This window comes from Myxocyprinus asiaticus, chromosome 21 (genome assembly GCF_019703515.2).
Source record: "Myxocyprinus asiaticus isolate MX2 ecotype Aquarium Trade chromosome 21, UBuf_Myxa_2, whole genome shotgun sequence".
Taxonomy (NCBI): domain Eukaryota; kingdom Metazoa; phylum Chordata; class Actinopteri; order Cypriniformes; family Catostomidae; genus Myxocyprinus; species Myxocyprinus asiaticus.
The window spans coordinates 47,847,841-47,969,982 of NC_059364.1; the positions used below are offsets into that span (position 1 = coordinate 47,847,841).

Below are 122,142 nucleotides of genomic sequence, written 5' to 3' on the forward strand. Positions count from 1 at the left end.
CTATACCTTCAGAAGGAATATGACAGGTGAGAACAGGTCAATATATACAGTGCATCCGGGAAGTATTCACAGCGCTTCACTTTATGTTACAGCCTTATTCCAAAATGGATTAAATTCATTATTTTCCTCAATTCTACAAACAATACCCCATAATGACAACGTGAAAGAAGTTTGTTTGAAATCTTTGCAAATTTATAAAAAAAAAAAAAAAAAAAAATGTACATAAGTATTCACAGCCTTTGCTCAATACTTTGTTGAAGCACCTTTGGCAACAATTACAGCCTCGAGTCTTTTTGAGTATGATGCTACAAGCTTGGCACACCTATTTTTGGGCAGTTTCTCCCATTCTTCTTTGCAGGACCTCTCAAGCTCCATCAGGTTGGATGGGGAGCGTCGGTGCACAGCCATTTTCAGATCTCTCCAGAGATGTTCAGTCGGGTTCAAGTCTGGGCTCTGGCTGGGCCACTCAAGGACATTCACAGAGTTGTCCCGTAGCCACTCCTTTGTTATCTTGGCTGTGTGCTTAGGGTCGTCGTCCTGTTGGAAGATGAACCTTCGCCCCAGTCTGAGGTCCAGAGCGCTCTGGAGCAGGTTTTCATCAAGGATGTCTCTGTACATTGCTGCATTCATCTTTCCCTCGATCCTGACTAGTCTCCCAGTTCCTGCCACTGAAAAACATCCCCACAGTGTGATGCTGCCACCACCATGCTTCACTGTAGGGATGGTATTGGCCAGGTGATGAGCAGTGCCTGGTTTCCTCCAGACATGACGCTTGCCATTCAGGCCAAAGAGTTCAATCTTTGTTTCATCAGACCAGAGAATTTTGTTTCCTATGGTCTGAGAGTCCTTCAGGTGCCTTTAGGAAAACTCCAGGTGGGCTGTCATGTGCCTTTTACTGAGGAGTGGCTTCCATCTGGCCAATCTGCCATACAGGCCTGATTGGTGGAGTGCTGCAGAGATGGTTGTTCTTCTGGAAGGTTCTCCTCTCTCCACAGAGAAATGCTGGAGCTCTGTCAGTATGACCATCGGGTTCTTGGTTACCTCCCTGACTAAGGCCCTTCTCCCCCGATCGCTCGGTTTGGCCGGGCGGCCAGCTCTAGGAAGAGTCCTGGTGGTTCCAAACTTCTTCCATTTACGGATGATGGAGGCCACTGTGCTCATTGGGACCTTCAATGCTGCAGAAATTTTTCTGTATCCTTCCCCAGATCTGTGCCTCGATACAATCCTTTCTCGGAGGTCTACAGGCAATTCCTTGGACTTCATGGCTTGGTTTGTGCTCTGACATGCACTGTTAACTGTGGGACCTTATATAGACAGGTGTGTGCCTTTCCAAATCATGTCCAATCAACTGAATTTACCACAGGTGGACTCCAATCAAGTTGTAGAAACATTTCAAGGATGATCAGTGGAAACAGGATGCACCTGAGCTCAATTTTGAATGTCATGGCAAAGGCTATGAATACTTATGTACATGTGATTTTTGTTCATTTTTTATTTTTAATACATTTGCAAAGATTTCAAACAAACTTCTTTCATGTTGCCATTATGGGGTATTGTTTGTAGAATTTTGAGGAAAATAATGAATGTAATCCATTTTGGAATAAGGCTGTAACATAACAAATTGTGGAAAAAGTGAAGCGCTGTGAATACATTCCGGATGCACTGTAAGTCCTTTTTTACTATAAGTTCTTCTCCCTGCCCAGTAACGGCGTATGTATGAAGAATATGTATCAATATGTAAGTTAAAGTGGAGATTGACTGAGCAGGGATGAGAATTTATAGTAAAAATGTATTAAAATATTTATCTGTTTCTCATCCACACCTATTACATCGCTTCTGAAGACCACTGGAGTCTTATGGATTACTTTTATGCTGACCTGTGTGAATTTTGGAGCTTCAAAGTTTTGGTCACCATTCACTTGCATTGAATGGACCAAAAGAGCTGAGAAATTCTTCTAAAAATCTTTGTGTTCTGCTGAGGAAAGAAAGTCATACACATCTGGGATGGCAGTAGGGTGAGGAAAAATTAAAAGAGGCCAACGTTTAGCCCACTCTGGCCCCACAAAAGCCCCATATAAGAAGAAATAATAAGGGGCCATTGTGGGTCCAGCAAGATCACCCATACGGGCCCCATAAGCGTGCTATTTGTAGCCCACCTTGGCCCCATTGTTAGCACCCATTTGGGACCCAAGTGGGCCCATATAATGAACATCCACATGGGCCACACTTAGTGCCCACAATGGCCACATCTTTTGCCCACATGGGCTAACACAAATGGGGCTCATGTGGAGCCGATGGACAAATTTTTCTGGGCCCCACATGGAAATGTTGGCTGGGTTGGTATATGAGGGAAGATACATTAGGGAGTTTTAATTCTGATGGTAGCCTGCAATAATAAGTTCATAACTTTGGGCGTTAGATCAGCTGTTACACTTGCCGGTGCACCCAAATCATTTTTTGCATTCGCAAGCAGTATTTTTCACTCACAAATGCGAGTAAAACGCTGGCACTGTAGAGCCCTGATTATTGTAAATAATTCACAAAATTTACAGTATCCTAACTGTGTACATTAGTATTTGTCATTTTTATCTTTATTAAAATAAAAATATCTGGGGACCCCTAATGCCTTATGGGGGGTCCTGGCTCCCCCAGCCTGTACTGTTGACTCAAGAGCTGCTGTCCTCGGATCAGTGTACTGTTGACTCGAGAACTGCTGTCCTCGGATCAGTGTACTGTTGACTCGAGAACTGTAGACTGGATCATCTTCATACGTTGATACAACGGTAATACAATCAAGTCATAAACATATTTCCAGTATGTTTTATTTGTTATGCTCTCGTTCAGCAAAATACACCTGAAACATACATTTCGCCCCTTAATCACACACATGCTCAATGTCAGCAGCTCACGGTTCTCAGTATGTCGGACACCTCCAAAAGAGGCAATTCTCAGTTCAGTGTACTGTTGACTCGAGAACTGTTACGAGCGACTAATTGAACTGTTGCGACCCGAGTGTTCAGTCTGATTTGTGAACTTGTTGGAGTAGTTAGTTGAAAAGAAGAGTTGGCAAAAGCAGATATCCCCAGTTCTAGAATCATATTGCTCCCGGTTATCGGCTCATTTTGATTCGGAGTGTCAGGCACATCTGAGAGACCGGTTAAGATAGAGTAACTTTTGGATTAGTTTTGACTCGAGACACAAACTGTTTCAAACGATTCAGTCCGATTTGGTGAACACGTTCACTAAAAGAACTGGTTCAAAAGAACAATTTGTTCACAAACTGGACATCACTAGTGCTGTCTCAGTGTGCAGTGACCGTGGCTGCTGTTAATGTACCACAGGCTCCCTCTTATCAAATAGGCTATCTTCCTGACTCCCTCTCCCTACACATCAGCTCCCCAAAATCGTGAAATACTGGACTTGAATTATAAAGTACAGGTTTCGCTCCCGCAAAAAAATATGTAATATATTGTCCCGCTCCCACCCGCAAGCCCGCAGTAGTGGTCTGCGCACCTTTTTCAGTCATGGTCCCCTAATATATTGTCTCTTTTTCTTTTTTTTTTTTTTTTATAATTCCCACCCGAAAAAAATAAAAACTGGAGAGAAAGAGAGAGAGAGAGGCTGTGTCTTGTTTGGAAGGATGTGTCCTCTGGAGGTCGCATTTGTCAGCAGCATACGTCATCGAGGCTGTGTCATTTCAGAAAAGCGAATAGGACACTTCAAATGCAGCCTTCCAATGCGACCTACTTTCACGGGAATTCAGAGGATGCGTGAGGTGTATCCTTCATGGGCACTCACAACCCACAATTCTTTTCTTCAACAGAAATGTCTAAAAAATTACATCAATTTGCCCGTAAATATGATATGCAAACGCAAGTAATGTTAATTCCCAAGTTGAAGTACCTCAGTAGATGGGTGCAGAGTATATAATATGTATAATTATATTAATATATAATTAAAGTATTAGACTTAAACTACACCTGTAAAATCTATTTTCTTTTCTCTTTACATCATTATAACTCTCCTAAATTTTACGTCATACATTCCCTTCCAAAGGAAATTTGTTACCTTCTCACTCAAAGCGCTGGCGCTTGTTAAAGAGTGGCGTGCTGTCATAGCAACCATGTTACGTTCCATATCCGTTTGTCCTACGAAGGCCGTCTCGTTTAAATGAGACTTGTTTAAAGGAGGACGCTCGGTATACTGCAGCCTTCAAAGGACTCGTCCTACCTAGCATGCAGCCTTCCAAACGAGACAGCCAGAGAGAGAGAGAAAAAAAAAGTTTTATCACTCTAACATAGCCAAATATCTGATTGAGCTTTGGTTGGTTTCAAAGTTTTGTTTGTACATTTCTTTAATAAAGCGTTTATCATCCATAGCTCTTTCCTCCGCATGGAACACAAGGAATAATTTGTATGAATTAGCCACCAACTATGCACCTGTAAATAGTTTATTTTTTAGTTGGTCTTGTGCAATAGACGAATAACACTCTGTACCTTAAATATATTAAATAAATTTGAGGAACATCTATTTTGTTATTAAGATATTTATATTTTAAGGGAGTCCCGCGAGTCATTTCTTTCTCCCACTCCTGTGCACACATCATCCGGCGCAGCAGAGTGCGGCGCAGGGTCCCAGTATTAGCTGATAGTAGACTACTGTACGTGATCATGATTCATAGCTGGATACAGTGCTTTGTGGGACGTGTGCTTCTGTTTCCCCTGTTGTTAATTCGGTGTCGATGAGAGATGCTGTCTGTCTCCGCATGTCTTACATCTCTTTTATATTCACATTTTTACAGTGCTGTGATAGTTTGTTGTTTATTGTTTGTCATTGAGCCTTAAACTACTCTGTTTGCCATGAAAATAACCTTTGGTGCTTACATGGCATTACTTTCCATCCAAATTCATTTATTCCCTAAATGACTTTACACATATAGTTTCACTGGTAAAAAATATCAATACTCTTTACTACCCTACAAAGGCCTTCTTCATTAACTAACATTGAAACTGAGAAAAATGGCTTTAATTATTTTGATGTGGATTTTGTAGTTACTGCATTTTCACACAGTGGTTACTCTGAATTTCAGCAAACGAGACAAACTCATCTGTCACCCGACAGATCATAAGAGACCTGTTTCATAACTCTCTTTTGTGTTTTGCCTTTGTGGGGCAGGATCATTGCTTATTACATTTTTGTCAAACAGAAAGAATCGTCATCATTTAATATTATATAATTACTTCTTTAAGCAGTTCCCATCTGTGTCAAATTTTAGGTTCTTAATCTTGATCTCTCCATTTAATATATTTTCTTTCACTCCATCCTTATTTTCCTCCTTGATATTATTTCTTTCCACTCCATCCTTGCATTCATGGGGACTCTGATTTGTCGTTGTAATTTGCCTTAAAGCTGTAAGTCTAATTACTCTGAAAGTGTAAGGTTATCAGGGCCCACTTCAATCTTATGACTACATACAATGTTTATCAGTTTATTTATTTAAATATATTTTTTAATATGGGGAATAAGTGTAAAATATAGTTATATTGGGTATATTCTTGGTCACAGAGTGGGGTGTTTAAAGGAAGGACCCAAGCGCAGATAGCATCAATGAGAATTTATTTAATGTAAAAAGAAAACAAACATAAAAAAATTGTCATGCTGGAGAAAAACAGGAGAACAACAACAAACTAGAAAAAAAATACAAATTGAACTAGAACTAGAGAGGGAATGTAGACAGGACACATGAGCACTTGACCACAGGGAAACAAACAAATGAAGTAAAACAATCCAGCACAGAACAGCATACAGGAGCTAAGAAAGGGGAGAAATCAAACAGGTTAAACGGGGACAGGTGAAAACAATTAACTAATAATGAGGAGACAAGGAGGTGGGGTGTGACACAAGACAGAGAGACACGTGGCAATATGGAAACTAAACAAAGCCACACGCTCTCACAGACACAACACCCGAATGACACGAGCGCATATCGCCAGAGACAACGGCAACACACGCTCATGCCAAATGACAGACAAGACGGGACATTTGTGCGAGGGCTCAGCCACATATAAACGGGCAACCAAGACCGAAGCAGCCGAACCCCAGCACATGACAACAAATCGTGACCCGGACGTGCAGCGCAAGGCGAGCACAACGCGAAGTGCGCCCGAGGTTGTGAGAGACAAATACAAAACAACTGACACGAGTGCATGCCGCAAGAATGACATAAGAGCACTATACCCATGCCAATAACCAACAACACAAGAGAATGCATGTCAGCGGCAAAAAGGGCGAGCCATGCATTCTCACATAGACTAGACAAAAACACTAAACAAGGATGTCAGAGCTCAGCCACAAAGACAACAAAACACAATCAACATAAGTGGCCGAACTCTGACATTACCAACCCCCCAAGGGAAACAAAAAAATTGACACAAGACAAACAGAACAAGCACAAACACAGAACAGAACAGAACAGATAGAAAACAGGGAAAGGAGGGCAGGGAACCAGGATGGAGCCAGTGGAACAGACCAGGAAGGAGCTGGCAGGGCAAATCAGGGCGGAGCCAGCCGAAACAACCAGGGCGGAGCCGGCAGAACCAATCAGGGTGGAGCCGGAAGGACAGACCAGGGCGGAACAAACCAAACGTGGGAGGGAGGGAGGGGAAAACAGGATGGGGGATCCGGACTGAGGCCAGAGTTCGGTGACCAAGGTGGAAGACTCTGAAGAGAGTCAGAGTCCAGCGGCCAGGGATGAGGCCTCAACAGGGATGACAGGACAGACACACTGAGCAGGGCAGGCAGGGTAATGACTAGTGCTGGGTGATATGTAAAAAAAAAAATTTGGGATAATTGCCTTTAAAAATGTCACAATATCGATTACATTGTTAACCCCCCTGCCGAGGGTCGGTGAATTATTTTGCTTTACATTTTTTAAAGCAAAATCAATATTCATTTATTGAAACAGACAAAAGACATTTCTAAATTCAAATTGCACTTTAAACTAAAACGAAAAAAGCAATAAAATAACGAAGTGATAAAATCGTATTTAACCACCTCCCCAAATCCAAACATTTACCGTCTCCAACGGCTCCATTTGCCATCAAGCAAGCATCCGTCAACACAGATGGAAAATTACTAATAGCCTACAGATTAAGAACTAAAGCAATTATAAATGTAAAGACAATACGAATAAAAATAAATTCCCATGTGTTCCCAAAATAATGCTGCCAAATGAGTGTGTGAGGGAATGAGGTCACTGGGACAGGAAGGTTCAGGTCTCAGGTGAGCTTTTAATCACAAACTTAGGGATAACACAGTCACAACTGGCACAGTAACTTCTTCAGCTTCACAAACTCTTTAGAGTCACAGGCTCCAAGTCACAGCCTCTTAATCATCACAAAGTTTTTATCACAACTCTGTAGTGTCACGAACTCAGTAGTTTCACCGTGAAACTCTCGTACCAAACTCTCTCTCTCTTCTGGCAGTGGCGTGGCTGTTTATATACCGCTCTCCCCAAGCTCACTGGATTAGAGACAGGTGTTAGACATAATTTAGCTCAGGTGTAAGCGCCCTTACCACTTTCTCTCTCCGGATGGGCGCTCGACCACGCCCCTGCTGCCACAGAGTGTTCTTATAGAGTGTTTGTATTGCATTTTGGGGATACAGTTAATGCTGCCTAAAGAAAAGAAAATAAAAACTCAATTTTAGGTTCAAGGTGAATATGTCTTGCATTGCTTCATGATATAATCACTTTCGTCTTTTGTTTATTTATAAAAAGATAAATATTACTGAACCTGCAGAGTTGCGTTCACAATGCATGTTACCCGCAAGTAAATAAAATGAACTAAACTCAAAGCACCTCCCGTGATGTTTGGAGATCATTTGCAGCATTCTCATAGATGACATTATTCTTGCAAACAGTTTTCAGACGAATGAAAGAGAAAAAGAGTGAAAACTCTTAACATGCACTTGTTCCAGGAGACAGGCTTGCACTGCATGCCAACATGGCTTGTTCCACAAGACAGGCTCGTGCTGCACGCCTCTGAACAAACAGCAAATCAGACACGAGCACTGATGGCTTTTTTTTTTGTCTGTTCTTAAAAATATAATAAAGTGTGTTTCTTCAAGCGCATGTCTTTGTGACTAACAGCATTTGTTGTCGTGTCACTCCGAGAAAGTTTGCTCGCATGTTGCAGGTAGATGAGCAAAATTACCCACGTATGAAATACATTTGGACGAGGAGCTTGCGAACCGGTTTCAGCCTTTTTGCATTTGGCGGGTGGCGGGTGCTAGTTTCACACCCTGGCCACTGTTTAATATATTTGGCAATTTCCCAGATCCATGGTTTTGCCATTTCCCGATATTGTCGATCATCATCTGTTAAGGCATCAGGATCTTTGTAAGACATCGTCCATATCCAATTACATTTGTCATATTGCCCAGCCCTAGTAATGACTGCTGGGGAGAGTTCAGGAGTGGCCACAGGGAACTGGACGGGCTTGTCAGCGACAGCGGGGAACAGAACAGACTCGTTGAAAGCCTCAGGGAACAGTGCAGGTTTGTCGACAGCCTCAGGGAACTGGACAGACTTGATGATCATAGTGAACTGGACAGGCTTGTTGATGACCACTGGGACCAGGACAGGTTTGTCAACAGCCTCAGGAAACTGGACAGACTTGATGACCATGGGGAACTGGACAGACTCGTCAACAGCCACAGGAAACTGGACAGGCTGTGCGGCAACCGTCATGGTCGGGAACACTGGCAGCGACTGAGGAATGACATCCATGGCCGTGAGCGCTGGTAATGTCTGGGGAGCGGAATTCCGTGGCCGGCAATGCTGGCAGCGACTAGGGAGCGGCTTCTGTGGCCGGGAACGCTAGCTGGAACTGGGGAGTGGCCTCCGTGGCTGTGAGCACTGGCAGCAACTGGAGAATGACCTCTGTGGCTGTGAGCGCTGGCAGCAACTGGGGAACTGCCCCCGTGGCCAGGAACGGTGGCAGTGACTGGGGAATGGCCTCCGTGGCCAGAAATGCTGGCAGTGACTGGGAAACTGCCAACATTACATAAAGAAATAAAGTAAATAAACAACGTCCATCTTTTACTCTCCGTGACAATGAGCTTATAGCTAACTAGCCAACCACATAGCTACTTTCATGCCTTGTCAACTGAGTGGAAGCTAATGTGTAAACATGTATTCACCAAACTGTTTTGTTCAGCATTCGGTTTGGTACCCTCTTCAACCGAACAATTCCAGTCACTGCATTTACAAAATATAATATTTAAATGTCTGGTTTTCCACCGTTGAAAGTTCCCCTGAACTTGAATAGCAGAATATGGTGTAACACCGCTGCCGCTCTTTATCTCTTGACTCGGCAGGTGTAAATGCTTCTTGTTTTACAATCTGCCCCTAATTGACTGGCAGTATTAAAATAGTCAGCATTTGACTAATACTAAACAGTACTACTGATGTTTGAGTTATTTAATTTATTCTTTATTTAAATGGTCAGCAATTGACTGATACTAAACAGTACTACTGATTTTTATTTAGCTATTTATTTTATTTGTATTAATGAGTTACTGAGGACTTACTGAGGTACGAGGGAACCGTCTGAACACGTTTAATCATTGATCACATCACTGCTCTCATCACTGGACTTCCTGTTGCTGATGGCACACTGCAAGAGTGTTTGTAGCCTGCTAGCCTGCTTAGCATTGCCTTTTTCTTATTCTCATAAGTTCATAATTTTATCCTTTTGTCATTTTACCATGTGTTTTGGGTTTTCTACTGTTTCATCTGTGTGTATTTTATCTGTTGCTGCTGGCGCCTAGTTCGAGTCTGTGTTTGTAGCCTGCTAGCTTTTTTAGCATTGCTTATCTATCTGCTTTCTGCTTTTAATCCTTAACTTCTGCCATTTTTCAGCGCACATTGGGTTTCCCCCTCATTATTCTCTTATCGCGATTCAACTGCGTTAATTTTCCTTGTGCATCCACTTTCTATATTTATTGCGATTAAACTACGTGCATTTTACAGCATGCACATGTTTTTCTCCTCTGTGTTACACAGATTATTGCATTGATCTCAAAGCACCGCTTATCAATAACAACCATAAAAAACAATTCCTTGAGGGATTCACATCGATCTCAAACCCTCACCCCTCAGGAACAACCAACAACAACAAACAACTGTGGTATGTCATGGCATCCGTTATTTCTTCCTGCATTGCATGTCACATGTTTATGATGGCTTCTTCCATCTGCAGTGAGAAATTCACATGTGATAAATGTAAGGAATTAGTCAGGCTGACGGAGAAGCTTAATGAGTTAGAGACACGCATCCAAACGCTAGTGGAGGTCATTAAGAAAGAGAAGCCGGTAGATACTGTTTCGGATGCAGGTAGTACAACAAGCAACGCACGCACTTTGGTTCCGGCTCTATAGCCCCTGCAGCAGGGCGTTTGGTGACATCTCGGCGGCATACTTGCTCAGCAAAGCAACACCACTCTCCCGTTCCTTTTAGGGTTTCCAATCAATTCTCCCCACTTAGTGATGAACCCACTGAGAATCATGTTGAAAGAGCCCTTATAATTGGTGATTTTATTGTAAGGAACGTGGAAATAGAGACTCCAGCCATTATTGTTAAATGCATTTCCGGGGCTCGAGCGTCTGACATCAGATCAAATTTACAAGTGCTGGCTAATAATAAATGTAGATTTTCTAAAATTGGTATTCATTTTGGCACTAATTATGTCTGGCTTCGCCAGTCGAAGATCATTAGAGATAATGTTAAAGAGGTGTGTGAACTTGCAAAAATGATTTCAGACACTGCAATCTGCTCTGGCCCCCTCCCTGCTCATCGTGGTGACGAGGTTTATAGTAGATTAGTGTCACTGGATGTCTGAGTGGTGTCCAGAGAATAGCCTAGGATTTATAGACAATTGGAAGAGTTTTTGGGGTAGACCTGACCTGCTAATGAGAGATGGACTCCATCCCTCCAGGGAAGGTGCCACTCTCCTCTCTAGTAATTTGGCTCATAGTCTTAATAATGATAGTATCTGACTAATTGGGGCCCAGGTCAGGAAGCAGACAAACTGGTTAATCCGAACGTCTGCTAGCTGCCTTGAGACATCACACAGGTCACATAAACTACAACACACAGAGACTGTATCACCTAGATATCATATAGAGGCTGTGTCTGTTCCCCGAACTACTAAACACAAAACTCTCACTAAATAATTTGGAAAAAATCTGATTAAGGTCAAACTTGGGGAAAAAAAAAACTAAGAAATTAAAGATAAACATCATATGAAGGTAGGGCTACTAAATATTAGATCTCTTTCTACCAAAGCTTAAATTATTTAATTTGGATGTGCTCTGTTTGACCGAAACCTGGCTTAAACCAGATGAATGTATTAGTTTAAATGAATCTACTCCCCCAGGTTATTGTTATAAACATGAGCCTCGTTTGAATGGTCAAGGAGGAGGTGTTGCTACAATTTACAGTGAAGTTTTTGGTGTTACTCAAGAGGACAGGATATAAGTTTAAGTCTTTTTAACTAATAATGCTTAATGTGACACCATCAGATATAAATAAAAAAAAAAAACTCTGTCATCTTTTGCCCTTGCCCCAAAGTCTAGAAGAACTTGATGAAATAACAGAAAATATAAATACAGTCTTCTCTAGCACTCTTGATAGTGTCGCCCCCCTTCGATTAAAGAAAATTTAAAGAAAAATCTCTTCACCATGGTTCAATGATCACCCTCATGCTCTCAAGAGCAGCTCAGAAAATGGAGTACAAGTGGAAGAATACAAAATTAGAGGTATTTCGTGGTGCATGGAAGGATAGTATCTGTAGCTACAGGCAGGCACTAAAAAAAATAAAAAGGTCAGCATATTTTAGCAAACTCATAGAAAATAACCACAACAATCCTAGGTGTTTATTCAGTACTGTGGCTAAATTGGTTAGGAATAAAGTCTCAACTGAACCTGATATTCCGTTGCAGCACAAGAGTAATGACTTCATGAATTTCTTTACTGATAAAATTGAAATAATCAGAAATAAAATTGGAATTATGCAATCATCTGTCACAGTACCTCAGAAAACAGTGTCTCATAATTTTCCTCACATGCAACTTCAATCCTTCACTGTCATAGGTCATGAAGAGCTAACAAAACTTATCGAAACATCAGAAGCCACAACATGTATGTTAGATCCAATACCAACTAAGCTCTTAAAAGAGGTATTCCCTGTAATCTCAGAACCTCTTCTTAATATTATTAATTCCTCGCTCTCCTTAGGACATGTCCCAAGAAATTTTAAAATGGCAGTTATCAAACTGCTTATTAAGAAGCCACAACTTGATCCTGGAGAACTGGCTAATTATAGACAGATTTCAAATCTCCCGTTTATTTCGAAAATACTAGAAAAGGTAGTGTCATACCAACTATGTTCATTTCTACAGAGAAATAGTATATATAAACAATTCAGTCAGAATTTAGGCCCCATAACAGTACGGAGACTGCACTTATCAGAGTTATAAATGACTTGCTCTTATCATCTGATCACGGCTGCATTTCACCTCTAGTGCTTTTAGATCTTAGTGCTGCCTTCTACACGATAGATCACGACATTCTCTTGAATAGGCTAGAGAATTATGTTGGCATTTGTAGACTTGCATTAGCATGGTTTAGGTCCTATTTAGCAGACCGCTGTCACAAACTCCCTTATTATTTTAATGTATAACTGGGAGAATGTCGAGGAAGATCAATAAATAAAACGTTAGTCAATGAGAAGAGTCTTGGTCGACCAAGTTTTGATAAGTCGCAGAAAAAAAAACTCCACAGGAAACTGACGAACACCGGAATTACCACTGGTTGGATGCTAGGTGGCACTATTGGCTAATTTTCATTAAGCAGGGTTAGGGTTAAGCCTACACAATAAAGCAAGACACCTTGATTTCAAACTTTGAACTTTATTTATTTTAACTAAAAATTCAAATGAAACTGGAAAAAATTAAGTGCAATTAAAATGTGTGTTGTTCAACTTTTTGAAAGATGGCTTTACAACAGTTGTGAAGGGCAACATCTCTTTGGAAACTAACCTACTTCATCTGTGCATTCCCTACTGGTCGGGTATTTTGTTGTCCGGGAAAATACATCATGTGTGTGAATAAATTCATTTTGTTCCCTCCTTCACGATATAAACTCAGCAAAAAAGAAATTTCCTCTCACTTTCAACTGCTTTTATTTTCAGCAAACTTAACGTGTAAATATTTGTATGAACATAAAAAGATTCAACAACTAAGACATAAACTGAACAAATTTCACAGGCATGTGACTAACAGAAATGGAATAATGTTTTCCTGAACAAAGGGGGAGGGGGGGTGAGTTAAAATCAAAAGTTATAGTCAGTATCTGGTGTGGCCACCAGCTGCATTAAGTACTGCAGTGCATCTCCTGCTCATGGACTGCACCAAATTTGCCAGTTCTTGCTGTGAGATGTTACCCCGCTCTTCCACCAAGGCACTTGCAAGTTCACGGACATTTCTGGGGGGAATGGCCCTAGCCCTCACCCTCCGATCTAACAGGTCCCAGACGTGCTCCATGGGATTGAGATCCGGGCTCTTTGCTGGTCATGGCAGAACACCGACATTCCTGTCTAGCAAGAAATCACGCACAGAACGAGCAGTATGGCTGGTGGCATTGTCATGCTGGAGGGTCATGTCAGGATGAGCCTGCAGGAAGGGTACCACATGAGGGTGGTAACACACAGCGTTGAGATTGCCTGCAATGACAACAAGCTCAGCCCGATGATGCTGTGACACACTGCCCCAGACCATGACAGACGCTACCCTCCAAATCAATCCCGCTCCAGAGTACAGGCCTCATTCCTCATTCCTTTGACAATAAACGCAAGCACTGATGGAGGGATTGTGCGTTCCTGGTGTAACTCAGGCAGTTGTTGTTACCATCCTGTACCTGTCCCGCAGGTGTGATATTCGGATGTACCGATCCTGTGCAGGTGTTGTTACACGTGGTCTGCCACTGCGAGGACGATCAGCTGTCCTTCCTGTCTCCCTGTAGCGTTGTCTCAGGCATCTCACCGTACGGACATTGCAATTTATTGCCCTGGCCACATCTGCAGTCCTCATGCCTCCATGTAGCATGCCTAAGGCCCGTTCATGCAGATGAGCAGGGACCCTGGGCATCTTTCTTTCGGTGTTAAGTGTCAGTTGAAAGGTCTCTTTAGTGTTCTAAGTTTTTATAACTGTGACTTTAATTGCCTACCGTCTGTAAGCTGTTAGTGTCTTAATGACCATTCCACAGGTGCATGTTAATTCATTGTTTATGGTTCATTGAACAAGCATGGAAAACATTGTTTAAACCAGTGGTTCTCAAACTTGTTCCTGGAGGCCCCCCAACACTACACATTTTGGATATCTCCCTAATCAAACACACATGATTCAACTCATCAGCTCATTAGTGGAGACTCCAAGATCTGAATTGGGTTTGTCAGAAAAGGGAGATATACAAAATGTGCAGTGTTGGGGGGCCTCCAGGAACAGGGTTGGGAACCACTGGTTTAAATCCTTTACAATAAAGATCTGTAAAGTTATTTGGATTTTTACAAAATTATCTTTGAAATACAGTGTCCTGAAAAAGGGACGTTTCTTTTTTTGCTGAGTTCATAATATCATTTCGCAATATCCAATTAGGCTACATCGGCAACCCCTGGGCTGAGGGATCGGTGAATATTCTTGCTTTAGTGATTTTGCATTGAAAATTAATTTATTTAAAAAAACGAAAAACTTAAATCAAATACATTTCTAAATTTAAATTGCACTCCAAACGAAAAAGCAATTAAAATAATGAAGTGATCAGTTTTTTTAAATATATAAAACCACTTTTCCATTTACCATCAGGCAAGTTTCCATCTAAACATGCAGGTGGAAAATTACTTGCACAAATTAAGACATAAAAACAATTATAAATGTAAAAATAATAATTAAAATGATGATAATAATCACTGAATTATAAATCATGGTTAGATGTGAACATGTTTTTGTATTATTTTATGTTTTAGTCACAGATATATAGGCTGCAGAGTTGTGTTCACAATGAAATGCTCTGTGGAAATAAAGTGAACTGAACTCAAAGCACCTCCTGAGCTGAGATGTCTGAAGTCATCTGCAGCACTCATTGACCATACTGTTCTTGCAAAAAAAAAAAAAAAAAAAAAAAAAATCAGAAGACAGAAACAAAGAAAGAGTAAGAACCTTTTACATACACGTGTTCCTCGAGATTGGGGTGTGTTGGTGGTGTTGTCCTTTTATAAGCATTATTTTTGCGCCCCATGTATCTGTCTGGGAACCATTTGAGAACCACTGATGTAGATTATACAAACAGCTGCTGTACATTTGGAAATGTTGCAACTGCTTCAGACATTTCAAGCATTTGTTTTGCCGTGGTCAAACATAAAGGAAAGAGATGGGATTCCCATAATAACATAATACATTTGATAACTTCATCTCTATGTGTGCTATTGACGGTCGTGAGATATTGTACATCAGTGGAGAAGTACATAAATCAGCACTTATAAAAAGAGTCCGACTGAGTGGTCTAGTGGTAATTAATCCACCCACTGCATAAAATGTTAAAGGTTCTAATCAATAATTATAATAATTAATAATTATATTTATTTCACACATTATACATTTGCACATATACAGTGAAATTCTTTTTTTTCACATATCCCAGCTACAGTTCTAATGGTTCCACAAAATTTCTAATATCTTCATCAGTAGACGAAGATGTGGAACTAAAGAGATCAAGATAGAACACTTTAAAAGCATTATTAATATAATGGCCGAGGTAAAAATTTCACCACCAGCAGATTTCACTGAGGGAATGTAGAAAAAGACTCTCTCTGCTTTATATATCTAGCCAAAAGGGGGCCTGGGTAGCTCAGTGGTAAAGACGCTGGTTACCACTCCTGAAGTACGCTAGTTTGAATCCCAGGACGTGCTGAGTGACTCCAGCCAGGTCTCCTAAGCAAACAAATTGGCCCGGTTGCTAGGGAGGGTAGAGTCACATGGGGTAACCTCCTCGTGATTGCTATAATGGGGTTTGTTCTCGGTGGGGTGCGTGGTGAGTTGAGTGTGGTTGCCACGGTGGGTGGTGTGAAGCCTCTACACGTGCTATGTCTCTGTGGCAACGCACTCAACAAGCCACGTGATGAGATGCGCGGGTTGATGATCTCGGATGTGGAGGCAACAGTCCGGGTGGCGTCCTCCACCATCCGGACTGAGGCGAATCACTACGCGAACACAAGGACTTAAAAGCACATTGGGAATTGGGCATTCCAAATTGGGAGAAAAAAAAAAAGAAAAAGGAAAAAAATATGTATCTAGCCAAAAGCTTCCCTGCTTTGTCACCTGACTCAAAGTATGACTGTCTTACCCTGAATAACCAAAACTCCACCTTCCGCAATAAAATAGTATTATATCTGTATTTCAATCGGGTCAATTCTCTGAGACGACATTCAGCGCTTCAGCTCTTCCTTGGCACTTTTAATATTCTCTTCCAACTCAACGAGTTCACGTGCTTTGGATTTTTTGGTGAATGAGGCATACTGTATGATCTGGCCCCTAAGAACAGCCTTAAGTGCCTCCCAAGCCACACCCACAGAGGATACTGAGGACCAGTTGGTCTCCATATAAACATTGATTTCAGTCTTTAACATTTGTTGGAAATCAGGATTTTGCAAAAGGGATACATTAAAGCACCAACTATATGATCTCTTTTTCTCCGTATGTGGCAACAACTCTAAACTCACCAGGGCGTGATCTGAGATCAAGATGTTTCCAATTGAGCAATCAACAACAGATGAAATGAGGGACTTATATAAATCTATTCTAGAATAAATCTTATGGACTGATGAAAAAAAAAAAAAATGTATAGTCTCTACCAGAGGTCTGCAAGACCAAGATTTTTACACATCCTCTGAAGCATCAGTGTTGCTCTAGGGGGCTTGCACACATTTGCTTCACTATGATCAAGGACTGAGTCCATCAAAAGATTAAAGTCTCCTCCCAATATTATATCATGAAGGGTGCCAGCGGCTTGCAACTTCCCTTCAAGATCTTTAAAAAAGCCCTGATCATCAGTGTTAGGTGCATAAATATTAGCCAAAATAAGACTTTGCCCCTGAATTTCTGCTAAAACAATAATGACTCTTCCTAATTTATCTTTACTCTGAGACATTTGAATTGTAGATGCTTTCTTATCAATGTAATGACCCCCCTGCTCTTATTTGAGCCAGCACTACAGAAAACATGTCCACCCCATATCTTCCCAAAATTTTCAGCTTCCTGCTGGAAAGATGCGTTTCTTGAAGAAACACTATATCATATTTCTTACGCTTAAGAAAAGAAATAGCTTTCCTTTTTTTATGGGGTGCCCCAACCCATTCACATTCCACGTGGCGAGAGACAATCCACTCATATTAACATTTGACATATTGGTATAATAGAAAAATAAATCGTGTGTCAAAAACAAGATTATACAGACCACATTCCAACATTATTGCAACAATCAAACCCTGAACTCCCTCCCCCGAACCGAACAAATAGAAAAAAGAAAAATGTGTGCATTAACCCCACGCACGACAGCGCCAACCGGCGTCAATCCCTCTAAACTCAAACAGTCCATGTATGCCTACGAGAGCCCCCACGACAACTTTGCCGTCGGATAGCTCAAGTCCGGTGCTTCTGCATAAAATTTGTAAGGCAAAATTACATAACAGAAAATACTTTGTAAAACAGACCCCAGCCAATAGGCAGAGTAAACACAAAGAACATATAGATGCATTCACAGAATTGACTCGAAGGTGTGTTCCTCCACAACACATATTCTAGCAGATATAAAGCCGTTCAGTTTCCTCGGACAAACAGACAAGTGTTCAGTGAGCCAGTTGTTGTGAGTTCAGCAGATGACGTAATCATTCTAATGTCCCTTAAAAATATTCCACAAAAACAAACTCCAGCCAACAGGAGGCATAAGCACAAAGAATGAACAGATTCAACCACAACCGTTCCGAAGGAGTGTTATTCAACAAAACAAGCTCCAGCCGCTAGGCGGAACCAGCACAAAAAAACAACAACAAAAAACAGAACAGGCGCCCGATTTTTTTTTGAATGGTCAAGTGTGTATTGAGCGAGTCAAATTCATTCGGATGCTGCATAAAAAAAAATATGCCATGACTTTCTCAGTCAGTCAACTTTATAAAAGACATCCTTGTGTAGGCATGAAGATATTTTGCAATCATTCTTAGTATCCATTCTCAATCTGGCCGGGAACTTCAGTGCAAAAGCGATTTTCCGTCCATGCTAAAGTTTCTTGAAGGAGTCATTCCACAAATCAAACTCTATCCGCTAGACGGAGCCAGCGCAAAAAGAAACAAAAATGGTGCCAGCGAGTTAATCCACTCTGGAGCTACATGAAAAAACCCCAAATGGCTTACCCATTGTTTTTATAAAAGACAGTGCTTGCTTGGGGCATGTAAATACCCTGCAACCATCCTTCATTTCTATTCTCAGTCTGGTCAGAAACATCAGTGCAAAAGCGATCTTCTGTTGATGTAAGAGTTTCTAACATTCCTTGAACCGATCGCATTTCTCTTGTCGAATTCGCAAAGTCCGGGGACAAGAAAATATTGTGATTCTTCCAAGAAAGCTTTCCTTTGCTCCTTGCCTCGTGTAACACAAGATCTTTATCGGATGATCTCAGAAATTTGGCCAGAATTGATCTGGGCCTGTCTCCCTCAGCAGATCTGTGAGCCGGGACTCTGTGAGCTCGATCGATTTCCAGTTTATGGCCTGTTATGTCGAGCAGACTCGGGAAGAGCTCATCCAGGAATTTCACCATATCTCTGCCCTCTTCATGCTCAGGAATTCCAACAATTCGTATATTGTTCCTTCGATTCCTATTTTCGAGATCTTCCCATTTTTCCAAAATGGATTCCAAATCTGTTTTTGACGCGGGCGGATTAGCGGATAATTCCCTTTCTGATGACTCCAGATAATTGATCCGTCTTTCAACTTCTGCCACTCTTGTGACCAACTCGGAGAATTTTGTTTCCATCGCTGTAATCGATCGACGTATTACAGCGAGATCCTCCAAGTCAGCAACAACCTTCGTCAGCATCACCGAGATGTTGGACGCTGAATCTCCCGACGTGCCATCCAAATTGAGTCCCCAGTCCGCAGGCCCATCAGAGGTTTCAGCTAGAGCACGTAAGTGTCTTTTAATGTCTCCAGAGTCTGAGGATTTTGACTTTGCCATGTTTACCTCAAAGAGCAAATATGTAACTGGGTGTATCAAATCTCACCAAATTATAAATGAAAATAATTAAAAAACTAGCAAAGTGCACAGAGCCAGTCGCTCACATGTCTGCTTCTCACATGGTATCATGTCATTCATGGCCAGACATGGGTTTTCTAGTATTTTTACATTTCAGTTGATATTTTTATTATATTTTATTTATATAAAAATTAACATATGTTTATTAACAATAAACTTTCAAATTCAAACATGCAAAATACCTCAAAACATTTGAATTCACAAAAAGGAAGGTCTTGACATTATTCTAATTTTTTTTGAAGCAATCCAGGTTAACATAATAGGGTTATTTCAAAGTCTGTTAAAAGTGACACACTTCCTTCCACCAGTTGGTGGCGCTATGGCCGTGACCCACAATAGCCACATCAATGTGATCAGCCTGCAAGGACAAACATTTGGCTAAATTTTTATGTAAAAACACCATGCATGCAGAATATGAGACGTTTCCTTATTCCATTTTTTTTTATGTTAATTATTGCTTCGTCATGGCAACACCGTTCGATATATAAAAAAATACCTTAGCAATTTAGCATCGTCAATGTCTTGGCATGATGTCGCCTACATTTGGTACCTCTAACATGAAATCACTCTGAGGAGTATATCAAATTCCAGAGTATGCATTTTTCAAACAATCCAAAATGGCCAACTCCCTTTTGGGCAGAGCTTATGACTGTCAGCATGAAAGTTGTCCAGCTTGATGAGATATACATGTGTACAAAGTTTGGTTACTGTAGCTCAAAAGAGATGTGCTACAGAGCCCCCCCCCCCCCACCCCGAACAGGCCCATGTTCTAGGTGGTGCTGCAGTGCCCCCTCCTGCATGACCCCCCCCCCTCAACTTTGCCATGCCCTAATGGCCAGTGACTCTGATGTGTGTGCAAACTTTCAAGAGTTTTCACGCATGTTATGTACCCCAAAAGTACCGAAAACCTTGAAAAGAAGGTTTTAGGGCCCAAGCACTGAAAGTGCTAAATATAGCTGCAAGCAGCGATGATGGGCCCAAACACCATGGGTCCATTTCCGCTCGGTGGCTTTCGGAAAACAATGCATGATGGACAGAGCAACAACTCAACATTAATGTAAACTTGGACCCTAATCATACAATGAGTAATAGATATATGCCACCATTCCAGTTTGACTACAACTTAACAAAATTTTCCATCAGCAGCGTTTAAACAATTTAAGCAATTGGGGTAAATGTAAGAGAACTTTTTTCAAAGTCTGTTGTAAGTGCCATACTTCCTGCTGCCTGTTGGTGACACTATGACCGTGACCCACAATAGCCACATCCGTTTGATTAGCCCCCAAGAAAAAACATAAAACTCAATTTTAATCTAAATCACACAATGCACGCAGAAGATATGAGACACTTCCTGTTTCCCTATTTTTGCCAATAATTTAGTGAATCGCCATGTCAACACCATTCGATATTTAAAAATCTGTTTGCAATTTAGCATCTTCAATGTCTTGGCATAATGTTGTCTAAATGTGGTGACAGTCTTATGAATCACCATTCAGAGAATCTATCTATCTATCTATCTATCTATCTGTTAAGTTAGTCTAAGTAGATTTTAATATGAGCACAGAAGTCATTTAGGTTTGTAATTTCGTTGCAATTCTGTTGTTGCACATTTATTTTATGTCTGCATTCGTTATTCATATGCACAACTGTTTAAATAGCCTCTAAATTAATGTAGGGCAAATGAGGACATAAATTAGTTTTGAATACTGTATGTTCGCCCATAGAATAATTATTCAAAGCATAAATCACCAACTGGTTACCAACAAACAACTATTTGTCATGGTTCCGGCATTTGTGCCATCTCGTACTGTTGTTTGTTTTTCTCTCTCCCTCGTGTCTTGCATGTGGAGCCGGCACGTGATCAGCATTTCCATGGGAACAGTGATCGATCTCGGGGAGATGCTGATCACAGCAATGATTTACTCGCCCATTACCATCTGCTTCACTCTGATTGCACTCCCTACTTATTCCTTGTGTGTCATCTCGTTATTTGCCTGTTTATTGTTAACTGTCATGTTAACTGTGCTCTCGTGTAGTTGGAGTATGCTCGTGTGTCTGTTGGTTGCACCTCTGTAGAGTTGTGGTTACCTTCCTGCTTGCCATCACCCTCACCAGTTCTGTGCGCAGTTCATGTGGAGGAGGGTTCCTCTGTCTCTGCCAGCGTCTCAGGGACTGCATCATCTGGGCTTTGCTTTGCAACACATCAGCTTCAACGGACTCTCTTTGGATTGTTCCTGACTTCCACAAAGCACACACTTATCCAAACACACCCTTCACTAGCCCATTGCGGCTCGCTGGATTTCAGCCTTCTGCAGCCAGCGCCTGGTATGCCTTATCTTGACATTGAGAACTTTGTTAATAAAACTATTGAATTGTCATCTCTGCTTTTGTGTCCTCCGTGACACTTGAACCACGACCTTGCAACAACATTGTCATGACGAACTGGCACCACTCCAAATTTATGTTGTGGCAACGAATACAGAAAATTCACTTTTCCGGTTGTCACAACATAATCATTTACATTGCCGCAACTAAAGTTTGATCATCAAATTACGGTGTAGTTAGGAAATTGCCATGTAATTTGGCTAGCTGGAATTACAAAATGGCTGAATTTGCTGCTGTTTTTCTCAAACTTTGCAATGCAATTTTCTGCATTTTTTGGGTTTGTTTTGCAAACTCACAAATAATCATTATATACCTATTTAATTGTGTTAATTACATTTTAAATGCAATTATATGTAAATATTTTAGTGCATAATAACTGAATATGCAGTTAGCAACCAAAAAAAAAAAAAAAAAACATTGCATACAAAAATAGCATACATTTAAGTGAAAGCTGTGGGTATTGAAATACCCTTAATTATTTTTGTATTATAATTTTCTGCCTCAGAGAATGCAATAAAACTTGTCTAGGCCTTCAGTGCAATTCATGGCATTAAGAAAACTGTTTCACAATGAATGAGACGCCGTATGCCCATCATACATTACGTGGTAGTCAACTAATAATACCAACTGACATTTTAAAAACACGTCCACACACGAAAGCCAGAACCAAAGAGCTCCAATACAAAGAAAAAGCTCTCTAATAATATATGTGATTTAAATTTTGCTTGCAATAAATTGTTTCATCAGGGTACACTGTTACTTTTCAAAACTTGGTCCGACACTGAATGCTCAAGCAGCTTAATTTACACTTAGAAAACTCCTGATGTTGCTATAACAATACAAAAAGCACTTACCAATTTACTTGAAGTGAAAATGTGCAGTAACAAATAATAAAGAACAGGCAAGTGTGATCAAACTTTTCTACAGAGTTCTAGTCTTACACTGAGGGGCCATTCACATTTAGCGCGTTTATGTGTCCGTCTGCGCTGTTTTATATATGATTTCAATGTAAACGTGCAATAGATAGACGTCTTTGATGGCTTGTTTGTGTTTTTAGATGCCATGTCAAGTTAAAAAGAACGTAAACTGTTGAACGTCTCGAGTTGAGACACATACTTTTGCTGTGGTGCTGCGTATAATTTTAGTGCAAAAACAAATGCATTCAAGCATGTGAACAGCACGTAACATGATTTCAAACACTGCGCTGAAATTTCAAATAAATATTTGGAATATTAGCTAATGGATTAAGGGCCATGGGGAGTGACATCATTGCTCCCGAATACAAGCTGTTATTTCTAAGATACTGACATTTTTATTTTGCTAGCCATCCTAAACGGATCTTTATCTGTCGTTCTATTGATAAACATAGTTAACTGTAGAACGTAGTTACACATACTTAGAACTATTGTTCGTCAATGTTGCCACAACGTCGTAATGATGGACTGGCACTGGTCCAAAGTTAAGTTTTGGCTATGAATATAGGAAATTCGCTTTTCTGGTTGTCACAACATAATCAAATACATGACCAAACTTTCGTTGTGGCAATCAAATTACGGTGCAGTTAGGTAATGCAAGAAAGTGTACCTAAGGTTAAAATAGATGTACAATAAATCTGTGAACTATAACATTTGCAATATTTAAATGTTCTGATATTTAATCTGGTATATGGCAATATATGAACAAATACATTTAGAGTTCATATATTTATACTATGTACTATATACTATGAGGGGTGGCAACACCAAAGCAAGTGCCCATGCGTAGATCTTATGGATTAAGGTACCAAACTTCATTGCGACATGTACTAATTCATTAATTGGAGTTACAATCAAATTATAAATATCCATGAATTTGCAATACAAGTTTACTACTTATTTGTCAACATAAAAAAAAATAAAAAATAATAATAATAATTCTCCAGAGTACCATTACGTTGTCTATTAAACACAACAAATTCTAAATGTTCCTTAGCTTGACAAAACTGGCAATCTGGAATAAACTTCACATTAAAGGACCATTTTTTTTTTTAAGTGTAGGCATGGATGGAGAGTGCATGCATATCCAATGTTATTCTGCTAATAAAATCCTATAGGCCTATCAACTTTGTAACAGCTGGAATAAGCCATTTGAAAGGGAAAATTAACACAAAGTTAGTTCTGAATAAAAATACACTCTAGGAAAACTGTACTTGGGGTGGCAGTGCTGCAAAACTCTAATATAAATTATTTTATGCACAATAAGAGATTATTTTAAATCACCTATTTTGATAAAGTCATTATTAATAACCTATTCAATCACTCAAATAGATATACACATGAAATGAAAAATAGAATTAACTGAAGAACGTAGTTACACATACTTCATATACATAACGTATGAAAGAGGGATCCCTTCTAGAGACAACACGAATAACCTTCTCAGTGTTATTTTGAGAATCATTCAACAATGGAGCTTGGATGCCCTCTATTGGACATTTCTTTTAATTGGACTCAGAGTGACAATTACAACACACTGGGTTAGACTTAACCAGGGTTTTCTAGTATTTTTACATTTCAGTTGATATTTTTATTACATTTTATTTATATACAATTTTATAAATATGTTTCTTAACAATAAACTTTAAAATTCAAACATGCAAAATACCTCAAAACATGTGAATATACACAAAAAGGAATTATATTTAATGCATTGCCATGGCAACAGTATTTAAGATATCAAGAATCCCTTCAGAATTTTAAATCTGCACTGTCTTGACATTATTCTAAAAAAATGTGAAGCAATTCAGGTTAACATAATAGGGATATTTCAAAGTCTGTTAAAAGTGACACACTTCCTTCTGCCAGTTGGTGGCGCTATGGCCGTGACCCACAATAGCCACATACATTTTTATGTAAAATCACACCATTCATGCAGAAGATATGATACATTTCCTTATTCCATTTTTTTTACATTATTTTATCGCTTCGCTATGGCAACACCTTTCGATATATTAAAAATCCTTTCGCAATTTAGCATCGTCAATGTCTTGGCATGATGTCGCCCACATTTGGTACCTGTAACATAAAATACCTGGGAGGAGTATATCAAATTCCTGAGCATGCATTTTTCAAACAATCGAAAATGGCCAACTTCCTTTTTGGCAGAGCTTATGACTGTCAGTGCGAAAGTTGTCCGGCTTCATGAGATCTATATGTGTACAAAGTTTGGTGACTGTAGCTCAAAAGGGATGTGCTACATATCCCCCCGAACATGCCCATGTTCTAGGTGGTGCCACAGAGACCCCCGTACCCCCCCCCCCAACACCTGTAACTTTGCCACACCCTAATGGCCAGCGACTCTGATGTGTGTGCAAACTTTAAAAGAGTTTTCATACGTTATGTACCCCAAAAGTACTGAAAACCCTGAAATGAAGAATTATAATAATAAAAATAATAATAATAATCCTTAGAAGAATAATAGGTCCTCTGCACTTTCAGTGCTTGGGCCCTAATAATAAAAATAATAATCCTTAGAAGAACAATAGAGTGTCTGCACTTTCAGTGCTTGGGCCCTAAATATAGCTGCAAGCAGCGATGATAGGCCCAAGCATCATGGGTTCATTTCCACTCGGTGGCCTTCGGGAAAACAAAGCATGATGAACACAGCAACAACTCAACATTAATGTAAACTTGGACCCTAAACATACATACAATGTGTATTGGATATATGCCACCATTCCAGTTTGACTACAACTTCATGTAATTTAATCCACTGCCATAACAATACTATTAAAGCTATCAAGCATCCCTTCAAAATTTTCCATCAGCAGTGTCTAAACAATTAAATAAATTTGGGTAAATGTAAGAGAACTTTTTCAAAGTCTGTTGTAAGTGCCAAACTTCCTGCTGCCAGTTGGTGGCGCTATGACCACAACATGTGATTAGTCCCCAAGCAAAAACATACAGCTCAATTTTGATCTAAATCACACAATGCACGCAGAAGATATGTGACACTTATTTTTTGCCTATTTTTGACACCGTTCGATATTTAAAAATCTGTTTAGCAATTTAGCATCTTTGATGTCTATCTATCTATCAGTTTTTACTTGTAATTTTAAATTTTTTGCTAACTGATTAATTTAACATTTTTGCTATAATTGAATATAATTATTTATTGAAAGAAAATATGTAGATCTAAAGATTATATTGCAATGAAATTATTTACCATTTTTATTTATCCATAAACTGGCTTTAAATTAAATTAACAAATGTAATTCATGGCATTAGGTATTGTCACAGTTCACTGTTCCCCCTGGACTACACTTCTCATAATTCCCTGCCCTGATCACTTCCAGCTGTTCCCCATTGTTCTCACCTGTGTTCCATGTCTTTGTCTATTTAATGCCCTGTTGTTTGCTCATTCCTTGTCAGTTATGTGTTTTGACCTCCCATGTGTTTCCTGTGTTTTCCCCTTGTGGATAAATGTTTCTTTTGTTCCTGTGTTTTACCTATTATCCTGTACTTTGTTTATTTTATTAAAGAATGTTTTGCTGCACCTAGATCCAGCCTCCTGTGACCTCCTTCCTACGTTACAGAACAACTGACTGAACCAAAATGGATCTAGCGGCGTACTTTATTCAGTTGAGCTGAGCAAACTTACCCATCAGTGAATACTCACATCTCTTTAGCACTGTTGCCAGACACACTGGTTTTGCTGATTCCCACCTGAAATCAATCTACCGGACCGGACTCCTAGCTCACAGGTGGAGGGATTTGCTGGAGACAGGAGACTACACTTGGGAGGAATATGTGAGTTTAACATTGGAAACACTCGCTTCAGAGGATCCTCCTCTCTCAATCCCGATCCCGGCTTCCGAGACTTCCACGCCAGAGTCTGCCCCACGCCATGTCACAGCCACGCCTCCGTCTGCTCCGTACCCTGTCACAGTCACGCCTGAGTCTGCTCCATATCACTTCACGGTCCATTCTGAATCTGCTTCACGCCAGGTCACTGCCAAGCCTCCCACGGCCCCTGTCTCCAAGTTGAATGATCTGCCATTGATATCATTGCGTTGGGCCACAAGAACCCTTCCGCACAAATTATCAGTGCCCACGCCTGCCACGGCCAACAAGCCAACACCCACGCCTGACACGGCCAACGAGCCAAAGCCCACGCCTGACACGGCCAACGAGCCAAAGCCCACGCCTGACACGGCCAACGAGCCAAAGCCCACGCCTGACACGGCCAACGAGCCAAAGCCCACGCCTGACACGGCCAACGAGCCAAAGCCCACGCCTGACACGGCCAAAGCCCACGCCTGACACGGCCAACGAGCCATAGCCCATGCCTGACACGGCCAATGAGCCAAAGCCACTGACACGGCCAACGAGCCATAGCCCACGCCTGACACGGCCAACGAGCCAATACCCACGCCTGCCACGGCCAACGAGCCAGAAGCCTCAACCATCCCGGAGCCAGCGTTGCCAGTCTCGTCCGTCCCGGAGCCAGCGTTACCAGTCTCGTCCGTCCCGGAGCCAGCGTTACCAGTCTCGTCCATCCCGGAGCCAGCGTTGCCAGCCTTGTTCGTCCCATGTTGGTCGTCAGGAGGAGGAGAAGGCTTCCGTTTCCAAGTCTCTGCTCATGTTCAAGACCACGGAGGTTGTTTCCAAGTCTCTGCCCATGCCCACGACCACAGAGGTCATTTCTAAGTCTCTTCCCGTGCACATGACCATGGAGGTCGTCCCTGAGTCTCTGCCCATGCCCACGACCACAGAGGTCATTCCCGAGTCTCTGCCCATGCCTGTGACCACAGAGGTCATTCCCAAGGCTCTGCCCATGCCCGTGACCACAGAGGTCGTTCCAGAGTCGCTGCCAGTGTTCACGACCACAGAGGTCGTTCCAGAGTCGCTGCCAGTGTTCACGACCACAGAGGTCGTTCCAGAGTCGCTGCCAGTGTTCACGACCTCAGAGGTCGTTCCAGAGTCGCTGCCAGTGTTCACGACCTCAGAGGTCGTTCCAGAGTCGCTGCCAGTGTTCACGACCTCAGAGGTCGTTCCAGAGTCGCTGCCAGTGTTCACGACCTCAGAGGTCGTTCCAGAGTCGCTGCCAGTGTTCACGACCTCAGAGGTCGTTCCAGAGTCGCTGCCAGTGTTCACGACCTCAGAGGTCGTTCCAGAGTCGCTGCCAGTGTTCACGACCTCAGAGGTCGTTCCAGAGTCGCTGCCAGTGTTCACGACCTCAGAGGTCATTTCCCAGTCATCCAGGACTCTTATTCTTGAGCTTCCACAGCTCTGCCTTCCACGGCTCCGCCCCTCGAGCCTCCCATGGCTCTGCCTGCCGTGGCTCCACCCCTCGAGCCTCCCACGGCTCCGCCTGCCACGGCTCTGCCCCTCGAGCCTCACAGGGTTCCGCCTGCCACTGCTCCACCCCTTGAGCCTCCCATGGCTCCACCCCTCGAGCCTCCCACAGCTCCGCCTGCCATGGCTCCACCCCTTGAGCCTCCCACGGCTGCGCCTTCCATAGCTCTGCCCTCCGAGTCTTCCACGGCTCCAGTCCCTAGTCTGTGGTCACCTCCCAGGCCTCCTGACCCTGTTTCAGCCCTGTGGCCACCAACCAGGCCTCCTGACCCTGTCTCTAGTCTGTGGCCACCTCCAAGGCCTCCTGTCCCTAGTCTGTGGCCACCAACCAGGCCTCCTGATCCAGTCCCTACCCTGAGGTGGTCTCCTGGGTCCCCTGGGTCTCCTGGCTGTCCGCCTGATCTGCTCTGGTCTTCTGGCCATCCGCCTGATCTGCTCTGGTCTTCTGGCCATCCGCCTGATCTGCTCTGGTCTTCTGGGTTTCCTGGCCGTCCGCCTGATCTGCTCTGGTCTCCTGGTCATCCACCTGATCTGCTCTGGTCTCCTGGTCATCCGCCTGATCTGCTCTGGTCTTCTGGGTCTCCTGGCCGTCTGCCTGATCTACTCAGGTCTCCTGGCCGTCTGCCTGATCTTCTCTGATCTCCCTGGTCTCATGAACGTCTGCCTGATCTGCCCTGGTCTCCTGGCCGTCCGCCTGATCTGCTCTGGTCTCCCTGGTCTCATGGCCGTCCGCCTGATCTGCCCTGGTCTCCTTGGTCTCCTGGCCGTCCGCCTGATCTGCTCTGATCTCCTGGGTCTCCTGGCCGTCAGCCTGATCTGCTCTGGTCTCCGGCTCCATCTTGGCTCTGCCTCCCTTACCTGCCTTCCTTGGGTGTCAGGAGTCACCCATTAAGGGTGGGGGTAGGGGGGGGCTATGTCACGATTCACTGTTGTTTGCCTTGTTTTGCCCCTGCCATCTGTTCCCCCTGGACTACACTTCCCATAATTCCTTGCTCTGATCACTTCCAGCTGTTCCCCATTGTTCTTACCTGTCTTCACTCATTAGTCTTTGTCTATTTAATGCCCTGTTGTTTGCTCATTCCTTGTCGGTTGTTATGTGTTTTGACCTCCCATGTATTTCCTGTGTTTTCCCCGTTATCCTGTACTTTATTTATTTTATTAAAGAATGTTTTGCTGCACCTAGATCCAGCCTCCCGTGATCTCCTTCCTACGTTACAGGTATTAAGGTAGTCTAAGTAGATTTTAATATGAGCACTGAAGTCATTTAGGTTTGTAATTTCATTGCAATTCTGTTGTTGCATTTTTTTCTCTGTGCACTGTCAAAATAAATTTAAAGTATATTAAATTTGAGTCTGCATTCGTTACTCATACGCACAACTGTTTAAATAGTCTCTAAATTAATGTAGGGCAAATGAGGACATAAATTAGTTTAGAATACTGCATGTTCACACTGACCACACCCACAAGAACAAATAAATCAATCCGATTGGCTAATGAATCTGACAAACTGACTTTAAACTGACTTTCATGTGCACTGTTGAGGGATTCTGAAGGCATGCTGGTAGAGATGGACGATACCACTTATTTACTTTTTGATCCGATACCAAGTACTTTTAGGCCAGTATCGCCGATATCGATACCAAAACCGATACCGCTATTAAACTGAATTTTTACGAATTCTTTGGGTAAAATTAGTAACTTTATTATTACTTAATTTTTTATATATACATTTATAGGCCTAAACAGAAAATTATTAAGCTGATTTGTTAATCCTTAAAAAATTAGTTAGTATAAGCCACATATAAAACCTCAAAATGAACCATATATATTATTATATGGTTACTATTACTGAAACCAAGTTACCATGGTCAAACAAGCCCATTATAATACATGTCACGTCATGTCACGTCTAGGTTTGTCATTACTTAGTGTGAATAACTCCAGATGCTGTTTTTCTGTCATTACCTCAGGAAAGCACTGCTCCCTGTTTGAACGAGCGCTATGACTGAAAGGGTGAGCACTGTCTGTCTGCTGGTGTATTTTAGCATTTCTGCGCATCAAGATGAGCGGAAGAAAAAAATAGTTCCAGTGTCACACAACAATTCACTCATTTAATTCTTTTTTCCACTTCGAAGCTTATGAGATGCATTAATATTCATGTAATCTAAATAATAAGTGTGTCATAATTTTGTGTAATTCTCAACATGCAGGGTGAAGATGTGCAGTAACAAATAATAAAGTATAGGCAATGTAAAGTATATGTAAAGTAAGTTAGATAGGTCTATATGTAATATGTTTATATATGTAGCACCTTGGTCCTGTGAGGCACGACATTTCGTTCTCTTGTATGTCTCTACATATAGCGGAATGACAATAAAGCTCACTTGACTTGACTTGAGTTCTAGTCTTACACTGAGGGGCCGTTCACATTGAGCACATTTATGTGGAGTGGTGGTGGCATAGTGGACTAAAGCACTGAACTGGTAAGCCAAAGGTTGTTGGTTCAATCCCCACAGCCACCACCATTGTGTCCTTGAGCAAGGCACTTAACTCCAGGTTGCTCCAGGGGGATTGTCCCTGTAATAAGTGCACTGTAAGTCGCTTTAGATAAAAGTGTCTGCCAAATGCATAATTATAAATATACACTGTATTGCCAAAAGTATTCGCTCACCCAAATAATTGATAATTGAATTCAGGTGTTCAATTGAATTGGATTTCAATTGAATCCAATCACTTCCATGGCCACAGGTGTATAAAATGAAGCACCTAGGCATGCAGACTGCTTCTACAAACATTTGTGAAAGAATGGGCCGCTCTCAGGAGCTCAGTGAATTCCAGCATGGTACTGTGATAGGATGCCACCTGTGCAACAAGTCCAGTCGTGAAATTTCCTCGCTACTAAATATTCCACAGTCAACTGTCAGTGGTATTATAACAAAGTGGAAGCGATTGGGAATGACAGCAACTCAGCCACGAAGTGGTAGGCCACGTAAAATGACAGAGCGGGGTCAGTGGATGCTGAGGCACATAGTGCGCAGAGGTCGCCAACTTTCTGCAGAGTCAATCGCTACAGACCTCCAAAGTTCATGTGGCCTTCAGATTAGCTCAAGAACAGTGCGTAGAGAGCTTCATGGAATGGGTTTCCATGGCCGAGCAGCTGCATCCAAGCCATACATCACCAAGTGCAATGCAAAGCGTCGGATGCAGAGGTGTAATGCACGCTGCCACTGGACCCTAGAGCAGTGGAGACGCGTTCTCTGGAGTGATGAATCACACTTCTCCATCTGGCAATCTGATGGACGAATCTGGGTTTGACGGTGCCAGGAGAACGTTACTTGTCTGACTGCATTGTGCCAACTGTGAAGTTTGGTGGAGGGGGGATTATGGTGTGGGGTTGTTTTTCAGGAACTGGGCTTGGCCCCTTAGTTCCAGTGAAAGGTACTCTGAATGCTTCAGCATACCAAGAGATTTTGGACAATTCCATGCTCCCAACTTTGTGGGAACAGTTTGGGGATGGCCCCTTCCTGTTCCAACATGACTGCGCACCAGTGCACAAAGCAAGGTCCATAAAGACATGGATGAGCGAGTTTGGTGTGGAAGAACTTGACTGGCCTGCACAGAGTCCTGACCTCAACCCGATAGAGCGCCTTTGGGATGAATTAGAGCAAAGACTGCGAGCCAGGCCTTCTCGTCCAACATCAGTGTCTGACCTCACAAATGCGCTTCTGGAAGAATGGTCAAAAATTCCCATAAACACACTCCTAAACCTTGTGGAAAGCCTTCCCAGAAGAGTTGAAGCTGTTATAGCTGCAAAGGGTGGGCCAATGTCATATTAAACCCTATGGATTAAGAATGGGATGTCACTTAAGTTCATATGTGTCTAAAGGCAGATGAGCGAATACTTTTGGCAATATAGTGTATATGTGTCTGTCTGCGTTGTTTTATAAATGATTTCAATGTAAATGTGCGCTAGACAGACGTCTTTGGCTTGTTCGTGTTTTTAGACGCCATGTCAAGTTAAAAAGAATTTGTACTGTTAAACGTCTCAAGTCAAGACACATACATTTTGCTCTTGTGGCGCTGCATGTAATTTTATTGCAAAAACAAACGCATTCAAGCATGTGAACGGCATGTAAAATTATTTCAAACACTGCGCTGAAATTTCAAAGAAATATTTTGAATATTAGCTAATATATAGCATTATGTAATTACAGAAACACTGTCAACACAAGTCGCGCCAGCTTCTAGCAGAATTAAAACTAATAAACGTGAGGTTCACGTGACGCCATGCGAGAAGCAGACGTGTGAGACACAAGCTCTGCGAACTTTGCTAGTTTTTTAATTATTTTCATGTTATAATCCAGTGAGATTCTATACACCCAGTTACATACTTGTTCTTTGAGGTAAACATGGCAAAGAAGTCAAAATCCTCAGACTCTGGAGACATTAAAAGACACTTACGTGTTCAAGCTGAGGCCTCTGGCGGCCCTGCGAGCCGGGGACTCGATTTGGACGGCACGTCGAGAGAAGAAATTCGGCGTCAACTGTCCAACATCTCGGTAATGCTGACAAAGGCTGTTGCTGACTTGGAGGATCTCGCTATAATATGTCGATCGATTACGGTGATGGAAACAAAATTCTCCGAGTTGTTTACAAGAGTAACAGATGTTGAAAGATGGATCGATTATCTTGAGTCATCAGAAAGGGAATTGTCCGCTAATCCGCCCGCGTCCAAAACAAATAATTTTGGAAAAACTGGAATATTTTGAAAATATGAGCCGAAGGAATAACATACGAATTGTTGGAATTCCTGAGCATGAAGTGGGCAGAGATATGGTGAAATTCCTGGACGAGCTCTTCCCAAGTCTGCCCGACATAACAGGCCACAAGCTGGAAATCGAGCGAGCTCACAGAGTCCCGGCTCACAGATCTGCTGAGGGAGACAGGCCCCGATCGATTCTGGCCAAATTTCTGAAATCATCCAATAAAGATCTCATGTTGCGCCAGGTGAGGAGCAAAGGGAAGCTTTCTTGGAAGAACCATAATATTTTCTTGTTCCCGGACTTTGCAAATTCGACAAGAGAGAAACATGATCGGTTGAGGGAATGCAAGAAATTCTTACACCAACAGAAGATATCTTTTGCACTGATGTTCCCAGCCAAACTGAGAATAGAAACGAAGAATGGTCACAAAGTATTTACATGTCCAAAACAGGCACTCTACTTCATAAAAACATTTGAGTAAACCATTTGATGTTTCTTATATTAGTGGACTGCCTCGTGGTTGAGGAACTCTATTATCTGAGATATCTGAGGGTGCCATTTTTGTTTCTTTTTGCGTTGGCTCCGCCTAGCTGCTGGAATTTGTTTTATGGCATGACTCCAAGAAACTTTTGCATTCACAGAAGATCTTTTTTACACTGAAGTTCCCGGTCAGATCGAGAATGGACACTATGGATGACCACAAAATATCTACATGCTCACATAAAGGACGTCTTTTATAAAGTTGACGGGCTGAGTAAGTTATGGTATATTTTTTTTTTTTTTTTTTGCACGGCCTCCGAGTTAGCTTGGCTCTTGATCATCCGAGGAACCGGGATGCGGGTTTTGTTTTTCGTGCTGGCTCCACCTAGCGGCTGGAGTTTGTTTTGTGGAATTACACTACTTCGGGACAATTGTGGATAAATCTGTCTGTATTTTTAAGGGACAGTAGAATGATTACATCATCTGCTGCACTCATAACAGCTGGCTCACAGAACAATTGTTTGTCTGTCCAAGGAAACTGAATGGCTTCATATCAGCTGGAGTTTGTTTTGTGGAGGAACACACCTTCGAGACAGAATCTACTTGTTTTTTCTGTTATTCTGCCTGTTGGCTGGGGTCTGTTTTACAAAGAATTTTCTGTTATGTAATTTTGCCTCTCAAAATTTGTGCAGAAATACCGGACTTGAATAATCCAATGGCAAAGTTGTTGCGGGGGTTCTCGTAGTCGTACATGGACTCTTTGAGTTTTGAGGGATTGATGCCGGTTGGTGCTGTCGTGCACGGGGTTAATGCGCACGTTTTTCTTTTTTCTGTTTGTTTTGTTCAGGGGGAAGTTTGGGGTTTGATTGTTGTATTAATGGGGAATGTGGTCTGTGTAATCTTGTTTTTGACACATAATTTTTTTTTATTATATCAATATGTAAAATGTTAATATGAATAAGTTGTCTCTCTCCACATGGAATGTGAATGGGTTGGGGCACCCTATAAAAAGAAGGTTATTTCTTTTCTTAAACATAAGAAATATGATTGTGTTTCTTCATGGAACACATCTTTCCCCGCAGGAAGCTGAAAAATTTGGGAAGATATGGGGTGGACATGTTTTCTTTAGTGCTGGCTCAAGTAAGAGCAGGGGAGTCATTACAATGATAAATAAGCATCAACAGTTCAAATGTCTCAAACATATGAAAGATAAATTAGGAAGAGTCATTGTTGTTTTAGGAGAAATTCAGGGGCAAAGGTTGATTTTGGCTAATATTTACACACCTAATGATGATGATCAGGGCTTTTTTTTATAGAACTTGATGGGATGTTGCAAGCTGCTGGCACCCCTCATGACATAATATTGGGAGAAGACTTTAATCTTTTGATGGACTCAGTCCTTGATCATAGTGAAGCAAAAGTGTGCAAGCCCCCTAGAGCAACACTGACACTTCACAGGATGTGTAAAAATCTTGGTCTTGCAGATATCTGGCATCTTTTGAACCCATCTGGTAGGGATTATACATTTTTTTCATCAGTTCATAAGATTTACTCTAGAATAGATTTTTTATATATATATCTAAGTCCCTCATGTCATCTGTTGTTGATTTGCTCAATTGGAAACATCTTAGTCTCAGATCATGCCCACGCCCTTTTGCACAATCCTGATTTCCAACAAATGTTAAAGACTGAAATAAATGTCTATATGGAGACCAATTGGTCCTCAGTATCTTCTGTGGCCATGGCTTGGGAGGCACTTAAGGCTGCTCTTAGGGGTAGGATCATACAGTATGCCTCATTCATCAAAAAATCCAAAGCACGAGAACTCGTGGAGTTGGAAGGAAATATTAAAAGTGCCGAGGCAGAGCTGAAGTGCCGAATGTCGTCTGATGGTCTCAGAGAACTGACCCGATTGAAATACAGATATAATACTATTTTGTCACGGAAAGTGGAGTTTTGGTTGTTCAGGGCAAGGCAATCATAGTTTGAGTAAGGGGACAAAGCAGGGAAGCGAGAGTCCACTCAGAGTGGCAATTATGACACACTGGGTTAGACATGGGTTTTCTAGTATTTTTACATTCCAGTTGATATTTTTATTATATTTTATTTATATAAAATTAATACATATGTTTATTAACCATAAACTTTAAAAACCAAGCATGCCAAATACCTCAAAACATGTGAATATGCACAAAAATGAATGATGACATTTAATGCACTGCCATGGCAACAGTATTTAAAATATCAAGAATCCCTTCAGAATTTTAAATCTGCACTGTCTTGACATTATTCAATTTTTTTTTTTTTTTTGAAGCAATTCAGGTTAACATAATAGGGATATTTCAAAGTCTGTTAAAAGTGACACACTTCCTTCTGCCAGTTGGTGGTGCTACGTCCGTGACCCACAATAGTCACATCAATATAATCAGCCTGCAATGAAAAACATTTGGTTCAATTTTGATGTTTTTAATTTTCTGCACGCAGAAGATATGAGACATTTCCTTATTCCATTTTTTTGACGTTATTTTATCGCTTCACCATGGCAACACCATTCGATATATCAAAAATCCTTTCGCAATTTAGTATCGTCAATGTCTTGGCATGATGTCGCCCATATTTGGTACCTGTAACATGAAATCCCTCTGAGGAGTATATCAAATTCCAGAGCATGCATTTTACAAACAATCCAAAATGGCCAACTTCCTTTTGGGCAGAGATCATGACTGTCAGCACGAAAGTTGTCTGGCTTGATGAGATCTACATGTGTGCAAAGTTTGGTGACTGTAGCTCAAAAGGGATGTGCTACAGAGCCCCCCGAACAGGCCCATATTCTAGGTGGTGCTGCAGTGCCCCCTCCTGCATGACCCCCCCCCCACACAACTTTGCCAAGCCCTAATGGCCAGCGACTCTGATGTGTGTGCAAATTTTCAAGAGTCTTCACGCATGTTATGTACCCCAAAAGTACCGAAAATCTTGAAAAGTAGAATAAAAATATATAAATAATAATAATCCTTAGAAGAACAATAGGGTCTCGCACTTTCAGTGCTTGGGCCCTAAATGTAGCTGCAAGCAGCAATGATGAGCCCAAGCACCATGGATCCTTTCCACTCGGTGGCTTTCGGAAAACAAAGCATGATGGACACAGCAACAACTCAACATTAATATAAACTTGGACCCTAAACATACAATGTGGAATAGATATATGCCACCATTCCAGTTTGACTACAACTTCATGTAATTTAATCCACTGCCATGACAACACTATTAAAGCTATCAAGCATCCCTTCAAAATTTTCAATTAGCAGTTTCTAAACAATTTTGAAGCAATTTGGGTAAAAGAGGACTATTTCAAAGTTTGTTGTGTCACACTTCCTGCTGCCAGTTGGTGGCGCTATGACCGTGACCCACAATAGCCATATCCATGTGATTAACCCCCAAGAAAAAACATACAACTCTATTTTGATCTAAATCATACCATGCATGCAGAAGATAGGAGACACTTCCTGTTTCCTTATTTTTGCCATTGATTTAGTGAATCGCCATGGCAACACCATTCGATATTTAAAAATCTCTATTCAGAGAATCTATCTATCTATCTATCTAATTTTGATTGTAATTGTAAATTGGTTTGCTAACTGATTAATTTTAAATTTTTGCTATAATTTAATATAATTATTTATTGAAAAAAAATGTAGATCTAAAGATTAAATTGTAATGGTTTCATTTACTTTTTCATTTATCCTTAAAATGGCTTTAAATTAAATTAACATGTAATTCAAAGCATTAGGTGTTAAGATAGTCTAAGTAGATTTTAATATGAGCACAGAAGTAATTTAGGCTTGAAATTTCATTGTAATTCTGTAGCAATAATTTTCAAATTATTTTACTGTTGCATTTTTCTCTGTTCACTGTCAAAATAAGTGAAGTACATTAAATTTGAGTCTGCATTCGTTATTCATACGCGCAACTGTTTAAATAGCCTCTAAATTAATCTTGGGCAAATGAGGACATAAATTAGTTTAGAATACTGCATGTTTGCCAATAGAATAATTATTCAAAGCATAAAATACCAACTGGTTACAAACAAAACCATTTGTCACGGTTTGTTTTTCTCTCTCCCTCATGTCTCACAGGTGGAGCTGACACACGATCAGCATTTCCATGGGAACGGTGATCGATCTCGGGGAGATGCTGATCACAGCAATGATTTACTCGCCCATTACCATCTGCTTCACTCTGATTGCACTCCCTACTTATTCCTTGTGTGTCACCTCGTTATTTGCCCGTTTAATGTTAACTGTCATGTTAACTGTGCTCTCTTGTGTAGTTGGAGCATGCTCGTGTGTCTATTGGTTGCCCCTCTGTAGAGGTGCGGTTACCTTCCTGTTTGCCATTGCCCTCGCCAGATCTGTGCCCAGTTCATGTGGAGGAGGATTCCCCAGTCTGTGCCCACGTCTCGGGGAATATATCATCTGGGCATTGCTTTACACCACACCAGCTTCAACTGTCTCTCTTCAGATTGTTCCAGATTTCCACAAAGCACACTTATCATACGAACACACCCTTCACTAGCCCATTGCAGCTCGCTGGATTTCAGCCTTCTGCAGCCAGTGCCAGGTGCGCCTTATCTTGACATCGAGATCTTTCATAATAAAACCATTGAACCGTCATCTCTGCTTTTGTGTCCTTTATCACCCCCGTGACACTACTGATCCACAACCTTGCCACAATGTCGTCATGATGGACTGGCACCGTTCCAAAGTTACGTTGCGCCAACGAATACAGGAATTTTACTTTTCCGGTTGTCACAACGTAATCAGTTACATTGCCACAACTAAAGTTTGGTCATCAAATTACGGTGTAGTTAGGAAGTGGCCATGTAATTTGGCTAGCTGGGATTACAAAATGGCTGAATTTGCTGCTGTTTTCTCAAATTTTGCAATGCAATTTGCTGCATTTTTTGGGGTTGTTTTGCAGTGAAAACTCACAAATCATCATTATATACCTCTGTAATTGTGCTAATTACATTTTAAATGCAATTACATGTAAATATTTTAATGCATAATAACTAAATATGCAGTTAGCAACCAAAAAAAAAAAAAAAAAACGCACACAAAAATAGCATACATTTAAGTGAAAGCTGTGGGCATTGAAAGATCCTTAATTATTTTTGTATTATAATTTTCTGCCTCAGAGAATGTAAAAAAGTTTAAAAAAGACATACAGTAAATCTCCGTTAAAAACACAAATGAGGATTCAATAATTAGGCCTGTTGCCATTATTACATTGTCTTTAGGGTTAGGGGGTTATTAGGCATGTTATGCCAGCAGAGAAGGCTTTGCTGGCCCTGAGAAATCGCCACTGCGAATAAATACAATTAGAGTTCATATATTTGAGCATTTATGTACACATTTAAATTCCACAAGAGTTTATAAAAACGTTACATATGAACATTTTCATTTTTGATTGTCATATTCTGTATATTGCATATAGCTGCTGTATATAATTGACCTTTTTATATCAGTAAAAACATTTATGAACACTTACTTTCAGCATACAAGTGTTCAGCATATGTTGCCATTTTCAGATTCGTAGCCTAGGGGAGCGCGGGGCACAAACTAACGCAGGGTTAGTTGTCACATACGTGGTTTAAACGTTTCCACACATGCTGGTGAGACGAAACTTCATTTGTTTACTTGTTGCCATATCAACACTGTGTAGATAAAAAATTGCGGAAAAATTCACTTTGGAAGATATCGCCAAAAGTTCATTTTAAAGTAGCAAAAGTAAAAATTCACATGAAAGTACATTTTCATCTCCGTTTTTACTGTTTATTTAAAATGAGGCAGACTTGGTATCATTTTAATCTCCGATCTTTTAGCTAGCATCTTACATAGTCTTTTAATTCTCAGATAGCCAACAGAAGTGACCAGCCAGGTTTAAATCCCTGTTGCACCGATGGGGCATGTTGTAACACTGCGTTACAATGTGCCCTAATGCCAAAAAAATATATGCAGTTCCATACAGTCAGATAGGTCATTTTAATAATTCCCCTTAATGCGTGTGTGTTTTGTCATCAATCCATGTATTATTTCGGTCAATGCTGTGGCTTTGTTGTGTATTTATTGTCAAGTGTCAAAATTATTGTAAAGTTAATAAATGGCTTTTATTGACATGAAAATGTAGTTTATCTTCTAGGCTTTTTAATTAGATCAGATACAGTTGTTAGAAGGAGGTTTTAAGCTGTTATATGGTCTTGTTACAATGTGCCCCTCTCCTGTTTCACTTTCTTTTTTCGACATAGATTGCGAAAAAAGTGCACGCTGTATTAATGAAACAAGACCCCATATGTGTAATAGACACGTGTGAAATTAATGTGAACAAAGAAAAATACATCGAACACCAAGTACATTTACACAAACTTAAGAAAACCAAAAAGTGGGGGGGCCTGGGTAGCTCAGTGGTAAAATATGCTGGCTACCACCCCTGGAGCTCGCTAGTTCAAATCCCAGGGCGTGCTGAGTGACTCCAGCCAGGTCTCCTAAGCAACCAAATTGGCCCAGTTGCTAGGGAGGGTAGAGTCACATGGGGTAACCTCCTCGTGGTCGCTATAATGTGGTTTGTTCTCGGTGGGGCACATGGTGAATTGAGTGCGGATGCTGCGGTGGATGGTGTGAAGCCTCCACATGCGCTATGTCTCCGTGGCAACGCACTCAACAAGCCACGTGATAAGATGCGTGGGTTGACTGTCTCAGACGCGGAGGCAACTGGGATTCGTCCTCTGCCACCTGGACTGAGGCAAATCACTACCACCAGGACTTAGAGCGCATTGGGAATTGGGCATTCCAAACTGGGAGAAAAAAAAGGGGAAAAATCCCCCCCCCCCCCCAAAAAAAAACCCAAAAAGTGTTAGTTTGTGCCTCGCTCTCTCCTACTGTATTAATAACACTTCAAATTATAATCACATTTCATTACACAACTAATGGGGATTTTAAGTGAATGTTAGGGATTCTTTGTATAAATGCGTTTTTTTGTTTTGTTTTTTTTTTCTCATTCTCAGCACGCAGGGTGAAGATTAAATGCAAGCTGTGATGTATGTGTGCTTTCTGCCACGAATGTTTAGAAGGATACACCATTAATATGCAGATTATACAAACAGCTGCTGTATATTTGGAAATGTTGCGACTGCTTCAGACTTTAAGCATTTGTTTTGCCACTGTCAAACATAAAGGAAAGAGATGGGATTCCCATAATAACATAATACATTTGATAACTTCATCTCTATGTGTACTAATGTCGGTCATGAGATATTGTATGTCAGTGGAGAAGTACATAAATCAGCGCTGGTAAAAAGAGTCTGACTGAGTGGTCTAGTGGTAATTAATCCGGCCATTGCATAAGAGGTTAAAGGTTCTAATCCGTCCATATAAAACTGTATGTTTTAATTAACAAACATCCGCACCTCAGTTGATGTATATATTGAGTGGGAACACATTTGTTTGCATTTTTCCATGGGATTCAACTGGAAAAGAGCTCAAACTCAAACGCGGGGTTAGTTGTCACATACGTGGTTTAAACGTTTCCACACGCTGATAAGACTAAACTTCATTTGTTTACTTGTTGCCATATCAACACTGCGTAGATAAAAAAAAATAATCCTTAGAAGAACAATAGGGCCTCCGCACTTTCAGTGCTTGGGCCCTAATGAATGCCTAGAAGAACAATAGGGTCCTCGCACCAGGGCCTGGGTAGCTCAGTGGTAAAGTAGTTCGCTAGTTCGAAAGCAACCAAATTGGCCGATTGCTAGGGAGGGTAAAGTAACATGGGGTAACCTCCTCGTGATCGCTATAATGTGGTTTGTTCTCGGTGGGGCGCGTGGTGAGTTGAGCATGGATGCCGCAGTGGGTGGCGTGAAGCCTCCACGTATGCTATGTCTCCGTGGCAACGTGCTCAACAAGCCATGTGATAAGATGCGTAGGTTGACAATCTCAGACATGGAGGCAACTGGGATTCATCCTCCACCACCCGGAATGAGACGAATCACTACGTGACCATGAGGACTTAAAAGCATATTGGGAATTGGCCATTCCAAATTGGGAGAACCATCGGTGCTCAGGCCCTAATAATAATAATAATAATAATAAACGGAGCAGATACAATAGGGTCCTCGCACCTCTGTACTCGGGACCTAAAAAGTTGGGACAGTATGAAAAATGCAAATAAAAACAAAATGGAGTGATTTGTAAATTATATTCACTCTTTGCTATATTGAAAATTCTACAACTAAATATTATATGATGTTTTTCCTTGTGAATTTCATTTAGTTTTGTTTTTGAAAATGTACAGTAACTTCAAATCAGATGATTGCAACATACTCCAAAAAGGTTGAGACAGGGCAATTTAAGACAATCAAGTTGAAATAAAAAGGTGAATGTGAAACAGGAGATGTTAAACAGGTGAGGCAATTGTCATAATACTGTATATAAGGAGTCTCCAAAAACAGCCTAGTCCTTCAAGAGCAAGGATCATTTGAGACTTGTCAATTTGCCAACAGATGCTTGAGCAAATAATCCAGCACTTTGAGAAATGTAAGTGCCGCGTAGTTCTAGCAGGAAGACTAGCAGCTGTACATCATCGCACCATTAGCTAGGTAACTCCTAGCCAATCACATGTAAGCCATTGCTTTATAAGTCTGCTCACAATCTTCACATTGCTGTTTCAGTTGTGCTAACATGGCAACCTCCATCACCCCACCACCACCAGTCGAGTCCCGTCCTGCACGGGGGTAGGCTCCTCGCCCCTGCCTCCTATCTCCGGCAGGATATGACTGTTCTGAATACAACTGCTTCGGACCGCCAGACGGGGCTTACGCCAAAGAGAGATATTACATTTTCTGTTGTATATTCATCAAGTCTGCAAGTCTTCCTGATAGAACAATGTTCCCAAAAGACAAATTGGAAGGATTTTGGGCATTTCACTCTCTGCAATGAACAATATAGTTAAAGGATTTAAGGAATCTGGTCAAATCTCGATGCGTAAAGGGCAAGATGAAAACCACTTCTGAATGCGCATGATCTCCGATCCCTCAGACGTCACTGTCTTAAAAAACATCATTAATCTGTAATGGATATCATGAACATGGGCTTGGGATTACTTAAGTAAACCTTTGTTAGACAACACCACAAGCCAGTGTCTGTATGGGCCAGGGGTGTGTCAGTGCCCATGGCATGGGTAACTCACACATCTGTGAGGGCACCATTAATGCAGACAGATATGTAAAACCTTTGGAGCAACATATACTACCATCCAGCACCGCCTTTTCCAGGGACGTCCCTGCATTTTACTGCAGGACAACTTCAAACCACGTACTGGCCGAATAAGCAGAGAGTGCGGGTGCTAGATTGGCCTGCCTGCAGTCCTGACCATCTCCAATTGATGTATGGTGCATTATGAAGTGCACAATATGGCAGCGAAGACTCATACAAAAAAGTGGAAAATTCCACTTTCTAAACATAACAAACTTGTGTCTTCAGTGCCCAAATGCTTAATAAGTGGTATTAGAAGAAATGGTGATTGTGGCATGGGGGGCATGGACAAATGTTGGTCTGCGGGAGAGGGAGAGCGTTAAGGCTCGTCACCTGGGCCGTAATTACCTCTAACACCTGTCTCTCATTATAGTGATGGCGAAGGGAGACCTGAAAAGGGACGCCAGAGCGTCAGAGTGGGGAGAGAGATCAGAGCCACCAACTGAAGCTGTGTTTGGCCAGCAAGAGCCCTTTTGTTTGAGTTAATTAAAAAGGGAGAAAGAGTAATAAAACACTCACCTTGACTGTTCGCTGTCTCCTGACTCCTCCTTTGCCCAGAACTCAAATATCTTGTTACAGTGTTGTTTCACAGTGGTTAACACTCGACTGTCCCATCTTTTTTGGAGTGTGTTGCAATCATCTGATTTGAAATTATTATACATTTTCAAAAAAACAATGAAATTCACAAGGAAAAACATCATATAATGTTTAGTTGCAGTGCTTTCAATATAGCAAAGGGTGAATATAATTTACAAATCACTCCTTTGTATTTTTATTAGCATTTTTCATACTGTCCCAACTTTTGAGTATGATGTAATGTATTGAAGAAGAGGTAGGATATGTTAAAGATTGAAATATGGATATAAGTAGAAATAGAAGGATTGGATATTGCACATGGTTGTATTGACCAAAAGAAGGTATTTGGGGGGAGTTTTAACTGTTCATGAGATGGATGGCCTGAGGGAAAAAACTGTTCCTGTGCTTGGCTGTTCTGGTGCTCCGTGCTCTGTAGTTCCGGCCAAAGGGCAACAGTCCGAACAGGAAGTGTGCTGAATGAATTGAGTAGAACTGTATCAACAGTGCCTGTCGCAGGTTGAACTTCCTCAACTGGCGAAGGAAGTGCAACCTCTGCTGGGCCTTTTTCACAATGGAGTCAATGTGGGTCTCCCACTTCAGGTCCTGTGAGATGGTAGTGCCCAGGAACCTGAATGACTGCACTGCTGCCACAGTGCTGTTCAGAATGGTAAGCGGGGTCAATGTTGGGGTGTTCCTCCTAAAGTCCACTATCATCTCCACTGTTTTAAGCATGTTCAGCTTCAGGTTGTTTTGACTGAACCAGACATCCAGCTGTTCAACCTCCTTTCTGTTTGCAGACTCATTGTCATCTTGGATGAGGCCGATGACTGTAGTGTTGACAGTGTTTCTGTCAGCTCAAACCAGTCTGGCCATTGTCCGTTGACCTCTCTCATCAACAAGACATTTCCATCCGCAGAACTGCCACTCACTGGATGCTTTTTTGTTTTTGGCAACATTCTGAGTAAACTCTAGAGACTGTTGTGTGTGAAAATCCCAGGAGATCAGCAGTTACAGAAATACTCAAACCAGCCCTTCTGGCACCAAAAATCGTGCCGTGGTTAAAATCACAGAGATTAAATTTTTCCCCATTCTCATTGTTGATGTGAACATAAACTGAAGCTCCTGACCCATATCTGAATTATTTTATGCATTGCACTGCTGCCACACGATTGGCTGATTAGATAATCGCATTAATAAGTAGGTATACAAGTGTACCTAATAAATTGGTCGGTCTGACATAGACTTTATCTGTATGTGTATATAAACTTCAATATACAGTCAATTGTAGCAGATGGATTGCTTCATATATTCAGTTCAGCAATCATTCTTCAATGGCTCACTTTATCTTTATAATATTTTACAATTTATATTATGACGTTTTGATTTAGCTGTTGGACAGCCTACATATAAGTTTAAATAATAACAAAATGAAAGAAAATTATACATTTTTAGAGACTTACATTAGGTCTGCAATCTGATCATTCACCGTATGAAATAATGCACATTTTTCAATGCATTTGGACCTGCTCAAAAAATGTCAGCACTAATAATGCACATTTTAGATGCATTTGGATCCTCTCAAGCTTTGAACTACTCTCCCCCTCCCCCTGTCACTCCTGATCCTCTGCCCTGCAAAACAGAGACACAACACAACAGCTGATGACAGTTTAGCAGATGTTCACATAAACCAAAAAATAAAAATAACGTAGACAGTGTTGTACTATTCGTCATATATAAATCGCTTTGACACTGTGTATAAAAATTATCTGCAAAATGAATATATTCAAATAATATTACTTTCTCAAGAGAGGCATTTCAGCCCAGGAGGGCAAAAAGGGTAGTCACCCCCCTGTGCATGTCCCTGCTAGGGGGGCACAAATTTACCTTAGGGGAGCACCAGAAACTCCACCTGTTGCCCTTCCTCGCATGTTATATGCAGGGTTGGGCAGAATATTTTTAGAATACTTTTAAGAAAGTATTCTGGGCCGAATTACTAAATACTCTTTCCTAAATTTATTCAGTAATGTATTCCGAGTACATCACATAAAAAAAAAATAATAATATTCACATATTCAGAATACTTTTAGAATATATATTTTAAGGCAAGGCACAGTTAGAAGAATTACGTGTGTGATAAGTCTTATCTGAACTGCTACATCTCAAATATTAACATCTATGTGAATCTGAATAGCTAGTTTATTTAAATAAGGTGTGGAGTTGGACACTGAGGCAGTTTGTGGTAAACTACAATATTTTAATATTTTAACATTTTAATCTTAACAGAATAACCCATTATTTATCTGGATTGACAATGAATAATACATTTAGAAATGCAAAAAAAAACATTTATTTTTTAGATAATACCTGGATGCCACTTGCAGAAATTATACAAAATAGTGAGGTCATGTGACAACAATGTAGTATATTAATGATTTTAACTAGGCTTGCTTGCATATTTCCATATTTAGGTCTATTTATCAGGCTCGTTTGAGATGAGCAAATTCTATGCTGTACCGATCACCGATAGGTGCATGCCGGTTAGAAACTGTTTGACTTGTTGTAATGTCATAACGACGTATGTCAAAAAATGTCCCGCGAGAGCGAGGCAGTCGCAGTTGTAGCAGGCAGGCGGCGCATTCGCTTTTTCAGAGCTGTGCGAACTGCAAGCACATTTTGAAATGCCTTGCTGACGACACAGCTTCATTGGTTTAAACAACCGTGATGTTTCGTTCTCTTTTAGAATGCTAATATCTCTATATCTGCCACTATCAGTCTTGGGATTTTGTTAGTCAGTAGATGAATACATAGATCAGCACTCTGATTAAGAACATGACTGATTGATCTAGTAGTACATTTTTGCCTTTAGTTTTTAGAGGTTTTGGATTCTAATTCGCCCAAATATAACTTTTTTATTTTAATAAAACAAGATTGCATCTGTATGTCAGTGGATGGGTGTTACATTTTAAAAATAAAATGCAATAAAAGATGCGGGGAGACAAGAGTAGCGGAAAAACAGACACATTTATGGACCATTCTATATTTGAGAAAACAGCTAACTCTGAAATTCAGACAACGACAACCATAAACTTGCTGTTCCAGCAGCAGGAACCCGGAAAAATAAAATCAAGCTATTGGAGAGAATAACCATCTCTCCAATAGCACAACCAAGCCATAGAACACTCAGTTTATATAGGGAAGAAACATTGCGCACCGGTGCTCCCCATCAGCAATCAGCTAACCTGGTTACCACACACCTGAGAGCGATTAAGAGAGAGGGAGAGAAAGAGAAAAAGATAACACACACACTCTCTATATACACACAAACAATACGGCCAAGGAGGTAATCCCAAATGAGGGACACGGAAAAGAGCGCGAACTGCGGAAAAACTGCTGACACTAAACGACACTGATAGCAGCCGCAACAAACACATCATAACATTCAAAATAACACATTACAGTGCCGGACTGCCAGTCAAAACACACACAGATGAAATAGAAACTCCTACTCCAGAACTGGAGATGTTTAATCTGGATTATACACATACCAGATGACGCCATTTCAAAAAGTGCTGAGGACACATCTCATCTGTCTCAACCCATAACTGACGGTGATGTATCTAATAATCATTCAGTGAATACTTGCAAACAACTGAGAAATTAATCTTTTACCACTTGTTTTTTTTTTTTTTTCATGTATTTGTCCATGTGGTCATTGTTGTTGAGGAAATAAACTCATCAACCCGCAAGAGCCCAAACACTGTACTGAAATGCAATAGTAGGTAGGCAACTGGTCGATGCTGTGATTGGCCGCTGCAGCTGCTGTAAACAATCATGGGATTACTCGCTGCTGTAATCAATCATACTATGGATCTGTAGTCATTTGAGTGTACAGTGAGAGGCAGTTTAACATGACCCCTACACAATGTCAAAATCAACAATAATATACTTACATTTATATTTGATACTTTTGGATACTTATGCTAGGGTGGCAGATGTGGTGGCAATGCATTTTCTTAGGGTGGCATTTGCCACCCATGCCACCCCTGTAGATCCGCCCCTGAGTACATGAACATGAATCATGCGTTCTGCCTTTGATCTGCCTTTGATCTCATGGTGGATTATCCACTTGGAGAAGTGAGAACTGTCCGACTTGACAGCTCTTATTTGACTCCTCCCCTGACTGCAACCGTCTACTCTCATCTACTTTCAAGGCGAGGCTTTTGGTATCTCAAATAAGCCTATTATTTTCATTTTCTTTCTTTTTTTATTTCTGACAATTTTATTTTTGGGTGCTTTTGATTCTTTTACTCATACTTTTTTTTTTTTTTTTATATAAAGTGAGGTATAAATATTTAAATGCCTGTATGTTACAATATGTGTCACATTGAACTAGCCGCCCATATGTCTATAAACAACACATTTTACAGTAGTTATTTCCAAGTTTTTCTGTCATTGTTTGGACTAAACTTCAAGTCCTTTTCCCTCTTTCAGTCTTTGCAGTACTTTCTCCCATATTTTATAGTGATAGGAAGTCCAATTCTTTTCCACAAAACGGTTCTTTCAGATGGTTCGTTTCAATGTATTTGTTCAAAAAAACAATTCAAGTTCTTTTACATCATCGCATAATGACGTCACTGTACATAATGTTAATACCCCAGCGTCGTGGAATACATGCTCAAACACATTCAATAAAGCCATACGTAAATGCATATTTCTGATTATTACAATTTATTAAATTAAGTTATATAAATAATAAGGGTGTTTATTGTCATCAGTGTTTCATTCAGTGATCTTAAATCTTGGATAAGTTTTCTACATTAAAGTTTTGTACCTAAAGCACCCAATACTGAAACTGGTATAAAAACACGGATGTTCTTAAGCAGGGGCGTAACTACAGGGAGGGCAGGGTGGGCAGCTGTCCTAGGGCCTGGAGTGAGAGGGTTCTAGATGGGCGATGAAAGATGACAGAGGCCCCCCAATGAGGGTGTCCGACAGGTTTTTTGCACTGGCGCCCACAAGATCCAAGTTATGCCATTGGTCATAAGCATAGGGGATATAAATTAGTAAGGGAATAAATTAGTCTTACTCAACTCACCCTTTTTACAAAAACCATGATCCAGCTCATAACAACTTCAAATATAATCTGCATGCACAATTCATTTACATCTCTTGACACGCTAGTAAGCTTACTAGCCCCCTCATTCAAGTCCTTGGTTCATGCATGCTCATAAGCTGCTCAAGAACTTCTGCGACCGGATCATCATCATACATTGATAAAACGATAATACAATCAAGTAATACACATATTTACAGTATGTTTTATTTGTTATACTTTCTGCTGTTCAGCAAAATACATCAGAAACATACATTTCTTCATCACCCTTAATCACATGGCACATGCATGCTCAGTATCATCAGTTCTCAGTATGTTGGACACCTTTGAAAGAGGCGATTCTCAGTTCAGTGTACTGTTCACTCGAGAACTGTTGCAAGCGACTCGTACTGGTGACACGAGAACTGTTGGGAACGGAGCATTCAGTCCGATTTGTGAGCAAGTTTGAGTGATTCATTGCAAAGAAAAGTTAGAAAAAGCAGTTATCACCAGTTCCATATTACTCCTGGTTATTGGCTCATTTCAAGTAGGAGTGTCAGTCATGTCTGAGAGACAGGTTAAGATAGAGTAACTTGTGGATCAGTGTTGACTCGAGACCTGAACTGTTTCAAACAATTCAGTCCGATTCGGTGATCTGGTTCAACTCGTTCACTGAAAAGAACCAGTTCAAAAGAACAATTCGTTCACGAACTGGACATCACTAATATTTTACCTATTCATATTATTTTCATTAACAACCGCTATTTTTCAACAGATCTTCATTCTGCAAGTTTCTGATGTGGAAGTGACTCACCACATGCTTTTCGAGAGCTGTCTGTATTTCATCTCTCCACAGAAGCCGCATCTGCAGCTGCATAAAAGTATTTACACAGCAACAATTGCGGGAAACATTTTATCATGCGCTCGAATGTTATATATGTGAAAAAACTTTGCGGACTGTATTGATTCTGTTGCACAGCTGCAAATGTGCTGATTGTTAAGACAATGGTATGCCATGCAGCTGCCAGATATTCAATCCGAGAATCATTACATGAATAAGATGTTTTTTCATTCTCAAGTGCCTTCCATCAAACCTTTTGTGACCGTGGCTCAATTTTTAACCCTGTGAGACCCAAATATAGAAACATTTAAAAAACAAATTTTTTCACCTTTTATATGTTGTTGTAGGAGACCTCTAATGCAGAAATAAATGGGTTTTTACATTTTTTACATTTTAGTACGTTTTTAGGGAAAAGATGTTATATTGCAACATTGGGCCTGTTGGGTAGCAGAATTTCAGTGATTTTACTCACTGTTTGAACAAATGTAGAGAACATCTAATGGTTCATATGCAGGGTGTACTGCTTATGTAGCCCCATAACAGTAGCCTATATATCTATACACTAATAACCACACAATAATGATAATCAGACAAGTCAAATTTTTATGAAAAAATTGTTTATTGTTTATTATAAAAAATATTTTCAGATTGTATTTACAAAACCTGATGAACTGAATGAAAACTTTGGCATTTACTATGTTTAGCTCTGTTCATAGCCCTGACCTGAAAAATCAGTGTTGGTACTGATAAAATCCTTTTTCAGCCAACGATACCTGTCACGGGGCATGGTCTGTGTTCTTCAATGGCTTGGTTTTGTTGGCATGATGTCCATGTAATCATCTGATGGGCGGTCATTGGGTTTTTTATTTTCCTTTTCCAGTTCACAGGCATCTCCACACTCCTCTTCATCACTTGTATCAGAGTCCTTCACAAAGTTACTGTTCCCATTCTGGACGGCATCAATGACATCATACACATTGTAGATAAGACGGTCTTTCCTGGCTGGTGGCATTCTGAAATGTAAAAAAAAAAAAAAAAAATCACTGATTATTTTCCAGGCTAAATAATCTCAATGCAAATAAATCCCAATCATACTTACACATTTTAAAGAATTGACCCATTCCACAGAATTCACACAATACTGTCTGGCTAGCTTATTGTGCCCTCTACTTATCATGCTAATAGCACTTATACCCCCCACATTCCAGAACATTATCACCTGTCCCTCATGAAGCAAGCGGATATTTGGGCAAACAAGCAAAGTCCAGAAAAGAAAACAGGACCAGTTAAGTATATTTTATAAATGATAAGATACAGATAGTTTCAAATATTGCTACACAAATACTTTCAAATTCTCAAAGAAATAATTTATTCTTTAATTCAACTTGAACTTATTTAATAATCATTTAATTTTTATTGAAACTCAAAATGATAATAAAGAAGACATTTTAAACTTGTGAATGATCAAAAATAGTGTTTCTATTAGTATTTTTTTCACATGGAACAAGTGAGAAGTACAATTCATCCATGTAATGTGCAAGGTGCACGGCAAATTTTGCTATTACAACATTGACATAACAAGCTCAAAATCTAATATGATCAAAGTATTCAACAGTACCTTAATATCTGCATGATACAGACATATTACTAATCACAGAAAAAAAATATTTTAGACATTTTACTTACTTGAATGTTGATTTATCCAGTCCAGTAAAACAAGATGATGTGCTTCAAGGCAAGTTTGCAGGTTGTGTGAGTTCATGGCCAGGTGAACAGGCCTATTTACAAAATCTACCATCCAACAGCACTGCAAGGCTTAATAATAGGACCTATTAGTTGTGTAAATGTGGTCTTAGAGAGAGAAAAAAAAAAACATGTGCAGGTTTATTTTAGTAGAGCTAAAATTGATGTTGTAATATTACAACAGTGGGCATCACAGGGTTAAAGTATCTCAAAAACGCAAATTTTAACCCGCTGTTGTGTTTTCAAATTAGCAAAATTTGTTGTGAAAGTGCGACCCTGGCAACACTGCACACACGCTGCAGCTGCTCTAAAGGAAGAGAGAGCGAGTGTGTATTGTGCGCTTCTGTGCTGTTTAGAAAAACAGCTTCTTACTTCATTGACAATATTGTTTTTCTTTCACATCTGCCCTATTTTGTGTTCATTATGAGAGAAGTATTCTAAAAGTATTAACAAAATTACATAAAGTAACTGTATTCTGAATACAGGTGCTTGAATATGTAACGGGGGCTGAATACAGTTACTTTTTTTTTTATTCTGAATATTTAATGGCATTACATGTATTTTGTTATAACCCAACACTGGTTATATGTTATTCAAGGACCCGATAGCAGTCTCGAAACACAGATGATCGCCTCACACTCACACAGCTTGCACCACAAGATTAGGACATCTTGAGCACTTAATCTCCTCCTGACTGGCGGTGTCTGTCATTTTCTGAAAAATGTAGTTATTTTCTGCATGTCTTCACATCTGAAAATGTGATACAATCAGAGGTGGAAAAAGTACTGAAAATCTTTACTTAAGTTAAAGTATTGCTACTGAAGAAATAATTCACTTGAATACAAGTAGAAGTACTGCGAAATAATATGACTTAAGTAAGAGTAAATTTGCTGAGTAAGTAGTTTGCTGAATAACTACTCAAGTAATTACTTTACAAATTACTTTTATGAAAATTATATTATTGTGCAGGGGTCTTCAACCATTTTCAGGCCAAGGACCCCTTGGTGGGTAGAGAGACTGAGCCTGGACCCCTGCTACATATTGTATAAAATTGAGTGTTGTGTTTTATGCCTATAGATTTTTTTTTTTTTCTATGTATTTACTTTATGATGTTTACATTGCAAAGCAAATCATTAAATGATGTACAGCAGGGGTCTGCAACCTTTTTGACATGAAGCATTTTTAATTTTCCTTGTTAATTACTGATAGATAGACAGACAGACCTACTGACCCTGTCAATGCAGAATAAAACAACTTTTATTAGGTTACTAATATGGAGACTTCAACTCATGTGAGTGGTCAATTTTATTCATATATTTCAAAATTACTGCTAATTTCTTTACAAGTAAAACGCGATTTGAGAGTCACCGTTTTGTGTGTGTGGACCATGTATGCCAGCTTGATAATCTCAGCTGTAACTATTTATTTACAACAAGTAGGCTATTGTTCTGAAAGCAACTAATGATACAAGAAACTGTAGACTGTCATCCGCTCAAACACACAGTGCAACCAAAGCAAAGCATATGCATTATAACCCTCTACTACAGCACTGCTGAACCTCCCAGCTAACAATTTTTGGTTCCCAGAACATTCTAACTTTCTCTTTTGGTTCGCAAGGAAAGTTTTTTTTTTTTTACAGAAATAGAACTTTCCCTGTAGGTTTGGAGAACGTTCCCCTAAAGTCTTATTAACGTTCCCCTAACATTCTCCTATAATCTTATATACTGATATCCTTTCTGCAACCCTGCTGTACTATCAATAAATCTACTATTCATGTTTTGTTGTGATCCATTGTTTAATTAATTCATTATTAAAATAAGTTAAACACATCATCACTTAAAGTGATGGATAAATTAATATCCATCCATCCACATTTTTTACCCACTTATCCTATGTAGCCTATAGTGTCTCGAGGGGGGCTGGAGCCTATTCCAGCTACCTCAGGCTGAATTAAGGATGGATTAAATTAATATGTAAGATGTAATTTTTCCACTAATGTGTAAGATTTTTAAAAAGTGTATTTTCTATCTAAAGTATGTACCATACTGAAAACTGAGCTTTGATTTTTGTGTTTCCTTAACTACCTCAGCACTGGACATTAATATGTAGATATTGGGAGTTCCTGTAGCTCAACTGGTAGAGCATGATACTAGCAATGCTAAGATCATGGGTTTAATTCCCAGGGGACACACAAACTGATATAATGTATAGAATGAATGCACTGTAAGTCACTTTGGATAAAAGCATCTGCTAATCTATTAATATAATATATAGTAGAAAATCATTCCAAAAAAACAATGACTTCAACACAGTCAAGGTTTTTTAAAATCAGAAATGTATTGACAGACATTAGAAATGGAATAAACATTTAATTAACCTTAAAAAATGAACATTTGATTCATTTCTTACCATTGAAGTGAATAGTTTAGCGGTTTAGTTTATCTGACTACAAATGAAGAGAAGCAATGACCAAAAAAACTACTTCTACATTATGTTATTTCCGATTGTATAAAATGCGTGTCCAAGTATCAGGTGCAGCAAATAAGCTAAGGCACGTATATTATGTTTTCATTTCACATCTCTTTATTATAATGCATTCAAATCCCATACACTTTGATTTTTACTTCTAAATTTAATTAGATGCTGTACTGCACTAATTTCAGTCATTGTTGTATCATTATCACTGAAAGGTTTATATTAAAAAAAAACTATAATCAAATGATATAAAAAATGTGAATGAAAAATAAAACCTAAAAATAACCATTAGAGAACATTCTGTATAGATTTTCTTTTTTTTTTTTTTTTTTAGTTTGTCTCACAAAAATCTCCCTGCAACGCTGTGGGAAAGTTAGTTTATGGTTATAAAATAAAACCTAAAAATAACAATCAGAGAACTTTCTGTATAAGTTATCGTTAGATTGTCACAAAAAACCTCCCTGCAACGTTCTGAGAAGGTTAGTTTTTAGGTTATAAAAATAAAACCTTAAAAAAATAGGTAATGCTCTGTGTTGGTTCCTTTTAGGTTGTAAAACAAAAACCTCCCTGCCATGTTCTGGGAATGTTAATTTATGGTTACAAAAAATAGAACTTAAAAATAAAAACGAAATAACTAAATGCTAATGTTAGGGGAACGTTCTGTGTTTGCTGGGCTGATCTGCGTCGCGTTATGAGCGGCTCGTGATGAGCATGCTCACGTGTATAGTTTGTCCATGCTGCACACTTCTGCACAATTTCATCACACGTTAACAATGTTTGGCATTCAATTTAGTTCAAAACTAAATAAAACAGGATGCATGAATATGAGGAAGCATTACTGCAAGAGGAAGATTTGGCATGCAGGTGCAAGGGACTTAAATACAGTATGTTGATGGACTAAAATACATACTCTGTCTCTCACTATAGCTTGCGTGCGAGTAAGTGATTATTATGAGTGACAGTGGTGGATCAATCAATAATTTGTGGACCCCCTTCAGTACCACTGTGGACCCCCTTTTGAAGACCCTTGTTATAGGGTATAAATTAGCTATACACTAACATTCAAAAGTTTTAGAACACAAATACATGTTTTTGAAAGAAATTTATATTTCTGTTCACCATAAGGTGCATTAAATTGATCAAAAATACTGCCATAAACATGAATAATGCTGCAAAATACAATTACTGTTTGAAATAAATGTTATTACAAGCCCCATTTTCAGCAGCCATTACTCCAGTTTACTAAGAATATACTGTGTCACCCAAATCTTAACAAATCATTCTAATATGCTAATTTATTACGCAGTAATTTTTTCTTAATATTAAGTCATTCTAATATGCTGAGGTTTTGTGCACACTTGCATTTCTCAAGTCATTTTACACTTGCAAGTCAAATTTTGGTGTTAAAAATGGTCAAAAAGAAACAAAAGAAAACATTTTTACCAGAAAGACTCAGAATAAATTAAAATTATCATAATAAAGGGGTATAATATTTTCCTTTGGCATAAGCACCATCCTATGGTTCAGGGCTCAGGCCATCTAGCTCAAACCAACAGAGCCTGCCGGAAGACAATGACTGCAGGGAAGAGGAACTTACCCCTATAGCAGGACAGGACCTAAACTGGTGGTGAAGGGATGGATGGGGGGTGAAAACAATGCGCATGATGAGCAATAAATGACAGCTGCATTGTTTGTGCAATACACTTGAAAAGGATAGATAATGCTTAGGAGGTTTTTGGGCCATGAATAGGGCCCAATAACCTTTAAAAGTATAACCAAAGCTTTCAACTGGTCTGAGCCCTGAATAGGGTGGCATTGGTTGCGCAATACCCTTGAAAAGGATAACCGATTCTTAGCTATGCGTCCGAGCCCTGAAATGCGGAGCATTATTTATGCAATACCCTTGAAAAGGACAGCAATGCATTTTACACATCTGAGCCCTGAATAGGGCAAACATTGTTTATGCAATACCCTTGAAAAGGATAAACAATGTTGTAATTAGTTTTTTTTTTTTCATAAAGCTGAACATAAATTGATGCTACTCTAGGGAGAAAGGGTTACCCATGCAAAAAGTAAAATATAAATAATCTGGAAAATATGACAAATGCAATAAAATGCAGATCAAGAGGACAAATGATGTAATGTTTGATACCTGAGCTTTTTCAAAGCCTGTGTCAAAGCCAACACACACTGCATGATTTTGACGTGTCTGAGCACTGAATAAGGTGAACATTGTTTGTGCAATAACCTTAAAGAGTAACAATGTTACCATATGCTTTGAGAGAGGGGAGCATTGTTTGTGCAATACACTTAAAAATGATAAACAATGCTGTAATTAGGTTTTTTTTCATAAAGGTGAGCATAGATTGACGCTACCCTAGGAAGAAAGGGTTACCCATGCAAAAAGGAAAATATAACGAATGCAATAAGATGCAGATCAAGAGGACAAATTATGTGATGTTTGAAATCTAAGCTTTGTCGAAGCCTGTGTAAAACCAAACACACTTAGAGAACAATTCCAGTCTCAATAATGTAAAACAACCCTGTTATTGGTTATTAATTGGCACAAATATACAGGTCATACTCGAATAGATGACTGCCCAAATTAAGGATATTAAAATTACAATTCAGTTTACGCCCATAGAAACTGAGGGTAGAACTTTGTTGAACCACCATAAGATTAATTATAAGATGGTGTCAAAAGCATCACAACCCTCCACTAATCTAAATAAATCAAAAGTATAGAAGTATAGAAAGATGCATTTAAATGGGGTTCTTGACTATTTTAATCTTTGCCATGACTAAAAGTAAAGGGACATGTTTGTGCAATGAACTGGCCATGGAGACGGTGTTAGGATCCATGTGCTGGAAGTTTATTAGAACACAAGCAAACAATCCAAATCGGCAGGCAAATAGAGATAGTCTTTATGCAGGCGGTATAATCCAATAAACCAAAAAGTCAGTCCAACATGGCAAACAAAACAAAGGGGTATCCAAAAAGCAGAATATCCAGGAATCAGGCAAAGGTCATAACAAATAAACAATCAGTAATGGCAATGGAAAACCACTTGGTAAGGCAGGGTAAGCTGGCAATACTTCGCAACGTGACAGTGGAAACAGCATGGTATTTATATAGTTCAGACAGGAAGTAACCAATGAAGAAACTGTACAGAGTTAGTATTCAGGAGGGGGCTCCCTCTGGTGGTTGGCAGGTGTGGTAACAACCTTGGATGTTACAGAAGGCAGGGTAAGCTGGCAATACTTCGCAGCGTGACAGTGGAAACAGCATGGTATTTATATAGTTCAGACAGGAAGTAACCAATGAAGAAACGGTACAGAGTTAGTATTCAGGAGGGGGCTCCCTCTGGTGGTTGGCAGGTGTGGTAACAACCTTGGATGTTACAGAACCCCCCACCCCCCTACGAACAACTCCTGGTGTTCTTCTGCTGGGACGTCCCCTTGGTCGTGGTGCTGGATGATCAGGATGGGCATGATGAAATTCTTGGATCAGGGACGGGTCCAATATGTCCTTGGCAGCTACCCATGATCTCTCCTCTGGTCCGTAACCCTCCCAGTCTACCAAGTATTGCATATGGCTCCCTCGTCGTCTTGAGTCCATGATCTCTCTGACCATATACTCTGGAGGCTCAGAATCCGTGGTTCTGGAGCCAGACGCCGGGTGGACGGGTTTCAGCAAGGACACATGGAAGGAAGAAGAGATACGGTAATTAGCAGGAAGCTCTCAACGGTAAGTAACTGGGTTTATTTGTGGAAAATTCTGAAAGGACCCACATACCTTGGACTGAGCTTCCTGCAGGGTAGCCACAACTTGAGATCCCTTGTGGACAACCAGACCTTCTGTCCCAGCTGATAGTTGGGATGGGGATGCCTCTGCCGGTCAGCCTGGAAATGTTGAGCTCTGACAGCTCGCTGTAACCGGACATGTGAGCTGTCCCACACCCTCTCGCTTTGCCTAATCCAATCGTCCACTGCTGGCACCATAGAAGGTTCTCCTGACCAAGGGGACATCGGGGGTTGGTATCCCAGCATGCATTGCAAGGGGGTTAGACCCATAGAAATATGGGTGAGGGAGTTCTGTGCATATTCAGCCCAGGGCAGGAAGTCGCTACATCTCTCCTGTTCATGGCTACAATAGTTTCGAAGGTATCTGCCAATCTCTTGATTCAGACATTCCACCTGTCCATTGGCCTGAGGGTGATAACCAGAGGTGAGACTCACATTAATGTCCAACTGTTTGCAGAACGCCTGCCTAACCCGTGACGTGAACTGTGGACCTCGATCAGACACGATGCCCTCTGGTAATCCATAGACCCTAAAGACTTGGTGGAATAAAGCATTAGCGGTTTCCATGGCAGTGGGTAAACCCTTGACAGGGACAAGTCTACATGATTTGGAAAATCGGTCAATGATTACCAGAATTTGGCAGGTCTGTGATGAAGTCGATGGACAGGTGAGACCATGGTCTTTGAGGTATTGGCAGTGGTTGAAGCAACCCTGTTGGCAGTTCTCTGAGGGTCTTGGATTGAGCACACACCTGGCAAGACTTCACATAATTAGTCACATCATGAATCACAGATGGCCACCAGAAGGAATTATGTACCAGAGTGATTGTTCTTTGGATGCCAGGGTGTCCTGCACTCAAGGAAGTGTAGAACCATTGGATTGTCCTCTGACGTAGAGCTTGGGGTACGTAGTGCTTGGTTGGGGGGCAGTTAGGTGGTGATGGTTCATGCTGTTGTGCTCATTGTATTTCTTCCATTATGTCCTAGCTAATCAGTGCTATGATGACAGATGGTGGCAGGATGGACCCAGGGTGAGTTTGGAGGTGAGGTGGATCGTGTCTGCGTGAAAGAGCATCTGCCTTGCTGTTCTTGCTGCCAGGGTGGTAAGTGACTGTGAAATTGAACCTGGTGAACAACAATGACCATCAGGCTTGGATTCAGTCTCTTGGCTGCCTTGATATATTCAAGATTCTTGTGGTCGGTGATGACTTGGAATGGGTGGACTGCCCCCTCTAACCAATGATGCCATTCCTCATGTGCCGCTTTCATGGCAAGTAACTCCTTATTTCCTACATCATAGTTACATTCAGCTGAGTTCAACTTTCTGGAGAAGGTACAAGGGTAAAGCTTGCCTGGTGTTCCGTGACATTGTGACAGGACTGCTCCAATCCCACAATCTGAAGCATCTACCTCAACAACAAAGGGAAGATTGGGGTCAGAATGTTTCAGTATTGGAGTGGTTGTGAAGCTTGACTTGAGGGAGATGAAGGCTTGGTGTGCGGCATCGTTCCATGGCAACTTGCTTGGCTTTCCCTTGAGCAATGACGTGAGAGGTGCTGCAGTGGTACTGTAGTTCCTAATGAAACGGTGATAGAAGTTGGCAAAGCCCAGGAACTGCTGTAGTTCCTTGAGTTTAGTATGTCGAGGCCATCCGGTGACAGCTGTAACCTTTGAGACATCCATCTCTGCACCTTGATGGCTGATGTTGTAACCCAGGAAGGTGGTATGAGAGGTATGGAACTCACATTTCTCTGCCTTGATGAATAGTTGATGTTCCTGGAGACGTGACAAGACTGTCTTGACCTACTGGATATGTTGTTCCATGTTTTGTGAGTAGATGAGGATGTCGTCAATGTAAGCCATCACACAATGATTCAGTAAGTCTCTGAAAATCTCGTTGATGAAAGACTGAAAAATCAAGGGGGCGTTAGCAAGTCCATACGGCATGACCAAATATTCATAGTGCCCCCTGGTGGTGATGAATGCAGTCTTCCACTCATCCCCTTCTCGGATCCTGATGAGGTTATAAGCACTCCTTAGATCCAGTTTGGTATAGATCTTGGCTTCATGGAGTTGTTCAAGGGCGGAGGGGATAAGTGGAAATGGGTAACGATATTTTATGGTGACAGAGTTCAGGCCTCGATAGTCGATACAGGGACATAGACCTCCATCCTTCTTCTCCACGAAAAAGAATCCTGCAGCAGCTGGGGAGGTGGAGGGACAGATGTAACCGGAGGCAAGGGCTTCCTCAATGTAACTCTCCATGGCGAGGGCCTCGGGGCATGACAATGCATAGGCCTTGCTTCTCGGTGGAGCTGTATTAGACAGAAGTTCAATGGCACAGTCCCATGGACGATGAGGAGGAAGTTGTGTAGCTTTAATCTTGCTAAACACTTCACTGAACTCTACATACTCCTTGGGAATCGTGGTCTCCTTCTGTGATTTAGGGCTCTCTACACTGGTGATAAAGCAAGGCCTGGAAACAGCAACATGAAGACAATGTTCATGACAGAAACTTGACCAATGTGTGAGCTCACCTTGGTTCCAGGATATCGATGGGTAGTGGACGGCCAGCCAGGGATGACCCAGGATAAGAGCGTGATTGGGTGAGTTGATGATATATAGTGAAATATTTTCAACATGAAAAAGTCCAATCTTGATGGTTATAGGAACAGTCTGTTGGGTTATGCCAGTACCAATAGGTGCGTTATTCACAGTGGTGATGTTAAGCTTAGGAAAGCATTCAGTGGTGGGTATGTTGAGTTCTTGTACAATCCCCTGATTAATGAGATTAACATCAGCCCCAGAATCCACTAATGCTGTAACACATCTTACATGATCACCAATGGAGATCTCTACAGGCAAGAGAAAATTATGTGAGATGGGTGATTTAATGTCCATAGTACTCACGTGCTGCCTTGACTCAGGGAACCTTGATTTCTTGTGTGGGCATGCAGCATTGAGATGACTTGGTGAACCACAGTAAAAGCAAGGTTTTCGTTTCATCGTCGTTGGTGTTCCTCCATGGAAACACGAGTGTGAGCAACATGCATGGGTTCGGGTGATACAGTGGATGTCTGAGCCTGTACTGTGACTGTAGAATCCAGGATGAAACATAACTGAGGCCGTGAAGCATTCTGAAGCAGGTTATCAATCTTGATGGCCATAGTGATAATTTCAGAAAGATTCATACCTTCACCCTAGCAGGTTAGTTCCGTCCTGAGTTTCAGGTTAAGCCCCTCACGGAAAACGGTCTTCAGAGCGACATCATTCCACCCACTCTGAGCCGCTAGTGTCTTGAACAGAACTGCATAATCTGCTGCTGATCGATGACCCTGGCGTAGATGAAGTAGCTGAACAGAGATATTTTGACCACCCACTGGATACTCGAAGACTTCATGGATTTGTTGAACGAAGTAATCGAATGAAACTTGGATTTGAGTGTCTTTATCCCAAAAAGCAGCAGCCCAATCGAGAGCTTTGCTGGTAAGCAGTGACATCAAAAAAGAACATTTCCTGGCATCTTGATCAAATGATTCAGGCTGATTTTGAAAAAATACCTTACATTGTCATAAAACCCCCCGGCATTTTTCAGCAGAACCATCAAACTTATCAGGGAGAGCAAAGCTTACCGGGTTAGCATGGGGAGACGGCAGTGAGTGAATGTATTGTGTCAAATATTCGTTGGCAGCTCGTAGTTTGTTCAGCTGGTCTTGGTAACCCCTTAATACCTCGCACTGGTGGGTGAATGCGGCCTGGAGCTATGAAACTTCCGCTGGATCCATGTTAGGCGAAGTATTCTGTAATGAACTGGCCATGGAGACAGTGTTAGGATCCATGTGCTGGAAGTTTATTAGAACACTCCAAATCGGCAGGCAAATAGAGATAGTCGCTATGCAGGCGGTATAATCCAATAAACCAAAAAGACAATCCAACAAGGCAAACAAAACAAAGGGGTATCCAAAAAGCAGAAAATCCAGGAATCATGCAAAGGTACAAATAAACAATCAGTAATGCAATGGAAAACCGCTTGGTAAGGCAGGGTAAGCTGGCAATACTTCGCAACGTGACAGTGGAAACAGCATGGTATTTATATAGTTCAGACAGGAAGTAACCAATGAAGAAACGGTACAGAGTTAGTATTCGGGAGAGGGCTCCCTCTGGTGGTTGGTAGGAGGGGTAACAACCTTGGATGTTTCAGTTTGTCACCATAATGACCCAGGCATACTGCTCAGTTAATTATGATTGTGTGTTTCGCTCATGTGCGAGTGAGTGAAAACCGACAGCTGCAGAGTTATAAAGAAGATGCTGGATTATGATTGGATGAGACACCTGATGACCAGTATAATGCAAACACTTGCATTCCTGCAAGTAGCGGTTTCTTGGATGAACAGAAAGTTTGAAGATATGTCACTTCCTGTTCCTGTTGCTGCTGATGCCTAGCTCGAGTCTGTTTTTGTAGCCTGCTAGCTTTTTTAGCATCGCTTATCTATCTGTTTTCGGCTTTTAATCTTTAATCTCTGCCATTTTTCAGCGCGCATCAGGTTTTTTTCCACATTATTCTCTTATCACGTTTCAACTGCGTGCATTTTTCCGTGTGCATCCGCTTTCTATTTTTATCTTGATTAAACTGCATGCATTTTACCATACTCACCCGTTTTATCCTCTGTGTTACACAGATTATTGCATAGATCTCAAAGCACTGCTTATTAAGAACAACCATAACAACAAACAGTTGCTTGAGGGACATCGATCTCAAACCCTCGCCGCTCAGGAACAACCAATAACAACAAACAATTGCGGTGAGTCATGGCATCCGCTCATGTTATTGCTTCCTGCATTACATGCCACATGTTTACTATAGCTTCTTCCATCAGCAGTAAGGAATTAGTCAGGCTGATGGAGAAGATTAATGCATTTGATACACACATCCGACATCTCGGCGGCATACTCACTCAGCAAGGGGGCACCACTCATATAAACCACTCATATAAACATAATATAAAGGCAGGGCTACTAAACATTAGATCTCTTTCAACCAAAGCACTAATTGTAAATGAAGTTATTACAGATCATAGTTTGGACGTGCTCTGTTTGACTAAAACCTGGCTTAAACCGGATTAATATATTAGTTTAAATGAATCTTCTCTCCCATGTTATTGTTATAAACATGAGCCTCGTCTGAAGAGGCTCGCCGATTATGGTCACATTTTTTTCCAGAAAAAGAAACTAGCTAGTGCAAATAAATGCTTCATAACTAAAAAGGTTTGACTATCTTCCACAAGCAACAAAATTGGCCAAAAACGTTATTGATATTTAGCTAAAAATTTAAATAGTATTGCTAACTAATGTTTTTTTAGCAAGTTTCACCGAAATTTGCTTAAAAATAGAGGCTAGCTGCCTGTCCGATGAACACCGACGGTCATGTCATTTTTTCCAGAAATAACTAGCGTTACTCCTACAAATAAATGCTTCGTAACTAAAACATTTTGACTTTCAATAGACAATATTGACAACACATGTTAAATAACTTGTCTTACCTCGAAAGATCACCTCAGTTTTCAATTTTAAGCAGTAAATCCAACACTGGAGGTAATCTCCCAGGATATCCTCTCTGGCTCTGCACAGGCAAATTAAGGATGACGATGATGACGAAACATTTATTATTCACGCCGAGTAACCCCTTATCCAATCATATATACTTTTAGCTTATATTGTCATGCGTATCTAGCAGTTTTCAGAAATAAAATTGGTGATTGGACGGCAAAGATATTGAGACATGAATCATGTGAATAATTGTTCCCAAATTTTAATGCTCCGGCTGGAAAGGGTTAAGTCTTTTGAACTAATGATGCTTAATGTGACACCATCGGATACAAATAAAAACTCTCTGTCATCTTTTGCCCTGGCTACAGTATAGAGATCACCTGTGCCGTATTCTGATTTTCTTGGTGAATTGGAAAATGTTCTATCAGATCTAGTAGTTACTGTGGATAGGAGCTTTAATTGTTGGTGACTTCTACATTCACATAGATAATGAAAATGACACATTGTGATTAGCATTTATCAATATTCTCAACTCTCTTGGAGTCAGACAAAATGTGGCAGGACCAACTCATTGCCATAACCATACGCTAGATTTAATTCTGTCATATGGAGTTGATGTTGATACTATAGAAATTCTGCTGCAGAGCGATGACATCTCAGTGAATAGACCTTGTCTATTGTATGCTGCAATCAGCTAATGTTACTCAATCTACACCACGCTATCATTCAGGTAGAACTATTCTATCAACCACTAAGGATAGCTTCACTAATAATCTTACAGATCTATCTCATATACTCAGTAAGCCACAAAGTCTAGAAGAACTTGATGTAATAACAGAAAATTTAAACACAGTGTTCTCTAGCACTCTTGATAGTGTCGCCCACCTTCGATTAAAAAAAATTAAAGAAAAAAACCCAGCACCATGGTACAGCGATCACACTCATGCTCTCAAGAGAGCAGCTCAGAAAATGGAGTGCAAGTGGAAGAATACAAAATTAGAGGTATATCTCGGTGCATGGAAGGATAGTGTCTGTAGCTACAGACAGGCACTAAAAGCTGCCAGGTCAGCATATTTTAGCAAACTCATAAAAAATAACCACAACAACCCTAGGTGTTTATTCAGTACTGTGGCTAAATTGGTTAGAAATAAAGCCTCAACTGAACCAGATATTCCATCACAGCACAATAGTAATGACTTCATGAATTTCTTTACTGATAAAATTGAAATAATAACATATAAAATTGGAATTATGCAATCGTCTGTCACAGTACCTCAGAAAACAGTGTCTCATAATTTTCCTCATGAGCAGCTTCAATCCTTCGCTGTCATAGCTCATGGAGAGCTAACAAATCTTATCGAAACATCAAAAGCCACAACATGTATATTAGATCAAATACCAACTAAGTTCTTAAAAGAGGTATTCCCTGTAATTTCAGAGCCAATTTTTAATATTATTAACTCCTCGCTATCCTTAGGACATGTCCCAAAAAACTTTAAAATGGCAGTTATCAAACCACTTATTAAGAAGCCACAGTTTGATCCTGCAGAATTGGCTAATTATAGACAGGTTTCAAATCTCCCATTTATGTCAAAAAATACTACAAAATTAGTGTCCTCCCAACTATTTTCATTGCATTGCACACAAATAACTAATATTGGCATTATATTAATGCTGTTTAGCCAGAGGGGAACTGGCTACCACAGTGAGCCTGGTTTCTCCCAAGGTTATTTTTCTCCATTAACCAACATCTTATGGAGTTTTGTGTTCCTTGCCACAGTGGCCTTCGGCTTGCTCACTGAGGTTCTAAATACAATTATTATTTAACTATTTAATTATTTATTTTTACACCCAATTTACAATTACACAATGATGACTCTAAGACTTTATTGATATTACAGTTTCATTTTTATTTAAAGCATGATTTTCTGTAAAGCAGCTTTGAAAGGATGTGTGTTGTGAAAAGCACTATACAAATAAAAATGACTTCACTTGTTGTAGCCCATCCGCATCAAGGTTCGACATGTTGTGCATTTTGAGATGCTATTCTGCTCACTACAATTGTACAGAGCGGTTATCTGAGTAACCGTAGTCTTTATGTCAGCTTGAACCAGTCTGGCCATTCTCTGTTGACCTCTCTCATCAACAAGGAGTTTTCATCCACAGAACTGCCGCTCACTGGTTGTTTTTTGTTTTTCGCCCCATTCTGAGTAAACTCTAGAGTGAAAATCCCATGAGATCAGAAGTTACAGAAATACTCAAACCAGCCTGTCTGGCACCATCAATCATGCCATGATCTAAATAGGGCTGCAACTAATGATTATTTTGATAATCAACTAATCTAAAGATTATTAGAATAATTTTTAGAATATTCTGAGATTATTGCAACAATTAATCATTAGCTGTTAACCGACTATTCAGCTTGTGCCTTGACTTAAAATTTTTTATTAAACATGCTTACTAACAATAAAGAGGACAAAATCATCTTTTAAAAATACCTCTAAATGATATTCACTTAATTAATGGATTTTTTTTTATTATGTATTTATTTTTATTATGTTTAATTCAGTAAAAAATTAACTGCAAACATTTTTTTTTATACTGTTATCAAGTGTTTTGCCTTGTTTTCTATTTAAAATTGTATAAAAATCCTTAAAACAAGATACATTTACTTGAGCAGCGACATAAGATATTTAGACTTGTTTTCAGAGAATGTATCTTGAGTATACTGTGTGTATTTTGAATATAAGTGTATTTTTTCACTTGATCATACTTCTGCCAGTGCTGTAAAGTCAAAATATACTTATTTTCAAGATATATACTCTGAAAGCAAATCTAAATGTCTTGTATGTTGCTTTTCTTAAAACTCTTCTTAAAAATGTTCTTCCCGAAAAAATACATATCGCAGCATTTGAGTTATGATTCAGTACGTTGTGCGCAATCATGTAATCTAGCTGCAGCAAGCATGCGCGAGGGACAGGTGTCCCCGTGCCAGACTGTACATCAGTCGGGTGCAGTTTCAATCTCTCCCTGGGTGAAATTGATCGGGTGACTTTACGCAACTCAAAGAAGTGGCGCTGATCGCACAGAGAAATGCCAGTTTTGGAGTTTGTACTTATTTACATGATCTGCTTCCTTATTATTTTAACTTTAATAAAGGATGCATTAAAGATATAACGGCGGGTGTTTCCTTTAAAGACGCTCTGACAGACAAGTTTTTAAGAATAAGCAGAACGGCAGCTCTAGCTCCGCTTATTCCACAACAAGAGTGCTTCTGTATTTTTCTTAGTTTGAAATTTTGTATAATTTCCTCATAATTTCCAATCTACTTCACCTGAAACTGTTTGGAAAATTTAGAGTGCGTCTGGACTGTGAGCTGTGTCTTTTTCCTCTCCTCAATCAGGTGCGAGCTGAAGTGCTCCTCTCGCGCGCCATCGTTAGAGTTTAATATGATCTCATGTTACATTAAATGAGATCAAACGTCTATTTGACGACAATTTTTTTTTTTGTCGACATTGTCGATAACCTCAACTAAACGTTTCAGCCCTAAGTCTAAATCACAGAGATCAAATTTTTTCCCCATTCTGATGGTTGATGTGAACATTATCTGAAGCTCCTGGCCCGTATCTGCATGATTTTATACATTACATTGCTGCCACACGATTGGTTGATTAGATAATTGTATGAATAAGTAGATGTACAGATGTACCTACTGTAATAAAGTGGCTGGTGAGTGTATAATCTGTCCTCCAGTGTATCTGCTGTGAAAAGTAAGGTGAATTTTCTTTACTTACAGCGCACATTAAAGAACTCATGCTGGGGGATCTGTCTAAACAGCATGAAACCATAAACACAACAGCAAGATTACAGATTTTATAGGAATGTATCAAGAGGGCAGGAGGCCGATACTTGGTCCACACATGTTGAAAGCTGGATTCAAACTCGTGTTGTCCAAATGAGCACCATGGCTCAGTGTAATGTATTATAAATAATACCCATCAGGCCACAGCCCTGAAAAAGCCAGTTCTTTTATAGACACTTATTTACACACATTCATTTACAAATGCTCTTTTGAAACCACAAAACTAATTTATTCTGTATTTGTTAAAAAATGAGTCTAGTGTTTCCATGAGAACGTGTGTAAATTAGTAAATGTATAAAAGATGGTTGTACAGCATCATTATGATGATTATTCTTCATGTTTATATGACGCTGTTGTTCAGTGTTTATTCATTGAGTGTGTCAGTGTGTTTGATTAGAATGATTGTCACTCTTCAGGTTTCCCCAAGAACCTTTGCTCACGTTCACATCAGGAATGTGCAGAAATGTACTTCCTCTTGTGGAAAGTCACAATCTTATGTCACTTATTGTACACTGTGTAGTGTGTACAGCAAGCTATACTTAAATTTCTAATTTCTCATGTTGTATTCATTTTATTTCTAGTGTTACTTTCTTAAAGGACTGTATTTTCTGTCTTGTGTTTGTGTTTAATGCTGCAACACCTCAATTTACCACAACAGATCATTAAAGTTTGATCTTACTACATGTTATCATGACACCAATTCAGCAACAACCATTTACTGCAAAAAGCACTGCAGTAAAAAAGTCTCATAACCCCCCAAAATAGAACTTGTATATCTCTCTATAGGTGACTTTCCAAGACCTTATCATTCCCTCCCAAAGCTGCCCGCAGGTGCCAGGCATCATAATTGTTCCATTTATACCATATATCATAATTCATATAACTATTATATCATTTCATAACTTTAACACAGTTTGTCATAAAATATTTCACTGTATAAACTGATGTTTCATACATAGCGTTGCCTTAATGAGTCAGATTCAACATCTAGAAATAGACACTTTTTTAAAAACTGTTTTGATATTTATTTCTTGTATATTGGATGTCCTATAACTATGCCCTTGACTTGACATGAAAGGAGTCACACTGATACTTGTTCCTTGGAAAATACCTGAGATGCACCAACTGCTCATTAAAGTTCACAGGAAACAGGGCGATGCAAAGAGTGACTCACCAACTTTACAAAAAATACACAACTGATTATAATTAGATATATATCTCATCCATCTGTCACTGTAACATTGAAAAATTTCAAAGTATTTACCCACACTAAGAGGGTTATTAGTGAGGGGGTTTTTTTAATTACTTTTACTGCCATTGAGTATTTATTATTCATTAATATACTGTTCTCTTCTCAGTCTTTTCCTTGTTTTAGTGTAATGAAATGAAATCTGTTAGCTTTGAACTATAGCGTGGGCGTGTGTTTGGTCCCTCAGTACCACAGAAATTCTCTTGCAGTTTGAAACCGTCCAAACCTGTTGGTGCAGGTTCATTCGAGCGAACGTAGAGGAAGAGATTGTGTTTTCATCACACAATCCACTGAAGTGACACTGACACTGATTTCAGTAGTGTGTTCAACTGTCATTCATCTTCATTACTGACTGCTTGAAGCCGAAGATGCACTTATTTTGAAGACATAAACAAACATCAAGGTAACTGGAGCAAAATCAGCACGCCGGTTCAATCAGAGTTCTGCTCCTCTGGAGTAAGGATGCATCAGGGACGCCTGCGCTTGCGACCATGGTTAGAGGAACAGATCAAGTCGGGCACATATCCAGGTGTCATGTGGCTGGATGAGGTAAGATCGCTAGATTATGAGACTGGTTAAAGAACAGTTCAAATTGATATTGTTTGATTGCTTTACTACATCAAGAATTCAAACTTGCCCTGAAGTTGAACCCAATCACGTGCTGTTGAAGTGTTTTTTTTTATATGGTTATTTGAGTATGTATGCATATACTGTATGTGCCATGTGTAGTCTGCCAGAGTTTTCCAGATTCCCTGGAAACATGCAGCCAGACATGGATGGAACATTGACAAGGACGCGACTCTGTTCAGAAACTGGGCGATTCACACAGGTGAAGTTCAGACATCAGTTGATTACAGCACAGGAAAATAAATGTTTCCTATTAAAAAATTCCATCACAGTCTGACTCTGAGCACTTTAGACTGCTTAAAACAAATAAAACATGAACAAGAAACATGTTTCACTGAGACACAAAAGCTGAGAGAATGTCCAAGACCATGATTTTCATCTTCAAGCGTCGTGACCTACAGCTTTCTAATCATGTCATATCTTTAACATTTTAGTTAACTTCTGAAAATGATATATTTGGTTATAACAACATGCATAAAAAGGGTGACTTTAATGCATTTTCTGTTAAATATTGCCATTTTACCATACATGTTATAATGTTTAATATCTCTTGTTCAACATAACTAACCTATGAAAATGTGCCTAAACGTAAAGTGGACACATATGAAGAATTTATTAATGTACATAAAGTTCAGTATAGTTTAATGGTCATCAGACTTCATTATATGATATATGCTGTCAATGAGGATGAAGACCTGAAAAGTTTTTTGTAGAGGACTTTAGGTAATAAGGACTAGGTTAGCTGGGACAGCACTCAGAGTAGCACCATTCTTTTGACATCACGTGACAAAGAAAGTGACAACACAAGTGAATCAAGACATTACAGTAATTACTATAAACACAATGACATAATCCCTCCTTTTACCCTCACTATAATAGTCTATTTTTGCAGCATTGTGACATAATAAATACACCTATTCATACATATATCAATTAAGCATTTATACCATGTATGTTAAAATGCTCAATATTTGGCAAGTATTGCATGAAAGTCACCCTTTATATTTGTGGTGTTATAACTGCATATCAATGATTTAAAATGCATTTAAAAATTAATACATTGTATTGTATGTATTTTAATGTTATTACATAGTAGTTAAAGACACTTAATATAAAGTGTGACCATTTTATCTAATATTTAATAAATGTTTAATGTTACTAATATATGTAGCTAATGAGAATCCTTGAAATTATCACATTTATTTATAATTTTCTGTTTTGTTCAAGGTCATTAAATCTAAAGTTTTTAATAATGAAGTCCAATAAGTGAAAGGATAGTATTTGGGGTAAAAAGCCCCCTTAAGGTCCCAATAAAACACATTGTTTTTCTTAAGTGGGGCAATAGATTTGATAAGAAGAATGTTCAAAATGGGCTCATATTGACTGATACATTCACAATGAAGATTCATTTATTTATAGAATACTTGAGATGTTATAAAATGCCAAATGTGACTGAAATTAACAGGAAATTGTTTACACTTTTCTGAAGGTAATTTTATTTTAATTATCATGATGTTAATTTGTTACTCATAAAAGCATCTTGCTGTCTTAAATGTATTTGCATTAGTTGACAAATTTAACCCTATAACTATGGTCCCTATATTTACACAATAGGCAAATGAAATCTGAAATGTACAAATATTCCATGTAATATAAGCTCATAAATGATGCATGCATAATAACTATACAAGAATTAGTAAAATATTGTTTAAAATAGTTGGAGATGGAGTATAGCATGTCACACCACAGGACATGTCAGCTGTCCAAATACAATTAAATATCTCTATATTTTTTTAGAATACTTAAAAAGGCATATGATGATGATAAATAAAAACAATTGTCAACTGGGCAAATATTCAGGGATTCAAACTCATGAGAAGTGAAAAAGGTGGGAAAGTCATAGCAGGTGTTGTAGATATATATTTTATTTTATTTGTTTGTTGCATTTTGTTGCATTTAAAGCTTTTAAAGTTTTTAAGCTTAAAGTAACCCTTTTAAGTGATTTTAATATGGAAAATGCAGAAACTTTTACCAAACAATTTTGGCAAATTAGCTTATAGAGAAAGGTGACTTTAGCTGAAAGGTTTGCATCCCTGAATTATTACACTGAAACTGGTACTGCTGCCACACTGCATTATTATGTGCACATCATCTCTCCTCTTATGGATTATAGGGCGATATAAACCTGGAATAGACAAACCTGACCCCAAGACATGGAAAGCAAACTTCCGCTGTGCGCTCAATTCACTGCCAGACGTCAAAGAGCTTCAAGATAAAAGCATGAAGAAAGGTCACAACGCTTTCAGAGTTTATATTCTCCTGCCACACAGCAAAATACTCAAGAGACGCAGAGGTATTTACACATAAAACCTGCTGAAATAATTATTTCCAGTCACACTTTATATTATGTGTCTTTAACTACTATGTATTTAGTTAAGTACTTTGTATCAAATGATTAAAATTTTATTGTGGACATGTTCTGCAAAACTCTAGATTTGCAGTGTGAATGCCGCTTTATGATTGCTGGCAGATTAATATTGTGGAGGATGAGGGTTTAGGAGATTTGTATCTTTATAACTGTGGAAGTCTTTGTTTGGAAAACGTTAATAAAACATAACTGTTACATTTCTTTTCTTTTCCAAGAAGGAACTAAATTACATTTTGACAGGAAAAGTATATATATAGTCAAATTAAGCACTTAAAATCTGAGATTAATCGCAATTAACTTTGAAAAATCATGCGATTAATCGTGATTATTTTAATCGACTGACAACACTAATACAAACATACATTTAGTATGTTACGATTTACACTAGCATATTTTCAATAGTAGGTACAACAGAGTAATTACAGATTACATGAAGTTACTTTAAATGTAAGTACAGTGTAACAACACATACAGTACATACCCCAGCGGCCAAAAGTTTGGGATAATGTACAGATTTTGCTCTTATGGAAAGAAATTGGTACTTTTATTCACCAAAGTGTCATTCAACTGATCACAATGTATAGTCAGGACATTAATAACGTGAAAAATTACTATTACAATTTGAATTTTTTTTTAAACTACTTCAAAGAGTTCTCATCAAAAAATCCTCCACGTGCAGCAATGACAGCTTTGCAGATCCTTGGCATTCTAGCTGTCAGTTTGTCCAGATACTCAGGTGACATTTCACTCCACACTTCCTGTAGCACTTGCCATAGATGTGGCTGTCTTGTCGGGCACTCCTCATGCACCTTACAGTCTAGCTGATCCCACAAAAGCTCAATGGGGTTAAGATCCATAACACTCTTTTCCAATTATCTGTTGTCCAGTGTCTGTGTTTCTTTGCCCACTCTAACCTTTTCTTTTTGTTTTTCTGTTTCAAAAGTGGCTTTTTCTTTGCAATTTTTTCCCATAAGGCCTGTACCCCTGTCTTTTTACTGTTGTACATGAAACTGGTGTTGAGCGGGTAGAATTCAATGAAGCTGTCAGCTGAGGGCATGTGAGGCATCTATTTCTCAAACTAGAGACTCTGATGTACTTATCCTCTTGTTTAGTTGTACATCTGGCCTTCCACATCTCTTTGTGTCCTTGTTAGAGCCAGTTGTCCTTTGTCTTTGAAGACTGTAGTGTACACCTTTGTGTGAAATCTTCAGTTTTTTTTTTTTTGGTAATTTCAAGCATTGTATAGCCTTCATTCCTCAAAACAATGATGTCTGAAAAGTTTCTAGAGAAAGCTCTTTCTTTTTTTCCCATTTTTAACCTAATATTGACCTTAAGACATGCTAGTCTATTGCATACTGTGGCAACTCATAAACAAACACAAAGTTAAGCTTCATTTAATGAACCAAATAGCTTTCAGCTGTGTTTGATATAATGGCAAGTGATTTTCTAATACCAAATTAGCAATTAAACATGATTACTCAAGGATAAGGTGTTAGAGTGATGGCTGCTGGAAATGGGGCCTGTCTAGATTTGATCAAAAATGACTTTTTTCAAATAGTGATGGTGCTGTATTTTACATCAGTAATGTCCTGACTATACTTTGTGATCAGTTGAATGCCACTTTGGTGAAATAAACTACCAATTTCCTTCCAAAACAGCAAAATCTGTACATTATTCCAAACTTTTGGCCACTGGTGTATGCACAAAGACCTATACTGTAATACATTTTAAAGGAATAGTTCACCCAAAAATGAAAATTTGCTGATACTTTACTCACCCTCAGGCCATCCAATATGTATCTGAGTTTCTTTCTTCATCATAACAGAATTTAAGACTTTTAGGATTTCATTTCAGGCCTCCTCCTCTAAACAATGCAAGTGAATGTACTCCATTTTTTGACGGTCCAAAATGCATATTTAGGGTGCATCAAAATAATCCACACGACTCCAGTCGACAAATAAAGTTCTTCTGAATGCAAACGATTGATTATTTTTAGAAACAAAACAATACTTATATACTTCTTAACTACGGATGTGTCTCGTTTCGAAAGCTGCATGCTAGGTAGGATGCGTCCTTTGAAGGCTGCAGTATATGGAGTGTCCTCCTTTAAACAAGTCTCGATTAAACGAGACGGCTTCATGGGACAAACGGAAATGGAACATAACATGGTTGCTATGACAGCATGCCACTCCAACAAGCATGAGCGCCTTGAGTAAGAAGGGAACAAAGTCCCTTTAGAAGGGAATGTATGAGGTACATTTTAGGAGAGTTATAAATATGTAAAGAGAAAAGAAAATAGATTTTACAGGTGTACTTTTAGTCTAATACTTTATTTTAATTATATATTAATATAATTATACATATTATATACTCTGCACCCATCTAATGAGGTGCTTCAACTTGCGTTTGAACATCATATTTACGGGCAAATTGGCGTTATTTTTTTTAGACATGTCCGTTGAAGCAAAGAATTGTGGGTTGTGAGTGCCCACGAAGGATACACCTCATGCATCCTCTGAATTCCCGTGAAAGAAGGTTGCATTCGAAGGCTGCATTCAAAGTGTCCTACTCGCTTTTCTGAAACGAGACAGCCTCGATGACGTATGCGGCCTACAAATGAGACCTCCGGAGGACGCAGCCTTCCAAACGAGACACATGCTTCCTGACTCCTCCACATGACACGTGACCTTACCAATGAGCTTACGTCATCCCTCTCATGAGCACACATCACAGAGATGTATGGAAGCGAACATTTGTAGGCTGTGTCTCGTTTGGAAGGCTGTAAGTATTGTTTTGTTTCTAAAAAGAATCAATCGTTTGAGTTCAGAAGAACTTTATTTGTCAACTGGTGTCGTGTGGATTATTTTGATGCACCCTAAATATGCATTTTGGACCGTCAAAAAATGGAGGATATTCACTTGCATTGTTTAGAGGAGGAGGCCTGAAATGAAATCCTAAAAGTCTTAAATTCATTTTTGAAACTCAGATACATCTTGGATGGCCTGAGGGTGAGTAAATTATCAGCAATTTTTCATTTTTGGGTGAACTGTTCCTTTAAGTACTTACTAGTTAAGACACCTAATATGAACTGGGATTCCATTATCTGGATTATTATCTATAACACATGATGTACTGCACATTAAAAGACATCTTTACATTGTGCAGAACATGAATTGTGTTCTGAGTCCTAAGCCTGATGTAATTAAGTTGAGATTCAATAATATTTTCCTCGGCTTCTGAATTGATGTTCTCTTGATGTATTCTATAATGTGATGTTTCTGGTCAGCTATTAGAGGTTTGGATTCTCATATTAAATCAGAGTCTCCTCCACCACCAACACAAAGAAACACAGTGCTGGAGAGATTTACAGGTATGAACTAAAATATTATCTAATAACTGGCAGAAATATAAAATACTAACTTCCACACTGAGACACATCTATCCTGTGTAAAAACAGAGAACTTCTGGAAGTTCACAGACAATTGCGAGCATTCCGAGGCTGACGTACTGAGAAAAGATCTTCTCTCCAGAGGTGTTGAGGAGGACCAATCAAACATCAGCGCCACAGCACAGGGTGAGAAAACGCACAAGACAAACTAGTTTGTGGACACTAGTTAAGATTAGTTAAGGTTTAAAATGACTAAATATTTGTACAGGACTACAACTGACCAAAAGCGATGAGCATGAACAAAGAGAAGCCGTGCTGAAGGTAAGTTAGACAGCACATGTCCTCTGATAGACATTATTATAAAGCCACATACTGTTATTGTACCATGTTTGGTTAGGGTTTTTTTTTTTTTTTTTTTTTTAATCCCTACAGGCTGTTTATGGAAATCAGCGCATATTTATTTGAGCACCTTTATTTAAATCATTCAAATTGTGCGAATAGAAACTGCACAACAAGTAGTTTCAGTGGCGAGTCTGATTTTACTGGAGAGCACATGCTGAACTCAGCTAAAATCTCAGCTTTTCACGCAATTAAGCATGCCCCCTGGCCGTAATGAGGAATATTCTTACCTTCCTTCAGAGCAGTTCAAGCTTTAAGTACTACCTTTGTGTTTTTGTGAGTCTCAGTCAGTAGAGGGCAGAAAGCCCAACTTCAGCTGTGCAGACAGCACACCTCACTTACTGACAGCAGACAGCACAAGATGATGATGCTTTCTTGTGCTCAGAAACAGCTGGACAGAGGAGGCTGTGTTTAATAAATACATTTACAGTCTTCATGCACTTTGCTTTAGAGTGAATGAGTGCCGCTCTGTTTTCACACTCATAGCACGTGCTAGGCTCATGATGCGCTATTGCTTTCAGCTCCCAGAGTAGTGCAAAATATGTGAGCTGATATCCTATCACAACTAAAGTGAACACAAAAGAGATCTGAATCCACTCAAGTCCACATACTATGTGGAACAAATGTGCAAAGAGAACTGGCTTCTTTTCCACTGGAGGTTTTCACTACAATTACCATACTGTTAATTTTTCTGCTGCATTATTTATCAGGCTAGTTAACAATAACATTTTCTTAATAAGCTACAATTTGTTATGGAATTTTTTTCTCTTTTTTTTTTTTCTTTTTAATAATGAAATAATGTGTAGTTAAAAGTTTGTGTTTTTTAAACATAAAAGAGTGCTCCCATTCAGTTTTACACAATGAGATATATAAACACTGGTATCGGATCGAGGAATACCAAGAGATCAGGTATCGGGAGAGTAAAAGTGCAGTCAGTGCATCCCTACATCAGACATTCAATATGCATCTATGCAATTTGCACTGCTTAAAGGGGCACTCAGTAATTTTTTCCTCATTAAAAAAGTTTAACATGAATTGTAATTTTGCAATATAAGCAGGAAATAATGACCACTCACATTAAAATGAAGACTCCAGTCATATCAGTAACCTTATAAAAGCTGTATTATTTTACATGGAGAGGGTCCACACATGGGGGCTGCCATGTTAGAATCACATGACCAGCCGAATATTACTCGCTTAATCTCAGTAACCGTCCTGTTATTTGACACTTTCACTAACTGACTAAAGTAATTATGGCTGACTGTGAATACATTTCTACAATGTCATCTGAAACTGAAAACTATTGATTATAAATGATGCTGCATCCAAGCCGTTAGGTATCAGTGTAAGTCCAAAATGACACAAAGACAAAAGCTACTGAGTGCACCTTTAAATTATGGGTCCACATACAGAAAATAATAAAATAAAATGATTGTCTTGTTCACACGTATAAAATCACTGTTAGATCATATTTGCCATCTGTGGAGTGAATCCTTCATAAAAAGTTCAAATCTACTAACATCAGCTGCGGGGCAAATGGGTCTTATTAGAGCAGACCCCGATAATGATGATGATCCGTGAAATATAATGTCAAATCTTTAGTTTGTCCTGATCTACGTATTCTGCTGAAAATCTAAATTAGCCCAAATATTCCATTTTTGGGGGAAATGGACCGTTTGAACCCTACAAAAATATTTTTTTGGTTATTTTTAGCTCAATTTGAACAAAGCACCCGTTGACAGTTCTTTCCTGGGGTGCCAAAAGAATCCAGAAGTTCCACTGTCAAGCGTTTGTCTGCTGACAGTGACAATCTTTAGAGCTGCCACTGTTACGCAAAAGAAACGCTGTCAGTTTGAAACTCAACACAAGTCTGCTGTTGTATTTATGACTGTAAACCCTCTATCAAACTCTGCAGTCCTTCAAACTGTTCCGATTCACATCTTTACATTTCTGTCGGTCAACTGACTGACAACCAAAGTTTGTCTTGAACTTTCCTTCTCTAGTTACCAACTGTGAGGAATCAGATGAATGTTGGTGTGCTTGTATCTGCAGATTGTGGATCATCTGAAAAACTTTGAGCACTGGAGTCCATTATATGAAAGCGACAGAAGCTGGAGACCAGCAAACTCAACGTGGATGGACTGTCTCTGTAAGACTCGGCTATTACTGTATTTACAGCTAACATAAGTGTCAGGACTAAAATAGACACTATTGGGAGTTAAAAAATAAATAAAAATGGACTAAAACAAAGAAAACCCTTATTAGACACAAGGCAGCATAAACTGTAATATTCATTATTAACACATACATCTTTGATTTCAGGTGAAACAATGGAGTTTTCAGGTTATTCCCTCCACACAGACTGCAATATTCACTGTAATACCTCATCAGCTCAATATGACTAGAACATCAGAGCAACCAGGACTCAAAACTGAATACATCAAAGCTTCTTTCATCTAATCTGTATTTATGTAGTCCAATTGAAGAGAAAGCATATGGAAACTACGGAGTGTACTGTGAAACTTCGGAATGATTTTAAACAATTTATAAACCCTTCATTTGCTTGTAAATTTTCCTTTGACTTGTATTCTTTGTGAGTCCACGTATTAAAACCAGGCCTCATTCATGATCCATGAACCCATACTTGCATAAATTGCTTCATTTAATTAAAATTTACACAAGAATGTTTTAATGAATTACTATTTTAAAGAAAAATCATCACCTGTTGGTAACAGAACACAAAACTGTATTAGTTGTAGGACCATTTTAATGCGAACAAGATTTGTCATATAAATAGCACAACTGTAAGTCAGTTATAATCAGCATATTTCAGGGTTCTTAACACTCGAGAAACAGGCAAAAGTGAATTAAATGGCAGTAAAAACAAGACAGTCTGACAGTCCAATGCACGATCAATAATCAAAGGCTTGATTAAAGCTTCGTTTCTGACCACCGCCGCCTCTTCCTCTGCTGAAACTTTTGTTGCCTTTGAAGTTTCCACCAAACGAGCGCCGTCCCCCTCCACCACGACCGCTAAACCCACCAGCCCGCCATTCGCCACTTTGACGCATGCTCTGCTCCATCTCTGGCAGTTCAGTAGCAACGGTGAGCTGCCAGCGACGGCCATCCTGCCATTTGTCCTGCAGAGACCCAGAAAATAGGCGAGTCAGCAAACAAACACACTCTGACTGTTTGTCATGCGTCTGTTGACGAGCATCCATTAGTGAAACTCTACGCCACAGAGCGACTCAAACAATCAAAGTGGCTTGGAAAAGAAGATACTCAAAACTCAAATCATTTGGACAAATGCAGACATGTTGGTGGAGAGTCACATTACAAACGACTCCGAACACGAGAGCAGATCTTCATACCTGAATCTCCTTCAGCTTACTGGCTGGAACATCAAAACACACTCCCTGAAAGACACAGAGAGAGACCAAAGACATTACAAACATACACAGAAACAATATGTCAATAATAGTGCTCGACCAGTATGTTTTTTTTTTTTTTCCAATATGAACATCTACAAAAGAGTTTGGCCAATATAACTGCAAATATAGGCTACAAAATACAATTTATCGTTCAGATGTACACAATTTCTAATGTGAAACACTTATTTTATACAATGTTTACTCAAATTACATGAACTTGGAAAAAAAAAACCATTTAGATTGTTTACTATCCATTGACAAATTTTATTTTTAAACTGACACAAGGCAAAGTTAACACCACCTAACAGCTGTCATTGGCCAAATATTGTCTGATTACTAGGCCCGGCCAATATATCGGTATCACTAGTCAATATCAGCAAATTCCAACTCAGTGACACTCGTTTAGCCGGCAATATTTGGCTATTTTGGGATTGTTAAAATAAGTCAAATTCTACCCATAGTCTTATCAATGGATGGTGCACAGTTTCTGTTTTGAATTGTTTTTTTTGTTTTTTTAGATATTTCTGAAATTTGTGTAAATGTGCAAATCTCACAAAAACATATTCCGTCATTTTTCACTCCAAAATCAAAAGAAACTATTTTTCTTAAAAGAAAATTAATGCTATTTTTAGGACCATTAACATTTTTGGTATTCTGATGTTTTTTCATGATAATTAAAACATTTCCCCAAAACCCTCATTACCGTAATGCAAAAAAAAAAAAAAAAACTCAATCATTACTGTAATATATCCAGACAATTGACTAGTTTTTTTTTAATTCTCATTCTCAAAGGTGCTTCTCATTTCTGTTATAGTATTTTTGCTGTATTACAGTAACAAAATTGCTGTAATAAAGTTTTATTTTTATTTTTTTAAATATTAAAGTCAGAATAAAAAGGCAGCACAAAAAATTACTATATTTTATTACAGCAATGAGAATTTGGGGTGAAAATGTGTTTGCCATGATAATGTCACAATACAAAAAAATCTTAAATGGTCAGAAAAATATGCTACCTTTATGTAACACATTTTTATGTTTTGTCTTTTGATTTTGGGGTGAAATGTGACATGATAATTTACCCCAAAATAAATAACGACCGTTGAAGAACCCAGTACATCGTTCAATCATCTTAGTAAACATCAAAACTAATTAGACTGTAAAGACATTGTCCTAAAGTCTCCTTTTATTCTGGCTAAACATCTCATCACATAAATACGTCAGGTTTTTCATTAGAGTGAAGGCCACACCTTCTTGCCCTTCAGGAAGTTCATTCGACTGATGTGGCCCTCGACTTCCTCTCCGAGCTGTTCCTTCAGTCCACGCCACGCATAACCCATGTTATGCATTTCTTGAGAGCAGCTCAGGATCATTGTGGTGAATCCCTGAGAAAACACGTGACAGTCAGAAAATAACATAAATAACGGCTGTTACTAATGAGAAAACTATTACTATTTATACAGCCCTGATAAATACAGCATTTAACTGAACAGTGTCTGGAGAAGGCAATTTTAAATGAATCGTGTGCTGCTTGTATAAAATCCACACAACTCCTTTTAAATGAGTACTGGGCAGCTGTGTTGTTAACTGGTCGATATTAAGAGCTGTGTAGAGCATCTGTTGTAGATGTGCAGACCTGCTTCGGTTACGGATCATTAGTGTGTTATGTTTGTCAAGCGTTCAGTAACTGATCTTGTGTAGTTTTGATGTCATGTGAATCTTCCCATGAACAATTCAATACTCAACTTTATAAACTGTATTAAAAACAACAAAAATATAGAAAAAAAAAGTTTGGGATTTTGTAGTTATAAAAGATCCTGTATGAAATTATGGCTGAAATTTCAAGTCAACATGAAACAGCATGCCCAATCCATATTACTTCCATAATGTGACCCATTATTGATATATATATATATATATATATATAAAAAAAAGGATATTTAAAGAGAAAAAAATAATACAGTTGTATTAGAAAATTCTGTTACAGTTTACTGTGATAAATGGAAATGCGTACAGACATGGCTGAAATTAAGAGTGTCAAAATAAAGGTGCATCTTGGAAAAAAAAGAAGAAAAAAAAGGCCATCAATGACATTGCATCATTGGTTATTTAATCGATGCATCGGTCCAGATCGATGGATCGTTAAACCCTAAGATGTATACATTATATTTTATGCATCAACTATAAATGAACAATTGCATTTTCATAAATTAATATTAACTAAGATTAATAAATGCTGTTAAAATACACCAACTGAGCACTTTATTAGGAACACCTGTACACCTACTTATTCATGTGATTATCTAATCAGTCAATCGTGTGCAGATGCGAGTCAGGAGCTTCAGTTAATGTTCACATCAACCATCAGAATGGGGGAAAAATGTGATCTCAGTGATTTGGACTGTGGCATGATTGTAAGTGCCAGACAGGCAGGTTTTATTTCTGTAACTGCTGATCTCCTAGGATTTTAACACACAACAGTCTCTAGAGTTTACTCCGAATGGTGCCAAAAACAAAAAACATCCAGTGAGCGGCAATTCTGTGGACAGAAATGCCTTGTTGATGAGAGGTCAACAGAGAATGGCCATCAACTGCAGCATCAGCTTTCTGTTCTTGGCTGACAGAAGTGGAACCCGACATGGTCTTCTGCTGTTGTAGCCCATCCGCCTCAAGGTTCGACATGTTGTGCATTCTGAGATGCTATTCTGCTCACCACAATTGTACAGAGCGGTTATCTGAGTTACCGTAGCCTTTCTGTCAGCTCGAACCAGTCTGGCCATTCTCTGTTGACCTCTATTATCAACAAGGCGTTTCTGTCCGCAGAACTGCCACTCACTGGAGGTTTTTTGTTTTTGGCACCAGTTCCTATCAAGATTTTTTTTCCTCTCCACTAACTAAACATATTATGGAGTTTGTTCACTTGCCACAGTCACATTCTGCTTGTCACTGGGGGCTTAAAGACAATAAGGCATGATTTTCTATAAAACTGTTCACACTGGGGACAATAAAGCATGACCTTCTGTAAAGATGCTTTGAAATGAAGAGCATTGTGAAAAGTGCTATACAAATTACATGGACTTGACAAGTGCATGATACTTATACATTTACTAGTGCTAATTAAAAAAAGAACCTTTTAGTAAAGTGTTACCAGTGCCATGATTGACATTAAAACATCAGAATTATATCCAGAGCGCTTAAAAACAGATCTGTTGTGCAGGGTGACATACAGCGTCAGAGTTGATTAGCGATCTCTGCTCCAGACTTGTAGCTCCTGATATGTGAGCGAGTGCCGCGGCCAGCGCCTCTTCCGCCCCCCGCTGCTCGATGAGCTCACACGCTGCCTGACGGAAATATTCAACTGCTGCCGCTGGGATGGAGTCCAGAAACCTGCGAGGAATAAAAACACATGTGAGGGTGTATAAAGTGACATGTGAAATGATGACTGAAGCTCTTCACACTGCAGGACAAATTGCCCAATAATGATCTTCTGTTTAAATATTATTTGTTTTACGAGGTTGTTCAACAGCCAACACTCAAACTACCTATCCTAGCATGCTCATGAGAACATCAACACATTTTATTTCATGTTTCATTATTATATGAAATTACAAGAACTTCGAACCTCTAAACATTATACATTTACATATAAACTTCTGTCGTCACTGTTTAAAGCAACATTTGAGATGTAATATTTGTTTTTATAAATGTCTGACCTCACGGCATCTTTACTGGAAGATTTGATGATGTCATTGGCTGTGGGGACTCCGACACGTTTGAATGTGATGCCCTGATGGAGATAAACACAGGCATTAAAGCTCATGTGATGTTCAGGAAATAACTGATGACAGTAGCATGAACCGTTGAAGGGGTCTCACCGCTTTCTGCTCCACGAATTTCAACTGGCTCTCCTCGTTCCGTTGGTAGAAACAGATACAAACACCCGTTCGTCCAGCTCTGCCCGTCCGTCCTGAGCGATGGATGTATGACTCAACATCCTGCATTTACAACAGACCACAATGCTTTTAAAAGAGGATTTGAATCTACAGAAGATTCAGTAGCTGCTTTTCCACTATCGGACCAGTGCTATCAACTGACCAGTCGGGCCCAACAGCCTCAGACACTGAGCTGCAGACCAAAATCGATCTGCGTTCCCACCATTGGGCCAATAACTCCACAGCGTTGCCCAAAATCCTGCCCTTAATACACCACTGTGGTGCAAACATCACACACCCCACCCATTTCACAAGCAAGAGGGAAACTCAAGCTGAGGTATCATGTTATCTAGAATATCAAGTTTTGAATGTAAACAGCAAGATAAATTAGCGTCGACAACTCACCGACTGCAACTGTTATGGTGTCCCGAGTGGTAATCCTCCCCCCCCGAAACCTGTATCGCTGTGCGCTGGATACACAATCAAGGCAGTTTAGCGAAAATCTGCCTTTGACATTGAACCGGCCTCAATCCCCGGTTGGCCTTGTTTGGCCTAAGGGTAATCGGTGGGCCAAAGGCCATTGGCCCAGAGAAAGCCCCGAGGAGGCACGATGAAATCCCGTAAGTGACAGTGGGAAGGCAACTGGCCCTGGCACACACTAGCATGCACTCATTTGGCCCAATAGTGGAAACGCGGCTAATGAGCTCAAGGTTATTGTTTTTACACTTGATTCTTTCTAACCTCCCCTCAGACTGCAGTTTAGATGATCAAACTTGTCCTGACCAGGGCTCAATGCTAAGGATTTTTTCTACTGGCCCGGTCGGGCCAGTGCTTCAGATTTTTACTGGCCCTGCCAAAATTTTCACTGGCCCTAACACAAAAATGATAAATAGCTGTTTTTACCATCATGGCTTTAAAAATGTGTCCAAAGATAATTATTTTTTACATATATTATGTTTTTAAGACAATTTCCCCCCAAACTGAATCACATTTATAATTTGCAAGATATGATTTATGCCTTACGTAATCCCATATAAGCGCTTTACAGATATAAATTCATAAATCATTTCTGATCAGCTCACTAGTGAACTGGTTTGCTTGCTTGTATTCGCATTAATTTGTGTGAAATGGCCTTCATACTTGAACTAAAAAGAAACAAACCTAGCCATTAAAAACAAAACTAGCCATTTTCAAGATAGTAACAAAATACTTCTGAACAACTAAAACTAGCCATATATTTATATAATCACAATGTAAATTCATGATGAAATAGAAGTAAAAACTAGTGAAATGTTTAAAGTATAATAATAACCCAGGTACTCATGTGAGTGTGGTTGTGTCTTGTACCTTTGGAGGAGAACACTGAATGACCAGATCCACCTCTGGAATGTCCAGACCGCGAGCCGCGACGTTAGTGGCCACCAACACTTCAAATGTGCCGTTCCTGAAGCCCTTCAGCGTGACCTCTCTCTGTTTCTGAACAATGTCACCATGCAGTGTCTGCGCACTCTGAAGTCAAGTCATTTTTATTTGTATAGCGCCTTTCACAACACACATCGTTGCAAAGCAGCTTTATAGAAAATCATGCATTAACAGAAACTGAAACTGTAATATGTCTTGGAGTCATCATTGTGTAGTTTGGTAAAATACGATTGTGAATTGTTTAAAAGTAATTAAATAATAATTGTATTTAGAAACCAAGTGAGCAAGCCGAAGGCGACTGTGGCTAGGAACACAAAACTCCATAAGAGGTTGGTTAGTGGAGAAAAATAACCTTGGGAGAAACCAGGCTCACTGTGGGGGCCAGTTCCCCTCTGGCTGAACCACAATTAACACGCACACAGGGCAGGTCACTATGGAAAAAAGAAAAATGCCACAAAACATTGGGTAGGCACCTGTTTAATGGAGGTGTTCATGGAGAGCTCTGTGGCTTCTCTCTTGGTCTCACAGAAGACGATGGTTCGTCCGTGACTGCCGCTGTACACCTGGATGACATCACCGATGACCGACGCTCTCTGTGACCAATGGCATGCGATCGCCAGATGCTGAACGGGAGGACAAGAGCATGTGAAAGTACAGTGAGCACAAGACCGCCCGTCACACATTTGATGCTACATGGGTCACTAATGGTGGACCGTGTCAGCACTGCCCCATAAATAAACTGGAATATATTCTATCTGTCAGAGTATCTAAAACTGACCATGGAAAAGTGTGTGAAAGCTGTTGATGTTCTGTTGAAAGAGCTGCTGGCGCTATATATTTCTCATGGAAATCTGTGTATGCTAGAACACTCTCCTCAATCCACATCTGCTCACGTTTGATTGACGTGCCAATCGAAAGCTCTAACATATTTTGGTAGTGTAATATTTTGGTGCCTTTTGCAAGTTCTTTAATTCTCACATGATTTGACATCTGACAAACTGCATAATTTCCCAAAAGATCATTTTGAACAAGCATTTGTTATGACACTGAAGGAATAGTTCACCCAAAAATGAAAACGGTCATTATTTTCTCACCCGCATGTCACTTCATAAACTTTAAAGCTTAATAAAGCACCCGGAAGTGTCAATAAAATAGTCCATTTGACCTGTATGTCATAATCCAAATCTTCTGAAGGCATTTAATCACTTTGTATGATGAACAGACCGTAACTTTGCCATAACTTGGCGCTTTATTATGTGTTAAATTGAGTTACTATGTACAGCCATTGCATTAAATTCAGCCAACACCACAAAATCATTGCCTATTGTGTTGCACAGAAGAAAAAGTCATATGGGTTTGCAAAATGACAATTTTCATTGTTGGGGGACCTATTCCTTTAACAGCAGGACGCAGGTAAGAGCAGACATTTTCAGACACACTGTGTGCATTGGGCATTTAAATTGTTGCACGAAAATTATTTATTTATTTCAAAACTGAACTTCATAAAATCACAATCTTGAGAGCCAACACTGCACAAAATAATTTTCAAAATCAAGCCGACTAGTTTGCAGGTATGCAGCGAAGTATACTTTGGAAGGCAACGCGGTTGGCCGGGCACGATTCGAAATGCGGAAAAACTAAGTATACCCGGGCCTTTAGAGATTACTTAAATTATTGGGCCTGTGTCCTGCAAAACTCAGATTCTCGTTCAAATAAATGCATGCAGTTACAGTCTCCAGTTACTTTTATCACTTTTTGTGGGTTGGGGGTAGTGTTTTCAAAAGTACCGGTACTTCGGTATCAAGTTGATACCAAAATAAAAAATATGTAATTATACCAGTGTTTCTGCAGTACCGCTAGTACTGAGCACCGACTCAATCCGGTACCAGCATGCAGTCTGAATGACAGACGACAGCTTTAAAATGCTCACAGACTTATTTTCAATGCCTGCTTTGTTACTAATTTTACACTGAAATGGACAATTAATCAAATTAAAATCATGACGTCCTAGTGTGATTTATTAAACAGCTAAAGGCTGCAAGCTTATTGTGGACGAGCTGCATACTTGAAATAAATCCGACCACTCATCCATTGGAAACTCCACAGACATTGAGAATCATTCACGTTATATGAGATGACAAAGCAGAGCACTAACCTACTGTGAACCACGCAGCACATGTAAAATATATATTTATATAATTAAATCACAGCATTTGCCCTTTAATCTCAACTGAAACTTTATTTATATCGCATTTAAAACAACAGAGTTGACCAAAGTGCTTCACAGTAATAACATTTTAAACATAACATTTCAAAATTACCATATACACAAACACCAGAAGTCTAAAATACAAACACTCCAAAACCGTGCCCTACATTTCATTTGTCAAAGGCCAGTGTAAAGAGATGAAATTTCAGATGTGACTTAAAAGTCTTCAATGATCACGCTGGGCCGTGACACGAACTGTATATCCGGAAAGTGAAGATTCAGGGAAAAAATAAAATAAAATACACGTCATCATAAAAGCATGTTTCAATATATAAGCTAGATGCCTGAAATCGAATAAAAATATATTACAACTGTATAGTAAAATGTAATATTCACTGTAATAATAATAACAATAATAAAAGGAATATATCAAGCAAGACAGCTGTAGAATAAAAGTTTGGCAAAAAAAAATGCAATGACATGTTGATAAGTTCTATATTCACTTGTTAAAAGTTTTAAGAATTAATTGGTTACACACCATTTTGATGATGAAATTAAATTAAACTTTAAAAAATGTTCTGGAAAATAATAAACTATAATTAAAATAATTAAAAACAACTAAACTGTGTTCAATAGCACATTATAATATTAGCATATTTTTGCTGTGGTATCGAAATTGGTATCAAGAACCATGAAATTTCACTGGTATCGGTATCAACTACTGAAATTTTGGTACCGTGTCAACATTAGATGGGGGATTTTGGTTAGTGAAAATGCTGAGTGGCTAGTGACTTTGGAATATCACTAGCACAGTGGCCAGTGAGCCAAAAAGTTAATGTCAACCCCTGCTTGTTACTGAAAATACATTGTGTAGGCTATATGAAAGATACATACACACAATATATAATCCAGTAACGACTAGAGAAATAATCTATGTCCTTTGATAATGATTTGGATCGAATTTAGTGGAAAACTACGCGAGATAAGCAGCCTCCTGAGACGGCGAGCGGCGGGTGCGTACTTTCAAAGAAAATAATTGTTTCTAATTTTAAAATGAATTTAAATCCTTTTGCAAGACGTTTGACTCTTTTTAGGCATAGACTTCAAATCCAGACTTATGACTTGTGAACGATGGCTGGAAATTTGAGCTTCTAAACTTTCATGTACCTGCACTGTATGTGTGGTTTGGAGTTACATAAATATTACTTTTTGGAGGTAATACAATACTCTTTACACCATAATACCAGCCTCCTGAGATAAGTTATGTTATTTATCCATTTACTGACTACTACAATTTTAACCTCCATTCCCCATAACACAGGCCTACGCAGTGCATGTGGACCAAAGTCTTGTTTCACAGAAATAAGAATTCAAATAATAAAAAAAAAAATAAAAACAAACAGGCCTTCTACAGTTCCCCTTCTGTCATTTACACTGTAGCACCATCGGAGCGGTGATGTGCCATTACCTCGACTGTGGTGGCGGCTTTCTGTGTCTTCTTCCCGATCAGATCCACATGAATGCACTTTGTGTGCATGTATTTCTTGGCCACTTCATAAACCCACTGAGGACACGTGGCAGAAAACAGCAGCGTCTGCGGCTTCTCTTCTGCATCTGAGAGGAAATGTCCATAAATTCATTTTAGACACGTTCAATCACCTCTGACACAGAGTTTGTGTGATTACTGAATTCAAATATTTCAGCTGTTAAAGGTGATTAGATGTTTTACAACTATTAGTGGTATTATGCTGGATTTTCCATTGGACTGCAGTGATCAGTCTTATTACACCACCAGTGAGATGTACCTTTCTTGTAGGACATAGAGAGGATCTCCTCCACCTGTTCTGCAAAGCCCATGTCCAACATCTGATCCACCTCATCCAGAACCACGTGTTTGAGCCGAGACAGATCCAGTTTATTGTTCTGCAGGTGGTCTTTGATTCGACCCGGTGTGCCCACCAGAATGTCAATGCCACTGCGGATTGCATCCACTGATGCCACAACAGTTCAATTAACGTGTTATCAAATGTTGTAGTGTTTGCAATACTTTTCACTCATAATTACCAATAATCTGGACTGCAGTGTTTCTCTGAATGGCCACTGACAGTTCAATAATTTAAGTATGAGAACATTAAAATCGTACTTTGTGGATTGTAGGAGCTTCCTCCATAGAAACATGTCACAGATAGCTTTCTGGTGATGTCTTTGAAGTCTTTGGACACTTGAATAGCGAGCTCTCGAGTCGGTGCAAGAACCAACACCTGCGCGGACACACATTGACACACATTATATATTAAATATTCCTCCCCCTGGACTTTACATTTAATGTGTAATAAAAAAAAAAATGTAACGGATGTTACTTTAAGTATCAAACTATTAAGTGAATGCAGTGTTTTGGTGTTTGTACTTTTGGGGGTCGTCCTCTTCTCTTATCTGCTGCCTCAGACTGCAGTTTCTCCACCAGTGGAATTGCGAATGAGAAAGTTTTTCCAGTGCCAGTTCTCGCCTGACCAATTAAATCTTTCCCATCATACACAGAGTTAAAAGTCTTCACCTGGATGTCAAAGAGGTATGTGACGCCACGTGCTGAAACAAGACAAATGACACTGTCAAAAGACATCTCAAATCAGCACACTACAGTTCAATTAAGTAGAGATCGATCAACATTGATACCGATTACTTGTTTACATGTCCGCTTAGGCGCTTTGTTTTTTTTGTTTTTTACACACCCACCTGATGGTGCCATTTATAGGTAGAATCAATATTAAAAAAACAATAGCCAACAAAAGCAGAAAAGTGAAAATAATTGTAGAGACTGGCGATGATCGTTTTTACCAATGTTTTTAACCAATAAGAATAAAACACACTTCCACAATGTGGTATATTACACTGCAATACATCTCTTAAATCTTCCATACTTCTGGAACGTACAGCTGATTTCTATTGTATGATATTGGTGACCGTAGCAAAGACAATGTGGTCAGAGAGGGAGGAAACCTGGAAATTTAGTCTCTGCTCTTGTCATTAAATCTCCCGTGGTGCTTTTTTGCTGTTCAGATTACAAATGACTAAAAGGGTTTCCACAGTTTGACCAATACATTTTCATGATTTTTCCAGTCGTTTGTGTTTGCTGCATTATGATTTTTAAAAATAATTTCATACAGACTGCATTCACAAAGAGCAATTTCTACCCAATTAAATATTTAAATGAATAGAGCATCAAGCACAAGTAGAAAATATATTGTAGAAAGTATAGACAAACAAACGCCCTGCTCCAGCACTTCTGGGTTTCTCATAGCACCCCAAAAAATAACTGCCGTCAATGGTTTTTTCGCTTTGAGCTGAAAATGCCCCAAAAAGCTCTGTTTGCAGGGTTGAAACACTCAATTTCCTACATATTATTAGGAGATTTGGGCTTCTTTAAAAGGAAAAACTAAAGGATTATGATATTTCACAGATCATTATCGCATCAGCTCTATAAAGACCCATTTGCCCCACAGCTGCTGTTGGCGGATTTAAACTTTTCATAAAGGAATCACACAAATTTCGATTACAAACGGCAGTTTTTAATTTCCAAAGTGCAACCGCTGTGACAGATACGAGGTGAAATATGATCTAACAATGTTCTTATACCAACATCTAAGCTGACCCGTCTCCACCACCACAGCGCATACTGTTTATGAAACTATATACAAATAAAAATAATGTAATACTTCTAAAATTATGTCTGTGCATTTATTTTGACTGCAGTAAATAACTCAAACTTAATAACAGATGGTTTCCATTGAACGGGGAATATGATAATATAGAAGTAAAAGTTTATTTTCTGTATTTGGGTTAATAATTTAAGCAGTAAAGTCACATAATGCAACTCTGATGCTAGTTTTCATTTCCACACAATTGACGATATTTTTTTGTTTTTAGAGGAACTATCATTTCAACAAAATCATTGTAGTAGTAGAATTGTTTAATGCATAGAGTAAAATCTAGTTAAAAATAATGAAGACGTCTTTTCCACAATTTTTAACTAAAACACAAGATTGATCTTTAATTGTTTTCAAATGTACTTCTATAAAAGGATGTGAGGAAAAAGGAACTGAGTAACCTTTAATAAAATAACAAACATATTTTTTGTTAAACATTACACAATTCAATTTGATGGAATTTTATGGAATTGAAATGCATAAATCTTAAAAATAGGCTAAAATATGAGTCCAGTAGCCAAGTAAAAATATGATTTTTTCCAAATATTACTAAAACTTGTGTGAATGAACTTCCCTCACTTATTTTTTGGAACCCAGTTGAATATTATTTAATACTGAATTATTATTAGACACGTTTCCACTTTCGGGCCAAATGAGGGCGTACTATAGTACATGCCAGGGCCAGCTGCGTTCACGCGGTCACTTCTGCATAGTGCCGCCGATTACCCTTGGGCCAAAGAAGGCCAACTGGGGATTGATGTGGTTTTTGCCGAGTCAGATCCGTTTTACAATCTTCATGTTCATTTCGAAGGCTAGCTAGTTGACAGAGTCTGATACTAGCGATGGGTGGATCAATCCTAAAGTATCGATACTTCCGATACTGATAAAAGTTTCCAGAATATTGATCCTAAAAATATTGATTGTAAGGTCTTATTTTTAAACTAGTGATATTATTACTTATTTACCATGAAAATGGATGCATATCATAAGCTACAAATTGAAAAAAAGAAAAGAAAAAATAATTATATTAGCAAAAAGTAGGACAGGAACTATTTGTTCTTCCACTCATCCTAATGCGCTGCACTGCAGCCAGCGATTGTTCAAACCGAGGGAGCAGTGCTTGGCTGAGGTAATGATGACAGAAAAACAAACAAAACAAATTCACACTAAATAATGACAAATCTAAATTTGACATTACAATTGGTTTGTTTGTAAGTTTATTTAAAAGTTGTTAAAACATTGGTAATGTTCTGTCAGTTCTTAATAAATGATACCCTTATGATAACCAACCATGGTTTCACTATAGTAATATTATAGAAATACTGACTGCAGTAACCATGGTTTTAAAGCAGAAACCAATGCTTTTACTATAGTTATATTGTAGTAGCCATGACCGTAACCATAGTTTTTTTAGGTTTTGATAAAATTAATAATAGTTTTACTACAGTAATATACAGTAGTATATACATTATAGATTTACAATGGTTTTATTATAGTTATATTGTAGTAACCGTGACTGTAGTTACCATGGTTAATTTTGTGGTTAGCATGATTTTACTACAAATACCATGGTTAAACTAGGGTCGTTATAACTGATCTATTGTATAATATTAATATAATGATCAGTGATTACTGTAGTAAAACCATGGATAAATTTCATAAGGTTAAATATAAGTCTAATAATTTTCCACTTTTAGCCTGTAAACGAAAAAAAAAACAAAAAAAAAAGGCAAAATCATCACGATAATGACATAAATATTCTATATAAAAATGCCCAGCCCTAATACGACTTAATCTTACAGGTCTGTTGAATCAAGTTAAAACAGGTTTTGCCAATAGTTCAAAAAAAAACCTACAGCATTTCTTCATTGTAAACCATAGATATACATTTACAACAACTTTTATATTAAAGGGGTCATGTCATGAGGAATCAAATTTTACTTGATATTTTGACACAAGGTCTTCCTACTATAAAAACATACTTTACATTTCAGAACTCAAAACTTAATCCTCAAAGCAATAAAAGCATTTATTGAAACCAAGCTGCAAAAACGCCTCGTTCTCTAATTCCACAATTTCCCTACATCACTAGGGGTACTCATTAATTCAAGACGACCTCTACAGTAACAAAAATCAACATGCTCACGGCTCATAAACAGAGACAGAGAGAAGGACAGGCCTACTGTCCGTGGCCTAACTACTCCTAAACACGAAAGGGGACCCATCTGAACTATTTTGAATTATTTTTGTATACAAACATGTGCTACACAGTGGTCTTTAACTGTTGTCATCTCTCTGGCACTTTTTTAAAAGACGCAGTGTCAAGTTTCAGCTCTGAAGAGAAGATGCGTTTCATCAGCTGCTGTGACTCTTGTTATGTTGCTTAAATGCTCAACAAACTGTTCTTTTGCCTATCAGTGCTATTTTTAATTGTTGGTGTATGTAAGCACGCACTAGATGGCTGTCTTTTACCGTTATGATTTGTTTCCGGCGATGTGCACCTCAGTGCAGGATGATAATGTGTGTCTTGTGAAGCAGTCATAAAACAAGTCTTTGCCAAGGAATTGTCACTGAAGGATATGGGGCAGTTAAAAACACTATTGGACCCGATCAAAAATGTAAGTAAACAGTTCCATTCATTAATATTTCAAATGTCATGATTGTTTATGATGCTGACACGCTGTATACACTGGGCCCATCTGCTGACGTGACACAACGGCTTGAGGCTATCTACACCGGCAGCGTTGACACAAACTTTCTGAAACATTTCTGTGTGTTGTTGGCAGTTGTAGCGCCAGCACAAAATGGAACGGGACACCTATTTGTTTACTGTTGGAGTGACACACCGCAACAGACGCTTCCATGGTAGACGGCATCATTGATTATAGCGCCCGGTGTGTTAACAGTTGTGCTTGAGATGAATAGTATAATATATTCGGATGCAATGTGTTGGATGTGCATTGTGTAAATCGTGAAATGTACATTTCTAATGTTTTGGTGCTTGTTTATTCTCTCCCGATTGAGTTTTAAAAATGGCTGAATTTGAGGGGCTGCATGCTGTTAACCAATCATTGAAGTTTAAAGGAGGAGCTGAGGCAAAAATTTTGCTTTTCAGAAAGATGGTCTGAGACAGGGTGGAAAATAATCATACATTACAAAATTATGACTGTTTTATTGAAAAAAAATTATCAGTGGACCTCAGGGAAGATAATGAAATTATAAAAAAAAAAAAGAGCATTTCATGACCCCTTTAAACAATAAATATACATTATATAACGTTTATAATAAAGATGATTAAAACAGCAGTGTTGCTTATAACTACCATTGAAATCTGTTTGTCAAAAGAACCCGGAAGCACGGTCGCCTGCAGTGTGATGTCACTGTAATTTCATCTATAAACTAGAAAGCATATTCACTACAGAAATGTCTATGATGTTATAGGATTTCTCTACTTTGCATGACTTTTCCAGGCCTGGAAGTCAAAAACACCCTGATATTTCCAGGTTCTCATGACCGTAGGAGCCCTGAAGTAAACATATCTGAGAGTCAGTAACTGGATTTCAGTGTTACCCTGCAGGAGTTTGATGGTGTCCTGTGAGATCCTGAAGTTGGTAAACGCTCCTTCTCTCTGCTCAGGAGTTTCCTACAGAAAAAAACCACAGCAATCATTAACACCATAAAAACCAACACCATCATCTCAATAACACACACACCTTCTCCTTGTCGCTGGCCGAATCCTCAATGGACTCTACTGGTGTTTTCACTGCAGGATGCTCGCTGCTGATCTCTGCTGATGATGAGGTTTGAAGCGTCATGTCTACTGCTTTTGCCTTGATCTTCTTCTTCTTCTATACAATGATTTTAATAAAATGACATTCTGAAGCACATGACATGTGAAATCCAGAGCATACTCAAATGTGACGAGAAATCAGTTACCTTGATGGTGTTTGTGTCTGCGTTTCCGTTCACATCTGTGATCAATTGTTCACGCTTCCTCTTTTCAGGAGCTGGAGATTCACACTCGTCCTCTGCTATAACCTTTCCTTTAATTTTCTTTTTCTTTTTCTGGAGAAAAACCAGAGCAGCAAACACAAACAGACAGTTAGAGGCGACATCTAAAGTTCATAATGTGCAGTAGATGACTGATGACCATTTTTAATTATCAAAATAAACTCATCCAGAGACATTTCAAATCTTCCATGACAAATGAGGCCACATTATGTTGGCTTGACAAAGCCAACATACTGATCTACTATTTAAGCTTATGTTGGCTTGAGAAAGCAACACACTGATATTCTATTTAAACGTATTATTATTATTATTCCTCCGAGACTAAAATTTCTGACTCTAACTCCTCCTAGAGCTTTTAAGCTACATGCACCAAACTCACCACAGACCTTCAGACTGGTCGGACTCGGATTGCTTTATCTTTTCTAACTGATCGGACTTCCGGTATTCCCATATCGGACTTCCGAACAGGGCTGATTTTAAATTGACTCCCATTCAAGGTGTGAAAACTTTTCCCTGTAATAAATCCTTTAGAGGATTCAATCTACTTGCTATCACTCCACCACTCATACTTTCCATCACGCCATCACTTTCTTTTTCTATCTTTACATCACTCTTTTTATTCTTTCTTTCACTATCACTTTAACACCCTAGCAACTGCATACAACCTAGCAACCATTTAGTGCACCCTAGCATCCAAACCCCATTGACTTCCATTTAAAATCGCTTAGATGGGTTTCTCAGGATCAGAATGTCGTAGAGACTTAACTGTTGGCTTGTCTGACTCAGAACAGCAAGCAGCCTTCTTGGTATCACACTGGCAACTGCCTAGCAACCACATGGGCTTACCCTAGCAACCAAGTAACAAATCACATATCTCTACACCAGAACATCGTAGAGACTTCCGGGTTGACTTTTTTCACTCAGGATGGAAAGGAGGCTTGATAAGTATCACCCTGATAACTGCTTAGCAACCAGATGGGGTTACCCTAGCAACCAAGTAACATCACATATCTCTGCACCAGAACATCGTAGAGACTTCCGGGTTGAGTTATTTCACTCAGGATGGCAAGGAGGCTTGTTAAGTATCACCCTGGTAGCTGCATATCAACCAGATGGGTTACCCTAGCAACCAAGTAACATCACATATCTCTGCACCAGAACATTGTAGAGACTTCTGGTTTTGTTCATTTGACTCAGGGTAGCAAGGAGCCTTTTCAATATCACCTAGGTAACTGCCTAGTAACCAAATGGGGTTACGCTAGCAACCAATTTCCCATTCAGAAAAACAAGCAAGGGGTAGGGTTGCATAGGACTTTTTGCAGCTGGCTGGCTATCTGTATGATGTTCCTTCTGTCTGTCTGACTGTAAGACCTTCAAACTTCCAACTCTTCAAACTATTTTAAACTTTCAGACAAGGCTTTGTCAAACCAACATAAAGTTTGTCTTCAAACTTTACTATCTAGTTCATTTTAAAATCCACAGGCCCACATGGACTCTATGCCAGCACAACTAAAGTTCATTTATTACATATTTTGGCACATTTCATTATGTTTTTAGTAGGGCTGTCAATTAAAATTGTTAATCAAATTACATGACATGTTAATTAATTGCAATTATTTGTGTACTGAAGTTTGATGAGAAATCCCCCAAAATAATTCAATAGATGCAATACATAAACCAAAGCAATTATTTAAAAAATGCATATAAAATCACCTCAATTAAACACACACACACACACACTTAAGCAATATTACACTCGCAATTGTGCTATATGGCCCTACATCAGCACTGCTGTGATTCGGCCGCAAGCCGAGTGCTGTAGGTAATCACAGCAGTATTGATTTAGGGCCATATAGCACGATTGCGAGTGTGATATTGCTTATATACAACAGTTCAATGAACAAGTAAATAAAAAAAAATACGAAAAACTGAGTACGGATCAGAATCACACACACACATCCATCTTTGTTTATCCAATAACTTGGTAGAAACAGCACAAGCCATGATACTATTTCTGAAGGGACATTTTTGAATTACTAACGAAGGCTTGAATGCATCATTTGTTTTGAACCAGCAATGGCAGATTCTGATCCATGGCGTAAGAAAACAGTTCCATGCACAAATGAGTTTATGACCGTACTCAGTTTTTCCTGATTTTTTTTTTTTAATTTACTTGTTCATTGAACTGTTGTATATAAGCAATATCACACTCGCAATCGTGCTATATGGCCCTAAATCAGCACTGCTGTGATTATCTATGGAACTCGGCCTGTGGCCGAATCACAGCAGTGCTGATGTAGGGCCATATCGCACTCTTGCTCATGTGATAGGGTGACCATATTCTGGTTTTCCAAAAAGAGGACACCTTTTTTTTTTTGCCGGGGGGATTGGGGTGGGGTGGAATAATAGGGTTCAAAACGGTGTTACTATGAATGCAAACTTTAATACAGTGAAAAAGACACTCTATTAGCATAACATAAATATATATAAATAAATAAAAATCCAACATTCTTTTGAATGTCCATGTACTAAAATAAAATATTTGATGTCATGAGTGTACCTTCATTAACTATTACTATTATTTTGAATGGCCATGGAAAATGAAGCAATGTGATAACAATTTTACCTGGTCGCAAAAAGTAGTCCGTTAATTTACCAGATGAACTTTCACCTTTTACTGACCCTTTATGTTTCGCAGAGCTAATGTGTGCTTCTAAATCACTTGCACCTTTATTAGCAACTGACACATAAGTGCCAGCTTTACATGTCATACATTCTTCTTCCCACGGATCTCGACCTGGACGAAAGTGCAAATCTTCTGTTGATTTGCACTTTCTTTTGGGTATTGTTTCCACGCAGTTGTCATTTGCTGCTACTGTCAAGCAACTGTTTGATGCCAAACACAACAGTGCTTTGCGCGTTCATGGAGAGATTGACAGGCAGGAATTTGACCAATAGTTGCTGCAAGTCTCTAATAATCGACCAATTGGTGAGCGAGAAGGCGGGACTTATAAAGCAATGCAAATATGTGCGCGCACACACAATGAAGTATTAGACCAGATGCACATTATAAAGCAACTAAAGTCGAATCCCGGACATTTTCGCAAATTTAGAAATCCCGGCCGGGCGCTTTTTTAAGGTCTGAAAAAGAGGACGTGTCCGGGAAAAAGAGGACGTATGGTCACCCTATCGTGTGATATAGCTTAAATATAGCTAAAGTATACACAAAAAAACTCCTTAATACAGAATGATCTTTGGTCAGGGGCATGGTTGTTTGTGATAAAATTAAATCACACTGAATCACTCCTGAAGGAATGGTAATGGAATTGCAGTCATACTCTGATATGGGATCATATAAATATCTGGATAAACTAAAAATCAGAAAATAAAAAACAATTAAAGTGTTAATTTAATCGCTTTCGGTTTTTTGCAAATTATGATTAGTCGCTCCTTCAGACCTTTTCTTCATGAACACAAAAGCACCTCTGACATCATGACCCACACAAACACCACACGTGATCACGTGCTTACGTCACACATCGCGACTACACGTGTGCACATGTACATGTACATTAGAAAAGAAAAAGAAAAAAGAAGGCCTACATTCGTAATTCCTTTACGATCCTCTTAACTAGTGGATGTTTCTTAGTAATCACTACAGTTATGCATGTTTCATGGAGAGCAAACGTGTGTTTTCGTCATTTACATCAGAGTTTCTAATCAGTATGATCAGCGCATCTTCAGTGAATAAAACTGACGTACTGACCTTTATTATCTCCAGTCCGTTCTCCACCTCCACCATGTGTATAATGTGATCGGCTTGAGTGTGGATCATTGACGGCATGTTAAATGTTGTTGAATGTTGTCGAGCAGCTAGACATGTGCGACTGAACTACACATCAAACATGCAGGAAAAAGAAAGAACCGGAAGCGAAGCGCGTGGAGAGGAAGTTTCCTCCTCCTTTAAAAAAAAAAAAAAAAAAATATATATATATATATATATATATATATATATATATATATATATATATATATATATATATATATTGATGCCAAAACGTTTAACATGACAGATGATGACAAGAATCACCTAACTGAAAACAACAACAACATATATGAACATCAACAACAAAACATAAGCCAGAGAGAAACAATTACATAAGGTTGTATAATGTTAGTAGTTGTTGACATTTTAAGGATTTTTAGTTTTTTGAGCCCAACATAGATGTAAGATATAAGAATCATAATCCACTAATATAAGAATCATAATCCACAAAAAAAAAAAAAAAAAAAAAAAAAAAAAAGCAGGGGTGTCTTACAGAAAAATGTGCATTTATGTATAAAGAATTTTCCAAGAATAATAAATCAGTGAATAAAGTACTGAATCTGAGGGTTTGTGTTATGATAGAAAAAGATAATATTGAAAATGTTAATACATATGTTAATATCTGTTTTTTTCTGAGAGGTGAATACATAACTCATTCCAAAATGTTTTAGTAAACACATTCACTCGTCTCTTCTTGATCACAGAAAGTACTTTTGTTTTCTCCACAGTTTGAATATATTTTGAAAGTTTACTATTACAGGGATAACATTTGTGCAATATTTTAAATGTTACTTCTTTAATCTTATTAGTTAATAAATATTTGTAGGGAAGAGGCCAGAATAAAGTCCAATTAATATCAAATAATGCCATCCATTGAAAGGAAGATGCTGGAATAAACCTTCTATTAAGAAGATTGCGAACAAAACGATTGTTAAACTTGTCATCAGTAATATAAATTCCTTCTTGTGAAACAGTATTGTTTAAAGACATGGAATTAGAGATTTGCACTCCTTTCAGAAGGGATGGCCTTTTCTATAATTTTATACTCTTTTGGTGAAGCCCCAAAATTATTATTATTATTATTATTATTATTTTAATCTTAAAAGGAGTATAACTGTCCCTAGTCATCTTGTAGCGAAGCTACATAATGGGATTCACATGTATAAACCACGGATAAATGTGTCTGTTAGTGGTTAAGATGATTATACTGTTTTCCTGCCCTGCTATGGTGATTGGTTCAGGTGTTTACTTACCGCGATACTTCAGTTACGTGCAATCACGTGATGGACGAAGCCATGAATGCGGAAGTAAACAGGGTCATAAAAGAAGCCGGTGAAGCGGCGTGAAGGGAGGAGGTGTTTGACATTCACTAATGGGATTTACTATCGATCGTTCTAAGGATTACTCATTTAGCGCTTGGATATTGGAGGATAGAGAACTCACCGCGGTAAAGTTAGTTTGACGTTCGACATTCGTTAGATATTCGGTTTCGCTTGCCCGCGCTCCTTTCAGTCGACAATCTTACAAAGATGTCATTAGTACACTTGGTTTAATGGGAGTACAACTATACTATATGGGTATAACAATTGGATTCATAACAGTCAACGTTTGGTGTGGCCGCAAAATTATGCCTGAAATGCTCCGATGCACTTTGACTGCCTAGCAGATGTAAGGGACCGTCTAAAAACTCCACCCGCTATGCTAAAACATAGGAGATGTCCACTCATTCGTTTAATTGACGTACAAGTCAATTGTCAACATGTCAACATGAAAAAACAAAAAACCCCCAGTAAAATACATTTTCACATTCAGAATGTTCTAATAACTTCCCAGAGGATATATAGACTAACTACAGGTAAGATTATTACAGTATCATCAATTACATACGTACAGTAATCAATTATTTTAGAAAACAAATAACTACAATTCACCAAAATAATATTTTCTCATTCTAAAGGTTGTAGTAACTTCCCAGAGGATAGATGGACTTACTACAGGTGCGATTATTACAGTATCATCAATTATTTAAGTACAGTGTTCAATTATTATATATATATATATATATATATATATATATATATATATATATATAAAAACACTAAAATTCACCAAAATTATATTTTAACATTCTAAAGGCTGTAGTAACTCCCTAGAAGATAGATGGATTTACTACAGGTGAGATTATTACAGTGTCATCAATTATATAAGTACAGTATTCAATTATTTTAGGAAAATTTTCACAAATTCACCAAAATGATATTTTCTAATTTTAAATGTTGTAGTAACCTTTCAGAGGATATACCGATTTACAACAGGTGAGATTATTACAGTGTGTTCTATTATATGAATACAGAAATCAATTATTTTAGAAATAATTCTACACATTTCTGTTAACACTGTATCTGCTTCCTGTTATATAGGCTTAACAGGAGAGATGGCATAATAAAGTCTGATTGCTGTTGTGGAGAGGATGCTTTAACATCTGACTTCAGTAAATGTATATCAAGTCTAGTATAGCTGTCCTTTCTAATAATTTCCTTTACATATTTTTAGTCATCTGCTCTGATGTACTGTTGCGTCCTGTGCCTCAGTGATAGTCAGACTCAGGGGTTCCTTCAAAGTCATCCACCAGCTTTTTGTAATCGGAGTAATCGGAGACGTCTATGGTATTTATTTTTTCAAAAACTCTTTTATAATGATCCACAAGTTATGTTAATGCTGTCATAAATTGTTTTCTAAACTTAGGTATATTCACTACATTTCCATTAACAAAATGTATAACAAATTCATAACAAATTTTCCACCAAAAAAGTTTATTGCTATTATTCTATATTTTTATTCCTTCTGTAAGACTATTTTAAATTAATTTTGGATCTTCTTTAAAGAATGTGACAGGCAAGTCAATTTGCAGTGTTTTCCTTTTAATTCAGTAAGTAACTGAATAAGTTGTTGCTTATTAATTGGTTTGAGTGACATTGGAGATTTTAAGGGACACAATGGTTTTAATCGATGATTGTTTCAGTCAGGACCATTTGCATCAAGTGTATCAATTTTACTTTCATTTGAAGTAATAATTTCATTGTATGCTTCTTTTCTGGGCTCTCAATGCTCAGCCATTCATGGGTAGAGCAGGGAGAACAGAACTGAATTTATAGTGAAAGTCCAATTAGAGGGTAAATTCATTAAATCAGGGCAAGAAAAACGTAAAGTAGCATTGGTCGCAACAGGCAGGGAGGCAGAAAACCAGATGAAAAAAGCCTTAATTCAGAGACACACAAGGAACATACAAAGCTCCCTGAACAAGTAGCAGGAACAGACAGAAAGCAGATGATCTAACATATGATGATCTAGCAAAAAGCTAAATAACAGGCAGAGTATAAATTCAAAGGGGAAAAGAAGACGCTAGCACAATAATTATGTGGGTGGAGGTGGAAAAGCATAACTTATTTTATTTTTTTCTTAATTCATTCATTATTGTACTTCTATTGTTATAAATACTGTAATAATCGCACCTGTATGAAGTCCGTCTATCCTCTAGGAAGTTACTACAGCCTTCAGAATGTTCGAATATAATTTTGGTGAATTTTAGTGATTTTTTTTTTTTTTTTAAATAAATTAATTGATAACTGTACTTATATAATTGACCATACTGTAATAATCTCACCTGTAGTAAGTCCATCTATCCTCTGGGAAGTTACTACACTCTTTAGAATGTTAAAATATAATTTTGGTGAGTTTTAGTGATTTTTTTTTTTTTTTTTTTTCTAAAATAATTGATTACTGTACTTTGATGATAATGTAATAATCTTACCTGTAGTAAGTCCATATATCCTCTGGGAAGTTATTAGAACATTCTGAATGTGAAAATGTATTTTACGTTTTTTTTTTTCTTCATGTATAACTTGCACGTCAATTGAACGAATGAGTGGACATCTCCTATGTTTTAGCATAGCGGGTGGAGTTTTTCCCTTACATCTGCTAGGCAGTCAAAGCGCATTGGAGCATTTCAGGCATAATTTTGCAGCCACACCAAACGTTGACTGTTATGAATCCAATTTTTATGCCCATATAGTATAGTTGTACTCCCATTAAACCAAGTGTACTAATGACATCTTTGTAAGATTGTCGACTGAAGGGAGCGCGGGTAAGCGAAACTGAATATCTAACGAATGTCGAACGACAAACTAACTTTACCGCGGTAGAGAACTCTATTTGTCTCTTTGAGGAGTCTTCACACAAGTTGTATTACTTACCAAAGAGGAACTTTTCAATGCAGCGCTGGTTGGATTTTGCGCTTCCTGGGCATAAACAGTCATTATTGTAAGACCGATCTTCTCATCTTGTAAATATTGTACATTGGGACTTTAGAAGACTTTATACACCCTCACAATTTATGTATGGTACTGGTAAATGTTGTGATCACAGTTTTAAAAATTTTTTAATTTAAATGTTTAATACAACTTGGGATGTATTTGTACTGCTTGTGTCTGGTTATATTATTTCTCCATTTTAACATTTATTCATGGTAGGAAGGACAGGTCCCTTTTTTCTTGTGTAGCTACGCTCGTTGAGCGGATTGTTACAATCTAATAACTGACTAACAGTGTAAATACTATTTGAAGACCATTTCTCAAAAAATAAAGATTTATTTCTATAAGTAATGCTATGATTATTCCATATAAAATACAGATGGGGTGAAAAGTTATCTTTGTAAATCAATAACCATGAAAACAAAGCTTGTTTGTGAAAGTTTGTTACCTTTAATAGGTAGCTTATTGAAAAAGGGCACTGCAACAAAAAATTAATACCACCCAGTTTTTCAAAAATAAAATTAGGGAAAATATTCCACATTGAGTCTGTTTTTTTATATACAGTTGTGCTCAGAAGTTTGCATTCCCTGGCAGAAATTGTGAAATTTTGGCATTGATTGTGAAAATATGACTGATCATGCAAAAAAAAAAAAAAACTGTCTTTTTATTTAAGGATAGTGATCATATGAAGCCATTTATTATCACATAGTTGTTTGGCTCTTTTTTAAATCATAATGGTAACAGAAATCACCCAAATGGCCCTGATCAAAAGTTTACATACCCTTGAATGTTTGGCCTTGTTACAGACACACAAGGTGACACACAGAGGTTTAAATGGCAATTAAAGGTTAATTTCCCACACCTGTGGCTTTTTAAATTGCAATTAGTGTCTGTGTATAAATAGTCAATGAGTTTGTTAGCTCTCACGTGGATGCACTGAGCAGGCTAGATACTGAGCCATGGGGAGCAGAAAAGAACTGTCAAAAGACCTGCGTAACAAGGTAATGGAACTTTATAAAGATGGAAAAGGATATAAAAAGATATCCAAAGCCTTGAAAATGCCAGTCAGTACTGTTCAATCACTTATTAAGAAGTGGAAAATTCGGGGATCTCTTGATACCAAGCCAAGGTCAGGTAGACCAAGAAAGATTTCAGCCACAACTGCCAGAAGAATTGTTTGGGATACAAAGAAAAACCCACAGGTAACCTCAGGAGAAATACAGGCTGCTCTGGAAAAAGACGGTGTGGTTGTTTCAAGGAGCACAATACGACGATACTTGAACAAAAATGAGCTGCATGGTCGAGTTGCCAGAAAGAAGCTTTTACTGCGCCAATGCCACAAAAAAGCCTGGTTACAATATGCCCGACAACACCTTGACACGCCTCACAGCTTCTGGCGTATTGTAATTTGGAGTATGAGACCAAAATTGAGCTTTATGTTCACAAACATAAGCGCTATGTTTGGAGAGGGGTCAACAAGGCCTATAGTGAAAAGAATACCATCCCCACTGTGAAGCATGGTGGTGGCTCACTGATGTTTTGGGGGTGTGTGAGCTCTAAAGGCACGGGGAATCTTGTGAAAATTGATGGCAAGATGAATGCAGCATGTTATCAGAAAATACTGGCAGACAATTTGCATTCTTCTGCATGAAAGCTGCGCATGGGACGCTCTTGGACTTTCCAGCACGACAATGACCCTAAGCACAAGGCCAAGCTGACCCTACAGTGGCTACAGCAGAAAAAGGAGAAGGTTCTGGAGTGTCCATCACAGTCTCCTGACCTTAATATCATCGAGCCACTCTGGGGAGATTTCAAACGTGCGGTTCATGCAAGATGACCAAAGACTTTGCATGACCTGGAGGCATTTTGCCAAGACGAATGGGCAGCTATACCACCTGCAAGAATTTGGGGCCTCATAGACAACTATTACAAAAGACTGCACGCTGTCATTGATGCTAAAAGGGGCAATACACAGTATTAAGAACTAAGGGTATGCAGACTTTTGAACAGGGGTCATTTCATTTTTTTCTTTGTTGCCATGTTTTGTTTTATGATTGTGCCATTCTGTTATAACCTACAGTTGAATATGAATCCCATAAGAAATAAAAGAAATGTGTTTTGCCTGCTCACTCATGTTTTCTTTAAAAATGGTACATATGTTACCAATTCTCCAAAGGTATGCAAACTTTTGAGCACAACTGTATATCTTTTTAACCAATTCAACTTTATAACATGGAACAGCGTAAAGCCAACAACGTTCAATCCTCCATCATTAATACTATTTTTGAAGACCTCTTTTTAATTTTATGTGGTTTGTTTATCCATATCAAATTGTATAACAGTTTATCTAGTAGAGAACATGATGACTTAGGACAAGCCACTACTGAGAAGATATTTGAAACTCTTGTTAGACCTTCTGCCTTGGACAACAAAACTCGACCACTAAGAGATAAATCTCTTGCAAGCCATGATTTATTTATTTATTTACATTTTTTTTTCTGTCATGAGGTTTAAGTTGATATGTGTAAGTGCCAAATTTGAATTTAAGGTTATTTTAACTCCTAAATAATTAATTACATCTTTAATCTGAATTAACAATGACTGATCAATCTATATATTTTAACGCTAATAATTTCACATTTAGAAATGTTAAGATAAAGACCAGACACTTGGGAAAAGTCTTTAATCATTTTTAATATTTTGGGAATTTCATGTTGATCTTTGTGAATTGTGGTATCGTCTGCAAATTGGGAATATTTTACTTTATCTGTAATTCGAATACCTTTCAGGACATTTTTTTGATTAACCACTGAGCATAGGATCTGTGTAATTAACAAAAATGAAAAGGGGGATATGGGGCAACCCTGTCTAATACCTCTCTGAATTGAGAATTTTTGTGTTGTTCCACGTAACAACACCGCTGTTTCCTCCTATGTAAATAGTTTTAATGGCATTAATAAAATAATGACTAAAATCAAAAAACTAAAATGTACTAAATATGAAACTATGACTAACAGTGTCAAAGGCTTTTTGGAAGTCTAAAAACTGAATAAGAGAGAGATCCAGCATCAAGTCATTGTACTCAATCAAATCCATAACCAACCTAACATTATTTGATATATGACGACCCTTCATAAACCCTGACTGGCATTCATCAATCAATTCATCAAGGCCATACTTAAGTCATTTTTCTAACATTGATGCCAAGACTTAATAATCATTATTTAATAAAGTGATTGGGTGCCAGTTATCAATTAGAAGAGTCTCTTTTTGGGGTTTTGGAATTAGAGTAATAACACCCTCTCTCATTGATAGTGGAAGCTGTCCCTTAACAAAGGATTCTTCATAAACTGCCAATAAGAATTTAGAAATAGGGTCACAAAATACTTTGTACAGTTCTGAGGTCAATCCATCACTACCAGGAGATGTATTATTTTTTAGTTTATTAATACCAGTCTAACTTCTTCCAATGTTATTTTACCCGAACAGTTAAGATTACAGTTATTAATAACAGTTTTTGCTGATTTAATAGAAGTATAGGTAGGGGCCTAGCAAATTTCAGTCTTTTTCATATAATTTACCATAAAAATGTGCTATGTGAGAAGAGATTAGATTTGTATCCTCACATACTACACCATCCATTTTTATTTATTTTATTTTCTATATGCCCAGACTTTCTAATGTACAGTTGAAGTCAGAAGTTTACATACACTTAGGTTGAAGTCATTAAAACTAATTTTTTAACCACTCCACAGATTTAATATTAGCAAACTATAGTTTTGGCAAGTAATTTAGGACATCTACTTTGTGCATGGCATGAATCATTTTTCCAACAATTGTTTACAGACAGATTGTTTAACTTTTAAACAGAACAACAGCAAAGGACCTTGTGAAGATGCTGGAGAAAACAGGTATATGTTATATATTTTATGAGAATGATGTTGTTATTTTACTAGCCATCTTAAACTGATCTTTAACTTTATATGTCGTTCTTTTGATAAACACAGTTAACTGAAGAACACAGATACACATACTTAGACTATACATAACAGACTGCACATATGCGAGAAGTTGACGAAAGAGGGATCCCTTCTAGACCCGACCGATTTTGCGATCTTGCAAATTCAACTAATCTTTGCATTATTTGCCATTTTTATAATTCCCACAAATTTTCCAAAAAAAAAAAAAAAAAAAAAAAATGAAAATCTGAAGGAATCGCATCTTTCTCGGAATCCCATCTCTCTTGCGACTGCTTAAAGTCTGAAGCAGTCGCAACATTTCAAAATATACAGTAGCTGTGAATAGCAGTGTAGCGTCTCCTCCACGTAATGTATTCAATTTCAAAATCCTTCGAAACATTCGCGGCACCGCAGACAGCACACATACATCACAGTTTGCGTTTAATCTTCACCCTGCATGCTGAGAATGAGACACAAAAACCCACATTTATACAAAGAATCCCTAACATTCACTTAAAATCCCCATTAGTTGTGTAATGAAATGTGATTAGAATTTGAAATGTTATTAATACAGTAGGTGAGGGCGGGGCACAAACTAACACTTTTTGGTTTTCTTAAGTTTGTGTAAATGTACTTGGTGTTCGATGTATTTTTCTTTGTTCACATTAATTTCACACGTGTCTATTACACATATGTGGCCTTGTTTCATGAATACAGCACATACTTTTTTCGCAATCTACCTTGAAAAAAAGAAAGTGAAATGTTACAACGTGCCCCATAGGTGGGCACGTTGTAACAGGTGAGGAGCACATTGTAACAAGACCATATAACAGTTTAAAACCCCCCTCTAACAACTGTATCTGATCTAATTAAAACTCCTAGAAGATAAACTAAATTTTCATGTCAATAAAAGCCATTTATTAACTTTGTCATATATAATATTGCAGTACTTTTGACACTTGACAATAAATACACAACAAAGCCACAGCACTGACCGAAATAATACATGGATTGATGACAAAACACACACTCCTGCACACACACACACACACATACACACACATTAAAGGGGAATTATGTAAATTACATATCTGACTGCATGGAATTGCATATATTTTTAGTTGGGGCACATTGTAACGCAGTATTACAACATGCCCCCTTGACGCAACTGGGATTTAAACCTGGCTGGTCACTTCTGTTGGCTATCTGAGAATTAAAAGACTATGTAAGATGCTAGCTAAAAGATCGGAGATTAAAATGATACCAAGTCTGCCTCATTTTAAATAAACAGTAAAAACGGAGATGAAAATGTACTTTCATGTGAATTTTTACTTTTGCTACTTTAAAATGAACTTTTGGCGATATCTTCCAAAGTGAATTTTTCCGCAATTTTTTATCTACACAGTGTTGATATGGCAACAAGTAAACAAATGAAGTTTCGTCTCACCAGCATGTGTGGAAACGTTTAAACCACGTATGTGACAACTAACCCTGCGTTAGTTTGTGCCCCGCGCTCCCCTAGGCTACGAATCTGAAAATGGCAATATATGCTGAACACTTTGTATGCTGAAAGTAAGTGTTCATAAATGTTTTTACTGATTTAAAAAGGTCAGTTATATACAGTAGAAATATGCAATATACAGAATGACAATATGACAAAGATGACAATTTTCATATATGTATCATGTTTTTTTCAACACTTGTGGAATTTAAATGTGTACATAAATGCTCAAATATATGAACTCTAACTGTATTTGTTCGTATATGGCCATATACCAGATTTAAATATCAGACAATGTAATAATGGCAACAGGACTAATTATTGAATCCTCATTTGTGTTTTTAGCTTACAGATTTATTGTACGTCTATTTTAAACTTAGATAAGTTTTATTGCATTCTCTGAGGCAGAACATTTTAATACAAAAATAATTAAGGGTCTTTCAATACCCACAGCTTTCACCTAAATGTATGGTATTTTTGTGTTATTTTGTTTTTATTTTGTTTTTATTTTATTTATTTTTTAAACTGCATATTCAGTTATTATGCACAAATATTTACATGTAATTGCATTTACAATGTAACTAACACAATTACAGAGTTATATAATGATGATTTGTGAGTTTTCACTGCAAAACAACCCCCCAAAATTTTGCAAATTGCATTGAAATATTTGAGAAAAGCAGCAGCAAATTCAGCCATTTTCGAATCACAGCTAGCCAAATTATGTGGCAGTTTCCTAATTACACCATAATTTCATGATCAAACTTTCATTGTGACAATGTAACTGATTACATCGTGACAACCGGAAAAGTTAAATTCCTGTATTCATTGCCACAATGCAACTTTCAGTCCGTTATACGGAGGGGGCGGTCAAAGGACCCAAAAGCAGAGATGACGATTCAATGGTTTTATTAACAAAGTTCTTGATGTGAAGATAAGGCACACCCGGTGCAGAAGGCTGAAATCCAGCGAGCCGCAATGGGCTAGTGAAGGGTGTGTTCATATGATAAGTGTGTGCGTTGCGGAAGTCAGGAACAATTCGAAGAGAGTCTGTTGAAGCTGATGTGGTGCGAAGCAAAGCCCAGATGATATGCTCCCCGAGACGCGGGCAGAGACCGAGGAATCCTCCACATGAACTGGGCACAGAACTGGCGAGGGTGACTGCAAACAGGAAGGTAACTGCACCTCTACAGAGGGGCAACCAACAGACACACAAACATGCTCCAACTAACAAGAGAGCACACTTAACATGACAGTGAACAATAAACGGGCAAATAACGAGGTGCACACAAGGAATAAGTAGGGAGTGCAATCAGAGTGAAGCAGATGGTAACGGGCGAGTAAATCATTGCTGTGATCAGCATCTCCCCGAGATTGGACTCAAGACTGGCGCCGAGTATGGCTGCTGCGTTGCGAGCTCCGACACAACATAGCAATGTTTTGTTTGTTTTGTTCACAATTCTTATGTTTTTTGTCTTGGATGTTGTCTGCCTTATTGTCTACGACAGACAAACACTTTTGGACATTGGTTCAGCGATCTCACACCGAAAACCGGACTTCACATTCCTCAATGCCGACCCGCTGTTTACAAACACACAAGCGGAGCCCTTTGTCTGGGCAGCACGGCTGCGGAAACGCAGGAGGAAAAGGGGAAACAGAGCTGGCGTTCTCATCAGAGTAAGACGCCGTGCAAATCGACCCCTGCTACCCACTATTTTACTGGCAAATGTTCAGTCTCTGGATAACAAGCTCTGCGAGCTGAAAGCGCGGATCTCTTTCCAACGAGAGACAAGGGACTGCTGCATTATCTGCCTAACAGAAACTTGGATGTCTGCGGAGATTCCAGACTCAGCCATTGAACCCGTGGGGTTCTCCGTGCACCGAGCGGACAGAGCGAAAGACCTCTCAGGTAAAAGCAGAGGTGGTGGTGTATGTTTTATGATCAACAAATCCTGGTATGATCAGAGGAACGTACATTCTATCAAGTCTTTCTGTTCTCCTGATCTGGAATTTCTTATGCTTCTGTGTCAACCATTCTGGCTACCGAGGGAATTCACAGCGGTCATTATCACTGCTGTGTACATCCCCCCACAAGCCGACACAGACCGGGCACTCAAGGAACTGTATGGGAGTATAAGTGAGCAGGAAACCGCACACCCTGAGGCCGCGTTCATTGTGACCGGGGACTTTAATAAAGCCAGTTTAAAATCAGTCGCACCAAAATATCACCAGCACATTAGTTTCAACACACGAGGGGACCGGGTTTTGGACCATTGCTACTCTCCGTTCCGGGATGGCTACAAATCCCTCCCCCGCCCACCATTTGGCAAATCGGACCACTCTTCCATTCTGCTTCTGCCCGCTTACAGGCAGAAATTGAAATAGGAAGCACCCACCCTCAGAACGATCCAGTGCTGGTCGGACCAATCAGACTCTACGCTACAGGACTGTTTTGATCACACGGACTGGGAGATGTTCCGGTCCGCCTCTGATGGCGACATCGAGCTTTACGCTGATAGCGTAATGTGTTTCATCAGAACGTGCGTAGAGGAAGTGATTCCGACCAGGACAATACGGATCTATCCGAATCAGAAACCATGGATCAATAGCGACGTTCGCGCGGCAGTTAATGTGCGGACCTCCGCTTTTAATTCCGGGAACGCGGAGGAGCATAAACAAGCCAGTTATGCCCTCCGAAAAACTATCAGTACAGGAGCAAGATTGAAGGACAGTTTAACACCACCAACTCTAGAAGCATGTGGCAGGGAATTAACATCATCACGGACTTTAAAGGGAATAAAAACTCCGCCACGAACACCGCTGCCTCTCTCCTGGATGAGCTAAATACTTTTTATGCTTGTTTTGAGGGAAATAACACCGCCCTCGCGGAGAGAGCTCTCGCGGCTGAAGCTACAGAGGTTAGTTCACTCTCCGTCTCTGTAGCGGATGTAACCCGATCCTTCCAACGGGTGAATATCTGCAAAGCCGCGGGTCCAGACGGCAATCCTGGCTGCGTCATCAGAGCGTGCGCGAACCAGCTGGCTGGTGTTTTTACGGACATTTTCAACCTTTCTCTCTCTTTGCCTGTAGTCCCCACATGCTTTAAAACATCCACCATTGTGCCTGTACCAAAACAATCAAAAATAACTTGTTTAAATGACTGGCGTCCTGTTGCTCTGACCCCCATCATCAGCAAATGTTTTGAGAGACTAATCAGAGATTACATCTGCTCTGTATTGCCACTCAATCTTGACCCGCTGCAGTTTGCTTACCACAACAACCGCTCCACTGATGATGCCATTGCATCTACAATACACACTGCTCTCTCCCACCTGGAAAAAAAGAACACTTATGTGAGAATGTTGTTTGTAGACTACAGCTCAGCATTCAACACCATAGTGCCCTCCAAGCTAGATGAGAAACTCCGGGCTCTGGGCTTAAACAGCTCGCTGTGCAGCTGGATCCTGGACTTCCTGTCAAGCAGACGCCAGGTGGTTAGAATAGGCAGCAACATCTCCTCATCACTAACCCTCAACACTGGAGCCCCGCAGGGCTGTGTTCTTAGCCCACTACTGTATTCCTTGTACACACATGACTGTGTGGCAACACATAGCTCCAATGCCATCATTAAGTTTGCTGATGACACGACGGTGGTAGGTCTGATCACTGACAATGATGAAACAGCCTACAGAGAGGAGGTGCACACCCTGACACACTGGTGTCAGGAGCACAACTTCTCCCTCAATGTCAGTAAGACAAAGGAGTTTGTGGTTGACTTCAGAAGAAAAGACAGAGAACACAGTCCCATCACCATCAATGGAGCACCAGTGGAGAGAGTCAGCAGCTTCAAGTTCCTGGGTGTCCACATCACTGAGGAACTCACATGGTCTGTCCACACTGAAGTCATTGTGAAGAAGGCTCATCAGCGCCTCTTCTTCCTGAGACGGCTGAGGAAGTTTGGAATGAACCGCCACATCCTCACACGGTTCTACACCTGCACTGTGGAGAGCATCCTGACTGGCTGTATCTCCGCCTGGTACGGCAATAGCACTGCCCACAACCGCAAAGCACTGCAAAGGGTGGTGCGAACTGCCAGACACATCATCGGAGGTGAGCTTCCCTCCCTCCAGGAAATATATACAAGGCGGTGTGTGAAAAAAGCTCGGAGGATCATCAGAGACTCCAGCCACCCGAGCCATGGGCTGTTCTCACTGCTACCATCAGGTAGGCGGTATCGCAGCATCAGGACCCGCACCAGCCGACTCCATGATGGCTTCTTCCCCCAAGCAATCAGACTTCTGAACTCTTGATCTCCCACGATCAAAATACATCAGCACTGCACTTTATTACCCTTACTCTTATATCTCACACCGGACTGTCATAAATTATATTATTATTATATTATATTCTCTCTTAACAACTGACTATCAACCGACAGCCTGAATGTCAATACAGTACAATACTGTACATTCTATATATATATATATATATATATACTTTTTTTTATATATTTTTATTTTTAATTTTTATTGAATAATGTGTAAAAAAAACAAACAAAAAAACAGCGTATTGTATACTGTACAGTGTATGTTATTATTTGTATATTGTTGAGTGTAATTATATGTATAACAGATGTTTAAATTGTGTTGTGTTAATTTGATGTTATTGTAAATTGGTATATGTCTCATCACTGTCACAACTGCTATGCTGATTGGAACTGCACCCAAGAATTTCACACACCATTGCACTTGTGTATATGGCTGTGTGACAATAAAGTGATTTGATTTGATTTGATTGATCACCGTTCCCATGGAAATGCTGATCGCGTGCAGCTCCGCCTGTGAGACACGAGGGAGAGAGAAAAACAAACAACAGTATGAGCCGGCACAAATTCCGGAACCATGAAAATAGTTGTTTGTTGGTAACCAGTTGGAAAATTATGCTTTGAATAATTATTCTATGGGCGAACATGCAGTATTCTAAACTACTTTATGTCCTCATTTGCCCTACATTAATTTAGAGGCTATTTAAACAGTTGTGCATATGAATAACGAATGCAGACTCAAAGTTATTGTACTTCATTTATTTTGACAGTGCACAGTAAAAAATGCAACAACAGAATTGCAACAAAATTACAAACCTAAATGACTTCTGTGCTCATAATTAAAATCTACTTAGACTACCTTAACACCTAATGCCATGAATTACATTTGTTAATATTTAATTTAAAGCCAGTTTATGGATAAAATATAAAAATTGTAAATAACTTCATTACAATATAATCTTTAGATCTACATATTTTTTCAATAAATAATTATATTAAATTATTCGTAAAAATGTCAAATTAATCAGTTAGTAAAAAATTTAAAATTACAATTATAGATAGATATATAAATAGATAGATAGATAGATTCTCTGAATGGTGATTCATGAGACTGTCGCCACATTTAGACAACATTATGCCAAGACATCGAAGATGCTAAATTGCAAACATATTTTTAAATATCGGTGTTGCCATGGCGATTCACTAAATTAATGGCAAAAATAGGAAAACAGGAAGTGTCTCATATTTTCTGCGTGCATTGTGTGATTTAGATTTAAACTGAGTTGTAAGTTTTTTATTGGGGGCTAATCACATGGATGTGGCTATTGTGGGTCATGGTCATAGCGCCACCAACTGGCAGCAGGAAGTGTGGCACTTACAACAGACTTTGAAAAAGTTCTCTTACATTAACCCCAGTTGCTTAAATTGTTTAAACACAGCTGATGGAAAACGTTGTGAAGATGTAGTCAAACTGGAATGGTGACATATATCTATTACTCATTGTATGATTAGGGTCAGAGGTCACATTAATGTTGAGTTGTTGCTGTGTCCATCATGATTTGTTTTCCAAAAGCCACTGAGTGGAAATGGACCCATGGTGCTTGGGCCCGTCATCGCTGCTTGCAGCTATATTTATTATTATTATTATTATTATTAATTTTATTTTAACACATTCACCCATTTATAAGGCATTCATTATGCTCGAAAACTCGGCACACACATCAGACCTGCGTAAAATCAAAAAGCTATGTAGTGTTTAGTCTTGGGTGTGGTCGAGGAGCTCTACAGTGCCTCCAAATGCAGGTAATGGTTGGGATGAAGTTGCTCAGACGTGCACAAGACTTGGTATGGTTACTGCTCTCATCATGTTAGACAAAGTTCACTTGGTTGTATTTGACTCTGCCCAACAGAAAGTCAGCCATGTTGGATGGAATGTGGGATTTTCACATTTTCCTGCGGTGTTTTGAGGGGCTTACGATGGCTGAAAACTTATGAAAATGTACACATACATTTGTCTTAGGACATCTTTTGATTTGATATTGCAATTCAGCATAGATGTGCCTCATCGGTTCCACAGCTCCCCCTAGTTCGTAAATACTTATTACTTTTTTCAAAACTCTTGAAACTTGGCACACCCATCAAAGTTTGGCAAGATTTTAGAATTTTTGTCATTTGTCTAACATTTTGAGTGAGTTTATCGCTGTGGTTGCCACAGAGTTTGTCTGATATTCACAAGTTTTGGTGAGTGCATTTTTCTCACCATGACAGACATATTTCCCATTGGGTTGTATTAGCTCTGCCCAACAGGAAGTTGGCCATTTTGGTTTGTTTGGAAAATGTATGCTCTGGAATTCAAAACACTCCTCCTAGGGATTTTATGTTACAGGTACCAAATGTGCACGACATCATGCCAAGATATTGACGATGCAAAATTGCTAAAGGATTTTTGATATAGCGAAATGTGTTGCCATGGCGACACGATAAAATAACATAAAAAAATTGGAATAAGGAAATGTCTCATCTTCTGTGTGCAGAAAATTTAATATATCAAAATTGAGCCAAATGTTTGTTCTTGCAGGCTGATCACATTGATGTGGCTATTGTGGGTCACAGTTATAGCGCCATCAACTGGCGGAAGGAAGTGTGTCACTTTTAACAGACTTTGAAATATCCCTCTTATTTTTTACCTTAATTGCTTTAAAAAAATTTGAATAATGTCAAGACAGTGCAGATTTAAAATTCTGAAGGGATTCTTGATATCTTATACTGTTGCCATGGCAACGCATGAAATGTCATCATTCATTTTTGTGTATTTTCACATGTTTTGAGGTATTTGGCATGCTTTAATTTTCAAGTTTATTGTTAATAAACATATTTCTTATTTTTTATATAAATTAAATATAGTAAAATATCAACTGAAATGTAAAAATACTAGAAAATCAAAGCTATATATATATGTGTGTGTGTGTGTGTGTGTATGTGTATATATATATGTGTGTGTATGTGTGTGTGTGTATATATATATATATATATATATATATATATATATATATATATATATTAGTCTTATCATCTATTCTTTATATACTTTATTTTCTATTCAATTTTTTTTATTCAATTTTTAATTATTTTTAATTATTCTCTATGTCTTGTTGCTGTTTTGTATTGTTGTGCACTGTAAACTCCTGTCAACAAGACAAATTCCTTGTATGTGTAAGCATACTTGTCAATAAAGCTGATTCTGATTCTGATGTCTAACACAGTTCTGAGTGGCAATTACAAGAAATGTCCAATAGAGGTCAGCAAAGCTCCATTATTGAATGATTCCAAAACACTTTCAGAGATGTAGAAGGGAACCGTCGTTTGTCAACTTCTCGCACATGTGCAGTCTGTTATGTTTGTCTAAGTACGTATAACCAGTGGTGATTTCTCAGGGTCAGCAAAGCCTTCTCTGCTGGCCTGACATGCCAAATAAATACATATTTTTCATCCTTTCATTCTCAATCACCTTTTTGCCTATGTATTTTTAACTGCTTTACACTCTTAATTAATCTACAAACAAATAGAGAAAAACGAAAAGTTTATCCAGTCAGAATTTATTCCTTGATGCTTACAAGCAAAGTGTGACAACTGTTTCTCAAAATCGCATGCCCGAAGCAGCATGTGAGTTTGAGCTCTACCCCGTCAGGCCTTCAGAATTTCCACAGAATCCCTCAAAAGTGCAAATGAATGAGCAACTAAAGTCAGATTGCCAGATTCATCAGGCAATCAGATTGATATATTTGTTCTTGGTGGGTGTGCTCTTTAGGATATGTCCCGGTCGAGGCCTTCTATCTGGCCTTGAGTGACAAAATCACGCTTTAATTGATGTAATTTGAAAGCGAAGAGTACGAGATCTTGCTGACCAGTCAACTGTCATTACTGCCACTATCACCATTGAGAAAGATATCCTTATGGATTTACAAACCTGAGATGTTCTGCATGACCATGTGATTGCTTAATTTATTAAACAGGAAAGGAGGACTGATTTTCACTTCAAGCAAATTGGTAAGTGCTTTTTTCATTGTTATAGCAACATCAGGAGTTTTCTAAATGTAAATTAGGCTGCTGGAGCATTCAGTGTCGGATCAAGTTTTGAAAAGTAATGCTGCATTCCAATCAATTCGGAAAGTCAGATTTTACAACTTCCTTCTAGGAAAAGTGCAATGGAATGCATCTTTAATTCAGAATTACAACTTGTAGGCTCATGCAAAAATTCTCAACTCCGATTTCGCCGAGATGCAGGGGCATGATGTCACACAAACATGTCGACACTCAGTGAGATATACAAAGTAAGTGATAAACATTCACTTTATTAAGCAATATCAATAAATGAGTTTGTTTCCACATTACATGATATTAAAGCTTAACAAATGCCTGCTGCAGAAACAGGTGTATAAAACATTATAATCTCTTTTAATAATCAAATGCTAGCGCTGCAGCACTGTTTATCAGTTGGGTTGCTGGGAGACAGAGAGTCAAACCCCTGCTAAGTTAACGGGAGCATTGCAGTTCCGAATATCGGGGAATGGAATGCATTTATGGTCGGAGATATCAAGTAGGAATATCCCACATCCAACTTGAATGGAACGCAGCATAACCTTTAAATCGCAGATATTATTATACAGATTTTTCCAGGTATTATAGACCTCCTTGGTAGATTCATATGAAAAATTTGATTTATTTCACAAAACAGTCATGCTGCAGTTAAAATTAGGCTTGCTTGAGCATTAAGTGTCGTTTCAAGTTCTGGCTTTCGTGCGTGGAAGTGTTTTTAAAATGTCAATTGGTATTCCTAGTTAGCTGCGACATAATGTATGATGCCCAAAGGCATAGGGTATCTTACTAATTGTGAAACTGTGTTTTCTTAATAGCATGAATCACACTGAATGCCTAGACTTAAAATGCACGGCCCGCCACTGTGTGTAACTATGTTCTTCAGTTAACTATGTTTAACTAAAGAATGATAGATAAAGTTAAATATCCATTTAAGATGGCTTGCAAAATAACAACATCTGTATCTTAGAAGTAACAGCTGGTATTTGGGAGCAGTGACGTCACTTCCCACCCCATGTGGTCGAAATCGCTCCGAACCGGTGACTCGTTCGTTTGTTATGATTTGTGCTGTTAAAAGAAACACCATAACATATTCCTTTCTTTGTATTTAACAAGATGGAGCCATGAAATTTTTCAAAGTTTTTTTGCAAGTGAACAGCCACAGTATTCAGCTCTGAATACGTTTATAAGTTTTAATTCTGCTAGAAGCTGGCGCGACTTGTGTTGACGGTGTTTGTGTAATTGCACAGTCCTATATATTAGCTAATATTCAAAATATTTATTTGAAATTTAAGTGCAGTGTTTGAAATCATGTTACGTGTTGTTCACATGCTTGAATGCATTTGTTTTTGCACTAAAATTATATGCAGTGCCACAAAAGAGCAAAACGTATGTGTCTCAACTCGAGACGTTTAACGGTTTAAGTTCTTTTTTACTTGACATGGCATCTAAAACCACAAACAAGCTGCCAAAGATGTCTATCTAGCACACGTTTACATTGAAATAATTTATAAAACAGCGCAGATGGACACATAAATGCACTCAATGTGAACGGCCCTTTAGTGTAAGACTAGAATTCTGTAGAAAAGTTTGATCACGCTTGTCTATTCTTTATTGTTTGTTACTGCACATCTTCACCCTGTGTGCTGAGAAAGACACAAAACGTCATTGTTACTGTTGTAACCTCCGTTCCCTGATGGAGGGAACAAGACGTTGTGTCGATGTAGTGACACTAGGGGAGCCCCAAACACCTCTGATATTTGAGAAAAGGGCAATGAGACGTGCTTACAATGGACAAGACGTGCTTACAATGGGAACAGGCCGCACCAGCCACTTCGCCCTTTTCTCTTCTTTTTCTCTCAAAAAATGAAATTTCATTCAGCTGGGGCCAGATGTATTTGCGTCGGGGAAGGTGTTCTTTTTCCCCATGGGGAAAACACACCGCGGAGACCACATCCTGCCCGAAGGGTAGCTTAACATTTGGAGAATACGTCATATGGACTTACCAACCGGGAAGCACCACATATGGAATGAAGCCCCCGCGGTAGGTCCTACCTGGAAGGGAGGAACCCTACAAGTACAGCGACTGGTGGCAAGGGAAGACATGGGTTTACCATCAGGGAAACCGTACCATGGAAAAATACGTCACATGGAGTTACCGACAGGGAACCACCACATATGGAGCACCTATCCCTGACCTGACAGGGCATACTAATGCAAGTACTGGGCCTGGCATCAAATTCCTCCGTCGAATTCGCCTGTCGCAGGGTGCTGAGGGAGGAAAGACATCCAGGGTTCACTGGTCCCGGGAACTCGCGTGGATGAAAAAAGCGCACGTTATCCCCTCAGGGAGGGGAAAGGTTCTGTGTGCAAGTTGTACACTCAGCCAGCTGCCCGCATACTTACCTGTTCATACCTGCTAACACACGGGACGAAACTGGCTCAACCCGGAGATTATAAAATCTCACAAGGTTATTGAGTGTCACCCAGCCCGCTGTTCTACAGATGTCTGTTAGAGAGGCACCATTCGCCAGGGCCCAGGAGGATGCCACACTCCTAGTGGAGTGTGCTCATACTCCCAGGGGGGACGGCGCGCCCTGGGCCTGGTATGCAAAAGCAATGGCATCCACGATCCAGTGGGCAATCCTTTGTCTGGAGACAGCTTTCCCCTTCTGCTGTCCCCCAAAACAGACAAAGAGCTTCTCAGAGCATCTAAAGCTTTTCGTGCGGTCCAAGTAAACACGCAAAGCACGTACCGGACACAGCAACAACAAGGCTTGGTCTGCCTCCTCCCGGGGCAGCTCTTGCAGGTCCACCACCTGATCCCTAAAAGGGGTAGTGGGAACCTTGGGCACATAGCCTGGCAGTGGTCTCAGGATCACGTGAGAGTTTGCCGGACTGAACTCTAGGCATGTATCGCTGACAGAGAATGCCTGCAGGTCCCCAACCATCTTGATGAAAGTGAGCGCAGTCAGGAGGGCCATCTTCAATGAGAGGCCCTGTAGCTCGACTGACTGCAGGGGCTCAAACGGGGCTCTCTGTAGGCCCAGCAGGACCACAGAAAGATCCCACAAGGGAACGAGGTGCGGCCTAGGAGGATTCAACCTCCAGGCACCTCTAAGGAACCTGATGATCAGGTCATGCTTCCCAAAGGACTTACCATCTACAGTATCATGGTGTGCCGCTATAGCGGCCACATACACCTTCAAGGTGGAGGGGGACAGCCGTCCCTCCAACTTCTCCTGCAGGAAGGAAAGCACCGAACTGACTGCGCATCTCTGGGGTCTTCACCTCGGGAAAACCTCAATTTGCGAACAGATGCCACTTCAAGGCATACAGCTGCCTCATAGAGGGAGCCCTGGCCTGAGTGATAGTGTCTACCACCGCCGGTGGAAGCCCAGTTAGGTCTTCCGTGTCCCATCCAGGGGCCAGATGTGGAGGTTCCAGAGGTCTGGGTGCGGGTGCCAAATCGTGCCTCGTCCCTGAGAAAGGAGTTCCTTCCTCAGCAGAATTCACCAGGGAGGGGCTGCTGCAAGGAGCGTGAGCTCCGAGAACCAAGTCTGGGTGGGCCAGTATGGCGCTACCAACACGACCTGTTCGTCCTTCCTGACCTTGCACAAAGTCTGTACAAGCAGGCTCACTGGGGGAAACGCATACTTGCACAGACCCCGGGGCCAGTTGTGCGCCAATGCGTCCATGCCGAGGGGGGCCTCGGCCAGGGAGTAACACAGCGGGCAATGGGAGCATACATATATAAATCTATGTAGTCCTGGTATGAAAGTCACAAGGTAGATGTCCTCATAGGGTCCTTAGTTTAAGTAACTCTTTTCTTGAGGATCACACTCCTTGGCATTAATTGTAAGCACACACAAAGAAGTCCTTCTACGAACAAAAACATAACCTAACATCAGTATATATATAAACATAAGCAATACACAAACACCCCTGAAACAAAAAGAAAAGAAACAGCATCTTTCACTGATTGAGCATGAATCAACAAACGATTCACAATCTGGACTCCGAGAGCGGCATGCAAGCACCATGAACCATGCTGCTAGCATCAAACACATCTAACTTCTTCTGTTACCATCCCCCTAGTGTCAGGTAGTAACATTACATAAATAAACATGTGACAGACCAAGGCTGTTACACCCTGCCCGTAGAAATGCAAGGTCCGTCCAAGGGCTGAATGTGCGGTGACAGATTGGCGTGATGGCCACGCGATGCATACCGTGGTGCCAAGCCCATCTCGGGACTCGAGTCTGAAGGCAGTGCTGAAGCAGTCTCATATGCATCAACCCGAGCGGCGTAACTGCCAGCGAGGATGCCATATGCCCCAGGAGCCTCTGAAATTGTTTCAGTGGGACTGCTGTTTGACTGAGCATGCTCGTTCGTGAGGCGCGCTGTCATAGCGACCGAGTCCAACTCCATCCCGAGAAAAGAGATGCTCATCACCGGGGAGAGCTTGCTCTTTTCCCAGTTGACCTGAAGCCCCAGTCGGCTGAGTTGTATGAGCACCAGGTCCCTGTGCGCACACAATAGATTTCGAGAATGAGCTAGAATCAGCCAGTCATCAAGATAATTGAGGATGCGGACGCCCACTTTCCTTAGCGGGGCAAGGGCTGCCTCTGCGACTTTCGTAAAGACGTGAGGCGACAGGGACAGACCGAAGGGGATGACCTTGTACTGATATGCCCGGCCCTCGAAGGCAAACCGAAGGAACGGTCTGTGTCGAGACAAAATCAAGACAAGAATATACGTGTCCTTCAGGTCTACTGCTGCGAACCAATCTTGATGCCGGATGCATGACAGAATGCGCTTCTGCGTCAGCATCTTGAACAGGAGCCTGTGCGGGGCTGATTCAATGCTTGCAGGTCCAAGATTGGCCGCAACAAACCGTCTTTCTTTGGTACGATGAAGTAGGGGCTGTAGAACCGCTTCTTCATCTTGGCTGGAGGGACAGGCTCTATCGCGTCCTTCTGTAGAAGGACTGTGATTTCCGCACGCAGGACAGCGGCATCCTTGCCTCCTACTGAGGTGAAACGGACACCATTGGACCTGGGCGGGCACCTGGCGAACTGAATCGTGTGGCCAGCCAGCACGACAGGTTGGAGAGCGCTAACCACGCCTCCAAACTCCGAGCAAGGGGCACCAAGGGAACAATCGCCTTTGACGTACCTGTGGATGGGGCCTCGCGGTGGGGCCTCTCAGGAACTGCCAAGTCGAGAGGCCTCGTGTCCCGAACTCGTGGCTGTGCTGAGAGGAATGTTAGAGCACTTACCTCCCTTTATGCTTCCTTTCTAAGTGCCGATAAAAGTTTGATGTGGTCCCAGCTGTCTCGTTAAGCATTGCATTGCAGAAATTACATACTGCTATTTGTTTTCTTTTGGACGCTTTTTTGCAGATGAACTCTTTGTGGTTTAGATCAGTGTTTCCCAACCTTTTTTCTGCCATGGCACACTTTTTACGATTAAAAAAAATCCCATGGCACACCACTATCCCACATAACCATTGTCGATTTTTTTTTCATTTTCAAGAACTTGTCCATGTTTCTGTCTGTCTTAGTAGCGTGAACTCGTAATGTTTGAAATTCGGCTATGCAAAAAAAGCAAGTAACATAGGTACACTGTATAATGAGGTCACAGATGCCAAGAGCGTTAACTGGATAATGAAAAACCAACAAATTTATGTCTTTTCCAATTTGTAGATTTGTTATTGCAAATTTATTCTTGCAACAATTTACAAATAAATAAAAATTTTATTGTTTGTTTATTTATGTTCTGTATTTTCCAGAAATAAAGTTGCACCTGACTATAAGTCACACCGGGTCAAAATCGCATTGTTGATAGAGAGAAAAAAGTCACACTGACAGAGGTTGGATCCGGCAGGCACTAGGACCCGAGAGCAGCCACCCGGACTCCATTCACTGGTTCAGATGTCAAATGCGATCTGTGAAGATTACAGTATTTCAGAATCTAGGGTTAGGGTTAGGTTAGGGATATAGGGATGAAAACCACCATGCTCATGCCGGATTGCCATAACTTTTGCCAGGAAGGTGGCAGAGGCACAAAAGCAAGCCCTACCCCCCCATTTTTGAGGGCACTCTTTCCAGTGGCACCACCGCCAAGTCTCTATGAGGTCAGCAAGTGCCTCAACCCGATTGGCCCTCCTAAGAAGTGCCGTTTACTTCTCAGAGACTCGGCAGCCACAACACACTACAAAGGCTGGGATTTGAACACAGGATCTCCTGTTTATTAGACAAGCACTTTAACCAACTAAGCCACAGCACCTTGTGCTGCAGAGTCTCCATGGGAGGTCATCAGATCAATGAATAGGCCATGCTATTGAGAGCATGAAAGTGTTTGTTTGAGAAAAGAGTTTTGGTGGTCAGATAGACTTGTTCGTTGGCCAAGTGTGCTTAGCAAAATGACTAAGGCAGTGACTCTGTTGGGACTTGAACCCACAACCTTTGAGTGGCCACATTTTGAAATTTAGAAGTCCAATGCGCTATCCATTGCGCCACAGAGCCCACATTATGTGCGTTGTTGTGTGTGGGATAGGAAAATGTAAAATCCAAGGCCTGGGTCCAATAAAGGGCCCAGGCCTGGTTGTGCACAGTCCTTCCCTCAACTGACCACTAAGAACCCACCCAAGAGCGGGAAAGGGACACAAACACAGCTCTTAGTAAAATAAAACAAAATAA

General features: G+C 39.4%; 2 protein-coding genes across 2 annotated transcripts; one reads left to right on the plus strand and one right to left on the minus strand.

Annotated features, from left to right (window-relative positions):
* The first annotated feature begins 68,143 nt into the window (after positions 1 to 68,143).
* LOC127411751 (interferon regulatory factor 1-like) lies at positions 68,144 to 77,313 on the plus strand. The gene is made up of 8 exons (XM_051647485.1): positions 68,144 to 68,425; positions 68,606 to 68,705; positions 70,677 to 70,856; positions 74,218 to 74,301; positions 74,389 to 74,505; positions 74,588 to 74,640; positions 76,771 to 76,867; positions 77,041 to 77,313. The coding sequence occupies exons 1-8, from the start codon at positions 68,339 to 68,341 to the stop codon at positions 77,121 to 77,123; spliced, it is 801 nt and encodes a 266-aa protein (XP_051503445.1). The 5' UTR covers positions 68,144 to 68,338; the 3' UTR covers positions 77,124 to 77,313.
* Positions 77,314 to 77,467: 154 nt separating this feature from the next.
* LOC127411734 (nucleolar RNA helicase 2-like) lies at positions 77,468 to 97,355 on the minus strand. Its single transcript, XM_051647456.1, has 16 exons — positions 97,191 to 97,355; positions 93,350 to 93,478; positions 93,127 to 93,261; positions 92,984 to 93,056; positions 88,117 to 88,295; positions 87,853 to 87,970; positions 87,515 to 87,700; positions 87,178 to 87,323; positions 83,974 to 84,123; positions 83,426 to 83,587; positions 82,022 to 82,141; positions 81,860 to 81,933; positions 81,374 to 81,533; positions 79,397 to 79,531; positions 78,090 to 78,134; positions 77,468 to 77,858 (listed from the first exon to the last, which is right to left on the minus strand). The coding sequence occupies exons 1-16, from the start codon at positions 97,266 to 97,268 to the stop codon at positions 77,631 to 77,633; spliced, it is 2,118 nt and encodes a 705-aa protein (XP_051503416.1). The 5' UTR covers positions 97,269 to 97,355; the 3' UTR covers positions 77,468 to 77,630.
* Between the last annotated feature and the right edge of the window lie 24,787 nt (positions 97,356 to 122,142).

What these genes read in the sequence shown, in the direction of transcription:
- LOC127411751 (XM_051647485.1), top strand. Translation starts at nt 68,339, where the DNA reads ATGCATCAGGGACGCCTGCGCTTGCGACCATGGTTAGAGGAACAGATC. An exon ending in GTGTCATGTGGCTGGATGAG is followed by an intron (nt 68,426 to 68,605) that starts GTAAGATCGCTA and finishes TGCCATGTGTAG; the next exon opens with TCTGCCAGAGTTTTCCAGAT. An exon ending in CATCAGCGCCACAGCACAGG is followed by an intron (nt 74,506 to 74,587) that starts GTGAGAAAACGC and finishes ATATTTGTACAG; the next exon opens with GACTACAACTGACCAAAAGC.
- LOC127411734 (XM_051647456.1), bottom strand. Translation starts at nt 97,268, where the DNA reads ATGCCGTCAATGATCCACACTCAAGCCGATCACATTATACACATGGTG. An exon ending in GAAGAGGACGACCCCCAAAA is followed by an intron (nt 87,971 to 88,116) that starts GTACAAACACCA and finishes GTGTCCGCGCAG; the next exon opens with GTGTTGGTTCTTGCACCGAC. An exon ending in TTCAGTGTTCTCCTCCAAAG is followed by an intron (nt 82,142 to 83,425) that starts GTACAAGACACA and finishes TTGTAAATGCAG; the next exon opens with GATGTTGAGTCATACATCCA.